Genomic DNA, 121896 nt, shown 5'->3' with positions numbered 1-121896 from the left:
TTAACATCAAACCCATTTACTCAAATGTTTATTCTTTCATTTTTTTTAACTGACAGCAGAGAAAAAAACCAAACGTGTTGGTGAGAAGGAAGCTCTAGGGAGATTTAGTTTGGTTTACTAGGAGACATGACTAAAAATAATTACTGAAGACATTTTCCCAAAATATTAAATTCAAATTGTTAAATTATAAATATATTTTTTCCTCATTGTACATTAAATTAAACTAAATTAGAAGATGTTACCTGATACTCGCAGGTCTCTGCTGCAAAGCAAATATGTACTTTGTGGTTGGACAGGACCTGCAGTACGGGTGCAAACTTTTAACAAAAAAACCCCAACACATTGATTATATTACTTTGATTATTTTCTAAACGAAAACATCAGAGGCTTGTCGACAGTTTATTTTCTCGTGTTGTTTGATCACGTCTCATATTAAAATAAAGTCTTTGTCTGGCTCCTCCCTGGATTCTGAGGACTTCCTGCCCGCTGCTTTGTCCTTGTCCTTGTCCGGGTTCGGACATTGGTCCTTGGTTTTCAAGGAGCCGTGGTCCTCAGAGTTAGTGCGGACAGTGTTGGCTCGCTGAGCGGAGTCTGACGCCGTCCGCCCTGAAACAAGATAAAGACATTTGAAATGTTTGAGACAAAAAACGGCAGAAAGGGACAAAACAATAGCAGAGGAAGGAGCCATAAAGTGTTTGTTGAAACATCTTTCAGTGACGATGGAATACATCAAATAAAACACTTAGGGGTGTAACCTTTTTTGATACCACTAGGAAAATCCCATAATTGAGGTTCAAAAGAGAAACCCCCATACGACACAAGGGATGACTCAATACCACTTATTGACCTTCGCCAGGAGCTCTATGTTTTCGCCTGAGTTTGTTTGTCCGTCTGTAACTTGAAAAGTCACGGATGGATTTGGGTGAAATGTTCAGGAAATGTCAGGATATGGGACCAGGAACAACTGAATAAATTTTGGACGTGATCCGTACACGCTGTGCACCAGCAGGGTGTATTTTGTTGGCACTGAGCTGCCTTGGCGGAGGTCTGCGCTCTCCGAGTGCTTTTCTTTCTTTAAGGCCGTAAACAACCTATTTGTGCATTACCACCTGACCATAACCAGTATTTCTAAAAACATAATGTTTAAAATGGACATTCTACTCCCACTTTATTCACTTCTGTATAATCTGTGACTAATGAAGCATTTGTTTAATTTTGTGGATTGTATTAGGTTTTGTTTTTCTTTTTTAAATTATACAATCCAATTATCATTGAGAACAACAACCCAGCTTTAGAAAGACTCTGTTTTTAAAAATGACTGATGAGTAAAAATTAGCAGAATGTAGATGTATAGAGACAACATCATTAACAATTATTTTCAATAATATGGAGCAAGGGTCTTAGGTGTTACACCAAATTTCCTGGTTATGTCTCCGGTTTATTAGTGAAGTGAAGATTCTCACATTTCCCTGTCTGGAGTCTGGACATTACATAATGTAGCAAAAAGGTGTGAATTTCAGAAGGAGTCAGTTTTATTGCTTCATTAAAAATATAAAGTAAGAATTCGATTTCCTCTCTAGTGTACTTCCATCCAATGGGTCTGGATTAACTCTGTAGTGAGGTTGAAACACAGAGTTTGTGAAAACAAATGTTGATACTGTATGTGACGATCTGCCAGAGAGGGACCAGAGAGGTTTCATCATAACATACTTTCAAAAAGAAGAAAGAAAGAAAAAAAAACATCAGAGAGAACGGAGCCAGCAAAAAAAAAAAAAGCACCAAGCTACCAGGCTGTCAGTTACATAATAGATAACAGATGAAAGGCGGAGTGACCTCAATCTATCACTCTGATGTGTGTCATATTGAACACGCTGACAGACAGTCAGCCTCCGTGAGAACAATGCAAACATGAGACCAAGGGAGAAGTCATCAGGTTGTCCCATTCTGACCGTGACATCAAACATCTACCAGGACATCTGAGGGAAATCTGATCAGGTTTTTAATGAAGGAGAAGGTCAGACTAAAGAAACCTTTCACCTCACATTAATTCTCATTTAAAACCCGTCTATTTTTTTTTTTTTAGCCCCACCTTCCTGAGTGGTTTTACTGGCAGAGCCTCCCTCCTTGTCCTTCTCTGACATGGCCTTCTTCAGTGTGTGAGGGAGACCTGTGACTTTAGGAGATCCAGTGCCATTGCCGGGTGAATCTGGGCTCTCATCTGTCAGAAAGACGACAAAAACGAAACATGTTACCACAGCACTGGAGCTCCATGTTAAATTTGTGAACCTTCCTTATACAAACTACTGCACACTAAACGTCTTCAGATCGATACCTATGCTCCTGCTGCTGCTGGTGGTCCTGGGCTTGTGTGGGATGGAGGGACGTGCAGCGAGAGCAGGCTTCGTCCCCTGTGGGACCGGTGGTTTGGGACTTAGTGGTCCAGCTGGGGAACTTGACGAGGATGTAGTTCTAAGGCGAGGGACATGTTCAGGCTTGGTCTCACCACGCGGTTGGTTTTTTTCTGGTGAAGCACCGTCTGGTTTATGAATGGAGCCACTGGGAGACCTGCTCTCTGGAGTTGCTGGCTGAGACTTGGCAGCTGAAATGCACAGGAATGAAGTTAATCGGGTTGTTTTTATGTCAACGCATACATCAAAAATGTATGATTTATGATGTATGATGTTCTCGAATGTGTTTTAATGATTTATTTGTTTTGTTGAGCAAAGAAACCAGAAAATATTCACATTTAAGAAGCTAAGACAATCAGAAATCTTGTTTTAATCATGAAAAAAAACGTATTAATTAATATTAATGGATTATCAAAATAGTTGACGATTAATGCAGAATTAGATTCATCGATTAATCGTTTTAAGCTCTAGCATCAAAACTGTTAGCTGCTTGTATCTCCTGTCCAAATTTTCCAAGTTAATAATAATACTAAACAAATACAAATAAATCATTTCATACAAGGATTGCAGCTCAAAGTGCTTCACAATTAAAGGAAAACAATGTCTAAAAAGCAAATACAGCAATAAAACACAACACATGGTGGAATAAAATAGGAAAAGGCTCGAGTCAAGAGGTTAAAACCCAGGTTTAACTTTATAAATAAAATTAAAATGCAAATAAAAAACAACACAGGGTGGAATAAAAAGGAGCTCGTTGAAGGCTAGAGTAAAAAAACATTTTATGTTTTATAAAAATATCTAGTGAGCTGGATTCCCTGATATCCAAGGGTAGTGTTTTCCAAAGTTTAGGGGCGTAAGTAACAAAGGCGGAACCTTCAATAAACCAGCAGCGGACGATTGCAGTGTTCTTCTGTACATAGCTAACAACAGACTTGGCAATGAAGCTTGGCCCTGGCCTATGAGGCGAGGAGGAGCTAAGACTGAGCTAATATGCTCTCTCGCTTCCTGGTTCTGTTTTAGAAAGAGTTTTGGATGAGCTGAAGTCTGCCGGTAAAAAAGTACATTACAATAGTCAAGATCGCTCACTCGAGATTAAGACATGTAGTAGTTTTTCAGCATCTTTTTGATATATAAATGGTCGCCCTTATTAATTAATTATAAGGTGGAAGAATGATGTCTTTGTCACCTTGTTAATGTGGGACTGGAAACTCAGATCTGGTTAAAGTTAATTTCATATTTGCTCACCTGTTGCGTTGCCATCAGGTCTATCAGGGCTGGAAGACTGAAAGAAGCAATTAAAAAAACCAAGAAGCAATTAAATTCAGGTGTATAAACAGCAAAAACATGAAAACTGTTGTCCAAAAATGACATTTTTGTCCAGTTTTGTGAACCCGAGTGTGTGCAACACTGTTTAGCAACACAAGGGGGAGCCGTTGCATTAGGATACATCTGACACCAACAGGCTTTGTATTAATTACTTGCCTCCTGAAAAGAAAGCTCTATTAATTTCACCTGTGTATGTATGTACACAACAACACACACACACACACACACACCTGGAACCCAGCCAAAAAAAACAAAACAAACAGATGGCAAACAAAGCTTTAACGCCACTCACACACAGTCACTGAAAAAACACCTTAAACCTCTTACTGAACACAATATAAAGTTCATGGAGCAGCGACTTGTTATGGAATAACATCTCGTGAAGGGTACAAACATCACATTATACAAACATCTGAAATGCTGATGGTACATATTTTGCAGTGATGCAATGATTTGTTTCAGATTTTAAAATGTCTCTCTGTGGTCGTGCCTTTGATGAAATGAACTAGTGTACATAGGAAAGAGAACAAAGGACGTATGTGAGAAGAAATTCCCACTGCATTTATATCCAACACTGAATCATCACAGAGAATGTGCATCTCATCTCTCTTTCATGTCCTCATTCTTTTCCGTCTGCTTTTCATGCTCCCATCTTTTCCACCCCCATGTTTCCTCTCCCTCCTCTCTTCACCTTGTTCTCTGGCAGAGACTCTGGGCTGTTTGTGTTTTTATGTCAACATGTTGACGAGCACAATGACGAGCCTCGAGATACGCTGTAATCTCAGCATCTGTGCGTGCGTGCGTGTTTGCCTGTCACTCAGCGCTTTTTTCTTTTCATGTTTTCTCCCAGCCAGAATCCACTGCGAGTGTAAGAGAAGTTGAAACTGAACACCTGCAGCGCTTTGTCCCCAAAGGAAAAATTATTGATAATGATAATTGTTTAAATACTTTGGTCACTTTTTCCAGCCTCTCAAGTTTGCATGGGCGTCGAACGTACGGCCCGTGGGCCAATACCGGCCCACCAGAAGACGTTTTGCACCTTTGTAGATCCACTGTGATCTGTAAGTTGTAATGCAGATGTGTAAATGGTAAACTAAGGCATACAATTGTTGAAATTGCACTTATTTTCAGGTTGTTCATAATCTGTTTTGTAAAAAAGATACTTAAAATTCATTTAAAACTAAGGAAACCATTTGGAGTCCTTGTTGTTCATAGGTTATTATGCTATTATTTTACTGGTCTGGCCCACTTGAGATCAAATTGTATGTGGCCCTGCAACTACAATGAGTTTGGACTTTTAATCAGACAAAATAAGATATAAAAATTTAATTAAATTAAAATTATAAAAGTACAATAATGTGTTCTTTGATATGGGGAGCTGGTACAACCCTACCTTTTGCTTTCTTTCTCATTATTTGCAGTTTTTGTCACCTCACCTTGTGTGCTCGTCTCTCCTGTTTTGCCTTCATCTCTGCGAGGAGGCTGCTGCCCATCATCTGCATTCCTGGGTAGCGCCTCCCTCCCTGAGGACTGCCTCTGCCATCTGAACTCTCCCAAGGCTCGTCCATGGAGTCTGGTGTTCTCAGTTCTTCTGATCGGTCTGAGCTGCTGCTGTAGTCTGTGGGCTGTGAGCGACTGGAGGCATCTCTATGACGTAGATACAAATTATAAGTGAATATGGCTGATTTGGGTAATCTAAAGTAGTACACGAGTAACTTATGGTTCATCTACTGTTTACCTTGATTTTGATTCAGGTGGCGGGCTCTTCACCGCCTTTGGTGAGGAGGGCTCCTCAGGGATGGTGGAAGCTGGTGTGGAGGCTGAGGATGTGCTACACAATAAAGGGGTTGTCTGGTTTTTCTCCGATTTATCAGACTTGTCAGATTTATCTGATTTGTCGGACTTCGAGGATCTTTTAATGAGGTTAAGGAATCCACCTTTGCTCTTCTTTTTTTCTCCATCTTGAGAGTCCGAACTTTTCAGGGAACGTCTAAGAAGGCAACGAAAGAAAATTATTAGTTGACGTCAATAAATATTAGCCACAAACATGATGAAGAATGTAGTCGCAGTTCTTACTTGTCCATCTTGGTGACTTTTCTAGAGAAGAACTCATCTACGCCCTCATCCACCCTTCCCATGAGGCCGTTCTGCTCTCCATCCTGAGATGGAGCACTGCTGATTTGCTGAAAGAAGAAGCCGAAGAATCAAACACCGATGTCTGTACCATTTGACAAACAGTGAGTCAATTGTTTCTATGTACGTGTCAGGTTTTGGTCAAAAAGCCCCAAAACAGTCCAATGATGTTTTCATTTAGAAACAAAATCAACTTATAGACTGAAGTTCTTGCAGGAAAACAAGGCTTTACTCACAGGTACTTTGTTAGAGTGTGTTTTTTTGTTCCTTCGGGGTCGTAGTTTGGTAAAGTGCTGCAGCTTTTTTTCCTCCTCAGACGGCAGCTCCACCATTGTTCCTGGCACACGTTGCTCGAGCTTGGGCAGGACTTGAGACGGAGTGGGTGGAGTTTGAGATGAAGTTGAAGTGTCCTCCATATGGAGTGGCACGTCCTCCAGGGCCTTGTCCAGGTCAAACTCCATCTCTGTAGGATTTGCAGTTAAATATTCTAAATCATTTCACAGAATGACCCATAAAGAGAAATACACTAACCATGATTAATACCCATACATAGAAAAAATGAACTCTTACCAAAGGCACGAGACACAGGTCGAAGCATTCTGCTGTGGATGCTTTTCCTCTTGGATTTAGGCGTCATCTGAAGACAGAGACAAATAAATAAATAAAACATTTGTGGCAACGGCAAACAAAAACTTGAACTTCATAAATGGTGACTAGATTAAGCACAACAGGTTTTTATCAGATATGTACGCTTGTGTGTGCATGTACAACAGAAAAGTAACAGTCAGTAATTCTTCAGAGAACAAAAAGTTGAGCAGTACATAAGATAACTGTAAGTGTTGGATCTTTTATTACCGTTTAATATAAACAGTTAACAGTATATGTGGTTGCACAGTCAGTTTGCACAAAGACCAAACAGTTAAATCAATCAGCTATATCCAAGGTAAAGTCTTTGGATCACAAATTATATTAATTATAATCAAATCTCTGTCCTTATACAAGTTTAATTGTTGCATCTTATATTTAACTGTGATCCACATTTACAGGGTGGTGATGAATGGGCATAATGGTGGAAATGTACAGTGGAACGTGACTTCATCAATGAAAAAAAAAAAAATATACACAATTTTCCATTAATCTGCATTCATCAGTATAAAACATAATGCATAAAGTGAGAGGGAAAGTCATATATAAATAAGCATCTGTATTTTTTTCTTTTGGTTTAAATTTGACACAAACAAATGTCCAGGACATGAGGTTCTGAAACTGAGGACTGTGACTGTGCAGCAGGCCGACACAGTGAAGAGAGGAAGAAAAAGAAAAGAACAGTAAGATGTAAAAGAAATCTAGAAAGGTGAGCATAGAGGGCCAGTCCGAGAATACTTACACTGGTGCAGCACAAAATCTCCATGGGGCAAAGGAAGAAAGAGAAGGAAGAACAGAGGAAAAGAAGATTGAAGAGAAAGAGAGACAAAATACAGTGACGTTGACGACAAAAAAGGGGGAAAATGAAAGAGACAACCATGAGCTTTTAGGGTTGATCGATATCTTGCTTTTCCTTTTTTTGTTTAACAGAAGAAAGGTACACAGGCCCTGAAGTGACATGAAAAAAAAAAAAAAATCTTGAGTTTCAAAAACATTTGAAAAAAAAAATTGAAAATGTTTTGTTTTTTTCCATCATTTTTTGGAAACTCGAGATCTCTGATGAAAAAATTAAGATTTTTTTCTTTTTTTTGGAAAAGATTAAAAAAAAAAAAAAAAAAAAAATTCATGTCACTTCGGGGGCTCCGTAGAGAGGAGAGGTCGGTAAACGAGATAGAAAAAAGGGGAGATCAGGTTTGTGAGGGCATTAACACACAGACGAGGACACAGAAGTCGATTTCAGCCAGAATGCACATTTTGAACTTGAACAGTGGTTTTATACCAAGGACCACCTGAGGAAAAACTCAGCTCTCAAAGTAACACCATTATCACAGAAAAGTCAGCTACAGACCTTTCACAGCAGGCAAATTATTCCCAACAGGGTCATTTTCTCCCTCATCATCCTCCTCTTCTGACACTGGCATATCGAAATTAGATTGAGACGGAATGAGAAATAAGGTGACTCTAATTAGTATTATTTATTTTATTATATTATGTTTAACTTTCTACGCACTGCGGTCAAAATTCCTCAGCTCCATGCCGATCATATACCCTGGTAGATACAGTACAACAGCATTTCTGCTTTTCCTCCAAGTACCACAGTTTGAGAACCACGTAAATGGAGGATTTGTGCATTTCCCCATGAAACTAAAGTTGGAATGTTGAGTCTGTGCACTGAACTGTGTATTTTAAGCCCTCACAGACTCTCTGACCAGGTCACTGCTGTGAGGACCAGTAGTTCCTGTCTCACCATGTGATTCTGGACACTGACAATCTTTCCACTGTTGCCACTAAAGCTTTGAAGAGTCCTTTTACTCTTCTTTAGCAGGGTTGTCAGATCAACTATCAAAACTGTAGGCCAACCATTAACAAATAAATCCTAATTTGATTTAAATACTAAGTTATCCTGATTGTCTATAATGTGGAAAGTAGACTGAATGAGTCACTATGAGTAATAATTTCCAATTGGAAAAAAGTTTAAAATACTTCAAAATGTATACAAATCTGGAAAATGTAGAAATAGTTCAGATCCAAATGTGATTGGCTGAAAAATGTAAGAGGCAATGTCGACCGGGTACACATCAACCCAAACCTACCATGCACGTCTCCAGATCATCCAGCCTCTCACCCTCTAAAATTTCAGCTGACGCTCGCTTAGGGATCTTCTCCTCAGGGACGTCCAGGTCCACCGACTCCTGCTGCACCAAAGGTCGACCTCGACGTACAAGATGGTCTGCCTGGGAGGAGCAGAGGAAATACGAGAAACAGGAAGGGGAGGTGATAAAGGAGGAAGATTAAAAGAGCAAACGATTTGTAAGATTACAGATAATTTGAAGAGTTCAAATGAACAAGCAGTGTGAACAAATCGATAAACTGAGAGCGTTGATGATTAGAATCTTACCAGAGCAAGTTGTGAAGTGGAAAGTGCCTCCAAAATCTCATCAACAATGCGATCGGACAGAAAGGACGCAAGACTCAGCTTCACCTCACTGACAAAACAGTTGTGGTTTAAGTGTGAGACAAGTCATTCAAGAAAAGTTCAAACATAACTGCAAGGATTTCTGTCTTTTTCTTTTTTAAAAACTGAACTTCATGTATAAGCAGTATAACCCACAAGCACACACCTGATCTTGTTGATAATATCCACACCAGATTGTTCCAGGAGGGTTTTGGTGACAAAGCTCTTGGGAACAACCATCTTGGCTGAGCTGGCCTTCATTAGCTCCGAACGAAGACTACACCTCTTCATCACATGGGGACACAGGGACTCGGCTGTGTCCACCATGGACTCCAGCAGAGTCTGTGTGGAGTGAAGGTGAGTTAAGGTTGTTATGATCATACAGTATTAAAAGGGGACATATTACACCCAATTTCTCCAGGTTAACCTAGTTCCCTGGTGTCCTAATGAACATGTCTGTGACATGCTTTGGTCAAAATACAATTAGGGTGAAGCACCACAGCAGTTCAATCACCCTGCCAAAACAGCCCTGTTCAGAACGCTCTGTTTAATAGTATCTCTTTAGGTCCACCTTAAAAAAAAAAGTAAAACGAAACTTAAGGGGCAGGAAATGACATCAGCCACAGAGGCTACTGGGAGCTAACCGCAGTTAGCATTTGGAAAAGTGATCATTTGCAGGCTCTGGCAGGCACATTGCCGTCATATATAACATGTATCCGCTGGACAGATAAATCCTCTGAGGCTGGAAGTTTGTGTAGAAGTCTGTGCTGCACTGTGGAGCCAAGAATAGAACTTTTTGCGGACTTCCGGTTTTTGGATACCGTTGCCCTCGCCAGCACTCTCGCGTGTTATACGGACAAAGCGGAGCTCCGTGAGACAACAATTCCAGACATTTAGCGCATTGTGACGTCCCAGTGAGTGCGGAAGTCAACATCGCAATTCCTGTACTTAGACTGAGGAGGACCACAAAAACATGAGTGAGTCATCTTTTTTCACACTTTGCCGACTGATAGGACCTTCAGAGTCCCAAATATAAGGATTTAAATGATTAAAAAGTTGATTTTGCATAATATGTCCCCTTTAATGTAACCATTTCAACGTTGGTCTAATAAAAATGATCAACAATTTAGCAATTAGTTTTAATTATTTTACCTCTCTAACCCTAACCCCAACTAAATTTGAAAAGAAAAAATACATATTTACAATAATAAGGCTATACATAAGATAGCATCTCTTTCATTAGATTAGATAAGGTTCAACTTTATTGTCATTGCACATAAGACAGGTTTGAGGCAACTAGTATAGAATCACACTTGTGGAAATGAGTCTACCTGTAGTTGTTGGTCCATGACCTCAGTCACTTCTCCAGCCATGGACTCTAGTTTCTCCTGAATGGGTCCCACTGAGGAGCTGTTCACCTCCTCTCTGGAAGCTGACCCAAGGTGGTAAAGGTTAGGAAGCAGCTGAGGAAACAAGGAGGAGAACATAGAAGACAATTAAAGTGAAGGGAGGGAAACAAAGTGTCTCACATTTCATGTTACAATTAACAATAAACGTGAAGTCATTCTGCATTCTATGTCCATTTTGTGTCTAATGCAGGAGAGGAGGAACCATAAAAAGGATGATTGAATCAAATTGGCTTGGAGATAAAATGTTTCACAAAGTTAAAGGATCATTGAGAAGACTTGTTGGCAAGTGGGTTTGGAAATGAGAGGCTTTATATACGGCCATGTATTTAAACATGTGATTGTGTCACTTATTGTTTTTATCATTTTATGTACGATATGTTTTCATGTTGGATCAAAAAACACAATGCTTTAACTCAAGGGGCTATCACTAATACAATAGCTCAAACTGTACAATCCACACATTCTTCTGGAAAATGCTTTTTTCTCACTGTTTTAGAGTTTCTGGCATCTTTGATGAGGTTCTCTGCTGAACGCACGTCCTCCACGACAGCGTCTGTCTCCGAGTTCCTCAGAGAGTTCAGATGATCCTGCACCTTCACACAAATCCTGTCAATCATCTGAAAGATAACGACAAGACAACACGGATGTTTGTACGTTGCATGTTGCAAATGCTCAGGTTTAGCATCACTGGAGATTTTGTAAACAACAAATAACATTTATCTCAACGTGAGTTCACCTCATTTTCAAATCACTGTGTTCACATGGTGATTTTTGTTGTTGTGTACATTGCAGCTACAGACCATAATCCAAGGTAAATATGGGAAAACTTTTACTTTATTATGTGAACGTTTTGTGTGTGTGTGTACCTGTTGTGTGGTTGTTGTGACAATGCCCTGCTGGAGCCGATAGGCCTGTTCCTGTAGGTACTTTCTGGTCTCATGGTTCCTGTAGAGATAATTCTCAATCTGTGGAAGGTGAGCAAAGAGTCCCTGTTATTATCATTAATCAAGGGATGATGATATTCTTTTTAAAACCTGTCACAACTGTTGGTTTTCTGCTTTTTTTATATACATGTAGAAAACGTGTAGACCTCTGAATTTCTTGTTGTTTATTTGCTTTGTAATTGCTTATTTTTTCCTTTTTTATGTTTTGAATGTTTATCTGAATCGTTTATTAGACTGTTAAGAGTTTCAAAAGAAAAAAAAGATGACAGAGGGTATGACTAGATTCTTGCTTCACCCTACATCCTTTGTTATATTTCACTGTCTGTATAACAAAACTAAACTAACTCAAAGGTAAGCTGTATTTTTATAACAATGTGAAACACATTACAATGATCATTTTTGACTTACCTTAAGCAAGGCATCCTCTGTTTTCTCTGGACCGGCCTTCAACGCCTGAGAGGCATCGATGATGGGTATGGGCATGAAACGAATGGTGAAGTTCCTAATTGACACAATAAGAAGACCAGAGTCCACCGTTAGTTGACATTATTGTGAATGTGAAAGGTAAAACAAACAGACAGAGGCAAACAAAATGTTTACAAAGGGATGCAATTCAGGGTCTGTGTCGTACATTTACACAGATTACAGAATAGTAAAATGCATCCACTGTTTATTTATTTACTCTAATTCATTATGTTAGATAAACCACGAGATGCACAGTGATACTGCACTTTCACTAATAGAAGAGACGAGAAACTGCAGACTCTAGAGCAGTGGATGAGGTCTGTTTATCACCAGAGAAATGGATATATCCTGGGGTGAAACCAGATGCTCCCATCACAACATCATTATGCGGAAATTAATTCACGGTAAGGCAAACGAGCTGTGAATAACAGATATCGTATGAACAACAAATATATCATAGGAAATGGAAGGAAGAACCTGCCACCTTGATTGTCATCAGATTTCTGCAAGAATTAAATTGACTGTTTGGCTCTTGATTGGTGAATCAAAGACAGAGGATGTTGTGTGTCAATCATCAACATTGTATCCTCTATGGAAAAGTGTGTGTGTGCAGTAGTCTTCATGGAGACCAAAACCTGGTCCTACTGAGGCAGCCCCTCATTTATGAGGAACAGGTCAAGTTCTGGACTAAAATTTGTGGCGGAGTTGAGGTTAGGGTTAGGCATCAACTGGTTATGATTTAAGTTAGGGATAACATTTTTGTTTATGGACGGAAGTCAATTCAGTGTCCTAAGAAGAATAACTGTACAAACGTGTGTGTTAACCCCTCAGCTGTTACCACACTGCTCTATTACAGAACATTGAACTGGCAGCATTAAAAGGCAACCGATCATGAAATAGAGGTCATCACAGTATTATCATTCATATGGATGAGAGGAAGGCATGAAAAAAGAAAGAATAAAAAAACACTGAAATATGTTTAACTGAAAAGTTAAAACACGGCAACATAGACAGGACTATTTTGACGGAACTGCTTCGAAAAAACAAAAACAAAGGAGACATGAGGAAATTGGCTGATGGCAATACAATTTCACACACACACACACACACACACACACACACACACACACACACACACACACACACACACACACACACACACACACACACACACACACACACACACACACACACACACACACACACACACACACACACACACACACACACACACACACACACACACACACACACACACACACACACACACACACACACACACACACACACACAGGTTTGGACAGCTAATCTTCTAATCTTAACCATACATGGTTAAGGCCTAACTCTAACCCCAATCTTAATCTTAGCCCTAAACTTAAGGAAGTATGTTCTGCCTCATCAGGACCAGGTTTTGTTCTCCATGAGGACTACTGGTCCTGACAAGGTCAGTGTTTATCTAAGGGTCCTTGAGATGAAACAGAAATGACTAAACACACATACACACACAGAATCTAATAAAGGGAGTCGGAAAGGAAATAAGGAGATGAGCTGGTGGGAAAATATAATAAACTGAGACCGGAGATGAGACAGGTTGATGTAAAGATATGTCCCAGGAGCACATTCACACCTGAATAGAATATTAAACCTTATGATATCAGGTGATACAGTAGACAAAAATATGATTATTCAGCGGACTGACTTTGTCTATACTGTCTCTGTCTTTCCGTATTCTCTTTGTTTTTGTATTCCCTGTGTATGTCCCTCTCTCCCTCTCCTCTCTGCCTTCCTGTCTCTCATCCTCTCTTCCTGTGTAAACACACCTCAGGGTTTCCGTCTGTTCAGCACAAGGTAGCTGAAGAACTCATGTGCACTCTCTTTTAGGACACAGTTGTTACAGGATTATTACATTTCATCGAAATACATGAGCTGACATTAGTCAACATACACACATTTGGGAAAAAAATAAATAAATCACAAAACACATCAACACAGACACAACATAGCTTACTTCTCCAGAGCGGCTGCTACATCTTGAAGACCCTGAGGGCTGGTGTTGTTCTTATCCCAGATCACAGTCCTGCACAAAATAAGCAAAATAACTGCATTGGTTTCTGGCAAAATATATGGAAATGCTCGCATATTATAGCTCCATGGATGCTGCAAGATATAAGCAATAAGTAGGTAAACAGTTGTTTTTTATCAACAACTACGGGTTTCTCTGATAGTAAGTAGTATATCAATAAAGCATGTCACATGACAATAACCCGTGCCTCGTGGACATAATCGTTGTATCCTCACCTGAGTTTGGAGTTGATCTGCAGTGCCTTGGCGAGCATCTTGGCTCCCATGTCGCCCATCGCATTCCCACTGATGTCGAGTCGAGTGAGCGAGGAGTTGCTACCGAGGGCGTTGAGAACAATGGTCAGATCGCTCTTTAGTCTGGAGTCTGCTAGAGACAGAGACGTGAGGGGCTGTGGGGGACAAAACAAGGACGATGTTAAGAGAGGGTTAACATTATGAAACATATACTGTGTCGAGTGCTAGAGTTCATCTACAACCCACAGGCTATTCAATAGTCGCAGAAATGATGAGCATCTTTCCAGTTTGGATCCACGAGCATAAATTGAAAGCTGAAGTTTTCTTGGCCCTTTTGTTCTTTATCACTGCCAAGTTAAACTTTTGTAATTGTCATTGAGAGCTGACCTTGCTTTCCTGTCATAATGTCCTTCCCTATCAATGGATGCTTGGTTTATTTTGCTCAATGCAACATCACCTACTCTATGGACACATTTATACAGAAAGTGTAAGCATGCACTCAAGGTATAAAACGTTTAAAACATTCATTCATTCATTTAGTGCATACACTTTTGTCTTGAGTTTTAGGACAAACAAATATAGATGTTTAATATATTCTAAAGCTAAGTCTTGCTATCTTACTTATACAATGGTCTATATTTTCATATGCTTGTGTTTTGAAAGGGCAAACAACAAAATCAAACACAGCTTGTGATATTAACATTTAAATCTTCACAGGGAAATAAGAGACTTCATCACTGGATTAAGTGGTTTTCTTGTAACGTGAGAGTGATACAAGGGTTTACAAATCCCCAACAGGGCCCAGCGTCTGTTCACCAGATTTGAGCAGCCATTTACACACAGCTGGACACTCGTCGTGTGATCTCCCTCCTTTAGACCAGTTAATTCCCAATCTGCCAAGACACCAAGTTCAGCCACACTCGCTGATCCTTTTCTCATACTTTTGTGTTAGGAATGAAACAGCTACCTCAGCTTACAAAATCATCAATAGATTTAAATCTCAAGTACAGAACATCAAATACCTTAATATGTAGCTAAAATGTGGCCCGCCGCGGCCAAAGAGGGCGCAAGTCGGCGCAAGAGCCCTATGTAGTGTAGATTAATTTTCCTTTAATTTACTTAATAATATGACATTATATTCAACAAATGGAAGTCACAAGAAAACATTGTTCTGTATCTCAATAAAAGCCAGTTATGATTCTGAATGAGAAACACATGCTCCTTCACAGATTAACACACTGAATGACAGTGCACGCACATGCAAACACACACCACAATACAAACAAACCCTTCTATTCAAGCTCTGCGCTGGAAAAAAGAAAATCTCTACACTTTCTTCTTCTCCTCTAATTTCGCACTGATTAAAAAATGTTTATATCATGGTGTTTTAATTAAAAGATGAGTTATAAACACCATCACACTTCAACCACAGGTGGTAATATCAATAAGGACGGCGTGACACTTACTAATAACTACTGATAACTTTACCAGAGGTTTTCTCTATTAAGTCTGTTTTTCTTTAATTTCTGAATATCGATGACGGTGGATTCGTGAAATTGATATTTTCTCATTAATAAAGTACACAATTCGAGGGATATGGGCTAATCCCAGGTCTATACATCTGAACTCGGGGTAAAAAGAATGCCTGGAGATGCTCTGAAGAGTGTGTTTTCCAAGAAAACACTGCCAAAAATAAAGTACAAGGCTATCACTCATCTCACATGCAAATACACTGTTCCACTCAGATAAATTATTCTAGGCCTCCAGGTCCAAACAAATCTATGAGCTTCTTTCAAAACCAACAAACCCTCTAGCGTTTGTTGTTGCGTTCTGTGTATATTAAAAGTCTATTAAACTCTTCCTCCATTTCCCCTCATATTCTCTCTTTTCACTATTCATCCGTTAATTCACAATTCTGGTATATTTCCTGCGGGTGTTTTCCCCCATCCATGTGGTTATTTGGTCTAGCATGTGCTGACTATAATGTAGATATTCAGTGTGAGCCTCACACTGCTTTCTCAAGACAAACATGGTGAAAGAGATGTAAACACAGATTGTAGCCATATGGACTGACCCTCATTTTCACTTAAAGTGAAGTGTCACTTGCTGACCCAACCCTGGACCATACGTGCATATTTATCCACACATTCGCAAAAAAAAAAAAAAAAAGAGCCAACAGGGCCGTCCTGATAAACTAAACTGCCTCAGAGAGCAGGTTTGTCGTTTTCCTGTAGTTTCCACAGCTGTTCCCAGCAGCTACAGTCTGTGTTTACTTCAAGTCTCTGAAATAATTCAAGGAGAATTAATGTATATTTAGAGAACAGTACGAGGCTATATCCAGTGTTTTGTGGAAGAGAGAGAGAGTGAGAGAAAGAAAGAAAGAGAGAGCACAAGCACCCATCCAGCACAGAGCAGCTCAATAGGACCATCAATCTAGCACATGCAGCACTGTGGGAGACAAAGGAAGACAGGCAGTGGGGCAAAACAGTTGTTACAGCTCCCATGATGCAGAGGGAGATAAAGCGAGTGAGACTGATTGAGGTACAGGAAAGAGGGGAGAGGGCTCACAGCTGGAGAATACCGCTTTCTTTTAACTGCAATGTATTCTAATATGTTCATAATATCCAATTAGACATATATTGACACACTGGGATGTTTTTTTTACGAGCATTTAGTAATATGAAAGGTAATTAAATTATATTGTTCTTGATTTCTTTTACCTGCAGTGAATTAAAACAGATTTGCGTTATTACAAAAACGAATGACATCCAGATGATATGTTGCAAAACGTTGCTCCATCTTCATTAACCTTTATCTCAGTGGTCATAAACCACATGGCCTCCCCTCAGTTTGATCCATGCTGGGAAATTATATTCAAAACAGCCTCCACTGGAGAGGTCAGAGGTCAGCTGTGGAGCAGCTGGTGAAGTTCCACTCATTTGCTTCTACTGGTTAGATGTTTGCTGATACAGGGTTTGGACCTGAGGCATCTGTCAGGAGGAGTCTGTTACAGAGCTAAAACATTCAATCAAGGGATATAAAAAAAAAATTAAAAAAAACTCACCGACTCCTCCTCTTGAATCATATGAACCAGGCTGTCCAGCACGGGAGCAAGGTTTCTAAGTCAGGCGGAAGACAGAGAAGGAAGAAACACTGAAGTAAACACTATACAGTAATAATAATCTCTTTCAGTCATTTTCCATAACCTGGACTACCAGTCTTCTTACTTCTCGGTTAAAGCCCAGCGATGGCAACTGTAGTACATGTGCATAGCACCTAGGCCAGCTGAGTTTTAGTTGGACTAAGACAATAATTCGATTTTCTCTAACGCCATGCAAACATACGGAGTGTTTGACGTTTTGGTAACAACAATTTACAAAACTAAATCACACGGAGACACAACTCCTCCTGCCCACACTTTCTTACTTTGATTTGATGTTGTTGAAGTTCTTGCCCAGAGATAGATGTCTGATGGACCGGTTCTTGGCCAACCACACCAGCAGAGTAGACAGATCTGAGTCCAGACCTGGAGGTAGAGAAGTAGAACAGACATCATAATATGATGTTTATGCAGTTTTGGGATTATTGTTGAAAAGCTCAGTAAATAAATATACATGTATGGTCTGGAAGCTGACATCTCACCATTGTCAGAGATATCTAGGTTGGAGATGTTTGGTATCTCCGCTATGCAACCCTCAAGGATTTGAGATCCTCCTGAACGCAGCTGTAAAGACACGGAGAGGGAGATCTATAGATGAACAGCTTCACAAAAATAACACATTATGTCGGACACTGAAGTATTTACATTTGAAACTGCTGCTTCGCCTGTTTTAGACAATGTTACTGTATGGCTGTATTGCTTTCTCTGCGCAAATTCAGATATTCTTCACTCAAGAATCTATGTTGTAAAGGCAGGCAACAAACAAAAGCAGGTATCAGACTAAAAGACACACAAAAGTAAAACATGCAACTCAAGACTGAACCACTACTAAGAGATATTAAGTGATTAACATGTTAGTTGCAAATGGCACAGTTTAAAATAACACACATCATCCAGAACAGCTGCAGCAAGATGTTCATTAATTGAGAAATCCTGATGGAAAAATGGGGCCCAACAAGAAAAGAATGAGCAGAAAGCAAATTTAAAAACAAAAGGAAAGAATGAAGTGTTAATTATTAAGAGTGAGTACAGTGGTACTTACACAATGGCCAAGCTTTGAGAGGCATTAGGGGGAGAGAACAGCATGTCAGAGCCAGGCCAGCAATTAGCAGCAATTAACCAACAACACAAAAAAGAAATCCCAACAGATGCTCAATGATGATTCTGCTGTTCTAACACACATATATCACACGTGCACACAACTCCACAGACACACACACACACACACACACAACAGGAAGTGATACGCAGAGCTTATTGTGCACACTGTCAACCCACTCAAAGCACAGTTTACAGCTGCCCCCACCTAACGCTTCATTATAGCTTCGAATAAAATACGGAGCGGATCACCCCGTCACCACCATCACCACCACCATCACCACACCCTCAGCTTCTGCTTTTTATCTGTTCGAGCAGGAATGAAGGCGAGGGCCTGCTGTGTGTGAGAGAGTTGTGATAAAACAATTACAGAGGGATACTAAACCACCCCCACCTCAGCCCTCCCTCTGTTCCTCTCTCCCTCTCCGCCCTCGCCTGCTGTGTGCCAAGTTTTCCATTACACAACCTCTTAATGGTTTTGCTGGCCAGTCAAATGGTTTTGAAGAGGATCCTAAAAAGATGATTGCATTGAACGATGCGTCGTCTCTTAAAACGATATTGAAATACTACACTTGGCAAACTTTTGGCGGCTGACAAAAGCTCTTACACAGATGCTGCTAACACTAGAGACGGGATTAATAGAGGGAATTAAATCAACAAAACAAACACCAACGCTGCACCTACAATTCACTGGCTTTTAATATTTTACATTCTGCACCGTATTTTGCAGCACAGTCTTTAGACTGTGATAATTAATGATTCCAATCAAAAATCAGAATCATTGTCCAATGAATCTCAATGCAACCGAGGATAATTTGGGAATACAGGAACTGGATTTATATTATAAACACTTATGACAGTTTGGTGTCAACTATTGTCTCATTGATTTGATTTAACAAATGTGTTCACATCTATTGCATATTATGCAAATATTTTGTGAACATGGTTGTATAAAAAAGTTTTTTCCCCAGACTTCTGCTAACATTGCACACAAGCTGCATTGTAAAACCTGAAATGCTTGGATCTTGACTGTGGAGCTGCAGCCTAACCCACCTATATCCTACCTCCTGAGCTTGAGTTTTGGCCAATGACAAAAAGAGAATGATCCCTGATACAAATGTACACATTGCAAAAGATACTCTTGAATTTCTCTTAAGTAATTTTATAGGGAAAATGAAGATGTTTAGTGACTCGAATCAATGCAGTTCTCACCTCACAGCAGCTGAGGTCTAGAGAAACGTCCTTCACATTTGGATTACTGGCCAGACCGAGCAGGAGTGCTCTGAAAGTAAAAAAAAAGAAATGAAAGCTATGACATTTTTGTAACTATACAAAATATGAACCTCAGTGTCCAAGTTATAACTTTAAGCTAAGAAGACACAATTATTTCTACTGTGATTATAAAAGTTTGAAATTTTCATATACAGCGTGGAGTAAAATGATGTTAAAAGATGTTTGTCTGACATTAAATGTGAATGGGATGTTGTCTCACTTGAGAGCCTCTGGCGGCAGCTTGGTTCCTGACACGTTGATGGAGCTGAGGGACATTGCGCTGCTGAAGAAGTGTTTGAATGATGGAGGCACCTCTTTGCCTTTCCTACAGAAAGAGAGAAGTATATGTATATGTATCTACTTTTTAAGAAACGTTTCAATTCAACATGAAGCAGACCGAGCAAATATTCTCCACAGAGCTCTAGTTATACAACTCCCTCACATTACCCCCCTCCCTCCCTCCCTCTCCACCTAACAACCTCTGCCTCCCTCATCGCTTGATGAAGACCTCAATTCCCTGGAGACGCAATGGAACGAAAGATAATGGGGACGACACCAACTGTCCATCTGTTACACACATGTCTGTAATAGCTTGCTGTCACCAACAGGTGTCTCACAGCAACACTTAAATTCATGGCAAAATGACCATGTCTGATAGAACTTTGTCATTAATCTTGTTCATTTTTGAAATCCTGGTCTTTATCGTGTTCTTTTTCCTCTCTTTGTAAATGTGAGGTTTTGTCTGTAATCTGCTGAACTGGTTTCTGTACATGTGAAATCTACTGCACGTCTGTCTGGACTGGGAGAGGGATCCCTCCTCTTTGGCTTCCCTGGAGGAGTTTTAAGGGTCTAAGGATAGAAGGTGTCACTTGCTGTACAGACTGTAAAGCCCTTTGAGACAAATTGTGTTAGGGATGTTGGGCTATATAAATAAAATTGACTTGACTTTATCTGTGAGGCCACTGGGGTGACTTGCTATGCAATTTCTAAAATAATATATTATTTTAATAATATAACTACATTATTATAACCAGAGCTGTGCTCATGTATTCCTACTGTAGTTCATACCAGGGTTTGTACTTTAACTGAACCAATACCTCAGGTGGTGTTTGAGAAATCATGAACAATGCAGTCTTGTTCAACAGAATTGAGTGCATCATCAACAAACAGTGTTTCTCTGTTCTCACCTGTGAGAGAAGACACTCTTTGACACGTTGAGAACAGAGAGATGCTGGACCGAACCTCGCAGCAGAGCAGAGCAAACCTGGAACACACGCACAATATGTGACGACAACATGTAACTTGAATACAATCGGTTTGATTTGTACGTTTCAATTACATTACCTCGTTTTCATCATCAAATTGCTGTTTCATTCACTACAAATGATCATTTTTTACACCTTCCAACCCTGTTGTTTATTTACAAGTGAGCATATAAAGTATATTAATGGTGTGACAAACATAATATGTATGATTCAAGAGCTCATCAATATCCCCCCAGTGACAGGCTGACAGCTGGCTACATCTCAAGACGAATCAATACGTTGTATTTGGCTCTTAGACCCACATCAATACATCACATACAGTATTCAGTGAGTGGATGTATATAATTGGATTACACTCCCTGCAACACATGATGTCAATAGGTTGTGCTAAACTAAAGTTCCAATCTTGGGGGTTAAATTATGGAACAGCCTAAAGCCAAACGTATTCTTGTATTGTGCTGAGAACATTAAGAACATTGTATAAAATACTGTAAATATGTAAATAATTGGTGAGAAGATAAAGTAGTGCATACATTGAGTTGTGTGTAATAGGAATGGGGTAAGAACATATAAGTTTATACTTCTGCACTCCTTTTCAAATGTGACGAATCATGTTGTCATCTATATCTATCTATCTTAAAATCTTACATAATTAAATACAACTGTAACTGCATGTTGTCTGATGAAGGAAAACTACTCTATACTGTTGTCTTGTTGTCTATACTTGTTGAGACGTTGGACTCATTTTTAATATTTACATTTATCACTTCATCACTCATATCATATCTGTGCCTCTTGACTCACCTGGTCCAACGAACAGTCAGTGTTGGAGAGATCGAGCGTTGCCAGGGTGTTGGGTTGACCCAGGAAGTGGTAGAAATGCTGTGAAGAGGACATAAAAGAACACACAGCACTCAGTGTTAGTGGGTGGACAACAATCTTAAAGTAGGAGTGGACAGTTAGTGTTTTTAAACATAAAGTTTACTGTAGAACGAGGTCAAAACATGTTTTCATTCCTTTAAACCTGTCTTACTTTGTTATTGTAGTATTTTTTTTATTTTGACATCATTTAACTGTATCATAAATTAGTCCTGCTACAAATAACAGCAAATGACTGTGATGGGTGTGTGTTTTTTTTGTCTGATTTGTGACCTCACAGTAAAGACGAGTCAGTGCTCTCCTACAGAGTGACTTGCACACTGATTTAAAAGCAGTCTGAAAAGGCCTCCACATAACTGTAGCACTAAACTTTGTCAATAAATTAAGTGTTATTGATGACTAGCAACTAGAAACTGTGCCTGCTTGTGCTTATGCACCTGCATGTCGTCTCCTCTGAGGATGTTCCCTGAGAGGTCCAGATGGACCAGGCTGCTGGGGATGGACGGGTTGGCACTCAGTGACTGGCAAAGGCTGTTCACCCCTAAACATACACACACAAGCAGTGTCAGCAGTGTCTTGAATCTCCACTCGATGTTTTGACAGAATACTGAGGGAAATAGCAGAGGAAATGACAGTGGATGGAGACAGGAAAGAACAGGATCTGAATGTAGAGTGAGTGATGCATGGAAAGTTAAAAAAAAAAAAGGTGTAGTTTTGGAGTACACGTTTCACTTTGTCTGGCCCTGTCCAGTAATGTTGAAGGGGAATCATTCTCTGTTTTTAATGCATGACATAGGACTTTATAAAAGTGTCAAAAGTGAAGTCCTAAAAAGTTTAAGCAGCTACTTGCATTGGATAATGTGGGTGCACTGAAAATGGATGCCCTGTATGAATGGGTGTGAACCTTTCTCACAGCCACATAAAAAAATAATGGTTATGTTTCATTTTGATGAATTTTTAATGGCCTGTTATGAACCTTGTTGGCTTTTAATTGACTATAATAGTCAATAAATGACTTCTTAAGCAGCATACAGACAGTACTGGTTGTACTATAATATGAAGTGGTGAATGTTGTTGTTGATAGTAGTACAGGAAGTAGTTTTTTTTATACAGATTGTGTGGTGTTATCAGGACATCTGTAGACACATGGAATATTTAGAGTCAAGCAGAGCCGGACAGTAACGGAGTACATTTACTTGAGTACAGTCCTTAAGTACAATTTTGAGGGATCTGTACTTTACTCGAGTATCATTTTTGGGGAAGCTGTGTACTCTGTCCACATCTGTAGTCAAGACTGTCAAGTGACTGACATAACAGAAAGATAAAAGGAGGGGAAAATAGGTCAGTAAAGGAGGAAAAACTGATGAACAAACAGAAAAATAGATTAAGAAAACCATTTATATTTTTGGATTATCGGATAAAATCATTTAAATAACGCAAGAAATGTACCAAAATTAGAATCAAATGGCTGATTTACTCCAAGCAAAAAAAAAAGTTAAGTTAAGAAATAATAACTCTAAGGGGATTTTAGAGGTTTGGATTATGGGTTGGGGCCGTTAGCGAGATGAGCCAGACTCAGTCAAACCCCACACTGAGCAATATGATAGCTATTTATTGATTGCCTGAGAGAAGAGCATGTTTCCAAAGGGTCCCTACAGATGGTGCCTGATGCTAAAGCATTTACTTTGGATGAGAACCAAAGGGAAAGTTTACCTACAAGTGAAGCAGATTTAATTTAGAAATTATACAGAAAAATAAATCTAGAAATTCTCAACAGAATCAGCATCTTTATAACGTTGAATTACGGGACATTACTGCAGGACTTTTCCATCACGTCAAGACAACATTGAAACAAATTAAAACATGCATACTGTCGAACATCTGTTTACGTCTATTCGTATTACAAATGTTATGTTTTGTCCCCCTGCTCATACACTCACACTGTTTACAGAGAAGTAATTAGGCGTTATTAGCATCCCACTGGTAGGTGCGATCACATTAGTGGAAAGTGTGAATTGTGTCAGATCGCAGGGGAGCAAGCAATTTACACAGAACAGAACATCAGGCTCTTAATAAAGCAGCACTTACAAAAGGCAGCACATACCTTTGGGTGATAGTGAGGTTTTAGAGAAGTTTAAATGTTTGAGCCCCAAATGAAGTTTGGCAAACTGGGCACCCAAGGAGGAGATACCTACAGGAAGAGAGGGAAACAGGAATAGGCAATGAATTAAGGGTGCTTTTCATTTATAGCCAGCAAGACAACAGTGAATTTTCAAAGCTAAATAAATAACCACTAACAAAAAAATTGTGTAAGTGCCCAGCCATGGCAAAACCGGCAACAAGTAGGCCGAGGACATAACACAGTAAGGAGGTGGCTTATTCTGCTATAATTTCTTGTGTAGTCATATATCATCTGTTTTTGTTGTTGTTTCCTGGCCATGCATACATTAATCGTTGCATTTGTCTGTTTCAAAGATGTCAGCCCCCGTCCCCGAAGGCCTCAAAATCTGCCACAAACGGCTACAACACACAATCATAACCCCACAATTATAACCCAACAATGTAGCTGCATAACGTTCTGCAAACGCACAGTGGATTATTAAAAGACATTGTTTTGCATGAAAAAGCATTTTTTTAATCCCTGTATGTGACTTCGAATGAACACTAACGTAGACTACCGACATTAATGAAAACTTACCCCATAAGAAGATAGAAGGTAAATAAGAGTGCTGGTGTCATGTCATAATCTCAGAAGTAACTACTGTGTCTGTTCCTCTATGTGTCCAGTTATTTTCATATCCTGCTCTCTTTCTGCAGCTAAATAATCACGTTACGCGCTAGCATAAAGTCCGTTAGCTTAAATGATTACGCTAACATGGCCGCTCGCATAGCAGAAGTGAGCTCGGTGTCCGCATGACCAGAGAAGCCTCTGTCTTCGTTAAGATGTACAGCCACAATTTAGTTCTTCTGCGTTTTTCCTTGGCCATCTTCATTAAACGTTGAACACACACAGCAGCTTCTACGAAACTTCAACTTACATAATTAAAAAACAAAAAACGAAAATCCCTCCTTTTCAAAATAAAATATATATATAAATAAAATAATATAAATATATATATGTATATATATATTTACTCGGTTTGCACTGGACCGACTCACCGACCCACCATTATCAAGCTTCTTTCTAAGTGCAAGGATGACCTTTATAAAAAAACATTAAAAAAAAAATTGAGATGGAATTCAGATATTGTAAATCTGCTGCATGTTTGCATGCATTTGCAATATTTGGTGGCATATTTTTAATGTATGTGCTCTGGAAGGGCCGACAGACCCTGGGATAGAGATAATGGAATATTAAACTTGTTGAAATCACTGTACTGTGACAGCTGTGGTACAGTGTTTTATCTATACAATATAATAATAAAACAGCCACTTAAACTAAATCCGAGTTGTGTGATAGTGGCCCACTTTTAATTCTACTTTAATGTTGTTTTAATTATGCACAATGCAAGACAAGTAGGACAACTGTGCTGGCTGCAGTAGAAACAAGCTTGTGTGTGAGTGTAATAGAGCAGAGATGAGCACATTATTCTAGATCAGAGCAGCTTTCATACCTCTGTCCTCCAGTGGGTTGTTGGCAAGATTAATGGTGGTGAGTCCTGAGCTGGGGTTGTGGGCCAGGGCAGCAGCAAGCTTCTGAGCAAAATCACTGTGAAAGGGTGAACAAGCATTCCCATTATGTGTGTGTATGACCAAATGAACTGTACACATGTAATCTATCAAAAAATGATTTCAAGTGCCCAGCAACACGTATACTCAGCAGGGATAAATTGGCATGCACTCTAATGCTACATTAGCAGTGTTGCAAAAACACAGGATTACTTTGCGTTTTGTAAACGTAGCTACGAAGAGAAAACCACTTAACAAAATGTCAGCAATAAACTGAAAAATAGTTCACTCAAGGACGGATGACGACAGCCCTCCTCAAAGTGGCTGACACTGTCAGTTTGGTTTTTATGCTCATTAAATCACAATAAATGTGATGAAAGCACAGCAGTAAATACAATTACATTGTCTTGCCATTTACAATTACAATGTAGACTCCAAGATAAAATTCTTGAATCCTACATTTCCAATCGCACTAAATCCTTCCCGACTGTGAATCACCACCAGCCCTCAGACTTCACATCAGTAGTTTGTCCTCCCCCGTGTACAAGTTAACTTACTCAGAAATGAGAAATCCTCAAGCTGCCATTTTAATCTAGTCTATCATCTTACGTTTTAAGACCTGCGTTGTCCAGAACCAACTCTTCCAGGCGACTTGATCGAGACACCACCCTGAGGATCTGTTCACACACATCTGCCGACTGAACACACACATGAAACTAGTAATGAGATACGTGGGATACAGTAGCAAAATGAAACAACATGTGTCTCATGAGAGGTTTTAGTGTCACAATCACAGCAACACAGTAATAGTAAAGTAATAGCATCTTTTTATCAGTGACCTGTTAAGGGCGTTTGTTCATCACTTTTAATTAAAAATATGGGAAAAAAAAAAAGATAATTAAACCAGCTCTGAGGCTGAAGATGAGAACCAAAGCTTGTACTGAAACATTCAAGGTCATGGAAAAAATATTCTTGGGATACATGATTTACCTCAAGTGTTCCTGAGCGAAACAGAGCGAAAAGTGTCCCCGGGAATTTGTTCATTTATGCTAATTAAAGCTGTGCCGCAACGACAGAAATACATTTAGGAGTAAATTCTGTCTCTTCCACTTAAAGACCATTTGTGCGTGACAAGGAGAGACTGAGGAGGCCAGACTGTGGACACTTGAGAGGAAGAACGTCGTCTCGCTTCTGTGGTCTCAACACCACAGGGGGGAGGAGAGTCCACGGAGCAAAAACAACAAAAAAAAAGACATGTAAAATTCAGCAGTCGCACGTCCATGTCCTACCCAGATATTCACTCACCCACTTCACTGTGTGCTTTGTGTACTTTGTCAAAAACGTCTAATTACTCACAACATTTTCTATTGTAACGACTTTGCTGGTTGTGTTGTTGCTGTTCTCTGTGACAGGCATTGCTGCTGTACAGGACTGTTTCTCTGAGTCCGCTGCGTCACTGTGACCACAACACTAGCAACATTGTCCCAGACCTTTATCAACAGTGATGGAGGGGAGAGAGGGGGGAGACAGACAACTAGAGAGAGATAATGGAGAAAGAGACAAGGGAGAGAAAGAGGGAGAGATGGGAGAAAGGGCTTGTTGTTCACATGTTTACCCTGTGAAACTGTGTGTGTTGCTGAAGAGGCATAAGAATGATGGAGGGCAGCGAGGGGTGACATAATACAGAAAAATAAAGGGATATGAGGGCAGTGAGGGATAAAATGGAGAAAGAAAAACAGTGGGTTGGAGTCTCGCAGAAAGGCAGCGAGTGCACAAAGAGGCCAGTATTTCCCATGATGACTCACAAGAAAACTGCCGGGTGACACTGTCAGCGTGTGTTTCCTGCACCATTTAGCACTCATTTAAAGAAAAAGCCTGGTCATGCTGTGCTGGTCAGACCCAGAACCCTGCTTAAATATCAGAAATGTTTCACACACAGTCACATTCTGTGAAATTGTGAGGTCATTGAGATATCCTCTTATCATTTTTGGCGTCCTTCCCTTTTTGTCATTTACAGCTCACAAGACAAAACAGCCTGACTGCACTCAGGATGAGCAGCCTAATTCCTTCCCTTACGTGTGCTTGTGTTTTATTAGCCATTCCAGTACACGGAGATACATCTGTTGAGAGATGTTTAGACTTCTTTTTTTAAAGGTTCCATATTATGCAAAATCAACTTTTTAAATCATTTAAATCCCATCAGAAAAGTTCTATTCTTGGCTCCACAGTGCAGCACAGAGTCCTACACAAACTTCCAGCCTCAGAGGATTTATCTGTCCAGTGAATACATGTTATATATGACGGCAATGTGCCTGCTAGAGTCTGCAAACGGTCGATTTTCCAAATGCAAACTTCTGTTAGCTCCCATTAGCCTCTGTGGCTGATTTTTTGTCCTGTAAGTATTGTTTTACTTTTTTACTTTATTTTTTTATTTTTTTTTATTTTTTTTTAAGAGATGCTACTAAACAGAGTGTTCTGAACAGGGCTGTTTTGGGGGGCACCAGGGAACTAGGTTAACCTGGAGAAATAGGATATAATATGGGACCTATATGATCCACCAAATAGCTTTTGGATACCTTTAATGTGACTGTGCAGATGGAAAAATAATACAATAGTTTAAGCTGAAGAGAAACATTGCCCTCAAGTTGACCATCTGCACATCAAATGATTTGGCAGGAACACCAGCTGATTCACTGCTGTGTGCTTGTAAGATAGTTTATTTCCTTCCTTCCTTCTTTGACTCTGATAGCCCTGTACAAATACCATCAAATTCATTTTGTGTTCATTTCACATCTCTTTGTGTTACTCCACTGACCTCGACTTTGGCCTTGATGTTTTTGTCTCACTGCTCTCTTTGCTGTCAACACTTTCTCTCTCTTCCTCTGTGCTCCTTTCTAAATTGTTATTGTTCCCATTGGCAAAGGACCAAAAACAACTCAAAAATCACGGTTCAGAGCATTTGTTTCTACATCATCACCATGAACAAAAACACACCTGCACGCACAAGCAGCAAAGTTTCAGCAAACATGGTCATGATGTCCTCTTCTGTTCCTTGACGCATGTTGTTAATTAGGGTCAGTAATGTGTGTAATGTTATTGTTTAGCTCTACATGAGTCCAACTGAATGTATTGATTTTAAAGTCCATGCTGTTTCTAAAACACTGTGCTTATGAAGAGACAACCTGGCAGCCTAGAGACACAATGTCTCCCGTGACAGGATTCGGAAAAGAGAATTCAAGTATACGATAAAATAATAAACTTAAAAACAAAAGATACTTGGTTGAAATGTATAAAGCAGCCAAATAAGTAGTAAAAGCCAAAAAAACAAACACAAAATATGATGAAATATCTAATCAAACCTAGTACATAATAACAACATACTGCTCTGAGACAAAGCTGCAAATGTGCCAGTGTGAGTGTTTACAACTAAGTGAGAACATGACATTGGGAGGGGCAAGGTTTTAAAAATTCATTACAAAAGGATGTGTCTCCATAACGGAGGCACGAGATAATTGTTTGGACTGGGGAAGCAGTGTGTGTGTGTATGTGTGTGGTATGTGATGAGACTGAGCAAAGCCTGAAGATAGAGACTTAGTAATGAAGTGCTGCAGGGGGGCAACAGACATTAGAACCTCGTTAGGAATAAGAGTCTTATCACACGAGAACACAGTAGTGCTGATCCTCATTCCACAGACATGAGGCGCGGCGAACAAAACAACGAGCAAAACGCTCTGTGCGGTCAGATACATACAGGAACACAAGTGTAGATGGAGGAGGACATGTTAGACATGAAATGTGTACATTTTCAATAAAAATGCCAATAATGTAGGCTGTAAATTATGTATCACAAAGGTAAAAAAAATTACATGTTTATGTGGGACAGTGATATTTAAGAGGAGAATGTGATGAAAAGCAGAACTGACCAGTTTGTAGTCTTTAGTGGAGAGCTTGGTGAACCACTGGTTAAACTCAAGGACTGCTATTATGGCCACCAGATCCCTGAGGAGGAGAGAGAAAAAGAAGACCTTTGACGTGGTGAAGTAAATCATGTCATTTTCTCTTTTATTTGGAGCCATGTGGACTTTGTCTGTGTGCCACGTATAACGATGATGTGCTACGGTAACACATCGCCTCACCTGTTCTCCAGATGGCTGAAGTCCTGCAGGTTGAGCTCTCGGGTGTCTTGTGTCAAGTAGATGGTGTCGACATCCTGGAAAAGAAACAGGTCAATAATACATGTTTACATGCCAATCTCTTGAAAAACCTATGTTACTGCAAGTACATTGATGATCATGCCACACTTACCACACTGTCAGTCTAATGACACTGTTTATTTTTTTAAAGATGTAGTGAAAGTGAAAACCTGATTTGTGACTAGGGTGGATTTTCTCTAAATTTCCAGGCACTTTCCATGGGAACTTAAGTATTCTTCTCATGGACATTATGGCAAACATGTAAATTAACTGGCCATTTTTGATAAATTAAAGAAAGATAAATACATATTGTAGTATACATACATATATACAAGTAGATATTCAAGTATACCAACTCTGATTGTTTTAGCCAAGATTATGCTACAATATATATATATATATATATGCATTATTTAGTATATTTAAGTTCTCAATCTTCAAGTTTGTTCCCATTAATTCACATAAATTCCAATTCATTCCCATGGGAAGTTTCCAATTTTGAAAATTCCCAGAATTTTGCAACGCTAATTGTGATCTCTGAAACTGACACAAAAGGGCAAATGTTCAATTTATTTTTTACCTCTTTACAATCTACATGCAATATCATAAGTACTTCAACACTTTGATTGATACAGAACTTCCAAAACTATGGTTCTTGCTTTCCGCTTTGCCTTTCACAATAATGTCATATTGTTATTTGTGTGCTGTATGTACTTTGTTCTACACCACTAATCTGCCTGGGGACAGATGTAAACTAGATGGCAATAATTTGGCATTTTAAAGAAGCTGTTCATTAAATTGTCAATGTCCATATTCTACATTATACAACAATAATAATAATTAAAAATGAACATGAACATTTATGTTAAAGCTATGACTTATCTGAAGCTAGTACATGTATATGGTAGCTCCAGATGAGTCATACCAAAAATAATCTTGCAGTGCAGCAGAGCAGAAGCAGAAGCAGCAAGAGCACAGAGGAGATATTAATAAATAAGGGTTACTATATTCATATCCTGTTGAGGATTTTATCCGAAGGCTTTATGCAGTTTCGTGTCAACAGAAGTAAAGCACAGTTGGAACAGGATCTGTCAAAAAAAAGACGTGTACTGACCCACTGCACCTCCTCTCTGTAAGGCAGACCCAACCAGTCACAAACACATCTGTACATCTGAGAAAATCCACCTGCACAACAGGGACAGGAAACTCAAAATAAATCCATGTAATTCAACATAAAACATTTTTCTAAACAAACTGCCATGTGTAAGTACTATACCACTGCTGTTTGCTCCATACAAAATAAAAGCAATTAAAGCAACGAGATGCAGAAGTAAGAAGTGATCACAGTCACTGGTTCCTACCACAAGGTCCAGGTTCAGCAGGTTTGTTGTTCTCCCAGAGATTCTGCAGCGAGGTCAGCCTGTCCGGAGGCTCCATACAGAGCTTCTTTATCATTTTACTGAGACGACATGACAAATGAACACACGTAAGTAATTCATCCAATTTCTACACCGACACTGGTGAAATTTCATTATCCATTCACTTTAAAATATTTTTAATCACAAAGCCCCAGACTACTTTCTCATTACCTTACTTGTCAATGGACCGTTTCCAAGCAACCAACGGAAAAGTGCCTGCACTGGTGAGTACTCCAATGATATGGAATTAATCTAAAGGGAATTTAACTGAGCCTAAACCTTAGTAGAATTTTTTTTAAAAAGAGCACTGGCAGCATACAATTCACCTCACATCAGCCAAGTCAAAGTAAACAAGACAAAAATGTTAAAAGTTCAAGGTTTTACATCTGCATTCATTTCTGCATTTATATTCATGCTTCCTGTTATTGCCAAAACATATTAAATCACATTCACATCCTCATTATTGAGTTTTTGTTTTTTTAAATCAATATCCAATTGCTGAGATCCTCAAATTCAGGTCCGCAAAAATCTACAATAATGTGAGATGGTTCTTATCCTCAGATGTGACTGTGACATCATCATCATCATAATAATAAATGCATGAAAACATGAACACATCCTGAGACGGAACTCACCTCGGTGTCAGACCAGGACATATCCTCACGAGGCAGGTTCCAATGTGAGCGACCACCTCGTTGACCTCGTCCGAGGAAAGCAGCTTCAGCGAGAAGGAGCCTCGCTCGTACTCTATCAGCAGCTAAAAGGAAAACATAACCGAGTCATTTCCGTTTCCCGCGCTGCATCAATCTAATTACACAAATAAATCTAGTGCAGGAGAAGAGTTTATTTGCAGTGAGAGGAGATCACTGGCATGCATTATGTGTCTGCAGGTATCACATTCCCTTCCCTCACCATTCCATATTCCACTTCTCTGCCATGCATCTCCCTCTACCCATGAAGAATGAGAATTAAAGTATCACCATCTGTCCACTCAACCACATCTGCATCTCACATACTCGCGTTAAGGAAGGACTTAACGACATCTACCAAGGCTGGAGTTATGCAAATGCTCACAGAAATTGATATGTGCCTTCACTATGGGCCAAACATTAACATAAGACAATACAGGAGACAAGCAGGCAAGACATTAAGAGGACACATCTCCTGAGACGAGTGGGAGGCTCCACTGCAGTCAACAGCTAGTCAACCAAGAAGTGTTTACCTGCTCTTCAACAGATTCTAGTGATTCATATGTAAATTATTTTTTCAGGATTACACTGTAATTCACAATATTTCTAGAGTTTTGTGTCTTGTTTTAATGATAAAAACAACTCCGAAGCAGAGTAATCAACTACCAAAAGAGTTCATTTAGTACCTGTGTCGGCTTGTTACAAGCGATCCCCTGGATCTCTAGGTAATTAAAGGAGTGTTCCACCTAAAAAGAGCACAGAAATCACAAAGAAATCACTTGCAATACTGAACATTACACAAAAAAAAGAAGAGGTCTATGTATCCGAGGGTGTCCATACACTTGGTGTGTACCGTCAAATGACTGGGTGACAGACAGTGGATGCACGTTAATACATGTGCATTAATAATACATGACAGTCTATCTGTTTTTCACAACAATCAAAGAAACATAAGCTGGGCATTTAAGTGTGCACACGGTGCAATGTTTTTGTATGAACACATGTGCAAGTGTGTGAACCTGTGTGAGATTGTGAGGTTTGCGTGACAGTAAACAAGGCTAATAACACAAGTCCAGCACAGGAGGAATGTGTAAAAATATGCCTGTTCCATAATTAATAGGTAGGGATGCAGTCATTTTGTGTCTCTTTCTCAGCTCCCGTGCAGAGTAAGTTCAGATAAAAGACAGAGACACAAATTATCTCATCTGTCCATTTAGCATTTCATCTCTAAATGCTTAATCATTTTAGGATTAAAATGATAACTGCTCTAAGATTATTTCTATTATGGTGTTTACATTTTGTTCCCTGTATGATGGGAAAACACTGTAAAATAGTAATAAAAAAAAGCCTCATCATGAGTCCTCTATTCATGTGCAGAAGATGTGAGGATTAAAAAAACCCACAAGTCTTTTTAGGACAAAGAAACAAAGAGAAGTGGGAGCCTGCCTTTCCATTCCTAAAAAGGAGAAAAAAGATGTGAGAGGGGAAACCTTGAATACAAATTCCTTCAACTATATACAGAGCGCACAGTTCTCTCGTCTCTTCAACTCTCTTTTTTTTCTCTCTCTCTCTCTCACACACACACAAACACAGTGCCTGAGGGCAGGCCAGCGAGCGAGGCCAGACTATTCCAGGTGGGTGCAGTGTTCCTGGGGCTTGGCTCTCAGATGAGAGGTGGGAGAGGATAAAGCAGACTGTCTGTCTACTGTCTGCAGTGCGTGCATGCGTGCATTTGAAGTATTTCAGAGGGAACAAACTCACCGTCAATTCACAAGCTAGAAACAATTCCCAGAACTATAGATTATGAAAATTTTGGAAACACTTTACAGAATAGGGAACACATAGTCGCCATTAACTAGGTGCTTACTATATAAGTAGCATACTAACCCTTTATTATTAATCATTAAGCACATATTACTGCCTTATTCTACCTCTATTATGACATGAATTAAGATTACGATATACATCCAAATTTCTCCATTGATATTAATATATATTACATTTAATGTTCAATTGCCTTGATGTGACCAGTCTATCAGTGAGAGATTTTCTGTTCTCAACGAATGAGGTCAATCTGTTCATCTCCCACAGCAAATATGCACACTGAACTGAGGAACCAGCCAATTATAACTGAGCTCCAGCCAACAGCAGGAACCAAAGTCACTCATTCGTTCACCGTCCGTCTGTCACCTCTCCCGCACTTTTTTGTTGTTGCTGTGTTTGTCGGTCATGTGCACAGGAGGATAGTGTGATACAAGGGGACTGAACCTAATTGTTTAAACCTTGAATATCTAGTCTCTGGATTTTACGTCTGTTACGTATAAAGGATGCTCAGTGTAAATGCTTCTTACACAAACTCTGCTACTTCTCACATTAACGGAGTTTCCATTCGGCGACATAAAGGGTGAGAACAGGTGTGTAAGACATAATGGAACAAGAAGCTGCAGACCACAAAAACGGGAAAAAAGGGAGAAATTAATTAAGTGATATGTAGGAGTTTGTGAGAAAAAGCATATATGGGGGGATTACACCAACAGACTGTAGGCCCTGCAGCATTTCAAGTACAAACTGTCAGTTGGAGACTCATACACACACACACACACACACACACACACACACACACACACACACACACACACACACACACACACACACACACACACACACACACACACACACACACACACACACACACACACACACACACACACACACACACACACACACACACACACACACACACACACACACACACACACACACACACACACACACACAGACAGAAAGCCCACTGAGAGGTGCATAATAGAGCTAGAGGGCGATTGTAGAATGAGAGAGACTCAGCTAGTGTTAAACTGAGGTTTAATGCCACTGCAACATGGTAAAGCAATGTTAAGGCCTTGGGCTCTGCTGGCTAAAACAATACTAACAAAATTAAAACATGCACATGTCACACTGACTAAATGCATCACCTACAATGGAGTCAGATGAAGTAGAAACAAAACAGAGAAAAACAAAACTGTCAAGAAAGCAGGGAGAAATGCATGGAGAAAAAAAAAAGTAAATAGTTCACATTTTGGAACGGTAAACAAAGGATTGTTTTCAGTTGTAGTTACCACTACATTTAAAAATCCATACAGAGAGAACGTCTCAAAATTGATCTTTTATTGATCTTGGTTCCATCTTTTTTATAGTGTACAGCAGAATCCATAGCTCTGGTGTTTTCTTGAAGTGGGCAACAATCACGTGCTACTGTATATTGAAGATGTGGGATCAAGAAGTTGTTTTTCTCTGTACTGACTGACTGATTAAATGACAATAACAATAATATTCACTTGCAGAGAGCTTCTGGTGGGAAATGTGTGCAATGCTTATACTTTAGCCATAACAAATGTATTTGGTTAATTTGAAACATTGGTCAGTTTGGTTTGTTGCATAGTGGTGAGAGAGAGAAATATAGCAGACAATAGAGCAGAAAGCTTGTAAACAAAAAAGCAGGTGTCTAACATATCCAGGTCAGAGGAGATGGAAAACAGCAGAGCCAGCCGAATGAACGGCTCATAATAGTGTAAACATATGAATGTGTCATGTGAAACAGGGTCTGCTTGAACGTTCTTTATGGCCTCTTCTACCCTCAGTAAACCTATAAATCAGTTTTTAAGCCACCGATCCATTGCCTAAAGTGTCCCTGGAGGCATTTTGTTGACTGGAAAGCATCTATTGGAAGAGCAGCCTTTAAGTATTTCCTGGATGATGTTATTCGATCTTATGAGTTACTGTATAAGGAAAATACTGTTGAGAACCACAGTGTCTCTCTTCACAGTGAGAAGATCATAAGCACAAAAGATGTGAGAAGAACATTGTTCACAGTCTGCTTCGATTTACAATTGCAGCATGGCGAACAGCATGTTGCCAGTTAAGTGTTACGGAGTTCCCTTTTCATATTTAAAACAGCATTTGTTGCTTGAAAAAAAAAAAACATGCCATCTTTCCATTCACATATCCAAGTTTATGGTGACAAGGTACTAGAGATATTAAAGGTCCCATATTATGCAAAATCAACTTTTTAATCATGTTAATACTTATATTTGGGACTCTGGAGGCCCTACCAGCTGCCGAAGTGTGAAAAAAGATGACTCACTCATGTTTTTGTGGTCCTCCTCAGTCTAAGCAAAACCGGAGGTCCGCGAAAAGTTCTATTGTTGGCTCCACAGTGCAGCACAGAGTCCTACACAAACTTTCAGCCTCAGAGGATTTATCTGTCCAGTGGATACATGTTATATATGACGGCAATGTGCCCGCTAGAGCCTGCAAATGATCACTTTTCCAAATGCTAACTGCTGTTTGCTCCCAATAGCATCTGTGGCTGATATCATTTCCTGTCCCTTAAGTTTTGTTTTACTTTTTTTAAGGTAGACCTTCAAGGTGGACCTAAAGAGATACTACTAAACCGAGCATCCTGAACAGGGCTGTTTTGGCAGGGTGATTGAACTGCTGTGGTGCTTCATTCTTATGGTATTTTGACCAAAGCATGTCACAGACATGTTCATTAGGACACCAGGGAGCTAGTTTAACTTGGAGAAATAGGGTATAATATGGGACCTTTAAGTTGTGATAATGACACAAATTGAACGAGTGCTGCTAGAAGTTTGAGGGAACATCTGCATTGTGTTAGTGCACTGTTTTTATGTGGTACTGGTGTCAACGATGCTGGTACAGACGATGACAGATGCTTCATGGTCGGTGATGCTGCTAACTGATGCCATCTGCACTGCATTATGGCACAGCTGGTCCATGTCTAACATTTTATTTTAAAACACAGGCGTGTCAACCGGCCATATAACTGCACTACAATCAGGCAAATGCACAAGCTACTATTTTAACCCTAATGTACAGTAGTGTTTTTAAATCCATGGTGCATATCACAAGTACATAAACATAAAAGGGTGACAAGGTAAATGGAGGGTACATATTGTTGAGAATCAACATTGCTGCTAAATGAGGGCACACAATGCAATCTAAGGCCATTAAAATCTAAAAAATGTTCTATGGTCATGTTTGCCATAACATTGTGATGAGTTTATACCAAGGCAATTGATAAATACATTGTTTCTGGCCTGAAGAAACAAAACACTCTGTGAACATGAAACACGTTGCTGCTCTTACCTTGGTGGGAATGCGTGCCGTCAAGAGGTAGCCTCGGTGAGATGCAAGAGCCTGAAACGGAGCAAGGACAGAGAGAATAATGAGTATGTAGCTCTCTAAATATACACTCTGAGTAACAGGAACATGGAAAAGACAGAGAATGCAGAGAGCTCTCCTTCTGACTCATCAAGATGAAAAGGCTCGTGACTCTGAAACAACTCTGTCTAAGGGAATTACAACATGGAGACACATATTCCCCTAGACTTGAAAAACAAACACATAAACAGACAATAAGTCAACTGCCATGTACAAATGTGTCTGGTTTTAAGCCACACAACAACACGCTAAGATGCATATTAAAAGCAGCAATGGTGGATTTTGTTTTCCGTCTCAGAGAGAGAGCATCATTAGATCAGTGTGTTTTTCCTTTGTTTTTGCTGTATTTCTCTTACGTTGCCTCTGCCTGCTGAGTAAACTGGACACCAACTGCCACGGTGAGGAAGATCAATACAGTGGAATATGTCACGTCATATTTTGCGTGGCAATATTATATAGCTTTTGAGAAACCAAATACTGGTTTTGTATTATAGTTAACTAGTGCAGTGCATGTAGGAAGTATGTATTCCTATAGTGGGAGTTGAAGAAAGTTATGGTAATGCATGATAAGGAACGTAAAGGCAAACATAATACAAACACTTTCCAACCTCATTTAGGCACAACACTGCCGTGGCTGACAGTCACAACATCTAGCTATGCTAATGCTAATAGAACATGAAAACATTTGCGTTGTGCCTAATGAGGTTCCACGGTGTTTGTAATATGTTAGCCCTACGCTAATGCTAATCGTAGCCTCGCGAGCTTACCTTTGGAAACCGGTTCAACAAGTTAGCCGCAAAGTAGCAGCATGCTAATGCAAAATAAATATATGCTCGCGTATTGGTGAATGGACACCTCGTCGTTTCAATATAACACAGTGTTCTGCGGTGAACCGCGTAAAAATGTCTCACCCACCGTGAGGACGGCCTTTTCGCTCCCACCTCCCAGCTCCAGACAGCGCAGCTGCTGCTGATGAGCCACTGCCTGCCTGGTGTAGCGTGATATATCAGTGAAAGTGCAGCGTGATAAATCAGGTTAATTAAAATTCCTCCAAAAAATTTGAAAATCCATATCCCTACCCATATCCAAAGTCTTAGGGGCAATCTGTCAAACGGTCAGCGAGATATGCCCGTATCCCAATACGTCTATATCATAATACTCAGTAAATCGCAAAATGGAGATACATCATATTGTGGTGTGTCTGGTGATTCCCACCCCTAGCAAGGACTAAGGCCACTTCACTTAAACCTTCTGGGTATTTATTCTACGATAAAAAGATCAATGCAGGAAGCCACAGAAAACAAATATGAAACGGGTAACATGAGAATCAAGTTGTGGTTTGAGTATATTAAACATGAAAAGAAGAAACGGACATCAGGGAGATTAGACAAGAGGGAACACAGAGTCTGATCAAAGGTGAGAGAAAATTCAAGACGAAGCTTTAAAGCAGGACAAAATAAAACTCTAGAGAGAGGGGGGGGGGGGGTAGGGAGGGGGGGGGAAAAGGACAACATAAACAATGACTGGCATGAAGATCGAGGAGGGAAACAAAAGAAGTAAGTGAAGTGAGGGCAAAAGAGAGTAGACAACGAGCAGACACAATCATTGTCAAAGAAAAAGATAGAACAAACAGAGGTACAGTATCATAAATAGAGGTAAGGAGGATGATTGTATCTCCTGGCCGTCTGTGGCAGAGGTCCACAGCAGAGTCTGTGTGGCTTGATGTGAGGAAAGCAGACACGGAGGCCACTGTGACCACAGATAACCTCTGCAAAACAGCACCAGTCACCACAACCTCTCAGTGTCAGTTTGTTTTCTGTTGTCTAGACTGTACAGTACATCCTTTGTGTGACTGCAAGAGGTATGCTACTTTATCCCACTTTTGATCCAATATATAGTATTTATTTTTTATTTTTATGAAAGGATAAGTTGCTTTATATTGCAGGATACAACGGAGTCCTTGTATCCGTCCTGGCCTCATCCAAAATGTAATATAATGGATAATTGATAATATCATTAATAATATAATGATTACATTGTTGACGGTGCAAGTGAAAACCACCAGCACACAAATATAGCACTTTCCCCTGAGGGTTTGTCTTCTCTTAGCTGTCCTTCTATAGAGAGTAAATCAGTACTTAGTCAATTAGCAATCACTAGCCAATGACTTAGAAAGCCACGCAAGGGCATTTCTCTTCTACAACAGCTCCTTCTGACTTAACCATACTTTTAAACAAACCCCATGTGTTACATCCTCTTGTCAGTGCATAACTGCACACAAGCACAAAACATCCGTATGCGATTTATGCTGATTCAATCTGTTTCATTATTATTCTCATCTTAATTAGCTTTGACCTGTTTTTTGGTGTTAATATGGTTTACTAGGATGGCTATTTGGAAAGGAGATATTTGGACTGAAGGTTGCACAGAGCTGGGTTTAGGTGTTTTTTTTTTTCTAAATTGTGAGTGCTCTGCATTGAATACTTATTGCCGACAGTGTGTATCTGCTTAATTCTGTTCGACAGGCATCTGTGTAAAACGTATGGGCCGCATTTCGCACGTAGAGATTGCGTTGGCTGTTTATCCCAACAGCCTGACGACTGAGTGCACAGACAACGCACTTCAAATTGCCCAGTGGGCAGATTGTAATTGTAATTTGGAAGTAATACCATTCTCTAAATTGGAATTTAAGCATTCTTAAACCATCTTGAAACATCATGTAGCTTTTAATTCGTTTTTTTTTTTTAAGGAGACATACAAGCAAGACACAAACTGAAAGAACAGGGTCTCAAAACTCATTATGAGGTCTGTAATGGACACAGGTGTGCTTAGTGTTCCTCACATTATGATAAGATATGCGATACATGGTCCATCCATGATACCAATAATATCACGATACAACGATTTTGTCATAATCAACATATTGCAAGACAGTCATATAGCGATACATGACGATATCTGTCTAAATGAAGAAAACAAAACGTCTGTGAAAAGTTAAATGTGCATGATTTCTCCATTTATTCACAACATAGAGAACAAAGTGTATAACGTCTATGTATTGAATGTGGATACTTTTTACGCAAGGAGACATCAAGTAGCGATCAAGTACTTTTGAGCGCCTTAATTTACTAATTAAAATACCAATATTTCCCTGATGTATCAATATATCATATTGCAAGACAACAATATTTTGACCCACCCCTAGTGTATGGTACCGACTATGAATGTGCGTGTGTGTAATTGTTCACAAAACCATTCCAAGATAATCTTTTCTGTCAAACTGTCAACCCAACCCTTACCCAAACCACATGTGCGAGTCACACACATGGTGTCACTATGGTAACGGCAAACCCAGACTGCGTTCATACAAAAACTGACAGACACTCGTGCTGTAGTGCCAGGACTTGACTGAGAATGTCAATGAGGTTTTCAGGCCCTTGAACAACATTCACACTCGTCTACAGTTACAGTGAGTCTCTGTAAGAAGTGAAGCGGCAAAGCCAAGCTTCATCTGCCGCCATTCAGCTGCGGCAGCACTCAGCCACAGGAAACCTGTTCTTCTGCCAAAAATGCTTTATTCATATATCATATCTTGGGGTGCATTCACGCTCTATAATATCCACCATGCCATTTTGTGTTCAGTCCATTAGTTCACTTTGTTTTGGTTCATTTTCAATGGCACCAAGTAATACTTCATGTCTGACCACATGTGGCGTACTTCATTCACCTTAGTGGAACTTAACCATCAAAGAAAAATAATTTCACATAAGAAAATCAGACATGCTACTTATTTCTTACACCGTTTCATATTAGCAGAAAAAATAAATTTGTTTTGCTTTGTCTCCATAAGGGGAATTACTGAGGGGCAAAGGGTGCAACTGTCCCAAAGGCCTATAAGAACCCCAACTGAGTTCCTTTTTTGGCTGGACTGAAACAGCAGATGTCTGTCCATGCCTTGGCTGACTGACTGACACTGGCCAAGTTACATGGTCACATGGTATTATGCCATTAAATAATAGTTTATTAATTATAATTAATAATAATTTTATTATTCTGAAAACACCACATCTGTGTTGCACAACTGACATAATACGCATGTCCTGCATATGAATGTGTGTCATCGTGTAACATTACTGGCTGCAGACTCAAATTGCCAAAGCAGCACAATGGATATAAGGATATAAAGATGGCGAGAACAGAGAGACTGAGAGTGATACAGCAGAAGCAGAAGGGCAAAGCAAGTGAAATGACTTAATAGATTCAAAGTGCTGTTTTGCTGATAAGGAGCCAAGATTTAAATCCAATCAGCAGCGAAGACATTTAATGAGGGGAAGTGTTTAAAAGCCGTGTTTATCTCTGTCAAACTCGCTGCTGCTGCTGGGATGACCCCATCTCAGCTTTTTTGATACACTGAAATCAATCAAGTACAGAAGAGGCTGCTCTCATCCTTTTATTCTGAGACTTCTCAGCTTTCCCCTCACACTCACCACTCTTTTCCTCCTTAATGTCTTCATGTCCTTACCCTCATGTGCCCCCCACCTCCCCCCGATTATCTCTGTAGATGCAAGAGCAATAAATGAAAGACACATGATGCCCATTTTGTAACAGTGAAACAGCATGTCCTCTTGAGATTTCGTGCCGTTTAATGTATGGCTATTGGCTAATCAGATCATCACTAATCTGACTGCATGCCTGCCATCTCTTGTCCTCCTTATCTCTAACTGAATGCCCACTGGACGGGACCATGAAGAGCAGTTTACTGTGCATAAGGAACAGGCATTACACAACACATGTACAGTGTACAGTTGTACAGTGTTCTTCAGTTTACGATACACCTAAGGATGTACACGTTTTTGTGTTTGCGTGCATGTGCGTTTGTGTGGTGTTTCCACAGTGAGGTGTGCGGGCCAGATACGTAATTTACGTGACTATTTACACAGCTGCGTCAGCTACGTAAATAACCTGATGTCATACCGGCACGACACAGTGAAGCTACCAATAAATTCCACAGAGAAGAACAATGAGAGCATTGTAATCCCATGGCGTTTTTATATAATTTATTTAGATCAATTTATTGTACTTGTTTTTGTTTTTGGGATGATAACAGTTCTTTTTGTGAGAGTCAAGAAATTCTGTTATAGTTGAGCGTATTGTTGACAATGCAACGTCAATAAAGGATTATTGCCTTCAGAGGGTAAACACCTGGATTTTTCCATCAGTTAGCTAATAGGAACTGAAGAAGCCTCTTGGATGAGAGGTTAAACTTAACCAACTACTAAATATGACTATGGATGACTGAGAACCTTCACAGAAAATAGAGGATTCTATTCCTATAGCAAAGCACACAGGTTAGTTTAGTGGTTCTCAAACTTTTTATATCAAGTACCACCTGAAAAAATATTGAGTTCTCGAACTAACACCATTATCACCAATGTTAAAATACAGATGTATAAATAGGCCGAGCAATGTCAGTTTTTCAAAGGAGGGCAGATTATATTGTCAATAAGATAATTTGCTCTCTTATCATCCTCCTCTTCCTCATGCAAACCTTAGATACTGCATACTGATAGCAAAATTAGATTAAGATGGAGCGAGAGATATAGAGGAAGCTCATGGCCCACAGTTTGAGAACCATGGGGTTAGTTTACCATGTTAATATTGACTTAATTAACACCTTTCAATCTAAATCCTGCACAGTATTGCCATCTAATTTGTCAGAACATGCCAAGAATGACACTGATCCACATCATCTCCCAGTGACTCTCTAGCCAAATCCAAATTCATAGTTTTTGTTCTATACCAATCTTCAGGAATCAGGTCAACTAATGATGTTGATGTATTTTTGCTGAATGTGTTTTTTTCTCTCTCTCCATTCTCTCTCTCCACAGTTAAATAATAACATATAACATTGACACCATAAAAATGTATTGAACATTTATGACCTGTCTCTCCAATCACAATGTATTTTACATAATAATAGTAAAAAAATAAAACATTTAAAAAAATATTAAATAGATGAAACAGGCCATTGAAAAAATAAATAACTGACCAATGCCTGTTAATGAGGAGCAAATAATCTGACAGAATAATCAGTCTATCTACTCAAATAGTAGACTACACATGACTAGGGCTGCAACAATTAATCGACTATTAACTGATTACCAAGTTAATTGCCTATTCTGATTTTTCTGTTAATCAGTTTGAGTCTTTTTTCTTTTTGAACAATCCAAATAAGCTTTCCGATTTTAAGGCTTCTTAAATGTGAATATTTCCTGGTTTCTTTGCTCCATAAAGCAAAAAAATTAATCAAGACAAACTATTGAGAGATTAATTGATTATGAAAATAACCATTCATTGGAGTCCTAAAGTACATCAGAGCCATTCTTGTGATTGAAGACCTGCTCTGAGGAAAACTTGAACTGATCAGAGTAAAGAGTGTCCTGTCTACTCTAAAGAAAATTAATTTTCCTTAAAATGCTTCGATTCTCCACTGCCAAGACAAGAAGCTGACAGTGCAGCCGAGGTCTGGTCTTTTAATACCTGCAGACACAAACTGTGTCAAAACTACGTACAGCACAATGTGTAGCATGCAGTATTCTCTCATAGTACTGCATAACTCATGTACATAGTCATTGAACGATTTGGAATAAACACCGCATTGTAATATTATTCACGATATCAGAGGGAATGGTCATTTTTACATCACAATTGTCATTTTCATGACATAGAATAGAATAAGATGTGTGTAGATCAAGACAATAATTAATCTAAAATGATATTATGACGCCAAAATTTTGCTTCATTGTTCAGTCCTACAGTACTACAGTCACAGAGAAGACAAAACACATGCCGAAGGTCTGGACCCTAAAACAAAACAATCATATTAGTGCTGAGAAGTAACATTACACTTTCATACTAATGGAATTTGAGTTACAAAACACACCTCAAAAAACCAACACAACATCTCTCGAGCTACAAATAATTATCTAAAATGATAGGGAAAACCATGAACAGTGCATGTCCTCTCATTTGTTGAGGAAAGCTTTAGGGAGAGAGAGACATGTCAATTTTCTTTTATCACTGCCCTGCTTATGATGATGTGTTTTACTGCTGAGGAGAGGAGCATGGTGAGGAACAAAGGCGGCCGACACTGGGACTTCCTGAACACATTTGATTGGCCGATCTCATCAGACCACAGCTGCAGCGTGGCTGAGGCATGAATAAACGGTGGCGTCTGATTATGTTACATTTCATGGTTTTTGTTTTTATTGACACTGACACTGGTTTCGGTTTCGGTCAGAATATTAAGTTCCAGCAAATAAGCGCGATGTGATAAATAATAAATGAGACGTACACGATATAAGCTTGATGATCAAAATGTATGCAGACACTCAAGAGGCAATAAAGATGATCCGTTGCTGCCGACAATGCGTCTTTGCACCTCAAAGAAATCCTTATTGAAATGGGCACGATAAACAATAGTTCATGGGTTACCTCATGTGCAAGCTCATCAATAATGAACCAACCTCAAGCACACATTTGAGACAACAAATCTGAGGTTGAGCGAGCAAAGATTCAAAGTACTAGGGCATGGGGATTAAATGATTGTGCTTTCAGATTAGGATTAGTCCAGGTTGGCAGGATGCCCTCAAACACTGGATGTCAGGGTTTATGGAAACTGCACTCTGGGGGGGGGTAATAGAGGGGGGTTCCTCTAAGAACAGTGTCAGCCTACAGGGTGTGCTCTGAGAACCTTGTGTGTGTTTAGGTTACAGAGATAAGGAATAAAGACAGGGGTTCATTCATTTATCAGCATGGCAGCCAGACACACTGGGTCGGTGTCTAATTCACTGCGTGTGTGTGTAGCTATGTGATGGTTTTTGGGGTAAATCTAAATTATATTTTTGGGATATAAATGCAGACCACAGAGAGAAAAGGAGAATAGAATCAGAGACATTTTTTTTTTTTTACATATCAATTGTAGCAAAGAAAAACCAAACTGTAAAAGCGTCTCAAACCGCAGCAGAGTGATGTGTCAATAAGAAAGAGAGACATACACAGGTATGGCAAAGAGAAAGTGAGCGAGAGAAGAAAGGACAGTCAGAGACAAAGGCAGAGAGAGGAGGGGGGAGGAAGGATTTGGGAGGGGGATTTCGTTCTGAGCTGGTGTTGGCATCATGGTTTCCCCTCTGGAGTGGGTAGATAACATCAGTCGGCACTAAAACACAGGCACACACACTCTCTCTCCTCCCTCTCTCTCATATACAAACATGTGCTTTGCACTGATCACTAAATCAGACATTAAAGTCAATGACTTGTATTCCCCAGCAATTGCTGCACAAAGGTGCTCTCAAGAATTTGTTTGTATCTAAAGCTGCGTTTCCACCAAGTGAAACGGTTCATTTTGGTACAGTACTGTACATATTTTTTTGCATTTCCATTTGGAATAGTACCCCAATAACGAGCCCTAAACGTTCCATTCTTTGGCACCCTTCTCCTGGGTTGACCAGAGTAATATGGTCAGGGTGGAGCTGACAGTCAGCATATAGGGTGAGAGGAAAAGGTCACTCCCTTTTAATCGGCGTAAATATCCCTTGCAAGTTGAGGCAAACGCTCGCACTCTATTCTCATATGAAGTTCGGCGTCTTGTTGAGACAAACAGCCATTACAGTCCAAAAGATAAAGAAGAAATCTGTTTCCACTGCACACACAAGGTTGACTCATTAAATATTATACCCAGTTTAATTTGTATCAAAAAGAAAATGTCAGATAAAATCATTGGATTATTATGATTGTTATGTTATATTTGGACAGAGGCAGACTATGTTTTTTTTCTTATTTACCCATTTCAGAATAAAAAACGAAAGTAAAAGGACACAAGACAAAAATAGCCAGTCCAACATACTGCTGATCTGTCAGAATCCACACAAAGTCTGCTGTAAGGGGTTTTAAAAACCCAATATTATCATCGCCGTATCATGCTAAACTAAGAAGAATAAAATTAAAACAATTTGGAATAAAATGTATCTTGACGATAACCAATGAACGACTGCAGAAGGAAACAATAAAAACTGCAACAACGTCATTAAAACCACCCATGCAGCAAAAGTGACGTCACTGCAGTGGTTTTTCTGAGAAACAGCTGCATGTGTGCCAGCACATGTCTTGACAGAGTCCTGGAGGGCACAGAGAAATATCTTGGAAGAATGTCCAGTAGAATAAACACACATCCAGTCCCCTCTGATCTGTGCCATGAACTGTATGAATAACTGCATAGAATTAAGGACAAACTGAGATCAAACGGGCAAATGAAACAAAGAAAGTGTCAGGTAAGACCTTACCTCCTCTGTCTTAATTTCATTCACTCAGCCCTCAGTGCTCTGACTGATAGAAATCACATTGATTGTCCTCTGGCTGTTTACTATGACACATCACACAAATGTCGTTTTTGTCCAATCAATCTGTGCATTACCGTGACCTACAAACCTCGTTCAGTTACACCAATAAAAGCAGACTGAGTGCAACAATAGGCCATTATAATACCAAGCAGCCACTGTGACACAGAACCACTGAGCAATGATTAATATGGAACAGGACCATTTGGATCAGATGTGCAGATTTTAAGCAAAGTCAAAAATAAAATAGTAAGACCTCATTGACATCACTTGAACTGGAAGTCAATAGACTATAAAATCCAATATGACCAGTGTCGAATATATATTGAACTCCTCGGTGACAATAACCATAACCTATGAGATAATGACAATGAATGACTGGAGGCGGGACTTGCATGGAGCGAGGCTGTTTTGCGACTGGGTAATGTGTCCCCTGGGAGTTTTTTGCAGAAACATTGTAGGCAGAAAACATGCTATAACATCTCTAGTCAAAATCTCTAGTCAGCATCACCCTGAACAAGGATCTATTGAAAATATCTGCAAACCTCTTAAGGAATAATTTTGATACATTTTTGAAATTCAGGAAATGATCCATTTGCCCTGATGCACTTTATTCAAAAACAAAAAGTGAAATGACTTGACATTTTCAATAATAATAGTCAGCATCACCCTGAACAAGGACACGTTGAAAATATTTGCAAACCTCTTAAGGAATAATTTTAATGAATTTTGGAGCCTAATTCAACACAGATACTGACAATATGAGCAGCCAATGAAATGTGACAGTGTGTAAGCAGACTACAACACATTAATGGCATGTTTACACAGAGTGGGACGCTTCAGTTCAGTACAGTAAATATTTTCTGTGTTTCCATTAGGAAAAGTACCAAAATAACTGGCCCCAACCATTTAATTTTTCGGTACCCTTCACTTGGAGTACCAGAGTAATGGTAAGGTACCCACGACTGTCAGCTGATTGGGCGACGGAAAAGTGTCACTCCCTTGCAACCAGTGTTTCTTCAACGCCCATAGTCTATTCTCATACAAACAGCTTGATCACTGACATTGCATATTTAAAAAAACCTACCTTTAGTAAAAGTTTTTTCTGGGTGTTAATGGTCTCAGTTGCTACTGCTACTATGAGAGCGACCACACAGGGAAATGGAAATGTCCACCTACACACAAAGGTGTCATTCATACCTGGTAATAAAAATCCTCTCTGCTGATCTGTGGACAGCTCAGGTGTGACAAAACCGCAGACATCCTACACTTCCAAAATGATCTGCCAAAATATCAACACTGACCAGCATTTATTAGTTTAAACAACTTTTTTTATAAGAAAGAGTTGCCTGATGTGAACTGACAAATCCAGCTGTCCACGTTTATGTATAGAAATAATATTGTATTATTAACTAATAAACTGCTATATTGTAGATAAAAATCAAATTTTAGCACCTCCATCTATTTTACAAAATTATCCTCACTAAATATGTGTGTTGTGTAACTAATTTTACTTTAACAATAATGAACTGTAGTTGTATAGCACCTTTCATACGAGGATTGCAGCTAAAAACACAACACAGGGTGAAATGAAAAGCAAAAGTCAAAAAGTAAAAACCCTGTTTTAACTTCTAAAATAAAAAATAATGCAAATAAAACACAACATGGGATGGAATAAAAAGGCGCTAGTTTAAGGCTAGAGTAAATTATTATAATCCAATTCTGAAATTTCACAGGGAAGATTAACATCTCACGCTCAATCTTGTGGTGGTTTTGTTATATATGTGACACTAATTTATTTTAACACAAAGCTCAGTCAGACCCACACACACACCCACACTGTGACAGTCAGCCCCCGCACCAAACACTTCGTAATTCACCTGCTCGTTCAGCTGAATCTGTTCAGCACTTCACCAAAACCTAAGCACTCAGAGTAAAAGTGGGGAAGAAAATGTGCGCTGACAAAGCTGAACCAACATCTATATTTAGCCTCGCCTGACATATGAATTCAGTGTGACACAGCAAATTAGCTTCAAGTTGAAAGGAATCGCTGTTGAGTATTTAATCTCATTTAAATGCATGAGGAGATAAGACAGTGTGCCGTTTGATCAGCAGCCAAGACGTATACCTATTACCTCATGAGATTGTTTCAGACTGGAACCACGTGATGCTTAAATATGTCCATATTTTGATCTTTGGATAGGAAGAATCAAATTAACATTGACTTCTCGCCGCTGCAAGGTGGGTTTAAACCCCATGTCGTCAGGTAAAAGTGATCAATGGTTTAATTAGAATGAGTTACCAAGCAACACGTGAAAATACACAACATTAAAATTCTAGAGTACAGCATCTTTAGTTTTAAAAGACAATGTTGCCCTTAAACGTGAAACAATTAGTGGATTACTTTAGGCAACACTTTTTTTATTGCTGCTTTTGATCCATGTAACATGAAGTGAAAGGTTACAGTTAAACACATCACCTTGTGCTTCTAAAATATACTAATATATAAAGAACTAAAAATAAATCATAGGAATCTAGTCCATCTCACCAAACATAAATCATTAAAGTACAACACCACATCTGAATCATACAGTGGAAAACTAAGTTAGACACTTATTAGACATTTATTCTGGTCTGGTTAGTTTTGAATGTCAACCTCACTTATGTTAATAATCACCACAGAATTATGTTAGAAAGCACACAGGACCTTCGAGCAAAGTCGAAATGCCTTCTATAATGATGTACCTCACACGGTTGACTCAGGCTGAACTTTGGTTTAAAAAGACAAATACTTCTATGTCCATGTCCACTCAACCAAAGGATTTAACATGCACTTTTGCAATTTGTTGAAACTGGGGAATTCAAGGGATCGAGGGGAAGTATTGACACAAAACTGTCAGCAAAGACAGGACGCTGCAACATCATTTCCAAAGTAAATGACAGGAAACTTCTTCTGCAGCCTTTGAGCACGAGAACCACTGATAAAAGACAGGTTCCCATGACGGGGCGCTGCAGGTTATCATCTGAAAGCACAGCATTGGGTCACCACCAGTTTCTCACCACCTGTAATGACAGGCCTGAAGGTTTAAAAGAGGGCGGGGGGGAGGAGGGATGGTGGGAAGGATGAGCTGGACAAGATGTTGCGCGTTCTCATTTGTCAAAACTGGGTTTTTCCCCCAAGGACCTCAACACATTTTCACAGAGATGTTTGTGTTACTGTCACAGACAAAGTAAACGTGACGGCGTCTGTCTAAAACTAATTGACACCCATGGACTCTCCTCAATTTACATCAAGGAATTAGGTGAAGTCAAGCAGTTGGACAAGCCTCTATTAATGGAAGTCAAGAAGACAAGGATTTGTGAGAGAGACAATAGAAAACTGCATTGCACGGAATCATGGGAGTCCTTCTGTTTTATGTGCTCAAACAAAGCAAAAACCCTGCTGCTGCTGAAATGATGCAAATGATACCACCAGACAACATTTTTTTTTATATGTGTGTTGTCTGCTTAAGGGAAGCTTGATATCACTTTTTCTTATGTCCCATACCAATATGACAACCTTGAATTCTTCCTGATGCTATTAATAAAAAAAATTCTGATGCATTTTCCACCTACAGCTTTAGCCAGTCATTTCAAAGTTATAATGCTCCAACTGACATTTGATTGATTGTAAAATTGATTTGATTCAGCCTTACAGCCCTCACTCAAGCCCTGGTCACATGACCGTGGTGTCAGACATCTCTCTTTACAGCATGATGTCAATGCTTGGTGAAACATCTACTTTACATTTTGGATCAGGTGTATCAGATTTTTCTTTCCACTTCTGATGTATTTTGCATCAGCTCATCTCTTGTTTGTTTTAGACGTGGAGTTATGAAATATGGTGTCCAGAGGTCATATTTCGTGTAATGCCATTTGTAGAGATATTTCACTAAAAAGAAGCCAATCACTTAGTGACACTAGACGAAAGCTCTTAGGATTCATCCTCAAGAGACCATGAATATGTAGTTCATTGCATGGTAACCCCAAAATGTACCAATGGTCTTGATCTGCAAGAGTTTGAGCCCACAGCTCACACAGCTTTTCATAACAATGCCTATGTTTGCTCCATCCCATGTCCAGTGAGTCACATTTTTTCCATTTTACCTCTCTCTCCCATTGCCCCACTCCCCCCATCTTCTCTCATCTTGACAGACTGATGTTATTGTCTCTACCTCCTTCACCCCTCAGTCTTCAAAGAAGGAAGATGACTGTATCCATCAAGCTTTATTGTGCTTAAGAGACGCCTCAGGCCCTGTAGTGCTCCACTCCCAGTCTGAGCAACGCTCAGCAGGAAAAAGGGCAGAAGCCTTTTGTGTGTGTGTGTGACTAGAAAACCTGACAGTGGACACAACCATATTCCTCCCTTCATTATCAGTGTACTTTACACAGCAGATAAATGTCTTTTATTGTCTGAGGTAAATCAAGTTCTGCACTGCATGTGGCTGCAGTACGCTGATAGTGGAAGTTCATTAAATGTCAACAACAAGCACCACATCTGGACTGCATGTCTCAGAGAGAACAGACACTTTAACATGTGCCTTTGACATCTGAGATGATTAATATTTGGAAATACCAAACTGTATGAGTGCACCTTTTATACAGGTTACGCACCACAGGTTAGACATGTGATAATGGTAGAGGTTCGCCTCATTTTTGTTGCGTCCACTTTTTCCTCGATCTCAAGCATAAAAAGATATGTGATCAAAATTGTACATTAATTTTCTGTGTTTCGATTCAGGTGCAAAACACCATGCTGAAACAAACATGATTGTATGTGAGCCAGCCATGCCAACAGCAAAACAGAAGGGTTGGCTCCAGCTCAACACTTTCTGCAACTACCGTTACTCGCTGTATCTGTTGCCGTGTTCAAGTGGATCTTGTAAACACGCGTGTTAGGTCACAAATATGACAGGCGAGTCTAGAGACGTACTTGTAAACACGGTACATGATCCCATTTGACTGCAGCATATTTCTTCCGAGCTCTAAATGTTGCACCAGCTTCCAAATGATTTTAACAATCAAGCATACAGATTAGTGGTGGGAATCACCAGAGACACCACCACCAGGATATTTTTTTTCGGGGTTCTCCGGTTCTCCGGTTTTGCAATATGATTAGGTAAATTGGACACTCTAAATTGACCGTATTTGTGAATGACTGAATGGTTGTTTGTCTCTACTGTATATGTGACCCTGCAATGGACTGGCGAACTGTCCAGGGTGCATGTCAGCTGAGATTGATACTGAGCATGCCCTGTGACCCCCATGTAGAGGATAAAGTGGCAGAAAATGGATGGATGGATGCACCTTACACATACACCTTTGTACACTGTCTTTGTCTCATTCCCTTCTCAAAACACAACACACTGCATTGCACTGTATTTACTCATCATTAAAATACTAGATGCATAGTGGGAAGGGTTTCTTGTTATCAAGTCACCTTATCTCTGTTCTGCTTTGTCTGTATATTTAAATTATTTCTGAATGAAAATGTTAAAAACAATGTTAAAACAGCGCATAACTGAGCTGTTGTTTTTCTCAGGTCCAACGTCAGATACTACAACACTGTGGGCCTGACATTCCACACAACATGTTTGTTTTCTTGCGTAGCCACTTCCTCCATATTCAGTTTCTTCTGTAGAACAACAAACACTGGTTTATTTGTTCAGTACAGTCAAGCGGAGAACAGGCACAAACTCACTGCGTCATTCTCATGCTCTGGATGAAATACCAGAACCACTCCAGTGGAATTCCTCACTTCCCAATATCGACTCCCACTTCTTTACATTGTTGTGTGTGTGCATGTGTGCATGTGTGCGTGTACATGTGTGTTTGAGCACTTGTGTCTGACTCCAGCTGCCACATATTAATACTGTTGTTACAGTCACATCACAAAGAGTTTGCCTCAAACCAAGACCTTTACTGAACTGTTCTCAGTTTTTCCTCCACACATTATTTGAGTGATGCAAGAAGTAAAGAAATTATTGCACAGACAGAACTGGTAATATTTTCTTAAGAGTTTGTTTGTGTTTAAAATTTGTAATAAGGGGAAACTAAGAACACTTGCTGATAAAACACCAATGGGTCCAGGGTCCACGAGAAACAATGTCTCCCAATTAATGATTACATTACATAAACTGATAAGTGCTACTTTCCAGAACAGAAATTGACTCATTGCTACCTTCCTCAGCGTGGGTTCTAGATCATTTAGAAGATTTTTCCTACAGTTTTTAGATATTAACATTAAAACAAATAATAAATGCATGAGAGTCATTATGCCTTCCCGACTGTTGAGTGAGCCAAGACGCCAAAGCTGCAGAACAAAAACAGCTCCTGCTGTCTCCATTCACAGACACATACATTAAACATTATGCTGATTCACAGCAACTGGACGCCTCTGATTCAACCGTCAAACTTCGCAGAGCCTGCTCCCATCACACAGATTTTCAGAGTAAACTCCTTTGTCCCAACTAATCTTCAGCTTTTTTGCCTTTATAACCCTTGACGGAGACAATATGCATATTTAATGATCCTCCCAGCCAGGAATTAATTATTTAGCATTCATTGGATTACAGCTCCCTGGACAAAATTGAATGGCCTGAGCTGCTGTGTCCACGCTGCCAAGAGACACAGTGAAGGTAGACGTGGATGCACAGTCACTGGTGACTGGTTGAATGAATCACAAATCAGCTTTGAGTCAGCGTGTTAAACTTTACCTGCAGTATTCGTTGTCCTTGCAGGACTTTATGATCAAGGTCAAATGGAGAGAGCTTTGGAAACAAAAGTATGAGTCAGAGGTTTGGAGGTGGGCGAAGTAGCAATGACACACACAGGGCTCATACAGATAGATAGTAGCATTAGCACCAAATGGCCACAATGTCAATCATGTTGGGAGTCAGAACTCACCAAATCTAAAACGCACAGACTTATATTTTTCTTCGATGTCATTTTTGTTTTATTTCAGTTGGCATCTGTAATGTTGCATTACCGTCTTTTTCTTCTCTTTCTTCTTCCATTTTTCCTCATTCTCATTAATAAATATCCATTAAACTACTTTGAGAAAGATGCTCCCATAACTCCAGAGCTTAGCAGCAAATCAGGAAACCTTTAATGGTTACGATATTACAAAACAGTATTTGTCTTCATCCATTTCTTATCACATATGGACCTAATTCACAAATCTGTGATCCATTATTGTCATTCTTGTTTGAGAGATTTACACAACAGTCTTGAAAGCTTTAAGTCACTGGTTATTTAACATCCACTTTCAGGAAAATCCTTCTTTAAACTAGGGTCATTTTTCACTGCTTCAATTATAACAAATACTGGGAAATTGGGGTGTTAACAAAGACCCAGATAATGGGAAGGATTCTGACTATAACAGCGAAGCGCTGCACTAAAGATGATTGAATCCACGACAAAAACCACTATAGCTGGCCATTAGAACTGTATCTGTGAGTGAAAAGCACAATTAATACAATGTGACACAGTGAAAACTGTGACATATCCACTTCACAACATAATACAGCTTAAAATATAGCACTACTCAATAAATCTTGTCACTTGTCTGAGCGCTGCTACGACAGACTCTGTTTCCTCAGTCGACTCCGTTTCAAAGTAACACACGGTAGAGTTTGAGAGAGACAGCAACAATGTTTCCAAGTATATCTGAACCCGACAGGATAAAAGTGACTGAAGTCGTCAAGATGAGAAAGAGAAAGGAAGTGAGGTTTGTTAGAAAAACGTCTTTCAGCAGCGGAAAAGATCAAGACAGATCTTGCTCCTCTTAATGAAGAAGCATCTTGAGCGTCGACTCACCAGGACTCTGTTCTCCGTCTTGTCTCCTTTGATCTCCAGTTTGACTCTCCGCCTTAGCGCCAGCTTCACCTTCCTCCCCAAAGCATCCCTCACACTCTCTGCAAAGGAGAGAAGAGAGTAGAGACTGGAAATCAGATATGAAACATTGTGAATGTCCCAGCATTGCATTAAAATACAGATTTTACAGTGAGATTAAGTGGGTCAATGACGAAATGACATAGGTTTAATGAAGAATTAAAGAGAGCACCAGTGATTAATGCATTATGCAGGGATTTTTTTTGTTCAGTCTTGCCACAGACATGTTAGGAATCAAAAGCTCAAGTTGAGTCATAATTTCAACATTGTGACTTCCTCAGCAGAACACTGATCAGTGCACGTCTGCCTCCGCAGGAATCATTTCCCACATCCTCAAACTAGAATATCAGAATATATATATATATATATATATATATATATATATATATATATATATATATGTATATTCAATGGGAAATCTTTACACACACACAGTCAGACATTGAAAAAAGTCTGTGTATAATTGTCTTTCCATATACTGTGTATACCAACAGATCATTGTTCTTTACGGTTGGATTAAACAGTACACTTTATTACGTTATAACATATACTGTTAATATAATTAAATGTATATTTAGATGATGAACCGTTTCTCAGACATAAAGAGGATGGTTACATGGGAAGGTAATTGTTGGATTGGTTGGTCTATCAATATGGAACTTTGGGAGCAAATTTCTGAAAATATAAGATGGTTTGCCATAAACATTTAATGTCCTCACAAAAATCTTACATAATTATTTGATTCCCTGACTTCCTATAGTACGGGCAGGGGTTTGGCATACAGAATGTGGCAAAATATGTCGACAATAGGGCTGAACAATTAATGCATTTTCAAATTAAAAAAATGCAATTTTTTTTTTTTATCTATGTTAAAATTGTTCATATCATGAGGTGGGAGTTAAGAGGCTGGGCTAACTTGGCGAACCTGTTCCAAAAGGTAAGCTAGCGAGGCTACGATTAGCATTATACAAACACTGTGTGTAACCTCATTAGGCACAACGCAATTTTTTTAAATTTTAGATTAGCATTAGCGTAGCTGATAGTCACAAAAGCTAACTACGCTAATGCTAATCAAAAATTTAAAAAAAAAATTGCGTTGTGTCTAATGAGGTTGCACAGTGTTTGTATTATGTGAGCCTTCACATTCCTTATCATGCATTACCATAAGTGAAAAAAGCTCCCTCTATAGGAATACATACTTTCTACGGCTTGACCGAAAAAACAACTTACATATCAAAGTTATCAATCACAGTCATGATACAAGTTAGAAAAATTGCAATGAGACAATTCACTCAAATTGTTTATCCCCAGTCAACTATGAACTATATATACTTACTGCAATTATACAGGCAAATGTAGTTGTACTGACAGTTACAATAATAGCATGGTAAATACGAAAATCCTCTTAACATCAACTTGTTATCGCCATTGTGAGCAAGGTGAAATTTGCATTAAGCTCAAAGCGTTGCTGTGATTAAGTACAACACCACAGGGCAGCTTTATCACCGCTGCAGACTTTGAAGTCTTGTTTCCTCCATTTCTTGTATTATACTGAACATGACCCGAACATTAATCGATACAAAATGATGAGAACACGACTTAAATAAATGCACATACACGCACACTTTTAAATGAGCTCTATGCCGAGTGTGTGTTCTGCTTTTGAGATTGATTGTTCACACCCAGTAGAAGCGCCCACAGCCAGGGAACTGGATTACAGAAGTGGGTCAGCCACCTCTGCGCGATCCTCATTCAACCCAGCACAGCAGCTGATGCATTCTGTGTGCACATGTGTCTGAGACAGAGACCAATTCTCCGGCTCTGTGTGTGTGTGTGTGAATGCATCCGTGCCGACGCACATCTTCCTCACCCACAGGCTTCCTCAGACCAAAGTGAAACTAATAATTAGGGAAAAAAATGGTGCATCTGCCAGCCTTGAGCATGTTACAGACACTCTAATCAAAATGTGCAGCATTTCCGTCTGCAGCAATTTCAAAACCCAAGATCACAGACCCAGTATAACTTGCGCAGATGTCTCCGGTGGGAGTCGATATGAAAAATGAGAAATAGTATGTTTTAATTAGGGATGGGAATCAGTCTGTCAAAATAACTGGATCTGATAGAGGACAGATGAAAATGTAAAATGCAATACACTCCAAAAATCCTACATATCACACACGTCACTGCACACAGACTGTAAACATGTAAATAAAAATCAGCAAAAGCATTTTAGCCAAGTCATGTTTGGGCTGTTTATTTCTTCTTTTTGGGAGACCTGGGAGATTTGTTGACAATCATGTCTTTGAGATGACTCAGCACAAATGTGTTGTTAACAGCTTCATAGTTCATAAATGGTCTAAAATGACTGTGTCTAACAAATATCAGTATACTCAGGTTTTGTTATACCGGTATTGGCATCAGACACAAAAAAGTGGTATAGTCCCATCCCTAGTTTTAAACATCCTTGGCAGTATAATTAATTTATTCATTAAAAATGTGACGGGAGTTAATCATTCATCACCCAGCTGCACTGTAGATCATATTCTGCATGACAAGGCATGTGCAAGAGGTCACACCAGGTGACATTTGAGTTGGTGCTTGTATTTGATACAAGGCAAGGTGACACAAGGAGATCTATTGTATTGTAAATGCTCGAACAACAATTAAAAAGCCAATATAATCATCGACAATTTACATTTGGCTACAGAAAAGCTGTTAAAGGCAAACATTTTGGTGGTGTTTTAGTTCACAGAACTAAAATTGAACACAAATCACTTATTTTCCGTGAGAGCTCGAGCTTTTCCAAAACTGCTCCATCAGCAGCATCACAGTGTTGCATGACAGTGAATCACCATCAGTAGTGACAAGTGTTTCTCACAATGGCCGGTCACTTATCCACACAATGCCCCGTGACAATAGCATCACGCCAAACCAAATTCCTTACTTGTATTGTGCAGCGTTAAAGGTCCCACATTATATCCTATTTCTCCACCTAGTTCCCTGGTGTCCTAATGAATAGTGTCAAAATACCATAAGGATGAAGCACCACAGCAGTTCAATCACCCTGCCAAAACAGCCATGTTCAGAACGCTCTGTTTAGTAGTATCTCTTTTAAAAAAAATTAAACGAAACTTAAGGGACAGGAAATGACATCAGCCACAGAGGTTACTGGGAGCTAACAGCAGTTAGCATTTGGAAAAGTGATCATTTGCAGGCTCTAGCAGGCACATTGCCGTCATATATAACATGTATCCACTGGACAGATAAATCCTCTGAGGCTGGAAGTTTAAGTAGGACTCTGTGCTGCACTGTGGAGCCAAGAATAGAACTATTCACGGACTTCCGGTTTCCGGATGCCGTTGCCCTCACCAGCACTCTCACATGTTTTACGGACAAATCGGAGCTCCACAAGACAACAATTCCAGGACTTTAGCGCACTGTGACGTCCCAATGAGCACGGAAGTCAACATTGCATGTTTTATCTCCTGTACTTAGACTGAGGAGGACCACAAAAACATGAGTGAGTCATCTTTTTTCACACTTTGCCTCCAGTCCAAAATATAAGGATTTAAATGATTAAAAAGTTGATTTTGCATAATATGGGACCTTTAATAACATGATTCAACTGCAGAGGGGATGACAACAGAGAATTTGCTTACTAAAGGTGTGACTGGAAGTCAGTCTTAAAGAACATTTCTCGTCATCAAAGAGATCAAAGGTTGACCAAATACAGTATGAGACTCATATAATCAGATGGCGCAACATGAAAATATCGGCTACTAAAGAGGAAATAAAAAAGGAGGATCAGTTAAGAGCTTCTTAAGCATGTTTCAATGCTACACTTACCTTTCTAACTATAGTAACAATTCAAACAAGAGAAGTGTCAATTATGATCAAAATCCAGATTTTCACCAAATAACATAGTAACACAGACCTGTATGAGGTAATATTACAAGCAATACAGACTGTTTTAGCTGATGAGAATATCAGAAACTGCCTTTTCTTGCAAGATAAACAGTCATAGATCCTAAATGTAGATCCAGAGCACCATTAAAATCGAATAATTTCTTCCCGTGGCCAAAATCTACATTCCCAGAGCATTAAATATTTAGGTTTTTTGTTTTTATAAGTTGTGCTGCTGGCAAAAACATTTCATCCATGCCTGACAGCACAAAAACCAACATATCTGTGTTGGTTATAAATACAACAAAGGGGAAATGAAAGGCTGATTTTTTTCTTTTTGTGTGTGTAAGAGCCTGGCCGAGTGACTTCATGACCTAGTAACATTTCTCGTTATGCCTCATCTGCTTCGCACACATGCCTTTATATCTATCAAGGAAGGAACGGAGGCAAATGAACAGATTTGTGTGAGGGTTGAATAGAGACAGAGTGAGAGCTTGCGCTTGTCCAACATTGCACTGAGGTGTCACAGACTGAGCTATTCTCCCAAACAAAGAGAGACAGAGATTCAGCCAAACAGCCTGCAGGACTGTAAGCTTTGCCCACACTCGGAACAAATACACAAAGTCAAGAGGAACATGGCACACTTTAGCCAACGGGACCAGGGAGGTGAGGCTCTGCAGGCAGGGTAAAGGTATGAGTGTGTTACTGTGGGGGAAATAATCCTATAAGTTATGTGTATGATTGGGGACGTCAGGCTGACCACTCAGCTGACCACTCACATATAAAACTATTCAGTGATTCCTCTCCTAATAACTGATGCTGTCCACAACATATTCTGCCAACAGCCTCAACCTTTGCTGAAGCTGGAGCATTTACAGTGTCAGTGACGACGTATAGGCAGAAATCATATGAATTATCACAACATAAAGGCCCTGTACAAAGATAAACACTCAGTGAGGCATTTCTTTAGATACACATAATAACCTATAAAACACCTAGTACACTCTTCTGTTGCTTCAAGGTTATTGTGAGTCGTTTCTGGCATCAACAAGGCATTTTCACCCAGAGAACTGTGGATATTTTCTCTCATTGGGAACATTCTCTGTAAACATTAGAGATGATTGTGCGTAAAAACAAAAAAAACAGCAGTCTGTCTGTCATCACATCAACAAGCATGTTCAACATCCCAGCTGAACTGGTGTAAATAAAGTCAGAATAGTTCATGAAAAGTTACATTATTCTACTGGACTGTTAACATATCAGTATCACATGCAGACACAAAGCCATATTGTATGTAATCTCATTAGTTTTAGGCAAATCAGACTTCAGATGAAATAAACAAGTTATCAATGCACTTCAAGTCTTGGTTTGTGTCTGCTTGTATAATACTACATGAAGAAAGTGTATATAATTGTGCAAATGTAGATAGACATGACCTGAAACTATTATGTATGAATTGGGAATAATATTGTATTAGAGGCATGACCTGATGAGCCACAATATTACAACAGCCAAGTGGTTTTAAGTGGTGTGTATTATTGTGTGGATGAAATAAGGTGAGTGCAAACTTGTGAACAGCAGTAGCACATGTAGAATGTGCTGTTGGAGGATCAGTGTCAGTGTGATTGTTCCAGTCTGGACACACACACACACACACACACACACGCTTACAAACGGCCGGTGTCTCTTACCCAGAAGCTCTTTGGGAACCTCTGACACTTCCTCGGTCATTTTGCTGCCGGTAAAATCCCCAACGACCACACTGTTCAGTCAACACATGGAGAAGCATCAAATGCTGAGTTAGCAGGAAACGGGGGAGAAGAGTGTCAGGTGGTGCCGCCGGTGCCTTTCTCCGGGTTACATGCTCCTCTCCTCCTCTCGCGATGTCCGGACAATGTATCCGCGTTTATCCGTGCGCATCTCTTTTCGCCTTCCACAGTGCGCGGTTCAGTGAAGTGAATAAAAGACGGATTGAAAAAGCCCCCCGCCGCCGCCGCCGCCGCCGCCGCCGCCACAGTCTCTTTATTATCCTGTCGATGAAAGGATCACCACTCACGAACAACACAACCTCTCTCCAACCACCGTGGATCTACCGTAAAGCTGTGGGTATTACAGTACCAGCCAATGGACGAGAGCGGGGGCCCCTCCCCGCTCCGTGATGCGACAGTCTGGGAGACGGTGATGCGATGCCGGAGCTCTGTGGCGTGGCAGGAGGGGGCGGTGGTATCAGCAGCCCGGGATTAATGAGCGGGCCTGCGGTGCCCGAGCGGAAAACCAGGGACACCTAGCGGTCTGTGGGCAGTCCTGACACCGAGGGGGGCTTTCTTTCAAAGGTTTTGGGAGAGTTTACTGGCATAAATTGACAGATGTGGGATGAGTACTGAACTATTCTGCTCAAGTAAAAGTACCACTATTTTTGATGAAATTTTTTACAAGTAAAAGTACTGGTTTAAAAGTGTACTCTTTAAAGTAAAAAAAAAAAAGTTGCTTGTTTAGAATGTCCTTAGAATAAAAGTTACAAAAGGACAAGGGGACACAAATCTCACATGAATTTGTTTTTAATCAAAGGCAATGAAAGTGCTGACAAAATAAAACATGTAAACACATAATGTATCAGTCAAAATGGGTCAAAGGTCACAAATAACTGTCTCCTTAATGAGAGTCAATTCGCTTGTCCTCATCATTCACTGCCAAAAAAAAAATTTTTTATTTCATTTTTTATTTAGTTTATTTATTTATTTTAAATTCAGGCCAAACATTTTTTTTAACTTAGTAACGGGTGTGATTTCCTCTGTAGTGAAGTATGGTACTTAAAAAACACATGAATGTAAAGTAAAGTAAAAGTAAAACAAAAACCTACTCAATTACAGTAACGCAAGTACATGTAATTCATCACATTCCACCTCTGTGTATTGAATAAGCACGAGCAGTGGCGTGCACAGATATTTGGACGAGCAGGGGCAAAAATGAAAAGGGCACCTCGTGTGCACCAGTGGGGCAGGCATGTCCAAAGTGTGACCTGGGGACTGCATTTCATGTGCGCACCTATAGGAAACAAGGTTGCAAAAGGCATCTTATAGGGCACGGCCCCACTTTTTCCCACTAAAAAGGACCTTCTTTAGAAACAATGTATTTGTTTAAAGGTACAATATGTAGTATTTATGGGTTTATATTACCCAAAATCCACTTTTTTATACATATTATGTGCTCCTGCATTGTCTAGTCGCTGTATAATAGTTTTTGTTTCATTTTCGTAGTGTTTCAAAAAGTCATGTTAAATAACATGACCGCGGACTGCAGTTGCATAGCCACTGTTAGCAGCGAGACGCCATGTTTCTACCGGAGCCTGTAAGGACAAACGTGAGAGAACAAAACAAGCGTCTCTTTACTTGTAGCGGAAGTCCCGCCTCCTCTCTCTCAGCTTCGTCTGCTACGGCCGCGGTAGCTCGCCCTCTCCCTCGCCTCATGAACCTCATCTGCTGACACGGAGAAAGACGACGAGGACGACATTTGACCAGCTGCGGATACCGTAGCGCTCAGGGAAGGGAGGGGGTGAGCAGAGCAGCAGGTCTTTGTTGTAAATTTCAGCCTCTCCTCTAGATGGCACTATAAACTACTTATCTCCCCTTTAAATGTCTATTTGCTTTAGAGGCCACATATGAATGTCAGGACACTTTCTCATGTTTGTACCACTCAAGCTCTAGATAGAGGGCTCTTTAGCTGCATCTTGTGATTCAAAAGGACACTTAAATGTGCTGCGTTTTTGACCGTTACGGCACAATCATATATAATATTGTTTGTTTTTGTAGTCTTAGTATAAGCCTCTTATATGCAGGACTCGAGGTAAGGGCCAATTGCTTTCGGGCCTATACACAGAACGGGAATGCCAAAGCCCTAAAACCCTGGATCATGTGTGGATCATGGACCCCAGAGTGAAAACATCTCAAAACACCACCCTTATATTTTTGTATATATTTCTGACTATTTGTTGGTAATGGAGGCAACATATTTTAATTACAGTGTGATCTGTTGTACTGTTGTCTCCAATGACCACAGTGAAAGAGAGAGGAGGGTGACACCTTGTGGTGGTATGACTCAATTACAGTCAGAGTTGATGAACCTGCAGGCGGACGGTGTAAGCTCATTCATGCATTAGAAATAAATAATTATTTTTCAGTTTGATTTCACACAATAGTAAAACAAAATTACTCTGTAGTCGTACAGCTTTTTTGTATCAAATATATTTTCTATGCACTTCGGTTTATGTATTTCACATTGACATTCAGTTTTTATTCCAGTATACATCTGAGTGAGATTTTACCAAGACATAAATATATATAATTATTTTTTGTACATATGGATGAACAGTACACTCTCACTGCAAAATAAACAATAATGGTGTGAATACTTGTTTTCAAATTTAAAAAATAAATGCTGCCAAATCTTACGGAGAATCCAGAGACAGAGGTATTTGGTGTTTAATTAATCTAAAGGCCTGTGTAGACCCACACTATATTGTAACTCCTTGGACTGTACGTCTCTCAGACCTCAGAGATACTTAAGCTACAGCTTGGGTTTTGCTGCTTAATCTCCACCAGTCTCCTCTTTAGATTGTCTGCCATGCAGGTGAGCTGCGATGACTTCAGCATCTCCGGCAGTTTCCACAGCTGGTCCTCTGGAGCCTGGGCCAGCCATGCTCTGATCTTATCCTGGAGAGGAACTCTCTGTTTGGGCACTGACTTATCAATGTACCTGTTAGAGGGAGGAGATGATGGTTAAGTGACGTCTTCAAAGTGAAGAGAGCTGGTAAAAAAGATTGGACACAGTGTATGTAGTCTTACCTTTTGACGAATATCCTCATTTTTGCCACGCGCATCCTGTGCATGGTGAGGAGACCTGAGAGGAAGGTCCTGAGCGTCTCACCTAAGGGAAACGAGTTGCATCACATAAGTATGAAGTCCAGTATTGGTTGGGACTCGTTTAAAAATAAACGATAGCACCACGTACCTCCGTTTGCAAGCTCCTCACAGGTGCCACACACTGCGTCGTGGTAAAGTGAGCCGTGCAAGAGCACAATCTTTCCATCCGTGCATTCCTGGTGTTTTACGCATGTTTCCAGTGAAGGTGAAGAGCTGGAGAAGTGGCCGTCAGAACACATTTCACACACAGTGTTTGTTTGCGATGTACCTAGAGGAAGATGCAGTACGTTAGGGTCAGACAAACCAAATGTATTTCAGCAAAGGTGCACTTCATGATATTTAACTGTAAAAGTCCAGTGTGTAAAAATCACCTCACCCTTCCCTTCTAAGTGTGTTTGTGCATTTAGGCATCAAAACCCAAAATTTAGTTTGTTCATTGTGGGCTACTGTACAATACACAACTCCTGATATAAATGTAAAATTCTTATTCTGGGGTAATTTTACACTTATTATAAATTAAGCATAATTGTTTTTTTATATTAAATACAGTATATAATAGTGCCACACCTATGAATTGGTTGATTATTAATTGATCGATTAATCATGCCTTTCACAATAAACTGAATATCTACATTCTGTGCTTTTTATGGACGAAACAACTGATCAATTCGTCGATAATAATAATGAGTCGATAATGCAAACAACCATTACTGTAGCTGCAGCAATGATTCGGTAACCGATCATCACATTCAGAGGCGCAGCTTGTGAACAGGCAAGGCAGGCAACTGCTTGGGGCCCCGAGCCGATAGGGGGCCCCCGACACTCGGAGCCTGAGGGCTGGTTTTACTGAAATGTGCGGTGACCAGCCGCCTTCCCGTCCCTCTTAAAAAACAATGGGCAATTTGCAATGACACCTCAGTAGGAAAACCTCCCTAAAGGGGCCCCCCCCCTCATGTTAACCTGTGTGAAGTTATCGTTCTGCAAGTTGGAAAATGAAGAGGATTATTTACAGTGTAATGCATAACTTTTTTACTCAGTTTATGTTTTTTTCAGTTATTTACAGTATTTTATTGTTCGATATATTTTTATATTGTTTTATAATGTGGGTTCTTTACAGTGTAATGTATTTTTTTTTTACTAAGTTTATATAGTTTTTTTAAAGCTATTAACAGTATTGTATTATTCTTTACATTTATATTTTCAAATACTTTTTAATTTCAAGGTTTTTCCATGTTATTTCATTTATTTTGAAAAAAAAAAAATATTTTGAAGTAATACATTCTTCGTTGGTGTCAGATTATTTATAAAATAATGGTGATGAACACTGGTTGGAAGAGCCCCCCTGGTCTGCCCCTACAGACTCTAGAATCGCCTCTGATCACATTTGTATTTTCAAGAAACAAATGTGAATCATGTATTTTATCACAACATTGACTTTCATTCAGTGTGATTACTGTAAAATGACATACATGTTACTTTTCACTTATTTATCTATCAAAATTCCCCACAGTAGTTCGTTAGTTCTCCTACCTTTCGCTGTGACACCGTATCCTGGCTCACACATTGAGTGCCTGACACAGAAATCTTCCTCCCAGTAAAAGCCTTCTTTGCAGCGGCAGACTCGGTTATTGACCGCTGAACATTCCCTTTCCACCTCCTGGTTCTCCGTGCAGAAGTTGTTGCAGTACAGACACCTGGGCAGGTAGTTCCACAGCGCCGTGAAGTGTCCGCTCCTGCACGGATCACACTGGGTCGGCGCGCTGGAGGTGCAGGGCGCGCTCATGAACGTCCCCGGCGGACACTTGGCGCAGGTGAGGTTCTCACCGGTGCGCGGGTTCCGGAACAGGAAGGTGTTGACGGATTTCTCCGCCGTTGCTCCGCAGAGAACACCGGAGAGCAGAAGCAGCTGCACCGGGAGGAAGAGCTGAGGAGCACCATGATCAAAGTTACTGCAAATGTTCCAATTCTACACACTTTATTATAACTATTTTATACATCGATTACGGTGATAGTTCTTGTTATTGAATTGGTTGTTAATTGACTTACCTGGTTAAATTTTAACCAGGTAAGTCAATTAACAACCAATTCTCATTTATAAAGACAGACCTGACCAAGAGGCAGCATAGAAAGAGGGCACAACAACAACAAAACTATATGAAACCATTTATAGAAGTCACATGAAGTGAAAAGGGTTAAATGCAGGTGTAACAGTGGCCTAAACTAATTAGGGCTGCAACGATTAATCGACTAAATTACTCGTCAACTATTTTGATAATCAATTATTTTTTCCATTCAGCCAAAACAAACTTTCAGATTTCTTATTTAGTTAAAAAAAAAAAAAATTAGATTAATCACAGGGTAGTTTTCTCTTTATATTGTTATAGGAATGGAGAGATAAATAAAGTATGTGAAAATATAAATGTAAAGAACAATAAAATAAATATGGAATAACTTAAAAAAAAACCTATATAAACTTAATAAAAAAATTAAAATAAACATAACATTGTAAAGAACCCACATAAATATATAGAAAAATAAAATACTGTGCATAACTTTAAAAAAACAAAAACTCATATAAAGTTAGTAAAAAAAACAAAAAAAAGATTACACTGTAAATAACTCACATTATAAACTTATAGACAAAATATGAAGTTGAATCTTGGGGTTACTAAACCCACAGCAGGCAATTCCTCATCAGGACCTTTTAATCACTCCTAATATATATATTTCTAAATACATATTATGGTCCATAAAACAAATCACAACTGTGTTGTTTGCTTTTTGGGGGAACAAACTAAGACATTTGACATAATCAAATAAAACATTTTCTGACAATGTATGGACCAAACAACTAATCAATTAATCATTAATAACCTATTTGTCATATTAAATTAGTATACATTTGTTTCAGTGTTGCTGTCAGGCAGCATCTTTGAAAGTACAGTGTAACCCATACATTTGATCTGGCACAACTACACTGTAGTGTGTCGAGATGTTGATGAATGAATGAGTGACTGAATGAATGAATGAATGAATGAATGAATGAATGAATGAATTAATGAATGAATGAATGAATGAATTAATTAATACGTTTCATGCCCCTATTTACAAATGATATCATACATTTTTTCCCCACTCAGACATTTAAATTCCAGAGGTTACTGTCCACGATGCAGACATTTAAAACATGTACTTCAGAATTTTTTTTTTGTATGTAATTCAGAAATAAATAAAAATCAAATATTAAATCAAAGCATCACTCGGTTTTACTTTGAGCTTCACACCACATCACACTATCACAGAGATTACTCACCATGCTGATGATGTACATGTCGCGTCTTCAGTTGGTTTGACAGAAGCCACGGGTTCAACTCTTATAGTCCATATACAGGAACTACTGCTCTGTTCCATTTGTCATCGATCTCTGAACTTCCACAAAGGAAGCATATTTGAAATTAACAGTAATCTGAGGTGTTTTTTCTTTTCTTTTTTCTTCCAGGAAGTATTAAGGTAGCAATTAAGTCAACATAGTAAGACATTTATGAGTTATTTTTGATTCAGTGACGTGACGAGAAATGCTGTTTCAGTTTCTTCCTCTGTTAGAAGGAAATGATTGTTCCAGTTTCACATTTACTGGAAGTTAATTCAGAGGTCATCAGGTTCGATGCTATGGAGGCTTAAGAGGTCCACTATGAAAACATGTTAACGCAACAGCGTGTCCTACTCTTTTTCTCTCTCTCCTTGTCTCCTAATTTCAGTTAAATAGAGGGAAATGGAGGAATGTCCCCACAAAAGTCAGTTATATTGGTATTGTGTTTTCTGTTAAACTCCTAAGAGACAATGTCTTAATCCATGGCAATTATTCCATGCTGCAGTAATTTATTGAATTTTATGACTCAAACATTTTGAAATAGTTGAATGAATTTTAAAGAAATGTCTGTTTTTGCACAACCACTTAAATTTGCGTGGTCATTGTTCTTCTTCTTCTTTTTTTATACAATGGGTGACATTTGAAAACACACACACATACAGTTGTGACAGTAAAAATGCACATCCGTTTTGTATAGCACTACATTTTTCGTGTGTGAGATAGAGTGCAGGTGAGTCACTCAGTGGTATTACGTGCATAATGACTTTGTGCTGAAAAGGCAGAATGAGATGAACGATTTGTCAAAGTATTGCAATGAGTCAATGTGTGTTTTCTCAGAATATGTACGATATTAAATCACTTGACGCGAAAGACAAACTATATGTTACATTTTCTGCCAGAGAAAAAATAAAATAAAATAATATCCTTAATATTATGTATATATTCTGTCCCAACGGAAATGAATAATGATAATATAATAGTATTGATACATAAGATCAAAACGTAACCACCTCCACAAACCTTCATGGTAATTTCAGTTTTTGAATTAGAAAAACAAGATCTCCTTGGCAGAGATTGTTAATTGCAAAATTGTGATTTCAATTAAATAAAAAAGTACACTTTCTCTCTTCTCTTCTTCATCTATCCAGATCCTTTATTTGGATAGTCTCTGTAAAAGCTTCTTTGGCATCAGTTGATTGCATCTTTGCAGGCCTTCTCACCTGGATTTGGGCTGTTCATCCTGGCAGATCCTCTCTCAGACTCTTGTCAGATGAAATGAAAAGCATCTGTAAGCTGTTGTCCTTGGAAATGCTCTCTGTGGTTGAAGTAAAGTCTGGGTTATGTTTGGGACACTGAGGGAGAGTCACAGACGTATCCTCTGTCTCAGGTCACCTGCACTGGCGCAGGTTTTCTAAAATAGTCTTCCTTTATTTGGCTGCATTCGTCCATCTCTCAGTCCTGAACATTCTTGCTGTTCCTGCTGCTTTGAAGTCACCTCTCTTTCACGCAATATTGGCACCACAGTGCTTCACTGTCAGGAGTGTTTTAACCCTGATGAGCAGCTCCTGATTTTACCAGACACAGTTACATTTTTGTCTCAACAGACCAGAGAACTTTTAGCCTTTAGTCTTCTGATGAATGAACTGTAGTTTGAGGTTTAGTTTGAAGGAAATACACATTGACTTTTTGGCAAAGTTGCACCAGTGTGAGGTAAAGTGGCTCAACATTTACTGTTTACATCATAACTTGATGTATTTGTCACTTTTTTAGGATCCAGTAGTCATGGACAGTAATGGACAGTAATGAGGCAGAACCTCGTTTCTGAGGAGCTGGTTACGTTTAGGGTTGAGACTTGAATTAAAGGTCACATATCCTATTTCTCCAAGTTAACCTATTTTCCTGGTGTCCTAATGAACATGTCTGTGACATGCTTTGGTCAAAATACCATGAGGATGAAGCACCACAGCAGTTCAATCACCCTGCCAAAACAATCAGAACGCTCGGTTTAGTATCTGTTTAGAAAAAATAAACAACAGCATTTGATCATTTGCAGGCTCTAGCAGGCACATTGCCGTTACATATAACATGTATCCACTGGACAGATAAATCCTCTGAGGCTGGAAGTTTGTGTAGAACTCTGTGCTGCACTGTGGAGCCAAGAATATAACTTTTCACGGACTTCTGGGTTTTCGGATACTGTTGCCCTCACCAGCACGTCAGCACAAAGCGGAGCTCCGAGAGACAACAATTCCAGGAATTTAGCGCATTGTGACGCCCCAGTGAGCGCAGAAGTTAACATTGATGTTTTATCTCCTTTTCTTAGACTGAGGCAGACCACAAAAACATGAGTGAGTCGTATTTTTTCACACTTTTCCGACTGATAGGACCTGCAGAGTCCCAAATATTAGGATTTAAAGGGGAAGTAAGTAGTTTATAGTGACATCTAGAGGAGAGCCTGAAATTTACAACAAAGACCTGCTGCTCTGCTCACCCCATCCCTTCCCTGAGTGCTACGGTATCCGCAGCTGGTCAAATGTCGTCCTCGTCGTCTTTCTCCGTGTCAGCAGATGAGGTTCGTGAGGTGAGGGAGAGGGCGAGCTACCGCGGCCGTAGCAGACGAAGCGGAGAGAGAGGAGGCGGGACTTCCGCTACAAGTAAAGAGACGCTTGATTTGTTCTCTCGCATTTGTCCTTACAGGCTCCGGTAGAAACATGGCGTCACGCGGCTAACAGTGGCTATGCGACCGCGGTTATTTTAAATGACTTTTTGAAACACTACGAAAATGAAACAAAGAATATTATACAGCGACTAGACAATGCAGGATCACATAATATGTATACAAAAGTGGATTTTGGGTAATATAAACCCATAAATACTACTTATTGTCCCTTTAAATGATTTAAAAGTTGATTTTGCATAATATTTTCATTTTAAAGTTGGGTTTAGTCATTAAATGGTTATAGTTAAGATTAGGGAAAACTCTGTTTAGATTGTCCAAAAAAATGGAAGTCAATGTAGAGTGCATGTATGTATACAGTATATATATTACTTATTTGTTTTTATAGACATGGATTACACATTCCTAGTATGCATGTTGATTCTCTTAATTGCTTGTTTACATAGTTATTCCGTCAACTGTTCTAATCCATGTTTTAATGAATGCCCTTGGAGCCATCAAATTTAATTTTGAATGCAATCAAATTGGTGGTTGTGCCAGAATCCAACTAACTAAATACAGTCTATTGAGTTAAAGAAAATTACACAATGTTAAAGAAGGGAAATTTTGGAGCGTTTTTATGAAGACAAAACATTTTTACAAACTGATTTTAATCAGATCATTTGACGTTAGTGTTCACAACTTACACAAACTTAAAGAGAAGCAGTCACACATACAGTATATACAACAAAGACCATACATTTAATATTATAAAGTGATAAAACAAAATATAAAAAAATATCACTCCATGAACTTGCAGCATTTGGAATCCAGTATTTTTGATGAAGTAAAAAAAGAAAAAAAAGCCTTTACATGTTCAGAAGCTAAATTATTATTAAATAGAAAACAATTGCACTCCTTTGTACATTCATTTAGCTGACAGTTCAAAAAAAAACAAAAAAACAATTCAGACGAGCTTTACTTGTCAGCAGTCCTGAAGAAACCAACAAACAAAGGAAAACTGTAGAAAATACATATATTTCATTATGAAACCAAATCCTTCTTCTCAAACAGCGAGAAAGCAACAATAATCGAAACACAACTGCCAGCCCTTTTACATAAAATAGTGTATTTACATCTTAAATAGTTTTTCTGTTTTCACAGACTCTCAAAAAGGTTTCCAGAAAACATTTCGTTTGGATTTGGTCTGCCTGGAGTATACAGTATAGTATGTTTTTCTTCTTTATTCGTGACTGCAGACAGATACTGAACACTTAAATTATTGGCATCGCTCATTACCTCATATAATCTTAGCCTCATTGTTTTGGCATTTTGATAAAAATCAGTGACAGGAAGATTTTACCTTTTCATTTCCTTTTTTCTGGCAGAATACATCAAGGCACTATGTGCACAGCTTGATATAATTTGGCTTTACATTTGAATGTTTTTTTCCCATATACCATTTTGACCTGATTCACTGTGTGTCTGTGTTTTGTGTATTCGCCATTTGACAATGCGTTAGTGTCTGTTTATGATTTAGATAGTGAATATTCCAGTTTGTACCTTCTTTTCACCTTTCTCCTATTCATTTAATGGCTTATGACCCTTAAAACACAACTCATCCTGCAACATGCTGACAAACATCTTCTCATACAACTTGTGCGCAGACGTGGTCCCGATGATGCGGCTGATCTTCTTCAGGCCTCTGAGCAGATGGCGCGGTGCCCCCTGGCTCCGCAGCACTTTCAGACTGTGAGACAAACCTTTGGCTAGATCCAGGTTGTAGTTTGCTGATTTCCACAGGTGGAGAAGCTGCAGGATGTACTGCCTGGGGAGACAGGCGGAGACCACGGCCTGAACATCTTCCTGCTTAACCTTCACCCCTGGAAGGCTGTTGGTGACCTTCAGGAGGTCATCCAGCGTGAGGTTCTTCAGGCCGTGGCAGCGGGACACCTTTCTCTCACAGTGGTTCACACCTAGAGAGACAAGACACAAACAAATAAATTCACAATTTCAAGATTTATATAAGAACAAGGGTAAAAACAAATATGCCCTGACGTAGTTTGCACCTTGTATGATGCCGTACAGCTTGTCCTGGTCCTTGTTCTGCTCCCTCCACAGTCGCAGCAGATGGAGGACCTGCTGCTGAGGAGAGCACGCCTTCTTCAGCCTCTCCAGGCTCTTACGATCCACCCTCCGCCCCGGAAGACTCTCTAACAGCCGCTCCAGGGGCATCGTGGACAGTTGCAGTGAGGCTAGAGACTGGAAGACTGCCTCCTCACACAGGGTCACATCTGGAGTCAAAGAGACGGACAAGAAAAGTGAGCTTGAAAACTGCTCTGTGTTTTATAGTTCTTTTCTAGTTCTGATGGCCGCTCAAAGTGCTACAACTACAGATTTGTATTCTCTTTTTACCCACACATTCATACACAGTCATACATTTTGCAGGGAAACATGTGTGCATGTAAACTGGAGGAGCTGGGGATCAAACCTCCGACCCCTTGCTTGGAAGACAACCCAATCTCCCACAGCAGCTCCATTAACATGTCAATTCATATTCCATTCAAATAAAGATGTAATAAAACCTTAGCGACAGCTTAAAGCTGAACGTTTATTTGACAGAGCTTTACACTTTCAAATAAACATTTGGCCTGGTATGACCTGCTAATGCTAACAGATGAATCCTATATCCTGTTGTGAAAGTTTTTTTGAAAAGGATTATGAGTCAGTTCACAGTAAATAATTTAGCATTTTATCCTGCATTAGTCACTGCTGTTGAACAAATACTACATATTGACTGTGGAATATGGATGAGAAGGCGCGTGTACTATTACTGGTTTATTCCTGTTTGAACGTTTAGTGGATACTAATAAGAGTATTGTGAGGGCACCGTATGCAGTAATCAATTCCATTCAAGTGTATTCTCCTCAGATGTCTCATTCATGGGACATTTGGAGTGTTGCTATGTGACCACAACTTCCCCAAAGACACTACTGAAACACGGATGACATGAGACTGACTAATCAGACTTAGCTGGGTAAGGGGGAACTGAGGTGCACTTCTCTGTCAAGTTGCACTAAAAAGTATTTTGTCATTCAGTGTTCTGCATTTCTACAAGCCAAGATCTTCTGAGAAGGTAGGGTAAGGTAAAAGTATTCCCTTATCTTTCCTTTTCCTTTTCGTCAGTTATAAAGCTGAAGACTGAAGTCAAAAAACTGCAGCTGTCAGCCGACGTGTGAAAATATTTTCTGACTGAATTGCAGAACATGAAGGACATCAGGAAACGGATGCTGGTGCAGAGTCATTGAGTTGAATGGTTGTCTGGAGGTTGGAAGTAGGGCTGTGTTTAATTCACACTGACATCCTGGTGTTTAATCTAAAACATGTAGTAACTTTGGGAATCCCAACTGCTTTCAATTTTACATTTTTGCCCAAAAAACAAGCTAAACTGTTCCAGGATCTGCCGCAAACTATCTGTGGTTGTGTAGTCTGCAGGAAGACAATTTGTGAATGAATATTTGAGGAGAGCATCACCCTCCCCGAGGGATAACTGCTCTGTGTGATTTATTCTAAGTATGGTGTGCACGATGCATGAGTGTGCCTGGGTCTATACATGTGTTTTCCAGTGACTCTGGTTTCTTCCAGCAAGACCCTGAGTATTCGGTGTCATATCTGAGGCTTCTCCTCCAGGATTAATTGCCAGCATCTTTCACAGTTAAAGTCAGAGTAACAAAGAAACCGGCCTGTGTGTTCTCTCATTTCTGCTTGACTCAATTTCCTCTGTTGTTGCAGACTGAGGATATGACAGTTAAAGGAGTAATTGATCCATCATGGGTCATTATGACAGTAGTGCTATAAACACCACGTTCACTCAGAGCCACTCTGGCTTTTCTCTCTCGCTTTGGTTTTCAGGCACGCAAGAATTTGGAAAAGAATGGAATTTGGACAACAGACCTGACCGAGGAAATCCCCTTCCTCCAAGAATGAAAATTACCACACATCTAAACTAATTCACTTCTGACTGATTTGAAGTTGTTGACAATTGAGGTCGACTCAAAATCATTATCATATGTGAGTGTGTGTGTGTGTGTGTGTGAGTCTACTGTGACTCCAGCTTGCTTTTGTCCTCAAACCTTCCATGCAGTGTGTATTACAGGCTGAGCCTTACAAACACGGAGTTGTTGTAGTAAAAGTATAGTATGTTCTCACCAGTGTGGCATAATGCGTGATGCTGTGAACACTCCGGTGGTGTCCTCTCCTGACAGAGACTATCTGAAGTGGACGTGCCCCACCTCAGTGTCTTCAGGCCAAAATCGGAGCAGTTTCTGTGGGGCTGACACGGCTCCGTGGCTGAGCTGCCGGGGGAGAACTGACCGGGGGGACACTGCTCACAAACAGTGTCACTCACTGGAGTACCTGGAGGAGACACACACAGGGTAGTGTATTCATTTTGTGAATTAAAAAAAACGCAAATGGAATATCTTTTCGACATAAAGTGTGTCATTTTTTTTGAAATGTCAAAAGTTTCATCTTTTGACATTTCAGCATTTTCCAGTGTGTGAACATTATGCATCGTTTTGCAAAACGCCAGAATGATGTAGATGACTGTGATTCTGAGAATGACTCACATTGCCCATACTCACCGTAAGAACTTCTAGGTTTCTATTATCTTCTTTTCAAACCACACTTGCATGTGCACTATGACTGTTACTATTACGACATGTGTCTGTGTCAGAATGACTGGACGGAAAATAATCAAAATCATGACGACGTTTAGAATCATGGCGTGAATCACGTCCTCATTTTATTTTTAATCTCTTGACGTGTTGAAGTGAAAAACGCTGAGGGAGGATGAGCTGTATCAGATTTAACCTTTGACTGTTTCCCGCTCTCCGGCACAGTGCATTCTTTCTTGAAAACATTTCAACAGTCAGCATTAAAACCCGTAAAAACCACCTTCTAAATGTTCTAATGTTTCCTGCGACAATGAGGATGTAAACTGTGAGAATGTGCCACCGACGTACATGCAGTAGTTTCATATGCTGGTTTCGTGTTCATTCTTCTTTTTTTCTTAGAATTTCCTGTCCCTGCGAAATCAGCACTTCAGTAAAATAAACCAGCTGCAGTTTGCAATGTAGTTTAATCATCTATATCAGGGGTTCTCAAAGTTTTGATAGCTGAGGGCCAATTTAGGAACCCAACATTGGACTGAGGGCCGCCAAAGGGAAAAAAAACCCAGAAAGAAATCCCATATATAATAATTTTAATGACCAGATTGCAGTTCTACAGTTTAGCATTAAGTAATATAAGCGTTAATATAATAACGCTTTATAATTTACTCGGTAATTACCCAGTATTTTGGCCATTGTTCTTACCTTCTAATTACAGGTTAATACCAAGGAACACATTTCTGTTACCATATATTTACTGGGTAAATAGCTAGTAATTGGGGGCTGTAGCTACCTGCTTAATACCAGCTTATAACCCAATAATACCCTAACAATCACCATATAGAAACCAGGTAAATACCCAGTATTTTTGTTTACACTTATTGGTCTGTATCCAGTAATCTCCAATAAACATTTAACAAGCTTAGTACCTCCTGGATTAAAACTATCAACTGTAATTCATTGCGGGCCGCCAGAAAGGTTTCTGCGGGCCGCCATTGGCCCTCGGGCCGCACTTTGAGAACCAATGATCTATATAATAAAAAGCTCAAAAAATAAAATTAGTTGCCAAGGAAAGGGGTTATGTTTCTGGCTGTATTTGTATGACTTTGAGCAGAATAACTCAAAAAGTTAAAAACAGATTTGGATGGAATTTTCTTGGGGTGTAAGTTGTGACCCAAGGAAGAAATGATGAGAATTTTGTAGTGATCCAATGATTCCTTCATCAATCATCCATGTTCAAATAATGCATTTGAGTGTATTGGGACACTGAGCAACACTGGTGGAGTTTTGTGAATGTTTTCTTTTCGTTTTGAGGACAGTTTTTATTCCACCATGTGTCCATTGTCTCCCTTTCCAACCTCATTCCTGCTGACCTGGTTCAATAAATATTAAATTTAAAAAAAATAAATACTCTATTCAATGAAATTACATGGCACACTGGGGAATGTAAGAATGTATTTTTCACTGTGTTACAATACTTTTGACCAAATGCAGTCAAGCATACAAAAAAAACTCCAACTTGAATTTAACAATATCAAGAATCTAACCTTAGAACAACCACATCACGAGATTAAGGAATGCAGTCATTCAACGCATGTGTTGCTGGAAGACTGTACAACCATGGGTTTTCTAACATCCTGTGGTTTTAAGGTCTAAACCACAATTCAAGGATTACATAATAACTCCAACAGTTTCAAAGAGGGGAATCCCCTGAAATGCTGTCTCATGTCATGTCAGAGATTCACAAGGCTTTCAGTCAGACTGTGGATCCTTGAACGTAGTGGAAAACACTGTGTCATCTTTGACCAGTGTCACTGCTACAGGGGTCCAGTGATAACCAGCATACACGGAAAATGTTATTTCATCTGTGCAGTGGCTGGATTCAGTCTGAGCCAGTTTGTGCTGTGGTTGCAGCAGACATATCAGCTTCTATTCAGTGGAATGTTTAAGTTCAGCATCAGTCTGTCTCTGTGTTGCCCACAATGTCATGACGCACCAAGGAGAGAATCTGCATGGAATATTAGATCACAGGCGCCCCATGTTCATATCATCCTCTGCAGTGCCTGCTTTAATAATTAGCTTATATGGGATTTGTTGCTGTATTGTGAGGTCGTATCAAAGGTTTATTATAATAAGTGAGTGCTGACGTGAGGGTCTCTCTCTTTGTTAGGACTCTAACAGCCGGGTTAGGCCTGTGTTCAGCAGAATAGAAGAGGAAGCACAGCTTCAGAAATGGTTAGGGAAAAGGTTGTGACATTTACTGAGACAAAACAAAAAGATGATCTATGACTCTTAAGTTTCCTCTTTATATATAGCATCACACATGCATAATGATTTCAGAAGAACAAGTGACACGGCCCTTTGCAGAAACCTCACTGCTCATAAGAGAGGTAGTCATCTAAACCTATTACACAACTTTGCAGAACCCATTCATCTTATTTTTGATTTTTCTTTCACTCTTTTCAACTCTACCCACGTAGTATTGTGAATTAATGGGTTACATCACATTACATAACTGGAAACTGTCCTAACTGAAAAGCAGCTATGTTTCTTTCTTTTGTAGAAAGACTTCTATGGGAAAGACATCCAGTTTGGCATTCCTGGTCACTTATAATTCAGCAACTCTGACAGATATTATCGCTTCTAGAAAACGGGTATCAAGTGTACAGTCAGGGGTTGTCATAACAGCAGTCGGTTAAAGCAAAAGGCTTTAATGGAACGGGAAAGTTTTGATCATAAGCCGAAAATAAGACGGGAATGTGGACGCAAAGCGCCATGCAAACTTTTATTCTCCTCAGAGGGTTAAGGAAACGCGCTGTGGCTAAAAGCCTTAAAAATGAAAAAGCCACTGCAGCGTCCCTATGTCTGTTCATTTGACTTTGTTGAAAATAAACAACTGGTAACCAGAGAAGTGGCTACGCTATGAAACGGTTATATTGCCGACTTTTATTAATTCATTATGTCATTTCACTCTTTCATTTAACCGTCCACACCGAGCGACAATATGCAATGTGATAAAACAAATATCCTCATATATAACTCTGCGTTGTCCACCCACATACGTGAAATAATGATGGGGAACTGACCTGCCATTTCGAGTGTTTGCACATCATTGTCAAGAAAGCAGACTCTCTCCGTTCACAAATACAGTACGTGGTGGAAACGGATACCTGCAGCGCTACACGTGAACAGGAAGTCAGGCTCTCAGTTACTTCCACATTCAAATACTGTATAGGGTCTACAGAATGTGGAGTAGAAAGTATGTCACACTACGATGCTTTGAGCAATGCTGCCCCTTGCATGCGAAGGCCAGGTGTTGAAATACAAACAACATGATCCCTAAAAGTCTCGCCATCATTTCTTCTCGTTCTAGTGTATAAGCACAAAATGTCTTATGCTAAAGGAAGGATGGTGAAGGGAAGAGGAAACAGAGGAAAATAATAATAAATATTACTGAACATAAGCTACTTCACCTTCTTCACCCACGTCTCACATCTCTGTGTCTGTGTCTGGTGAAGAAAGTGAAATAACAGGCCGGAAGACAGGCAGCTCGAGTTTGTTTCTGCTCATCCAAAAATGAGTCAGAGTTGATCTTCACAGATGACAAAAGGAGGATGAAAGAGACAAGAGGGCTTGAAGTGAAGGTGTAATCTGTAATTGATGTGTCTCTGGCAGCACTGGTTACTAACCAGTAATCCATGTGAAGCTGTAGAAGGGTGAAGTGGCTGATAAAATGCAAGGGAATATAAAGTACCCAAAATGTAGGTTACCACACTTCCAATATGGCGTATTGGAATTTATGTGGTATTTTCTCACATTTAAAAAAGGTGGAAAGACTCCCATCCATTGAACTAGTGTTTCCTCCATTTTAAGTCATCTATTATTAATTTAAATTACTAATTGATGCAGTATGCTGCTGCATCAGCAGCGAACCCACACAAATTGAAAATTAAGGCAATCCACCAGCATAAGTGAACCCCATAACTGGTTTGATGGTAATCTGGCTCTTACCTAAAGCTGTCACTCCGTAGCCAAGTGGGCAGTTCCTGTCTGCGATGCAGAATTCCACCACTAGGTGGAAACCTGGAGCACATTCACACACTTGGTCATGTGTGCTGTTGCAATGCTGCCTCACCAACTGCTTCTCCTTGCACACCTGAACACAAGAGACACAAAGGGGGCGCTGTTACACACTGCAGAACGACTGCCACTGAGGGCTGCTGCTGCATTTACACAAGAACAAAGAGGAGATATTTTCATGGTGAGCTTTTTGGTTCTGCTTCAAAAGCTGTTGCCATTAAGATGCATATAGAATGTTGACAGCGTAGGAATCAGTATATGTCAATACTAAAACCTCAAGGAGGGCATAACATTATACACAACATAGAGTTGACCATATATTGCATAATTTAACCAGTGACAAAGAGGAAATCACATGCACTCTGTGGGATGATCACTTTCCCACAATGAGTACATACAGACTTTACTTTTAGTAACAACAATATAAGTGGAAAGACTGGTCAAAAAAAGAAAAGAAAGAAAAAAACGATGCTGTAAAATGTAAATGAACAGCATCTGAGGAAAATACCCCAGAAGAACCACAGAGGAGCAGCACTATAAAGGACAATTTGTAGAATAAAAACATTAGAGAAAACATTATTTTCTGATGTGCAGCAAGATCCTATCTTCATCAATTCACTCAAATAAGGACACGTAACATCTAAAATTAGATGTTTTGGATATATTAAAGGTGATATATGTAAAAATATGCACAAGAGCAACCTTTACACTGTGTTGATGCTAAAATACATCCACAAACATAAATATCCCACCATATGTGTTATTGTTTATAAGCATATTTGAACATTATATGGTTGATATAACAGTGCGTGCAGCAGCAGAGTCACAGTAGCAAAGAAATATCACGTGATGACAGGAGCCAACAAAGCCAGCAGTTTAAACAAATGGATTAAGACAATTTATTCGTTAAATATCCACCAACATAGTGTATGGGAGAAGACATAACATTTTTCTTCCTCTCTGGTTGAGACGTTTTTGAGAGGGGTAGTGAGGCTTTTTGTGTTCGGTGTTGTTTAGTATTTCTGTGCTCGCTCGGCAGGCATCCTGCGCATTGATGTACTTCATGTTGTGTTATTGGGCGGTTGGTGGTGGGTGGTGCAACAGACCAAAAACCAAACCAAAAACCAAACTGTAAAATGTAAACAATTTATTTTGTGAAAACCCGGGCTGCACCATTGTATTCAGTGAAGCCAGTATTTCGTCTTAAGAATCTCATCATCATGCTATGTGTTATGTGACTGTAGGTTTGTTTGTCTCTATATAGCCCTGTGATGGACTTGCGACCTGTCCAAAGTGTACCCCACATTTCGCCCTGCGTCAGCTGGGATTGGCACACGAGCACAGTCTGCGACTCTCATGTGGAGAACAATGCGTGGAAGATGGATAGATGGATGTAACATGATTTTGATCTCACACATACCGAGGTGCAGTATTGGCATGAGTCCCCCCAGTGCCAGTTCTCAGCAAAATGCCTCTCAGGACAGGGCTGGCACTCTGTGGCGATGTCAGCGGTGCAGTGTCGTTTCACGGCTGTGCCGGGAGGACACTGGTCACACAGAAGTAAGTCAAATGTCACAGGGTCGCGGTGTTGGTACTTTGGAGGTGGGGCCTGATGCTGGAAGGCCCACGAGAGAGAAGCTGTGAAGAGCTGTAAGAGAGAGAAGCACTGAGTCAACAGCAGTTACAAAATCTCCAAATAAAGCCATATCGTGTACGTCACATACACAATACATGGTATCTCAAACTTCCTCTAAGTAAGAGTTGAATGAAAGTTCACTCCTACTTGGACACATAATGCTAAAACGATTTTTCTGAGTGCAGTTCAGGAAATCAGCAGAGAGGGCAGCAGGTTCATGGACAAGAATGAATTCCTCAGTGCCAACTTTTTAAACAATAATAACAGCACATGTTTAATGTTGCTACAGACAACATCAACTGTTTATATGACCTTACATCACAATCAATGCACCGTGAGCATAATTTTATACTGACTGTCATTGCATGACACAGGATTATAGACATGAATTGTGAAGTCCTTTCTTCTCTGAACTCTGTCCAACACATGCCAGCAGCACTGCACTGACACAATTTAAAGGTGATGTAAAGCATTTCAATAATGCCCCAGATCAACATACCACACACCACACCCATATCTGTTTCCTGCCCAACCAATCCATATGGACATTTTGGACAGTGGGTGGCAGTTTCCTCCAAAATAGTCCCATGTATCATCGGCTGAGCAAGAACCCAAGCGTTTGGCCAAATGTAACATTTCAAGATATCAGGTGGTGAGCCAATCTGACACGCAGCTGGGCGAGGACACATGCAGAACAGATGTCACACACCAGGCTCCTTCCATCCTGACAGCCCTCAGCCAGTGACTCCGTTGACTGCTTGGACAAACCAACAATAGGCTGTCCTTGTGTTGAATGTACAAAACATTCATGCATGTGAACACAGGACTGTATGTATATACACAGAAGACTGTGTTTGTATGCCATTCTTGATATCCCAATCATCGTCTCCATCAGTGCTGGCCCGCGTTTCTCTGTGGTCTCCGCTCCGGGCTGCTGTTCCTGAGAAGAACTGTTGGAGGTTACTGGGCTTCCCCCGTTCACCACCAGAATACAAAACACTACCCCACGCCGTTCTACAGTTTTACATTCGACTGATCTCCTTCCTGTTTTTGTGTACTGTATGTGTCCTCATCCCGTTTCCATTTAAGTACAGAGCTTGGAGCCACAGAACTCTACATACAGTTTGTGCCTGGTTGTGTGTAATACAACTAAATCAACTTCACTACATAACATAGTTGGCCTTAGAAAAACTTCTCTGAGGTTTAAATCCAGACTGTGAGATACTTTAGGGAGTCAACTTGAGCTTCACTGTAGCACCTATAGCCTATATACAGTAGTACCACTGAGTGGCTAGAGTGGGTCATCTTTCATCTTCCACTAGTCTGAATGCCGACCAAGTTGTTCCTGATGGTTGTGTGGGTATGATAAATGGATGTGTAGATATGCAGTATAAATGTGTAAACCAATATGTGTGAATGGATGAACGGTAAAAATGTAGAATGAAGCAGCTCAGAGTAGATAAGCACTATATAAATAGTATATTAGTTTAGTATAGTATGCATCTCTCTCTGCCTGTCATTCCATTTGCTGCCGCTTTTCCAGCATCGCTGCCTGTACTTCAGCCCCACCAACACCCAGCAGCCATCTGAGGGGCCCAATATTATTATATTTCTTATATCTCATATAATATATTCTGCTGAGAGTGATACGATCTGATCACATAGTCTGATTTAAAGTTGTAAAAAGTAAAGTAAAAGGAGTAAAAGTTGCTAGAAATATGGTCAAGAAGTCATGTACAGATACATCATAATGTTACATAACATTACAACACTGCACACACACACTGCACACACACACACACACACACACACACACACACACACACACACACACACACACACACACACACACACACACACACACACACACACACACACACAAAGAGAAAGCATTCACTTTGAATTGTTCTATTTATGTTTCATTTTTCAACAGATGTCATTAGAAAAGATACCAAAAATAGATGAAGGGCTTTTACACACGATGACAGAAACCTACGCTTTAAATAGCCTCGCGAAGAGCGCAGCACTATCGACCTCTGAGCACAACATTTGGTGGCTTTCATCTACAGCGACTCGCTCTGCAGTGCATTGACTGCATATGGTTGTTTGTAGCATGGGTGGCCCCAGCGGGAATCAAACCCATAATCACAGTATTGCTATTCAAATTAAGAAGTGTATGTACACTCTATTAAGCCATGAGACCACATCCAATCATTTCAGAAACATTTGGAGGATGGAGTAAAATGTGGATGAAGTGACACATGGTCGCATGTTTGTTGTTTTTTTTTTCAAATCTGGGTTCGGTTAATTTGAGTCAGGATGCATTTATTGGCCAAAATGAATCCTCCTCTTTTCAGAGTCATTGAGCCTGAGGACAAGTGGAAGTGGTTGGGTTTTCCTTCACACAGCAAAGCGCTTTGGTCACACTGGAGCAAACAAGCTTTTGAGGGGAAAAGAGTAAGTAAAGAGCAATTGTACGAAAACAGATCTTAATGATCGGATGAGAGAAATAGCTTCCAAACAATTAAACGCACATCATTTTTCAATGGTTTGTCACGGCACCGTCAGACATTATGACTCCAGTGCAAAACATTTGCTTGTCTTTAATGGTTTCATACACAATTACACCTGTCCAGCAATGTTACATGTAGCATAGTGCTAAAATAAACCCAAAGGTTACTGATGTCAGTGTAGACCAAGCTTCACCAAGCTTTGATGTTAATCTGCGATATTCCATGTCCATTCTAGTGAGAATCAATCATTTTTAACCAAAACTATCAAGTTTTTTGCAGTTGTCTGATTTGCAGTCAAGGTCAAGACAAGCTAGACTTTAAATCCACACTTATGTGACATTTTTTTTTTCCATATAAACGATTGAATTATTTATTATCTGGTCATGTCAAACTTCAGGCAGAACCACACGTTTCTACAGAAGATGATAAAAACTGTCAACTTTTTAACTTATTGGAAACTGCAACTGGAGGGGATTTTGAACTTTTCACCCTCGTTGTCGCCTTAGAAGCTGCCATCTGACGACATCAGGGACGACCGCTGGAAACCCTAATTACACAGCAGATAGAGGCCACTGACAGCCATAATTATAATGTTAGCATCATCAGAGCGAAGCTCGTGAGAGTCATTTCCTGAATGCAGCACCGCTAGTTGACAAGAAAAGCATGGATGGAAGGTAATGAGTCTTACTTTCCCTAAGCCACGACTTTGAAGATATCCTTGAGCAAGGCACCGCACCTGCTATGTAAATGACTGTAACTGCAAAAAAAAAAAAAAAAAAACCTGAGTTGCCTTTTTCCCAGATAAATAATGGTGAAAATAAAATCACTATATATCTACGCTGGCCAAATCATCTTCATCTGACACGGTTTGCTTATGCCAGTAAATCCCATTTGATCCAAACTGAGACGTGTTTGTGTAAAGGGAAATGTCTGTTATTTAACAAATGTTAATCCTAACCCAACAGCACACACAACAGCACACGTGTATTCCAGATTGTTAAGCGTGGTGCGCTACACACAAGGCCACGGATGAACGAGGAGATGGACCACACTTGCCACAACATGCAACATACAAGAGACACAGTGAGACATCCAGTCAGATGTTTACTGGCAGTGAGATGCTCCCTGTTTAAATATAAATACACGTTGTGCAGCAACACATGGCTTTAATTGCGATCGTTTCTACAATAATGCCAGTTGTTTGGTTAGACAAGGTTTATAAGATTTAGGAGGAGGATTTTTGTTTTTATAGGTGGTGTCAGTTGTCAAAATAAATGCAGTAATCTATAATGACTTAGTTTTGTAGACACGGACTCAAGCGCATTTGAAGGCTGCACGATAGGGGCTGTGGCAGAACGACTTGCGTTCACACACAACTGACAACAGAAGTCTTAAAATGTACTTTATGTTTGAGCCTGTAAAGAAAACAGTATCTGTTGAATCAATTATCCGATATGTACGGGAACTAAAAGGCATTATACTTAGAGACGATCAGTAGTTTTTCTATCTTTGTCAAGTACATTGTGTGTGATTTGTTTTTATGTATTGCAAAAAGAAAACCTTTGAATTTGTTTACCAAATCTTTAGGAAGGGCAAAAGTAAAAAAGAGCATAACTCAATGCAATTCAGTGGCAGTGGAATCATCCAGAATAAATGATCCTGATTAGTATTTTATTCCCGTCCAACAGATCAGGTTAGGCTTCAGGGTTGCAATGGATGTGCACCCTGAAATTAAAGAAAGAAAAAGAAGCGTTTTGCCGGCCTGAGGTCAGTATTACATTCATAACATGAGAAGAAGAGACATGACAAAAAGGGACCAAACCACACTGAACCAACTTATCCACCAGGCACATGGCTTCAGTTAACTGTAGAGCGCAGGTGGTCTGAGGGGGGATTCCAACTTTGGCGTGTGTGTGTGTGTGTGTGTGTGTGTTCCCTCCACACACCCATCCCATTATGCCACATCCATCCTATATTCTGATGATGAATTTGCTTCTTAAAATATTAATGTTTGAACTTAATAATATGTTGAATAATATTTCAACATATTTATCTAAAAATAAGTCTGCCAGTTAATTACAAACCGACCTGGATCTCTGAACAAATTGAATTACTTCTGTTTACCCACTTAATAATAGACCCTAACCCTGTGTGTGATGTCACAATTATAGATTATAGATAGAGACTAATAAAAGATAATCCATTAATGCAAATGACTGAAGGTTGACTCAGGTTATAAGATATTAAAGTAAATTTAAGGACACAGATGATCTGCTGTGGCAACCCCTAAAGGGTGAAGCCGAAAGAAGAAGAAACGTTATCGTTATCTTTTGTTCATTCTTGTGTCGTGAGTACAACCAGTAAAGTTGAAAGTAACTCAAACTCATGTGCATGAGTAAATTGTATACTAAATAATATTGTGACACTACGACACTTCAAATGCACAAATAGTTCACTCCTCTTCATGCATGTGACAGCTGTATTATCACATACAGAATGTTACAAATCAAATGTTTAAAGATGCTTTGATGCGCTGATAAAATGCAATGTGGCGTTTATGTTTAAAGCAGTCATTCATTCGTTCATCGTACACCGTTTTATCCTCCACATGAGGGCCGCTGGTGCCAATTCCAACTGACACAGCGTGAAAGGCAGGGTATGGAAATTGTATAGTATATTCTTTAAAAAAAAAAAGGAAAAAATTTCCAAAAATTAATCGTTTCTGTAGTAGAACTTTTCCCCTTTGCCTTTATTTACCCCAAACTCCTCAGATGCATGTTGTGCTTCGAGCCAACTAAATCCCCCCCCTTTTGATATACTGTGTGTACTCACTGATCAAGAGACATTTGCATCACATCCATCATGGTGCTTTTAATATCACTCACACAATAGTGAGATAATAAAAACTATGAGAGGCCGTGTGTGTGTGTGTGACCACAGCATTAATACAACAGCTGTATGTTGTCCATTGCCTTGCTGCTCTTTGTGTCTATTAATCCCTCAGCCCTACCCTCACAACACACACACAAACACAGAGACAGACAGACAGACATACAAACACACATTGGAAACACCAGACCAATGAGTTCACCACAACTAAGCCCCACACACACGCACACACACACACACACACACACACACACACACACACACACACACACACACACACAACCACCCACCCACCCATACTTCTGCTATCACTACAGTTGACAGAAAAAGGGGAAGTTCGGCGAGCGGGAGCAACTTCCAGAGCTTTCTGAATAAACGTTTGTACTTGTTTGTTTAGAACATGTTGATCCTGTACCTTAACACACCATCTGTGCATCTCCCACCCCCCACCTTTCACACTCACTCCCCCCCCCCCCCCCCCACCCTTTCTCCAGTCCTCATCATGAGGTGAGTTTGCAGGCCTGCATGGTGACCTCTTTGCAGCTTCACCTTGTCTGCGTGTGAACCCGGTGCTGGGTTTGGGGAAGTAAGTGACTGATGTCAACGGCTACATCAGTAGGATTAGGAGTAAAGAGATAATAGATACTACACAATATGTGTGTGTGTGTGTGTGTGTGTGTGTTTGTCTGGCTGCATGAAGATTAGTGGGTGGAATATACAGTAGGATGCATGGAGGATTAAAAGAGAAGTAAAACAAGTGTCAACTGAAACACAAAAGTACAGGCAATGAGGAGTGTTATTAACAACTACAATGTCTATTCCACTGCCATCACCATGGGGAAAAAAACAAACAAACAAAAAGTTTTTTTTCAGCAGACAGCAACCACATGAGGGTCATGCAGGGAAACAGGAAAAGCACACAGGTGTATGAGGTGCATTCTCCACTGGACCACTGAGCCAAAACAAACTGTCTGGACACAGAAAAGCTGAGTGTCCCTTTTAACAGAGAATTCCTTACAGTTATACCGAGCGACTGCAAGTCTGACAAGCAGAAAAAACAGGCACACGGGGATCCGGAGGGATGCAGACTGAATGATTGTCTCGATGTTGACAGTCTCGACTGACTGAGTGGTTGGTTACCTGACTCATTAGTTGGCTAAACACATTCTTGTCTGGCTACATGAATAAGGTTGAGCGCTGGAACATGGGCGTCAGAACTCAAGTGTATCAACAACATGTTTGGTTATACAGCAAAGGTAGAGGGAATACACGCCATGTGACACACATGTACGCATCATTCATTTATGCTTCACTGACACATTGAATGCCCAAAACTGGTAACTAACCATGCACACAGTCTCCTGCTCTATCACGTGTCTGTATGTGAGCATATGCAACATACAGCAAAGCACCAAAGGACATAATTACCCTGAAGAAGTATTGTAAAGTCAGACCTACAATAAACAAGACCTACTGGCAACACACCAATAGTATAAAGTTTCATCCATTTCAAACAAACACACCATAGTGTAAGCAATGAAATGGGACCCAATGTAAACTTTGATTCATTGATTCTAATCTTTTTTATTTTATTTTTTGTGGTCTAATTTTGCAGATAGCGAGTGTTAAAAATAATAATAATAATAAAAAAAAGGCACGCAGAGCTCCATCCATTCATCCTCAAAACAAACAAAGCCGGCTATATAAACACGGATCAAGTCCTTTTCCAAAGCCTGAATTGACATTTGAAACAGAGCAAACAGTGTGATGCTGCAATTTGCACTACACAAACTACAGAAGGTGGGACGTGAACACCCTGCGGCGTTAACTCACTTAATGGCGAGACAAATCATTAATTAAAGCTGATTCATATCAGCCCCAGCAAGCTTGTGTTTGCAGTGGCTGCTGAATGGAACCGCACTATGTTGTTGAGCTCACAATGCATCCTCTGCAAACATCACTGACTGAGCATTTAGCTCTGGAAATAAGACAAAAAGCAAATAAGACAAAAAGCACATGAACAAATTGAAAAAAAATAACACAATAATAATATCAGCAATCACCTGCTGTTTGAAATATTGAAGAGGAATGATGGACATGTCATGCAAATGTACTGTACAATTAGTGTAGCTAAACATAGTGTGTTTTTGTTTCTTATTCAAAAAAGCCATCTGTAAAAACAGGTACTTTAACCGTCATAACGATCCATATGCTCTGAAAGCGACACTTTATTTACCTAAAGATCCTTATGCTGCCGCTGAAACACACACACACACACACACACACACACACACACACACACACACACACTGCTGCAGACTGATGATGACTGACACTGCAATTTAATTCAAATATTAAATAAGCTGTTCAGAGACAACATGCCCAATAACAAACACTGTATCTCAGTACTAATCAGTGTGTCTCGCAATAATTCCCCCCAGCGACAGAAAACGATGGTGCGATGTGAGAGAATCCCTGATAGTCACTGGTGAAGAGAAGAGGAGCCGCAGACGCACGCGTTTACTCACCACTATCAGTTTCATGGCCGGATTGGATCTCGCTATCTCCCCTGCGTAAAAGTGAACAGCGGGGTGACAGATCTGTACTTATACAGTGCACACACATACTGAGAGAGAGAGAGAGAGAGAGGGAGGGAGAGAGGGAGAGAGGGAGAGAGTGTGAGAGAGAGAAAACGTGCCCACCCACCTCGCTCTGTCTGCCTCCCTCTCTCTTCTCACTCCTAAAAATAAATTGTTTCATCCTGGAGATGATTACGCAAAACTCAAAGGAGACAAAAGTAGCACCGACTGATCACCAGAGGTAGAGGCTTTATTCTCAACTCACTTTTTTTTACGAATTAATTATCAATGTAATACATTCAGGAACCCATATGACATGTCATGTGACATGGCCATTCCATGCCATCCTGCATGAAAAAGAAAAAACAAACAAACTGTGTATGTCACAGTGAGAGTGATATTTCTCTCAACTGAAAATCCAACATAACTATTTCCATATGCAAATTCTTACTGCGCAAATAAGTGGCTTTTATGTGACAACCCCTGTATTACACTCAGCGTGTCAAAGTTTCTTTAGCAAGTGTGACTAAAGAAGCCTTTCCCAGCGTAAATGTTTTGACAGCATGTAAATACAGTGAGTGGCAGTTGTTTACTCGGACCAGCCAAAGTCATTTAATGAGATTGGTTCTGCTTCTTTGAACTGCCACCAAGGAGGGGAACATGGAAAATTCTGTCTCCGGGAAGAACTTTAGATCCAAAAATTCGAAGACCAGAATATATTGTCTATCTTTAAGTTTTCAGCCATCGCAGTTCCTCTACGGTGCAGGGCCCGCAATGCTGAGAGAGCAAGCCGTGTCCTTGAGATGCCCCAGATTTGGCATCATAATGATATATTTGTGTGTTTTTTCAGGTGTTTTTCCATAGACTCCAGGTGGTTTTCATAATATTTGATCAAAAAAATGTAATGTGTGTTTTTTAAAATAAGAAGCCAACGTCTTCATCTATTTTACCTAAGCCTTTAATCATTACAAGATAAACTTGAAGATATGCACTTTCACATATGGAAGTGGTTCCATAGTCCTTCACTGTCTTGTTGTTCAGCAATCGCATTATTCTTGAGCCATCACATAAGGCGAATGTACAGTACGCTAAATAATGTGTTTGGATAACATCCAGTCCTTTACATCTTAAGGCCTACATTTAGTAATTTTGACAATGAGATGAGAAGGTCAGTGGATCCAGTTTCAGGGCTTGGTTCTTTACCAGAGAAGCCTTTAAAGCAATACATTTTGAAAATGGAGCCACTTGAAACTGACACGAATATAATCACTGACATAAGTTCATGCAGAACTGTCTTGTCTAAACTGATAACTTGACACAACTGTTATGTATCTGCTCTTGGTCTCTCTTGTCTGTCTCTACCTCACCTCTCTCTTGTCCTTTCTCTCCTCTGTCCCCCATTTTTCCTTTCACCCCAACCGGTCTAGGCAGATGTCCACGCATGTTTGAGTCTGGTTCTGTCAGAGATTTTCATGTTATAAGGGAGTTTTTGTCCCCCTCTCCACTGATGCCTAGTGTTTTCTCATTGTATGTATTGGGTTTCTCTGCTCTCTTTAGCAGGGGTTCTCCACGTTTTGATACCTGAGGGCCAATTTAGGAACCCAACATTGGACTGAGGGCCGCCAAAGGAAAAAAAACAAGAAAAAAAAACAGACAAAACACCAGTTTGTGTTATTTGTGTACAGTTTATTGTTGTAACTTCTGGGAGAAAAAGCTAAGCTTTTATTTATGCAAGTTATTTTTTTGTACAGTAAATAAGTTTTTATTTGTTTAGAATTAATAAATGTTAACTTTTGTCGTAAGTTTGCCGTTGTGTGATCACATTATCACATTATCTAATACAAACTCTATTGTTTTGATGCCATAATTTGCCTTAACACACTATGCATTGTATCAATTTTTGAATCGAGAATCGTTTGAATCGAGAATCGTTTGAATCGAGAATCGGAATCGAATCGAAACGTGAGCCACCCAAAGATTCACATCCCTACCATCCAGTAATGTCCAATAAAAAATTTAACAAGCTTAGTAGCTTCTGGATTCAAACTATCAACTGTAATTCATTGCGGGCCACCATTGGCGGACTTTGACAACCAATGCTCTATAGTATTGTAAAGCCTTTTGCCTTGAGATAATGTATGTTGTGATTTGATGCTGTACAAATACAATTGAATTGAAATGAATAAGTTTATTGCTCTTTACTCTTTTTAATCTTCCCTCTCGAAACCTTAACTGGATGTTATCAAGGTCTGCTTTGTTACTGTCGCCACACTGACTACAATTCACCTCACTGTATGTCATATATACTGTATGTATATACACACGCACAATGACCTGGATTCACAGATATCCGGCTTTAACTGTGTATCCAAAAATATTGCGTGCCATGCAAGAGATTCAAGAACTTTCATTAAAGCTGCATGATAAAATGCAATAAAATACATTTCTCTCAGCCCATAAAATTTTGATCATAGAGGTCAAAATGTGTAACAGATTACAGTACAGCAGTACTCCTACGCTGTGATGCGAGCACATGATGCTGATACAAACCCCTCTGACATCAAACATCCTCAAAATAAATCTGCTTTTCCATTTGTCTTTTTTTTTCTTTTTGTTGCAGCGGCTCACACAGAGGCGTGAGCAGAATGTCACAGCGCTGCTGATGTAGAAACACGGCGTCTCAACGTCATCAGAGAAAATACACACTCGCGCACCCACAGGTCTCTGAGGCATGCGAGGGAAATCTTAGCGGTGAGGTCACAACTGACCACAGGATGACTGAAAAAACACAGGCGCAAATACAAAAGTACAGAAAAACACACTGACACGCACACACACACTCACACACACACACATCAGCATCGAGGTCAGGGTGTACCACAACAATGGTGGAAGAGACGCTGGACGTCCACATACACACAGCCAGTTAAACACACGCATTAAATTTTATGTACAACAAACCTTCCTGACGCGGTGGATGGTGGTGAGGTCTGCAGCGTACGAGCGGGGTAAATGTGGGTGTTAAGAGTTGAACCGGCTGCATCTGCAATAGGATCTTTATGTGTATGTATAAATACACACACACACACACACACACACACACACACACACACACACACACACACACACACACACACACACACACACACACACACACACACACACACACACACACACACACACACACACACACACACACACACACACACACACACACACACAAGACAAAACTAGACTGTTTGACTCCTAACTGACCCCTGACCTCCTACCATAACTATTCAAATCATAGCCCTAAACTTAATCAGTTTCTCAAAAATGAACTTCTACCAGGAGCAAGTTATAGTATCCATGGACTACTGGTCCTGACAAGGTCAGTGTTTATGCCAGAAAAGCAGGGAAGTAACAAATATGCAAGTACACACACACACACACACACACACACACACACAAAAAAAATAAAACTTGAATTGTTGAATTACCTAATGTCCTTCTGGCCTGTCAACAATTTAGCTCCTTTCTAATTTAGTCTGCCAAAATGTATATAAGTCTTGCCACCTCAGACTAAACACTTTACCCCAGTGTTTACTTGGACTTAGCCTGGTCACAGTAGTTCCAAGCGTAAACATGAAACGTGTGATAAATAATTCCTGATTTAAATTCAGCTGTAGACAAACGTTGACGTCATGCCTTTTGTCATGCTTTTGCCGTCTTGTTTGCATACTATAGGCAAATAGCGGATCTCTTTACCGTCATAGACAAATATCGTTCTGATCCAGCGAAGTCGCTCTCATTTTCATAACTGATCTCAAAAAAACGAGCGAATGGAAAAGGGAACTGATAACTGTCGATGTGTTGATAGGGACCTGAGACAGTGAAAGGTGAAAGACGCAGAGATGTGTTTTTGAACTCGTGCAACAGAGCCGTATGCAAATGTGGTATAGTCATAATGTCAGAGAGAATGGATGATCATACTATGATAGAAGGTCTATTGCTTTTATTTATGTTTTACTGATCTAATAGTTTGGATTTGAAAGGGTATTAGCAACCTGGTTCTTGGGATCTGGAACCCTTTGATGGTTACTGTTGATTCTGAACCCCTTCATTTGTTCATAATAATGCTTGTGGAAGCTTTTGTTACAAGAATAAGTGCACATTTAATCATCTCTTATTTAGGCACAAAGCTCCAGTTGATTTACAAAAATGTTGCTCTGCTTCATGTTTTACCATCTTGTGTCTGTAACTAAAGTTTTCTCTGGGATTTTGTCCATGGAGGATTCTTTTTGCAGTTATTAAGGGTTTCATCCATCAATACCATAAATCCAAAAATCTATCCCCCATTCATCCCCCATTGATGCTGATCTCAGCTGATATTGGAGGAATAGTTGACCTATTGTCTCTATATCTGGCCCTGGGATGGAATGGCGAACTGTCAATAGAGGTACTTCACCTTTTGCCCTATGTCAAACTGAAATTGGCACCAGCGACCCTCATGTGAAGGATAAAGTGAGTGAGAGTCTTCAATTGACCAAACTCTACTCATCATGTTTTTGGACTGTGGTAGAAATCCAAAGAACGCATAGCAACTAGACTTGTGGAGAACCTGCAAACTCTAAATCCTTCAGTCGAACTAGTGACCTTTATAATGTGTGACCCGCAATTTCTCCTATACTAAGATATGTAAACTTGTATATTCAACTGTTTAACCAGTCTTTGTGTGAAATGATCTTGGAACATTGCAAGGTTGTGATAAAAGCTGCACTTAATGGTCACTTTCTTACTATGTTTTGACTGGATCTGTGAAACAGTGGACAAAAAAAATAAAAATAGCCACTTGATGCATTGTTTTAAGGTCAGTTAAGAGTAATCCAGTGGGGTAACCTTATAGCACAAAATGTTTTTAGAAACTCTCGCCACAAAGCTTTATGTTGCAGAGACAGAGAAGAAGCATGTTGTCTGACCTTCTCATATTCTTCTCTCCGCCTTGCTGTGGTCCACCTCAGAATTTTTGATTCAGAATATTTTATATCTCTTGCTGCCCGGTCTCCTTAAATGCAAATCACAGTGGACAAGTCTTTATTTAACTAACTGATGAAAAAAAGCCAAAACAGTATGGGGGCAAAGACACCCAAGGAAAATGTGGAGGTAAGTACATCAGTATGAAGGTGTAGGAGAAAGACCTGGTGAAGGAAGTAGCAGAAGAATGAACATGTGAGACAGACATGAAGGATTAGGTTACAGGAGACCTCGTGCCCCGTTTTAGAAGTCTTGCCAGTCAAAGCAGTGAGTCACTTGTGACCTTGAGAGAAGATAAAAACAGCAGAGGGATCCCTAGACTTCGACAGCAGCTCATGTGGTCACCTTGTTTTCTCTAGTGAGGTTTCTGAAAATGATTTAGAGGAAACTCTTCTGCTCTGATGGACTGTGTGGTGGTGTTCAGAGTGACGCATGCAACGGGACTCATTCTCAGGAGATACTTGTCTGGCAGAGACGTTTATGCTCAAGACCAGGTGAGTTTATTCAACAAGTTTAAAACGCAAACACTTTAATACTTGTATTATACACAAGTATTGTTTTATATTTTTGTCTTCAACGACCAATACAGACATTCGTATTTGAGCGTGGGTTTTTTAAAAAGCTGAAATAAATGTTACAAATATTACAAATAATGCTGAAACATAAAAAACTATAGAACTTAAATCACAAGGTGTGGCTATGTCGATGAGCCGGACATCATTGTCAAGTCACTCACTGGACTTGACCAAACACTAAAATCTATGTCATCAGTACATGTTTTTATGACAACACCATACCCATCCATCCATTGATTACCAGCCAGTGAACACAAGCCACGGATTCATGGATCCATGTCCATTCTTTGCTTCTTTTTCACCGACTCCACCATGATGAACGTCTAAAATAAGGCTATCACTGCTTTGATCTTATAGCCAGGTAAACACCCAATCTTCCCAGAACATCCCATTTAACCATCAGAGTGACTCCGAAGCTGTTAAATTAGGGTATAAATGCTCCATTCTTCCACTTTAAGTGACCTTGGATAGCCTGATACATTTTTCAATATGATTTGCAACTTGAAGACAGTGCTTCTGTCTAGAAACATCGTGGCTATATATATCATCCGGCAGCAAGTCTGACAAAACTGCTACCAGGAAAACTCCCACACAACAGAGTCCAGTTAACTGTTCACTACTGTTTGCTGTTCTCATGTGAACAACATCTTGAGTAGTGGCTTCCCAGTAAATGGTGCTTGCGGACCATATAATAAAATAAATGGATTCCCATTTCAGCATTTATCCTGTTTCCACTTAACCTTGACATTCCCTGCAGTGTCTTACTGACATGTATTCACATTCCCACCACTGTCTGACCAGCCAATAAAGGCTTTCTGCGAGTGCAATAAATTAAAAAGTGCAAGTGCCAGTGATGTGTCGTTCAAGAACGAATCTGATAAAAGAGTAGCTGATACAGAGAGGGAAATTAAAATGGGCTGAAGTTGATGCTGCTGAAACAACATATTTATTGTTTTAAATAGGAAATGTGATATTGACTTTGCTCCGGCCATTGTGAATTTCCCTGTGAACTAGACCGTGGACTATGCACCAATAGGAATTTAGGAGCAGCAATTTATGAGGTCGATAAAATCAGGTGTACTGTAACATTATGGGATACATTCATGTTTTAGAATGAATTAACTGGAGAAACTGATGGATTCTGTAAAATGAATCTTGAATAGACTCACGCCTGAATAAAAATGAGGAATTTTAAAGCATTTTAAACATTTCACTGACAGATGGGGAAAAGGAATGGTCTTGTCAACAGACAAGAGGCAGCAGGCTGCTTCCCTGTTTGTCTAATTCCTTTCATGAGTGGAGTGCTGAATGTGTGTGTTTGTGTCTAATGTTTGCCGTGCACATAGGAAAGAAGTTCTTACTCACCAGCCACAATCTACAGTGGCGCGAACCCAAGGTAAAGATGGCTTACTGTGCAACTACTGTACGAACACTGTCCGTTTACAAGGCTTCACCCCTGATGACCTCGGTCACACCCCCATAAAATAACCAGGGTTAAATTAAACCCGTACCATAGAGAAAGAGGAAGTAGATTTTGGCTCCATGCCTCTCTAATCGTGCACATGATTTTGGAATATTTCTCTTTAATTTCGAAACATTTAAATACTAAACACAGCCAAACCATATTTTCCCCAGGGTTGAAAAGTTACTGGTGTGTTAATATTTCTGGAGCCTTAAGAAAACTAGGTTTTTTTTTTTTATTGCTTTACTACTTTTTACTACTTTTAAAACAAGCAGTAAGTGGTGACATTTGAGACATATAAGAATGATTAAAACATTTGACAACAGAAGTACCACTACAAGACTACAACCATGGAGGCCTGGTGAGGCAAGGGATGTAGCCCCAGCATTAATTCAGTACAAAAGACAACTCTGTCGCATTTTTGTTCAGCTGCTAATCCGCTGGTCTTCTCTGTCCCAATAGTACAATACAAATGCCTGCCTTGTCAGCTAATCATCTGCCATTTCAAAATACAGTATGTTGTCTCTTTCTGCTTTAGTTTATTGTCACAGTTTCATGTGATCCATAATGTTTGTCCTTCACCAGTCTCATCAGGGCTCCAACCACCACCACCGCCACCATTCCCTGGTTGCCTGGGGATTTTCTGCTCAGAAGTAAATGCCCTCAGTTTCAGATTCTCTGAAGACATGCGTGCACTATTCTGCTTAATCTGTAATAGAATAAATTCATTTTATGAAAGCGGACCTAGACCGGAAGTTCCAATTAACGCTGTTTTTTAGTGTGTATCTGCGTCATTACCTTGTTTAAGAAGCCCTGAAGGTTCTAAACAAACAGTTCAGCTACTGCTGAGAACGTTGTGTTTTATTGTAATCTCGGGCTCAGCGAGATCTCTGAAAAAACCCGGTCCGGTTACGTAAACACCGGTTCTCCTGAACAGCAGATCCTCCTGCTCCGGGCACTAGTCTGGGCACATCAGGTTGCGTACATTGAACCGCAGAAGAAGAATAAGATCCATTGTGGAAGTGTTTCACGAGCGACAGTGTCTTCTGACTCTGTGTCTGACTCCGGGTCAAAGTCATAAAAGGGACTGCGGCGGGGAGTCATGACAAAACTATTTTTAAACACTGTTAAAACAATGTTTAGATAATGAGTAGCAGTGCATCCACCGTTCCAGAGGGGGGAGCTGCGCTTCTGAGAGCTGGTGTGCTGAATGTACTGGCCAATCACAAGACTCTGTCTTCTGGGGGTGAAAGTTGAGTCTGAAATATTGCGGCTGGGCAACAGCGTCAGAAAAGAGGATTTCTATCAGCTCTTTTACAGCAACTAGGAGGTTTTTGACCATAAAAACAAGTTAATGTATGTAAGTAGACCTCCATAACTAACATATATGTGCAACAGGACCACTCTATGTGAGCTTTAACTGTTCTCTCTTTGATTGGGCTATTTTCAGGCAGTCTAAATTCTTTGCTTAGTCTCACTTGCTTTGGATGTACTGTACACATAAAGCAACTAATTTCTTCATTTTCTTATCAAACTTGGCAGGTGACTTACTGAAGGCACCAGTATGTGCAATGCCAACATTCACATTGTTTGGACAAGACATGAGCGAGATATTGGTAGATATTTGACGGATGTATTGGTTAAAAGAGCCGCTTCTGACCTACTGCACCTCTTACAGTGCCTCCTTTATTTGACAACTTAAAATATGACAAGATGATGTCCATTCCATTATCCATTATTGCTGTTGCTCGACGAGTCCATGGTCATCCTTGTTGTTGGTCTCGCAGATGTCATTGCGCATATAGAGCCGACCACCACTGCTCTACATCACTGGCGGCCCAGTGCCAGTGCCTTCTGGGTCCTCCAGGGTGATGTTAAACATCTGGATGTCTTCTTTAATCATGTCTGTCCATCTGATGCGGGGCCTGCTGCAGGGCCTCCTCCAGTTGCGTCGAACGTCAATAAGGCTCAGGTGAAATGTTCTCGTGGAAGGTGGAGGACGTGGCCGCACCAGCGGATGTGTCGGTGAGCTATGAGGTTGGAAGGTACGGGCTGGTAAATGAGCCGCCAGCGATCGAGAGCAGTGGCAGTCAGCTCTTTTTTGGAGACACGATGGTACCGTCTAACATTTCCAATGGTCCTCAGAGCTCTGCTGTCGAAGCCCTTGATCCTCTTTGCCAGGGTTTTTGTGAGGGGCCACATTTCCGCTCCATACTAGACGATGTCCTGAAAGTCATTTGATTCTAAATGGGATGTAAATGACAATCCAGCTGTAGCAATAGTTTGGTCTGCACCAATGTCGCACACTGACCAAGCGACTGACAAACATTTCCAGCATTCGAGTCCAAAAGTGATGGCACTCCGAAGAAATGTGCACTTATTAAAAAAAAAAACCCAATTTGCAGACTTGGTTTCTCTCTCTCTGAGTTATTTTTGCTATACTGTATTTTATTTTACTACAAAGAACTACTGTCCTCCCATTATTTGACATATAACGTGCATGATTCAAAAATGACATAATCGAGATTTGACAACGGGGTTTCCACTTGAGCTGTACATTTTCGCTTTGTTGTCTTTTTCCGTCATTATCTCTGTGAGTATTTTCCTCTGGGCTATTCTCCTGCAGTCTCTGGTTACCTTGGAAAAGATGACAAACAAGTCAGCAGCCTCTGAAACAGCAGCACGGTTTCCTGCTCTCTCAACAGGATGCCACTGGATTGTGGGCTACTAGGCTTTCCCAGCACTGAGAAGTTCATTCATTCATTTATTCATTCATTCATTCATTCATTCATTCATTCATTCATGTTCTACCACTTTATCCTCCATATGAGGGTCGTGGATGAGCTGGAGCAGAGTGAAATGTGGGGGTACCCCCAGGACAGGTTGCCAGTCTGTCTGCAAGCAACGGTATATTGGGGAGTGTGTGTGTGTGTGTGTCAGACAAGATAAGTGTGGCTGACTTTTTTGACAGTTGTTTTTGTACAGCCTCAGAAACATAGAGCACAGCATAAAGGTCAGTGTTTTGAGTGTGGCCAGTGAAGGGAGTATTCCTGCATTCCTAGGCATCTCTATGGAATCTCTGAATAGTGTGAAAATAGTATAAAGACACTAAGTTTTTCTTAAACGATAATTAATATTTGCATACAGTTAGTCTGCAGGATGGTGTGGTCGTGAAACAGTGCTGTTACCTAAAACGATATTTTGGCAGATATATCAAATCAGAAGCCAGAAAAACACAATGTCTCTGGAAATGGAATTGATTGCTCTCCATTATGTAAGATTGGAACTATGAATGTAACACATTCAGAAACTAATTCCAAATGGGGGGCGAAACTGGAAAAAACATGAGAAATTTAAATGGAAAAACAAGAACAAGACCACAACAATACATGCACAGTTTCGTTTAAGCGAGTCATGCAACTAATAAAAAGAAGTGGAAAATTTGATGACTTTAAAGTAATCCTGATGACCTCACATCACTGCTGAAGCGGCTCTGACTACACAAAGTGAATTCTAAAGTTACGCACTAACAAAAACGACAAAAATAATTTGAAGGATTGTTAAGACATTTGGGAAACTAAAATCAATGTTGCTCTCTGGGTTTATTATTCAGTTTTATACTGGCCATGATGCAGCTATACACAGTAAACACGACCATCAACAACAATAAAACACATAACGTCATGGTTTTAATGGTAAAGCTGATACTTTCATGTAATATCTGCCTTTAGGTGTTGTTTATAACATAGTGATATTTACAATCAGAAATTCTAGTAATACTCTCACTTAGTTCCAAAAAAGCAACAATAGAGGGTTGTTTACAGCCTGTGTGATTGTCTGATGGCTTGCCTTGTTGGACCCTTCCAGCAATGCCGTCACCTTCCCCAAATCTCCGTTGTTAAAGTTGTGAGTAAAACATTATCAAAACCATTTGGCAAGTGAAACCCAGGTCGTAAAGAAAGAAGTTCTTAAATGATGTGGCCTTCCTAATCCCATTTACTTATTGCTACCAGTAGGAGACTCAAGGACTCACACAGGACTTCCAGTCAAGCTCTCGCCTTCATTTGAAACCATGTTTTTTTATTTGTGTTGAACTAAACGTTCTTATGCCCAGGCAAAGCTTATGGTAATGATGACCCACAGCAGTGTGAAGGTAGAACACTGCTAGATTGTACTGAAATGCTCATCCACATGGACAGACCGAGACAGTGTCAGTGTGGGTTTAGTACACTGCAGCTTAAACAGGAGACTCCAAATTACATGTAGCTGTAAATGTGCGAGTGTTAATGTTTGTATGTTTAGAGCACCGTACAACGCTTACCCTGGGATTAGCTCCAGCCCCCTCTGCGACCCTCAAAGGATCAGCAGTATAGCTAATGGAAGGATGGAAATTGCCAAGGAGTGAGACCCAAATCCTCTGATGGTTCACTGCCAGTAAAAGGGAGTTAAAACTATATTTGGCTGGGGTCTGAATGACTGGAAATGGCACAGAGGAAACCGTTGAATGTCTCTGGAGAGAAAAAGTGATAGGTGCAGAGATGGAAAAATGCCACAAAAAATTGGAGGAGAAAAACAGATAAAAGAAAAATGAATCCGATATATGAAAGACGACAGATGAAAATAAAAGAGCTTAATGCAGACAGGGGAATAAATACATATCAATGAATATGGTCCTTTGGGCCTTCACCACACAGTGCCATATTTGTTTAACAGGGGTTGTCAGGAGGAGAATTTTGTCAAGCTTCACCCCCGTGCAATCCAACGGAGCTTTTCTTTTCAACAAGGTCTCCCTCTCTGACCACAGCAGTGGTCTGCTGACGGTCACACTGCGGCCAAACTCTCGGTCTGCTTGACTTTCTTGGAAGCGTCATTACAACCACATGAAGGGAAAGAGGGAATACCATATCATTCTGTTAAAAAAAAGGGGAGGACCTGTAAGCCATGTGTGCAGGACAGGCAGGCGGGAAACACACACACACTTGCGTACGCACAAAACCTGAGCGGACAAATGACCTCTGGCACTGGCAGAAAGAGGTGGGATGTAATCAGCATCAGAGCAGCTGTCTTCCAGGAAAGTATCACCACTATGCATTAATGCATGTGTCATAGCACAAAGAATCAAAGGAAAAGGGCATGTACACAAAGTGTGAGTTGATTGTTTTTGAATCTATCATTATCGAACTTTTCAGATGTGCAATCCACCTTAAGAAAGAAGTGACTCACATCAGCCTTCAGGAAAGTGTTTTGACCCTAGGAGACAAGTACACTGGACCCATTCAAAGTAGGTGATTCAAAACAGCAGAGGAAAGTTGATAATCTGTTTATTTTAAGTTGTTATACATGATGTTTCCAATTAAAATACTGCAAGAGTATGATTTTGTCAAATTCTATGTCCACAATGAAAAGGCGGACTTCCTCATAGTAAATAAAATCACGTTAAAAGCAAGATATGGGCCAGAGAGACTGTGCTTTAAATCAGCTTCTATACGATTACTGTAACCAATTCAATAAATCCTTTGGGCTGCATTAATAATTGCAGGCTGTTTTGTGTTTTTAAGTGAAAGAGTGGCATAATGTGAGAGTTGTAATGGCTGCAATTTTCAAGCAGCAGAAAGCTGCTTTTTCATGGTGTTTGGTCTCAAGATTTCCAGTCCAAATTGTATTTATTTATTTATTTAGTGACCCGTGTGTCTGATTGTTTATTACATGCTTGATACTAAAAACGATTGGAAACACATTTCTGACTAACTGTTTTCTTACAATATCAATTTCTTACATAGAGTGGTCCTGTTGCACATATATGTTAGTTATGGAGATCTACTTACATACATTAACTTGCTTTTATTGTCAAAAACCTCCCAGTTGCTTTAAATGAGTCGATAGAAATCTCTTCTTTCTGATGCTCTCCTCAGCTGCGATATTTCAGACTGAAATCTCACCCCCAGAAGACAGAGTGTGTTGTAATTGGCCAGCCAGCATCGAGCCTTCCCAACTGTCTTGTGATTGGCCAATACCCGGAAGTGACATAATCAGCACACCAGCTCTCAGAAGCACAGCTCCCCCCTATGGAATGGTGGATGCACTGCCAATCATTATCAAAACATTGTTTTAACAATGTTTAAAAATAGCTTCGTCACAACTCCCCGCCGCAGTCCCTTTTACGCCTTTGACCTGGAGTCAGACCAAGAGTCAGAAGACACTGTCGCTCGTGAAACACCTCCACAACGGACGTTATTCTTCTTCTGCGGTTCAATGTACGCAACCGGATGTGCCCGGACTAGTGCCCGCAGCAGGAGGATCTGCCGTTCAGGTGAAATGCTGTTTACGTAACCAGAAGGGAGATCTCGATGAGCCTGAGATTACAATAAAACACAGTGTTCTCAGCAATGGCTGAACTGTTTGTTTCGAAACTTCATGGCTTCATAAACGAGGTAATGACGCAGATACACACTAAAAAAAACAGCGTTAATTGGAACTTCCGGTCTAGGTCCACTTTAACAGGAAATTACCCACAAACAAATGAACCTGCCACACTGACATGATAAATCAACACAACAGTCTTGCTTGCTTATTTATAAAACACAATTGCATGAAATAAATGAGTTTTATCAAAAGGCAGAGACTGAAATGAAATCAAAACCATGTAGCGCCTCCAAATTCAGAGGCTCTGCAGCACAAATATTCAGGCTATTGACATTTTAGCTGATCCAGGTTATTACATTAGATGTGTTTGATCATGTGTGTACTGTTTGTTTTGATTTTCCCCAATTGTGAGCAAATTTACTACTAATTTTTATCTGATCCGGGCTGTGAACATGCATGTCTGTGTTGATCAACATTAATTCGGCCATGTACGAAGTCAAGTGATAATATTGATTTAAAATGCAATTATCAGGTCAGTGCTTATAAAGAATGTATGACGAAATATTATCAGTATTAATACATTCATTCACAAAAGCCTTCAGTTGGGATTAATACTGAGGTCTTAAGTCAGAATGACATTTATTCCCCAAACTTCTCTGGTGTTAAATATGACCAGTTTGTCCTTGAGGTACAGCAAAAATAAACAAACAAAACAAAACCATTTCTCAATGTACAGTAGGTTGGACACTTTATTTTATGGAATATGAGGACAGTTCGAGGTTGAGTGCATTCCTACTGGGGTTAGTCAGTGTAATCTTATTGTTTTACTGTCAATCCTGTCATCTCTCTGAACCGCACAAGGAAAACAAACGGGGCTGGGAAAATACATATTATTATGTAGAAATGTAACATGATCTAGTTATGAAATTGCTTTTTTTTTTTTGCATTTGTCATCAGTTTACTCTATGTGTTGGAGTGTATAGATGGATTTATACTGACACTATTTTGTTTGTTCTCTTTGTTGCCCAGAAATATTGACAGAAATGTTGACCATTGAACTGAAATACAGTTCAATGGGCTCATCTGGTGGGAAACTATTTATTTCTCCATTCAAAGACAATAGGAAACAAAAACTAATACTCCCCAGAGGAATGATGCACTAGCTCGGTGCTGGGAAGGTGGTATGGGCCAGCCAGGAGAATAGACAGGTCATGAAATGGTGTGTGGGCCAGCCAGTGCCTCTGCTGGTAATACTAAGCAATGGGTGGTAGAGAGCACTTAATGCATCAGAGGTGGATAAACAGTGAGGTCTGCTGCTGTAATGGTTGGCAGAAGCCCAGGCAGTAAGGATCGCATTTATTGGCTGTAATGCACCACACATTTGCTAGAATTAAAAGGGGGTGACCACAGTGATTATAGCTCTTAATTATCTTGCAATAGCAAGAATGTTTAGTCAGGCTGTGTATGAATGGCCCACAACACACATGACACAAAATCTTTCATTGAGACTTTTTATTTCATTTTGTTGACATCTTGTTCTTGCTATAGATGGAGGGCTCAAACCATTGGTCCAAACTAAAACATGCCTTTATTAAACATACATGGTTGAAAATACTCGGGCAAGGCTTTGCTGTCACAGATGCAGCCTAGAATTAGGGTCTACATTTTGATTAAAGTAAAAATACTCCTGATGAAATATTAAGTTCAAAGTGGGTCTCTAAAGAAAGCAAGTAATATGAGACCCAAGTGCAGGTAAAATGGAATGAAACAAGGGCAGACTAAAGCAAAAATAAAACAAACAACGCAAAGGGGCACAGGGGTAAAGTAAAAAAAGTACACAGATCAAAACCACAGGGGAAAATAACACAGGGAGCGAAACAGAAGCATAACAGTGAAACAGGTGCAAGTAACACAGACCAAAAGCATGAGTAAATATACAGACTAGGAAAGAAGATACGTATATGGTATGGTCCAGTTTGGACTAATAAACTGACATGACAAGACAAGGGGTGAGTATCAAAACAAAACAGGATGTGCCAAAAATAAAACAGGAAATTCACAAAAAACAAGGACAAAAACACAATACCAGTAACTAAGACAAAACTAAAACTCAAACCAAATCAGGAAACTACAAATGAAGTCCAAATAAAATAAATCAATGTCCAGGTTAGGACTGTGCCAAATATGTTTGCTATGGCTTCTGCTGCGTGTATGTAATGCTAGCAATATCAATACTGCTATGTATTCAGTTGGGCTGCAGTATTTCAAACTAAATATACTGTTTGAGCTGCTCAGTTATTAACATGGAAATCACTATAACATGTTTATAGATTCACACTTTCCATTCAAATGCATACATAGTGTGCATGACATACTTATCCAGCCTAAAGAATGAGTCCAGTTTTTCGCACTCTTGCTTTTAGTGTTATCTTTCAATGGCATTTGGCTTTGAAATAGAAAAACAAACCAATTGTTTTTAAATACAAATCACACATTTCCCTGGGGCATGTGCCTTTCCCCCTCTTTTTTAATGACGCTAATTCCAGTAAATAACGGTACTGTTTTGACTCACTTTTCATGAAAACATTAGATGCTGTCAGTCATCATCCATCATCCTACGTTCACCCCTGACCAAAGGAAGCCTGACTCACTGCCTGAATCAGGCAGAAATCATGAAGCATTCCAATCCAATAGTGCAGCATTTCACAGATTAATTTGGAGTTATGACTACAATAGATATTACATATCTATCATTCATAATTGTGATTACAGGACATATTAACTCTTTTTTAAAGAATAGCATTTGTGACATGGACGAGGCATGACTATTTTGTGACTTGCCAAACCTGAAAAGAAGTTTTACTTAATATAACACAAAATCAGTATAGCAATTACATTACAATTTACATCATGAATATTCAATTAGTTGTCTGTTAGGTTAGTTAAATTGTTAAGAGGGGCTTAAACAGCAGGTTTCTCTTGTCAATGGGTTTAGCCACACCCACCTCATCAGCTTCACCTGCTCAGCCTCTAGTCGCTCCCTCCCAGTACTTTTCCACTCACCTGGTTTTCCCGCTCCTGAACTGCAGCCACTCCCCCTTTCTCCACTCACCCTATCCACACCTGCCTCTCATCACCAATCAGCCTGCTACATAACCTCCTCAGTCACTCATCGATCGGTTGTTCCTCTGCATTATGCATGAATCTCCAGCATTCACTCTTGGACTGCTTACCTGTTGCCAACCTTGCCCGTCTCCTCTGCCTGCTCCATGGTAAACCTACCTGCTTCCTGTCTCTAACCATGAGTATTGCCTCATCCCTACCTGTTTCTTGTCTGCCTGTTTATGGATTTGCTCAGGCTGCTCCGTCTTTGATGAAAACAAGTGCTGGTTTGCATGCCTGTTTTGACGACTGTGATCTGCTGCGTGTGTGACTGTAAAACTATTTAAAGACCTAAACTTTTCCATCACCTTTCTGCGTGTGGCTTATCCTGCGGCCTTTAGAATTAGAGGACTTTTCATACTAATTCTGTGGCTCAGTGTACTGCATTTGGGTCCTTCCACTACCCGTTTCAGTACAATTTGGCTTGTTCCCAACTCTTGCAAGCAGTTGCAATGCTTCCTGGGGTTAGCAAACTTTGACCGCTGCTTCATCAACTCTAAGTTCACCTCAGCGCCAATCCTACAGGTGCCCATCCCTGACAGGCAGTTTATGGTGGAAGTGGATCCCTCTGACATAGGGGTGAGGTCTGTCCTGTCTCAGTGTGCAGCTTCTGACCAGAAGCTTCACCCCTGTGCCTTCTTCTCTCATCCTTTGTCCCTGCTGAGAGGAACTACAACATCGGAAATCGGGAGCTGCTGGCAGTTACAGTAAGTTGGCTCTGGAAGGGTGACACCACTGGCTAGAGGGAACCAAGCTTTTGTTACTTTTTTGGACTGTCTGCAAGAACCTTGAGTACATTAAATCCACCAAAAGGTGGATCCACCAACTTCTGTCTCTTACCAACCAGGGTCCTGCAATGTCAAACCATCGCTCTCTCCTGTCAGTTCAAGGAGGGGGTTCTGCACTCATTGTCCCAGCCCCCTGCTTGATCACCACACTCACTTGGGAGGGTGATTCAGATCTGATCTCCTCCATCCCCTTCCTGTTCCCCATGTGCCCTGGTCCCACATCTCCCCCATCATTCTCTCTCCAATGACAACACAATGATTCTGACCATTATGACTGTTCCTGCAAGTTGGCCCACTTTGTGCCTTTGCCCAAGCTACCGTCGGCCAAAGATACTGCCAAGCTGGTCTCTCTCCATGTCTTCCAAGTTCAAGCCACCCTCCTTCACTCCGCTGAACGCCATTCCCATTCTGCCAATTGGCATTGTTCAAAAGCACTCGCATACAAGGTTGGCCAGAAGATATAGCTCTCCACTCAGGACCTTCCCCTCCAGGTGGAGTTGAGGAATTAATTGGTACCTTTGCCATTCCGAAGGTCAATAACCCAGCGGTGGTGTGATTGAGAAAGCCCTCTGGTGCCTGCGACTCCACCTCCTCCAGCTCCCCTCCTCATCGATGGTGGTCCTGCCTTTGGTCCCGAAGAGAGGTCCTGTGTTCTGGCTCATCACAACAAAATGTCACAGAGTAAACCCAAAGAGGACTAAATCAGCATGCACCTAGCTCTCTAGTTCCACCAATCTGATTTTATTAGCAGGATGCCATCTATGGAATCCAACAGGAACAGATCTGTTAACATCTCAGTGTGAAAATGCCTAACCACAGAGAAATCCATGAATCACACACTTAACATGTGGCAACTCTATCCAGTCACAGAACAAGGACACCCATCCCAGTTTGGTGTTAAGACATAATAAACAGGAACACATCACATTTGTGAGTTTGTGTGAGTGAGCCATGTCACACGGCTGGCTTGTGCTTTCACACCCTGGCAGAACCACACCCTAACACACATCCTGTAGGCTGATCTGAGCTGTATCACTTTGGTTTCTGGAGAAAGACTTACCACTCCCTTTCACCTCATAACCTTCGCTAAAATTTTCATTGGTGACTTGTGTGTTTGTCATAACAGTAGTGGTCTTGTTACAATTTGGCCAGACACAAGTACACTCACGGGATATTTCACATGTTGTTGTTTCCTCCTGGGCTGCAGAAAAGTGAGAGTTCTCCCACTTGAGTGAAGTGAACTCACACCACTTATGTTTCTCTCTGGCTACACCACATGCTATTAATAATCTGAATGAAGTGTATTATTATTATTATCACTATTGCTCAATGCCCTAATGAGGAAGTTCACAAGTGCTGATTCACTCAAGCAACACTGTGTCAATTCGGTTTCCATCCACATTTATGTCAAGCTACGGTTGTGTTCAATGTGACTACTGCTAATGAGGAATTGATTGAATTGTGTCTGTCTCTGCTATGCTATGGTGGTACTCCCCCTTTCAGCCTGTAGGTATTAGGCCTTTTCTGGTTTTGCTGGTTGTTGAGTGCCATTCCAAGACTTCTTACACATCCACATTAACATAACATGCAGGGTAAAGCCATGTTTCCACCAACAGGAATGGTGTGGTTTGTTACAGTAAGGTCCATATTATTTTTATGTTTTTATTAGGGATTGTACCAAAGTCTGACCTGGGGCTTCACCCTTCTAAACACAGCATAAGTATGGGTACAAGGGTCCACCAACTCATCAGAACACTTCTTAAAGTGAGCTACGGTAAATCTGGAGCTTTGTGTAGCTCTCACAGCTCGGCCTGTGTACTTTTGAAAATTCCCAAGAGAAAAATGTTACAGAAACATCTAAAAACAGACTGTTTGTTAAGTTAGTATGTATATACTTTTGTTTTGATAACATATAGTATGTCTGTGATTATTATTATTAAGAGACTGCAGCATTCTCTTGCTCTTGGACTTGAACTGTTTTCTTTTCTTGATAAAGAATACTCTCCAGAAGGTAGGAACCCAGCAAGGGGGGCATCCCCCTGCGTTTATGCAACCTGCCACACTACAAAGAGCTACACTCAGCCAAGCCTCAACCATCAGGCAGCTGCACTGGGCCTCTGAAGGCAACATCAGAGAGTACAGTGTGGTTACTAGTGGCTAACCAGTAACCATATTATGAGCTGAGCTCCGCAGTCTCTTTCTAAACCTTCTGCAAGTTCAAAGCAGTGGTGAGGTTTGGGGATAAGGCCGCTCCATCATGCTCCCATTCCGATGGTTGAGTGTTGTGGTCCAGCATGAGTGGATTGACCAAATCAGGTCCATAGTTTATCAATCCTCATCTGGAACATGGGTCTGCGTGTGGATGCGAGCTCAGATGGTCAGTGATGGTCTTAGATCATCTATCAGTTTTTGTGTTCTGCGGCAAGATCCAGTGAAACTGAACAATGAGACAACCCTCTTTGATCTAAAATATCTAAAAGGAGTGTGAGAGATTGAATGAGGCAAAGATGTGTAAGAAATAGTTTGCGACAAGTCACATCCATGATCCAAACATCACTGCCGGCTTTACAGACACAACGGAGGACAGACTAAGGTGTTCATTTTGTGTGATGAAACTTGTGAGCCGCACTTTAGCTGTGAGGTTAACCAGAGAGCACAGAGATACTGGTATATGTGTGTGTGTGTGTGTACTTGTGTTTGTGTGTCGTTTAAGGTCAGGCCTGTCTTTAAAGATCAGAAAATCTTTGAAATTTAAAGAAAAATTAAAAGCCCTTTAAGGTTGGCCAGAACTCCTCCCTGATCCTTTCATGTCATTTTCCATCTGACCGCCGCTGCCCTCTGTTTAAGCTCCCTCCATCTGGCCAGGACAGTAATAATCATATAATCATCTTGTTAGCGTTTTTATTGTTAATACCGTTTCTGGTAAATGTAGGACACACATGTCCAGGAACCATGATGCCAGTGCCTGCATGTGCACACACACCGTGTTCATGTCATGTGAACACGGTGTGTGTTTCTTTGGGGTTTCTCTGTGGGTTTCTCTGTATCTATGTGTGTATCGTCTTTACAGTAGATGTCTGTCCGTCCTAATAATGTGGTTTAGATGTCGTTGAGTACTGGGGTACTTTCTTTCCAAGTTTCTGTTTAAGTAATTGACTCAATTCCTCTAAATTGGTGTAATACGATTGAAATAGCTTCAGAAAAGACAGCATTTTTTTTTCTGAATGAACCCCAGTCTCTGTGTGTGTTCTCGGAAATTAAGATGCATGTGTGATTTTGTGATCCATCATGGTAGATTGCCTGTCATAGACATTTAAAATGTTAATGCATCACTGCAGTGAGCAGACTAAAGTAGATGTATGCCAACTTGGGAAAATAAAGCTGTACACTTTTCAGTTTTTTTCTTTTTAAATGTTTATACACCAGCTGTTTGGAATGATATCTATAGAAGAAGGGAGAACTGACTGTGATGTGTTTTTTGGGGGGGAAAAAATGCCATAAACTGACTTTGGCTCCAACTTTTTGGGACTGGGGCATTTTTTCAGTTGATATTTTGAAAGCTGAAAAAGGACTGAGTTTGTCATTGGCATCCTCAGACTCTGAAAGCTCCCACTTGTGGCAACAAGATCAGGTAGGTTGTCCTCACAATTTAAACTAAAACTGCACCACCAGGTATCTTGTCCAGCAGTGTCCATGGTGTCACCTTTCTTTGTCTGCTCATTCACACTCTCACTGTAAAAGTTACTCTTGTGTAAACTCTGGTATATAGAGATATCCTCTTGCCTCTAGCAAGAGCTGCAGGGGAGTCGGGCTGTTAGCCGTTTTGAGGGTCGTCAGGCCGAGGCGTTGTCTGTTGTTGAAATGTATTTTTCTGCTTGGTGAGCGGGGCTTAATACTCAACCTACTGGTGGGGTGGATATTCAGTTTGTGTCAAGCACATGGTGTGTACGGAAGTATACCAGAGCCTTTAGAAATAAGTTTCTCCAAAGGAAAGCGCTGCCTTGTCGCATTTTAAACTGCTGAACATAAAGTTGTAGTCTAGTCTCACTCTCAGAGTGACAGTGAGTGTCACACAGGTCTGTACCTCACACAACCCCATTTAAAAACCTAAACTATCTCCATTAAATCCACATTTACTACTGTATGATCATCATCCAGGTGGCCTCATTGTTAAATGGAAGTGATTCCATGTGTTAAAACAATAATAAAGCTCGACTCACCACTGCAATGTTAAAAATCCAATAACGTAAATTCTTTACATTCCAAAATTGGAGGTCCTTAGGATTAGATTGACAGAGATTAGACTTGGACAGAGAAAGTGGATGTAAAGGAAGAAAGTGAGTGGGAAAACACACACACACACTCACCACACCACACCCACCCTGCACCCTGCCTAAGCAGCTGGCCAGGTCGCTTGCGAAAGAGGCGCTGTCGAAACCCCCTTTTGTTTTTCTGGCCTTCCCCTTCATTTTAGTGGGGCATATTAAAACCGTCCATGGCCTTTCTGTGGTCACACAATGTTTCAATTTCCTGCTCTTCACTTTGAGTCCTCCTCTCTTAGCTTCTCCTCTCCTCTCGTCTTTATTCTGCCTGCCATCACATCAAGGAGCCACCAAATTAGACGTCTAGAGTCAAATCTCTAATCATACTACTGGTCCAGTTTCGTTGGGTCAATTGGAAGAGCAACATAGTTTTTATCCTGAAGACAGTTACGGGAAATTTGGAGCAAAGATACGTTTACATGCCGAGACTGGCGTTTATGTTCTGTCAGAAGTACAGAGTGATATTAAGATGTATGAACTGAAGAAAACAGTTGTATTGAGTGTATTGAACAGCTGAAAATTGTTTCATTTAGGAAGACAATTACTGACAAGACACATATAGAGAGCTTGATTTTGCATGACGATGATAATGATAATATAGTAGAATGATAATAATGATTTGTTCCTTTTTGCATCTTACTGCTGTGGTTTTGGTTGGGGGGGGGGGGGGGTCACACAATGTATCCCTTTCTTATATTTTATAATTTCATGTTTTTCATAAATGTTATAGGCTTCATTTGTGGTGTTATTCCTGCTTTGCATAGCAGAACAGAAGATGTAGGAACTAGGAAAACGAATGTCCTATTAATGGCTAACAGAAAAACGAAAAGAGGATGAATGTTCTCTCTGCACTTCTGTTCTTTTTCCCACTCCCCAACAATGCATTTGTTTATGCTCAACGACAAACTCCAGTTTTCTGCATTATAAACACAAATAAACGATTCCTGAAGTTGTGAAAATACTTCTCAATTTAAAGTTTGGAGAGTAAATTATGAATAAAAACAATACCTTATTAGTCTTTCACTGTTGGATGAATTATTCCCTCCTATTTCCAGTGCTGGTTTATGAATTACACCTCTTAAAAAAAAAAAAATCCCAGTCTGTCTTTTGCAAAGTGCAAAGTCTACCGCACCCACAAATAAATCAAATTTATAAAAAAAGTACAAAAACATACAACACAACATTAAGCCAAAGCAAGCCCAGGCCTCGCTGATTTAGATGGTGTGAAAACAGGCTCATAATATTATATGATGCTTTGCATGTCAGACAAGGAAACCCCAAAACACGTATAAAAGCTGCAAATTTCTCTCGATATATAAAATTTGACAGGCTGCTCCAGCAAGCGAACTGTTTATGTGTTTGTCAGTGTTTGAGCATACTGTGTGTGTGTGTGTGTGTGTGTGTCGCTGTGTGTTTGGCTGTGACAGGGGAGTTTCCAGATTCCACAGATCCTGATGAATGGGTCACTGTGTGTCTGTAACTGTGTGTTCATGTGGTCAGCTGTAACATTTGCACACTTGTTTTCTCATTGATGCAAAATATTCACCTATTCAAAATACTGATCAGCAGACAAACACTACATGTTCCCCGCTGGACGGTGAAGGACTCAAATATCCACATTACTTTCATGGGAACTGTTGGGTCATTTTACCTTGTCAGACCCCAGTTCCCCACTCCTGTCATACCGTGGATGATTTCTGACCCGGATCATTAACCACCAGTCAAATTGGTGACTCGCGCTCACCGACAAAGTAGTGATCTGTTCGGCCTCCAGACACGCGACTGTGATTAAATATCGACCAAGCTCCAAGCTACTGTGGCTGCACAGATTAACGGGCTAAGACAACCAGAAACCCTTAAACCCCAGTCAAATATGATGCATTAGGGTTAAATATTACCTCTGTGACTTCTGCCCCGAAGGGGTTTTCCATCCTCTCAATGAAGCCTGAACTTGTGCGAGTACACACTTTGATCCCGCTTCGAATGACCAAAAACCAGGTTCATTTGTAGCATTGCAAGACATTTCTTGTTCCAGTCCTGTGGCCAGAGCTCATAAACGGACAAAAATATCTGAGACTGTGTGTTCATCACATTAAAGTGTCCAGTGAACCTTTAAACTTGATCAGTTTTATTATAGTATCACGCCATTCCTCGCATACTGGAACTGCGCAGGGATTTCTGTTTTTGCTGCAGTGTTTCAACCCTCCTCTATTGTGCCAAATGTATGACTTTAACAGATGCTACCTTGAAAATGGAGGACAGAGCGTGAGCGACATAATATGAGAAATATTATTTAATGAAGCAGATCCAAATACAATTCAATATAGTCACAGTGGGGCAGTAACTTTTTTGGCCCATGCCCTATCGACAAGGCAAACTAATCACTGAAACCAATCAGACCAGTGTCAAATGAGTTCACACAAAGCCGATTAAGGCTATTAGCTGACGCTTTGTGTGTTTAGTTTTGATGTTGTCATGTCTGATGTGATATCCCCACGCTGCACACAGAGTAACGCATTCTCCGTACTTCATGACTGAGCATACGAGGCACACAGCTTCATACAGCAGCACCATGGCTCAGAAAACCCACACAATGTTTGAGAAGCAGGATTCTACTGCTATCATGTTTTTATCATAATCACAATTTTGGCTTCTCACAAGGGGGATCATCTGATACTGAAAATGTGTGCTGCCACAAAAAGCGATCCCCTAAACAACTGCCTGGCTCTGCATGCTCTGCACGATCTGGCTGACTTAACACAGCAGTACTATGGCTTAAGACGCTCGGAACGTTTCATACATTCAGTAGCACTTCACAATCAATTTTTTTTTTTTATCACAATGTTGAAAACGGGTGTTCCACCAACAGCAATCAAGTGCTCCACAGCTGCCAGACTAAGCACATCCATGTGTTACTCTGTCCGTGTCTGCACTTTCGATCTGGCCTAGGGGAAAACCTGATCACATTGTGAATGAAGCGACTCCCTCTTCCCAAATCTCAAGTCCCAAGAAACCAACAACAACAATGGAAAAATAAGAAACATTTTTTAAAGGTTTAATAAAGCAAGATGTGTGTTGACAGTCTGTCTGTGTGTGATTTAACAGACACCCAGTGCAGCTGCAATGATCAGTCCTCTTATACTGGACCCCACTGTGCAGGACCAATCAGCTCCCAGGATCCACGCACACACGTCATTCAATCAAGCATGCACACCTGCAACCCATCACTCACTAACTCACTCACTCACTCACACACACAAACACACACACATGCAGAGACAAAGAAAAGGAAAACATGACCCTGAGGTCCTAACAGCTGAACCCAGCACCTGACAGCTATAAGTTTCCTGGATGCAGTCAGGACAAGTTACAGGAAAAGACAGTTAAACAACACATAACGTAACAAAGTACTGTAGAAAAAACTGGAAACAAATCCGTGTCTCTGTGTGTGCATATTTGTGTGTGTGTGGTAATTACATGGAGGTCCACAGGGGTGATAGAAATAGATTTGTCTTACTTTTGGGGATATTCTTCAAAACTTTCAATACTGTCCAGAATATTTTCCAAGAATATTTTCCAGAATAACATCAGTTGAGCAACAACATGTGGGTGTAATAAATGGTGTGAATGTAACAATACATACTGTCCTACTACTAAGGAAATGTGTGTGGCTGTCTCGGGGAAAAAGGAACAGTTGGGAAGAAAACATTACGTCATCAAAGCAGACCAGAAAAGTCATTCATCCCGATGCATCCCGGATGCTCTGTGACAAACAGAAACTTGCTTCCATTGAAATTAAATGAAAGAAACCAAGAGTTGTCTGTCCGGGAATGGTTTTGCGCTGAACTTTTGAAATTGGAAGTGAAAGCTTGTGAACACTGATTTCCCACTATACATGTTGTGTATGTTTTGTCATCATCTACAGAACTGTAAACAAGAAAAAGTTGAGAAAACTCAAAATGTCAAGGCAATTTACTGCACAACTCTACCTTCCAAGTTTGTCTAGCAAAATAATATTAGTTGATAGAACGTTATAAAAACTTGAGGTCTCTTGTTGGGCTGGAAACTCAAAAAATTGATTGCAGTAAGTTGCCTTGAAATGTTTAGTTTTTTCAACTGACTGTAGATGATGACGTAACATACACAACATGTATAGTGGGAAATCAGTGTTTCACTTCCAATTTCAAAAGTTCAGCGCAAACCCATTCCCGGATTTCATTTCACTGGAAGCAAGTTTCTGTTTGTCACAGAGCATCCGGGATGCATCTCAAATGACTTTCCTGGTCTGCTTCGGTGACGTAATGTTTTCTTCCTAAACGTTCCTTTCTCCCAGACAGCCGCACTGTAGTGCTGCCAGCGCTCTGTCTGCTCCTCTCATCAGAACCAGCGAGACCAGAACACAGTCGGCCTCTGTCCTCCTCCTTTTACTTTGGTGCTCTGTTTATTTCTCTAACAGGACAGTGACAGATTTAGCCCATCAGACAGGAGCAGCAGGAGAGACCACCTGGTAGGAGAAACAAAAAAAAAAAAAGTGTACTTGTGGTACAGGAGAAGAAATACGAGGAGATGGTATAGGGGAAAAAAAGAAGACATCATTGTTGCTAATGTGGCTGTAATCTGTTTTTTGTCAATTTGTCGAACATGAAATGTGTGTCAAAAAGAGTGTGAATATTGTCAAAGTTGTGATGATGATGTCAGTGGGTGCAGAGTCAAAACAACTGAGCTCTGCACGGAAACTGACGACAGAAATCAGCAGTTTGAGTATTTTAAAGGTGCCATAGAATGTGGCCAAAAACGGTTACTACATTCAAATTCAAAATACAGAGGTCTTTTAGGTTCCGTATTTTGACGTAACTGGCAACCCGTGGTTGCTTGGGCTGCTGAGACTCTACTGACTGCAATGATTGGTAGATGGCAGTAGGTGGCGCCACATGCCAAAACACGATTTCAAAACATAAACATGATTTGCAGTCTGCAAAAGATTTTTTTAATGCAAATATTTTGTCTGTACTGTTGTTGTTGGTGAGTTCAGTTTGTTATATGAACATTATTCCAGAGTCTCTGTGACATATTAGGAGGATTTTATGGCCAGTTGCTTTAGATTTATTACGTAATGCAGCTTTAACATTTATGTATTCATATTTAATAACCGACTGAAGAATAAAACTGTGAAGAAAACAATAGTCACTGTAATGAACTATAATTAACATTTATTGAGGTCAGACTCAAATTATTGTATAACAATCAGACATCCATGAGTTACTTTGGTCTGTGATGTAATGTAAATTTAACCACGTGGAACATTTCCAAAATTGAACTCAACATCTTTTTGACAGATTTTCTCCTGGAACTAAGAATCCTCACTACAACATGTGACAAAGATTTATATAAATGAAACTTCTACATGTTTTGGTCAAAGACACCACTGTGTAAAACACGACACATTCATCAGAGGATATGAAATCTATATAAAACTGTATGGTGACCATATGATGGCTTTGAATTCCAGGTTTTGCTTAATTATTAATAGTGCCTTATTGTCTTGATCTGCACTTAAAGATGGTGCGGTATACAGAACGCTGTTCGTCCCGAGATGACAAAATGGTCTCAGATCCTAAACTGACAGGAGTATAATCCTAAACCCTAAGCCGACACATGAATAAAAACGTATCTGTCAGCTGCAGTGTTACATAAAATACATCACCAATCCAAATCTGCTTTTCGTCTTTTGCTTACTGCTGTTTGCACTGAATGCACACTTTCATCGACATGTGACACACTGTCATCACAGGAGAACGAGGGAGTAAGAAGAGAGGAAAGATGCAGTGAGACAGTGAGAAATGATGTGAAATGCTGCCAGACGATGGTCACCGTTTTTTTTTTTTGTCTCTGTCAAAATTTACGATTAAATGAACTATTAACAACTCTTATGTGTATTTAAATTGGTTGATTGGTAACTCTAACTGCCCCAGCAGAAGGGTAAACTTTCCTCTGAATGCAGTGTTTCACGACTGATACAATGCATGCCACAGATCCTCTGCATGTGAAATTACTTTTGGCATTGTGGCTTTAGGTGGTGGTGGGTGGGGGCTGTGGGAATCTGGAAAGAGCAGGCGTTCACGGTGTTGTGGTCAACTATTTCGACAAGGCTGAAGTCAAAGATGAGCCCAAGCTGCTCCAGCAGGAAGAATCTGATATCTGAGTCAGAAAGACGACGGAAAGTGGAGAACGAGGAGCTCAGACCAGATGAAAACATCACAATAATTGGCCTGTCAACAATGACCAACCAAGCCCATCAAAATCTCTGGAGAAATGTTCATTCATCATTGCGATCCAGCGCCAGGGAGTAGTAACTACAGCCAGACAAGCTCAGCTGAAGAGCAGGGGAAATTGAGTTTTTTTGGTGGCACCAGTGTCAGCAGAGATAGAGTTTGTTACTGGAACAGAATGGAGAGAAAACCAGACTAGAAGTGTTTGGTTCTGTGAAATAAAACCATTTGCAAAACCCCTTTACTTAAACACTGAGTGCTCAGTTATGGCTTAACAACAGCTTGTCAGGTTTCTCTTGGTTTGGATTTTTCCACATGCATTGAAAGAGTCAGCAAGTTCAAATTGTTATTTTATTTTTATATGTAAGGAACACATTAAGTGTCCCAGTAATAAACTACATACAAGGAAATAAGCCTGTAGCTCAGCGTCCTTTAAATTGGGCCATAGCTTTAGCTTCAGTCTTTAAGCACAATATAGTTTATTCAAGCATCAAAATGCATAAAATTAATTATTAATTAAATTAATTAAAATTAATTACAATAAAATTAAAATAAGCTTATTCCAGAGAAATAACATCTCCCATGCAATAGATTAAAAAAAAAGCTATTATCTGTTATCATGGTAAGCTAAATTGGTGAATTGCTATTGTGTGTGAAAGGAATATTGTGGCAGCCGAAAATCTGTCATGTGAATAAGTTCGCAAAAAAATGAAAACAATTTTTCCCTGAGGTTTGGGAAGTTTTTGGTCATTATTAAGGAGAAAAACTTAAAGCAAACATTTATTCAGAAAATAACAAAAACCTCATAGCATGAGTTTGGAAAAGACAATGTGCCAGAGTTCAGTTGACAAGCATTCTTTCCATCTTACTGTGCAAGTGTGGGATTCCAGCTGTTTGCACTTCTCGCTTCACGTGATTAGAGCTGGTATTTTAACCTTTATTCATTTGTCTTATTTGAAATTGTAGAAGGCCAGTATTAGGAATGATGGCACAGTGTGAAAGAAGAAGGAGGAAAGAGAAGGATAAAGACATGGGAAAAAAACTGTCAAATTATGTTGACAGTTTTTTCTGGCTTGAAAAATGTTCTGCAAGTTCTCCATTTGGTAAAGTTTTTTTAGTTTGTTGCTGTATGTGAAAATGTTGCTAGTCGTAATTTACAGGTAAATTCTTAGTTAAAGTTTTTGTGCAATTTTGTATTTACTAAGAAAAAGCAGTCTTACCTCACCAGAGAGGCATAAAGAACGGTTTAGAGAAATAAAGCAGTATATTAAACAGAAGAATAAAGACCTGTAATGTATCTCAGTACCAGGGACATAATCAGACACAGCAGACGAAATTCACTGAGCGCATATAAATATAACGACAGGAAATCTTTTTAACCGAATGAAAACAAATTCAGCAGATATTTTTACCAGGATAAATACGACAGCTTTTCTGAGGTGTTTTAGAAAACTCAGTGAACTCATTCATGCACTCACTAATCAGAAAGGCACTTCCTGTCAACAATGTCTACTATCAAAACTGTCTTTATTATTTTGGTCAATCAAGGATGTATGTGGTAGACGACTTTTATAGCCATAGTGGTTAAAGATGTTGCAAGATGCCTGAAAGGAGGTAGTTTTCCTATATGAACAGGTGTTGCGTCATAATAAGTGGGATAAAAAGCACATTTGATGCTGAATAATGGACTAAATGCAATTTATTTGTGTTGTAAATTGAGCCATCATTATTTTCTGGGAAAAAAGTAATAATAAATAAATACATACAATATAAAAAAAAAAAAACGCCCTGGAGGCTTAGAAAACAGTGAAAGCAAGGCTTGCAAGGGACCAAAAAAAACATGAATGATGGAGTTTTAAAACGTTGCCTCCCCACCCTTCCTCTTGTCTCGAATGAACAGTTTATCCACTGGTAAGATTTACAGGGTGAGCGTTAGAGTAATGTGCAAAATAGGTCTGTCACCGCCATGCAGCCATATTTTAAACAGCTGCTAAAACCACACATCACAGTTTCAACCCACACGTCACGATCCCAGCCCACACATCATGGCACGGGCTGCGACAGTTTGCAGCTCGCCCGAGATAGTGAGGATACAATATATACGCCCAACTGATTCTCTTTACTACACAGCGTCAGGTCAGGTAAAATCTGTCGGTCGCTCATGAAATAAGTTCTCACGCTTGCTTTTTTTCTGAATTAAAAAGTAATCCTCGGTAAAGGTCCATTTTAACACACTCACTGTGCGTGTGCCTAAAGCAACACTACAGGCTCCAGCCTCGGTCTTCAAAAGCCACTGCAGCCGTCTGTTGTCATTCCATAAGTCATCCACCACAAATGAAATTTTCTTTCTCAGTGATTTATGCCGTGAGGTAAAACCCATAAAAATAAAGATCTCGGTTTGAGTCCAATTCCTTTACGCTCAAGAAATTGTACTTTTTTATTCAAAAGAAATCCCAGAACACTATTACCCAAAACATCCAGATGTGTTTTTAGTAACCTGTCATTTCACAGTCTTGTATTTTGGAAGAACAAAAATGGGAAAGGTTTTATTTTTGTTTTATGTCCTTTATATCCACAGAGGACGAGCAAAACAAATCATTTCTCAAAAACACATTGCATAACCTTAAAAGACAGATGCAACAATTACCTTCATTAGAGAGCAGGTGTGATGTGATATGAGATAAATATCGAATATAGTTTATACTTTTAAGGTCCCATATTATGCAAAAATCAGCTTTTTAATCAATTAAATCCTTATATTTGGGACTCTGGAGGTCCTACCAAAGTGTGAAAAAAGATGGCTCACTCATGTTTTTGTGGTCCTCCTCAGTCTAAGTACAGAAGAGATAAAACACCCGATGTCGACTTCCGCACTCCTTGGGACGTCACAATGCGCTAAATTCTTGAACATGTTGTCCCGTGGAGCTCCGCTTTGTCCGTAAAACACGCAAGAGTGCTGGCGAAGGGCAGCGGTATCCGAAAATCGAAAGTCCACAAAGTCCACGAAAAGTTCTATTCTTGGCTCCACAGTGCAGCACAGAGTCCTACACAGACTCCCAGCCTCAGAGGATTTATCTGTCCAGTGGATACATGCTATATATGACGGCAATGTGCCTGCTAGAGCCTGCAAATGGTCACTTTTCCAAATGCTAACTGCTGTTAGCACCCAGTAGCCTCTGTGACTGATGTCATTTCCTGTTCCTTAAGTCCTTAAGATACTACTAAACAGAACGTCCTGAACAGGGCTGTTTTGGCAGGGTAATTGAACTGCTGTGATGCTTCATCCTGATGGTATTTTGACCAAAGCATAAAAAATAGAAATAGGATATAATATGGGACCTTTAAAAGGATAGTCGTGATTGTATGAGGTACTCTATTAACACCGACTATTCTGCGGACATGTCTGAGAGCCGGGCACTCCTTGATAACATGGCTGCCACCAGAGACAGAAGGTAACACTTATAAAAGCCTCACCTAATAAAGTCCATGGCTTCATACATGCTGCTTTTTCTCACCACGAGAAAGCTTTTTCTCAGAGTTTTTAAACTGCTCACTTCCTGTGCCAAAGTCCATACAAATAAATCAGCAATTTTATGTCACGGCACACAGCAGTGTTTAATCCACCGCTGCCTCCATCAGTGCTTTCGAGTATGTTATATTGTGACTTCTGTGTTTGAAACCTTTGTTTGTCTTCACCTACGTGACACAAACTTACAGCAGCTCCTGTGCCCTCATCAGTGAGAATGAACTGTCATTAACTGTCCCGTTAATAAAGCAGGTGCACATGTATGTTAACAATATACACAATGTTTCGCTGTGTGATAGTGTGTGTGTGTGTGTGTGTGTGAGTGAGAGAGAGAGAGAGAGAGAGAGGGGGATGCATGTCGTAATCAGTCATTCAGTCATTCTCCAAAGACTCAGCTTGACACAAACAGGTTGTACTGCCAAGACAATGATGTAGAAAACCGGGAAGCAACAAACAGCAACCAAAGGGGAATTTTCCAAATAACACATCCATCCACACTGACACCCATAAATGCCACTTAGGATGTCTAATGTTTTCTTTTCATTCTGTCGTGCAGCATCTGAAAAACTATAAATTGAAATTACCAGAAGATCAATTTTGGTCTGTTATAAGGGATAAGGGATTGCTGCAATAGAAATAACACAAGGCTGAAATATATTATACTTCATTTTTTTATTTATTTCATATTATTTTAGTATATTCCAGTGGTAATGACTCTCAAGATGATGATTTTCAAAGCCAGACTGAAGAAAGACTTCTAAAGACGACTAATCACCTTATCCAACAAATGGCAAGGCGATTAAATCTGTCTGTGTCTTTGGCAGCCTGCTTCGTCTGGAGTGTGTTATACTTTAATATTAAGTATTAAGTAATATTAAGTAAACACAACTGGTTAGCCATATTTTAAAAAAGCGAGGCTATACATCCATAACAGCGCACGACGAACAAATGTAAACGTTCTCCACACTACGTCGTCATAGGATAATTTTGTAATTTCGTGCAAAATTTAAGAAGTAAATAAAAAAAAGAGGTATTTTCCAAACTTGCAGTGGTAGTTCAGGAAGCACATGCAAGCTAAAAAAAAAAAAACAACTGTCAATGATTGAAAACAAAACAGATTTGTTAAATTGAAGTGCAACCACAGGTCTGGGTGAGGTATACTATATAAACACTGTGACATCCAAGGCTGTAAGGTGGAGCCGTGAGAAACATTAAGGACTCTAGAGGTGGTTTTCTCAACACCCATCTGACTCATATTATTTAAAATTGCCTGTGACTTGCACATGACAATTTGTGGCTTACAGCTCCCTATATAATCCAACATTTCACCGAGAGTAAGATAAAGGCGTTTTGCGCAATTGACCTCCACTCCGAATTAATGTCTTAAATCCGGAGAGGATACGTTGCGAGGGGTTTGTAATCACGCAAGATCACAGTTTAATTAAAAGAGGATAATGTGATTAAAATGACATTTCTAATAGCTCCCATTTAATTATGATTGTGTTGTTGTTGTGCATTTAATTCAGTACTGCACATGCCTGCACATTTATCTTCTCCTCATGTCTGTCTCTAATATATTTGTCTGTCTGTCTGTCTGTCTGTCTACCTGAATGTCTCCTTGCTTTCCGGTCTGTCTCATAATAACCACTCTTCCCAGATTATGTGTGAACAGGGCCTGCCCACGCCTTTCTAGAAAATGGATCGTGCTATTCAATTAATGAAAAAAATTAAAATAAGAAATAGAATAAAACATTACATTGTATCCATTTATACAGATCGTGGAAGCTAATCAGACTTTCTCCAGGAAGCTGCAGCTGGAATTATGCAAATGGAAGCAAATCAGGCTTCTCATCTGAACGTCATGCGTCAGTGATATTAACATCACCCTCATACATTTGCATGCAGGTTCAAACATGAACTCATGTGTGTATAATATTAACCGTATTGTAGTATCTGACAGCATGCAACCAACATGGTACAAAGGCTCAAAACATGTATTCTGTATAAGAAATAATGAGGCACATGCTGCATGGGTGAGAAGGAACTTTATTTTGAAAATAAATAAATCTTCTGCGGCTGTGGCTGCTGCTCATCGTCCAGAAAATTGGTTTAATCAAGTACAGTGCAGTTAGAAACTGAAGCGAAATGCATGACAGCAGTTTGGTAAGTAAATAACTTTTTTTTTCAGCTGCAAGAGATTTTCTTATAATGAACTGGACAAGATGTTGGAAAAAGCTCATCCTCCTACAAATAGAGATATTATATGTACTGAAGAAGAGCTTTATTTTAAGAACTAATAATAATAATAATAAGAAGAAGAACAGTATTCAGCTTCTTGTTTTGTTTTTCCATTCACCCCTCATTTGAATAGTTGGTTAACACGCTATGACGACAAAACTGACATTTAACACACTGAAGTGAGTCTGTTCAGCGCTCACAGTTTCGTGCATGAGTATGAACTCAATACTGTGTCACCTCATGCCGATGACCACTTAAAGCAACTCTGGTTGAGACGAGGATTAAGTTAAGGCAATGCAAAACTAAGTTGAGGTTTAGCAACAACACTACTAATTCAAGGTTGGTAAAGCTATTGGTCATGATGGAATAAGGCCAACATTTGAAGAAATGAGTTGAATACTTTGTGGAAAAGCTGGATTTTGAACCAAAATCAGCAGAGTTAAAGGTCCCATATTATGCAAAATCAACTTTTTTAATCATTTAAGTCCTTATATTTGGGGTCCTATCAGTCGGCAATGTGCCTGCTAGAGCCTGCAAATGATCACTTTTCCAAATGCTAACTGCTGTTAGCTCCCAGTAGCCTCTGTGACTGATGTCATTTCCTGTCCCTGAAGTTTATTTTTACTTTTTTTTTCTTTAAAGAGATACTAC

The 121896-nt window shown here is 39.9% G+C and overlaps 3 protein-coding genes across 3 annotated transcripts; all 3 read right to left on the bottom strand.

Annotated features, from left to right (window-relative positions):
• Window positions 1-427: 427 nt before the first annotated feature.
• On the bottom strand, window positions 428-59946 carry LOC310927556 (F-actin-uncapping protein LRRC16A-like; the record flags this gene model as incomplete). The annotated part of the gene is made up of 40 exons (XM_083889872.1): window positions 428-606; window positions 2090-2218; window positions 2333-2599; window positions 3654-3690; window positions 5171-5381; window positions 5473-5724; window positions 5811-5917; window positions 6104-6330; window positions 6438-6504; window positions 7255-7272; window positions 8606-8746; window positions 8911-8998; window positions 9134-9309; window positions 10299-10430; window positions 10865-10993; window positions 11243-11341; window positions 11729-11822; window positions 13794-13862; window positions 14084-14256; window positions 17166-17220; window positions 17528-17627; window positions 17744-17825; window positions 18304-18315; window positions 19572-19641; window positions 19852-19956; window positions 20819-20895; window positions 21701-21778; window positions 22213-22316; window positions 23880-23966; window positions 25390-25484; window positions 26054-26142; window positions 29368-29443; window positions 29581-29654; window positions 30752-30822; window positions 30999-31096; window positions 31691-31812; window positions 32431-32490; window positions 36911-36961; window positions 54238-54335; window positions 59907-59946. The coding sequence occupies 40 exons, from the start codon at window positions 59944-59946 to the stop codon at window positions 428-430; spliced, it is 4239 nt and encodes a 1412-aa protein (XP_083745998.1).
• A 95-nt stretch (window positions 59947-60041) lies between these two features.
• tnfrsf11b (tumor necrosis factor receptor superfamily, member 11b) lies at window positions 60042-66465 on the bottom strand (the record flags this gene model as incomplete). Its single annotated transcript, XM_083899122.1, has 7 exons — window positions 60042-60245; window positions 60329-60468; window positions 62783-62967; window positions 63057-63138; window positions 63223-63402; window positions 64665-65058; window positions 66448-66465. 7 exons carry the CDS (start codon window positions 66463-66465, stop codon window positions 60042-60044), a joined length of 1203 nt encoding a protein of 400 aa, XP_083755248.1.
• Window positions 66466-69988: 3523 nt separating this feature from the next.
• LOC310931753 (tumor necrosis factor receptor superfamily member 11B-like) lies at window positions 69989-87546 on the bottom strand. Its single transcript, XM_083894983.1, has 6 exons — window positions 87477-87546; window positions 79331-79558; window positions 77842-77986; window positions 73370-73576; window positions 71230-71454; window positions 69989-71136 (listed from the first exon to the last, which is right to left on the bottom strand). Exons 1-6 carry the CDS (start codon window positions 87489-87491, stop codon window positions 70742-70744), a joined length of 1215 nt encoding a protein of 404 aa, XP_083751109.1. The 5' UTR covers window positions 87492-87546; the 3' UTR covers window positions 69989-70741.
• Between the last annotated feature and the right edge of the window lie 34350 nt (window positions 87547-121896).

Source organism: Microchirus variegatus (genome assembly GCF_963457635.1).
Source record: "Microchirus variegatus genome assembly, chromosome: 1".
NCBI lineage: Eukaryota > Metazoa > Chordata > Actinopteri > Pleuronectiformes > Soleidae > Microchirus > Microchirus variegatus.
The sequence above is the reverse complement of the archived record's forward strand: the minus strand, read 5'-3'. Positions and strand labels throughout refer to the sequence as shown.

Coding starts and splice junctions, on each gene's coding strand:
- LOC310931753 (XM_083894983.1), bottom strand. Junction 77,987..79,330: donor CATGCCAATACTGCACCTCG/GTATGTGTGAGA, acceptor TCTTGTGTTCAG/GTGTGCAAGGAGAAGCAGTT. Junction 71,137..71,229: donor GCTGTACGGCATCATACAAG/GTGCAAACTACG, acceptor TTGTCTCTCTAG/GTGTGAACCACTGTGAGAGA.